Genomic DNA, 144,179 nt, shown 5'->3' on the forward strand with positions numbered 1-144,179 from the left:
GTCTTACCACCTGTAGTGCGACATTTTTTTTACAAATGAAGGATGAATATTGATACTCATGAATCAGACTTTGTACTAGGATCAATGTTGATATTTCATATGCAATGATTTTTCACACATTTTCAGTGACAAGTATTTACTATTATAGTACTATACAGAATCACTGCATTGTCCTAAAAAAAACTTGCTTGCCCCGTATTTATCCCACCTTCTTCCCCTACCCATGACAACCACTGATCTTTTCAATGTTTCCAAAGTTTTCTTTCTAAGAATGTCATAAATACTATGTAATCCTTACAGATTGATTTCTTTCACATGGTAGTATGCATTTAACCTCAGGGGTGGGAAGGCTAGGTCACATGTTAGGAGTATTTTCGAGTATCTGAGGAATCTCCATACTGTCTTCCATAGTGATTGTACTAGATTACATTCCCATCCAAAGAGTATCATGATAACATTTTCTCCACATCTTCATGCACATTTATTATTATTTTTTTTTCATTTTTGGAAGATAGCCATTCTAACTCAGGTAGTTTGTATTTGCATTTCCTTTTTGGCTAGTGATCATGAGTGTTCTTTCATTTATCTATTGGCTATTTGTATTTCATCCTATGAAAAATGCCTGTTCATGTCCTTTGCCCACTTATTTTCCCTTAAAAAATTTATAAACTTATTTGAAAGGCAGAAGTGTGTGTATGTGTGTTTGAGAGAGAGAGAGAGAGAGAGAGAGAGAGAGGGGAGAGAGAGGAGAGAGAGAGATCCTCCATTCACTGGTTTACTCCCCAAATGGCTGGACTGGACTGAAGCCAGGAGCCAGGAGCTTCTTCCATATCTCCCACATGCGTACAGGGGCCCAAGCACTTGGAACCTCTGATCCTGCTTTCCCAGGCACACTTGCAAGGAACTGGATCAGAAGTCGAGCAGCCAAGAATTGAAATGTTGCCCATATGTGATGCCAGCATGCTATGCCATGGTGCTGGCTCCATTTTTCAAAAATGATTTATTAATTCTTACTTAAAAGATATATATATATATATATATATATATATATATAGAGAGAGAGAGAGAGAGAGAGAGAGAGAGGGAGAGAGGGAGAGAGGGAGAGAGGGAGAGAGTTTCTTTAGCACTTCATACAGCCTGGCTATCAATACTTCATAAGATTCATAGTTTGCAAATATTTTCTCCCATTCTGTTGGTTGCCTCTTCACATTGCTGAGTGTTTCTTTTGTTGTGCAGAAGCTTCTTATCTTGATGCAATTCCACTTGTCAATTTTTTCTTTTGTTGCTTATGCTTTTGGGGTCTTACACACTGTTGTGTGTGTTTTTGGTGTCTCTTATCTCATTCCTTCATATTTTTTAAATTTTTGTTGTAGATATTGTTATATCAAGCTTACATTTATTCCAAAATATTTAATTTTTCTGTAGCTTTGTGAATGGGACTGATATTATTAGTTCTTTCCCTGCCACTGCATTTTTGGTGTATACAGATGTTATTGATTTTTGTGTGTTGATTTTATAGCCTGCAAACTTTGTCAAACTCTTATAAGTTCCGATGATCTCTTATTGGAATCTTTTGGTTCCCCATGCATAGGATTATGTCATCTGCAAACAGCTACAATTTGACTTCCACATTCCCAATTTGTATCTTATTGGTTTCTTTTCTTTCCTAATAGCTCTGGCTAAAACTTCCAAAACAATAATAAGTAGCAATGGTGAAAGTGGGCATCCTTGTTGAGTTTTAGATCTTAGTGGAAATGCTTCCAGCTTTTCCTCACTCAATATAATGCTGGCTTTGTGTTTGTCATATATTGTCTTGATTATGTTGCGGTGTGTTCCTTCTATACACAAATTTCTTGAGGTTTTTATCATTAAAAGATGTTGCATTTTATCAAATGATTTCTCTGTAGCTAATGAGATAACCCTGTGGTGTTGTTCTTCATTTTGTTAATGTGATGTATCACATTTATTGTTTTGCATATGTTGAGCCATCTCTGAATCTCTGGAATAAATTCCATGTGGTCCTGGTAAGGGATATTTTTGATGTGTTGTTGGTTTCAATTAGATGGTATCTTTTTCTTTTTTTAAAAAAATATTTATTTATTTAAATGAAAGAATTAGAAATAAGTGGAGGCAGATAGAGAGAGAGAGAGGGAGAGAGAGAGAGATCTTCCATCTGTTGGTTCACTCTCTAGATGGCCTCAACAGCCAGAGTTGTGCAGATCTGAAGCAGGAGGCAGGAGAGCTTCTACTTGGTCTCCCTTGTGGATGCAGGGACCCAAGGACTTGATCCATATTCTATTGCTTTCCCAGACTATAGCAGAGAGCTGGATCAGACTTGGAGCAGCTGAGATTCGAACCAGCACCCGTATGGGATGCCAGCATTGCAGGCAATGGATTTACCCACTATGCCACAGTGCTGGCCCCTGATTTGGTAGTATTTTGTGGAGGGTTTTTGCATCAGCGGTCATCAGGGATATCTATCTATAGTTCTGTTTGTTGGATCTTTTACTGGTTTGAGAATTAAGGTGATATTGGCCTCACATTAGGAATTTTGGGAGGATTCTCTTCCTTTGAATTGTTTGGAATAATTTATGAAGAATTGGGATTAGTTCTTTAAAAGTGTTTTCTGAAATTGTTTTAAATAAAATTGTAAGTCCTTTATGCATCATGGTATCTTATTAAGATTTTATATTTATAGCTATTTGATTAAGACTATCATAGTTTTAAAAAATTGTCAGTGATAATTTTGACATGCATCTCATAGTTTTAATTACTTTGTCTATAATAATTTAAATGGTAATCCTTCAATGTAAATTTCTTAGTCTTGGAAAAATTCAAATGACAAATGTGATTACTTAGACATTCTTTTCCAAAACTTAGAGAAGAATTTTGCTTCTTTTAAGACTTAGCAGGGAATATAAACTCATTCTTTCAAATTATGACAAATGACTGTGATATAGATTACTATTTTATTTTCCGTATCACTTTTTATAAATCTTTATTTCAATTTCATTTTGGTTGGCAGATTCTTTACTCATCTAGTCATTCAGTAAAAGAAATCACTGTTGTTTCTCATAGATCTTTCTGCCTTTTAATTTTGTTACAGCTGCCTTTATGTTCTCTGGTGATTTGTTGGTTTGTGCCCTCAAATCCATATTGCTTTCTTTTTCAAACTATTTCACGTTTGTCATCCAATTCCATCTGGTCAATTTAATCAAGTTGAACTTTTACCATCTGCCTTATCTGTCCATTCGCAATTCAATACAATTGAAGAAGACTAGACCTCCCAATGGGGAACTCCAACCTCTGACTTCAACTACCCTGAGGCTATTCAAGAAGGGTCAAACATCACATTCTAGAAACATTCTCACTGGCCTCATTTATTTTCAACTTCAAGGTATTTTAGATTTTCTGGCATACACATCCATTTCTGTCTTTGTATTTTTTTTTCTATTTCTTCTTGTCTAAACTTGAATGATTCCCTTTTCCAAGCATTAGTACTTTACTACCCAGCCTCTCTAAACTGATCAAATGAGCAAAGATTTAGTGATCAGTAAAGATTAACAACTATTGTTATTTAATTATTACAGTTACCAAGTCTTCTTTAAATGATTTCTACCTTATATCAATGACTGCAATGGGTATTGAAAAGCATTCTTATCAATGTGTCATTAAAATATTAATAATAAAAATCACAGCCAGCGCCATGGCTCAATAGGCTAATCCTCCGCCTGCGGCGCTGGCACACCGGGTTCTAGTCCCGGTCGGGGCACCAGATTCTGTCCTGGCTGGTCCTCTTCCAGTCCAGCTCTCTGCTGTGGCCCAGGAGTGCAGTGGAGGATGGCCCAAGTCCTTGGGTCCTGCACCCGTATGGGAGATCAGGAGGAAGCACCTGGCTCCTGGCTTCAGATCAGCGTGGTGCGCCAGCCGCAGTGGCCATTGTGGGGTAAACCAACGGAAAAGGAAGACCTTTCTCTCTGTCTCTCTCTCTCACTGTCCACTCTGCCTGTCAAAAAAAAAAATAATAAAAATCATTGTAACCTGATAGGTGCCAGCACCATGGTGTAGCGGGTAAAGCTGCTGCCTGTAGTGACAGCATCCCGTATCAGTGCTGGCTCAAGTTCCAGCTGCTCCCCTTCTTATCCAGCTCTCTGCTATGGCCTGGAAAAGTAGTAACGTTGGCCCAAGTCCTTGGGCTCCTGCACCAGAAGATGCGCCTGCTTCCTGGCTTTGGATCAGCTCTGCTCTGGCTATTGTAGCCATTTGAGGAATGAATCAGCAGATGGAAGATTCTCTCTCTCTCTCTCTCTCTCTCTCTCTCTCTTTCTCTCTCTTTCTGCCTCTGCCTCTCTGACTTTCAAATGAATAAATAAATCTAAAAAGAAAAAAATGTGATTTTTAAAAAAGAGTAACCTGATAGATACAACAAGATCACATGAGGTTCACAAGTTTATAACAAATTTCTTATTTTTTACCTTCTGGGTCTCCTGAAATGACTATATAAATATGTATGTACAGGTACTTGCTAAATGGTTCTTTCCTAATTTCCATATCTATTTTATTATCAGGTGATATATGTAAGAGAAAATTCATATACTTCTAGTAACTTCTAATAGCTTCATTAGTAAATACAAGAATATAGGACAATGGTGTATATTACTAATTCAGGTTTTTTTTTTATTTCTCTATCTTAACTTTATACATATCCTTTTTGTTTGATTTGCCTCACCAAAAATTTGCTTAGCTTTTAAAATAAGTAAGATTAATTTTGCTGAGACACAGAATCCCATAGTATTGCAGGGGTCATGAAACATGTTTTCTCCTTATAAACATGCCAAATCATAGCTTTTATGAAATACTGAGTATTATGACTTGAATTTCAAAAAGAGAAATATAAGATTTCTAAGGGTAAAGTAACCTATCTGATAGTAACCTTGAAAACAATGCTTACATTTCATCTAATCTGGAAGGTCAACCCTAGATCTAGTATTTTTTCTATCCAAATCTAGGATTTGAGTGTTTCTATTTAGAGGTTTTATTTACTTATTGATTTTATGATTATCTTCTTTTTTCATATATAAGCTGATAAAAAGAATAAGTAGGAATAGTTTAAAAACAGCATCAGTAAAATCTTTGGTAATAGGTATAATGAAAATGTACTATTGCTTTCTAGGCACATGGATCACATTAGGATAAGTGCAGAACTAAGATACTCAAATAAGGATGAAAATAGCCATGGTCCAAAATTTTTGCCTTTTCCTTCCTTAAAGGCTTATTATCTTCTTTATCGATCATTTTGACTGCACTATGTCCTCAGATCTATGATAGATTTTTAAAAATCTGATTTCTAATTTACACATTTATTTTCCTTTTTAAGGTAGAATGGATGTCTTTCTGGATTAAGTTTTTATTATAGAAACACCTCCAAACTTCAAGGTACAATGCTAAACATTAGGGATGCTAATAATAAATATTAATTTATTTTCCTGATAAAGGATTTAGAAGGCCACAATTTTTTTAAAAGTTCAGTGCAAAGACCATAGCAGAGATTAGTTACATAATAGAAGTGCAAGGAAAAAGGAAGTCTGTTTCTACACAGAAGAAATTTCTTTCACAGAGAGTAATGAACAAACTGAGGAATGATTAAAGGATTTTGAGTTCTTCGTTGGGGTTGGTGTTAGTGAATAATGCCTTACATTTTATGAGGATACAGTGTATTTATCTATTCACACATTGGTGGGTATCTGAATTATTTCATTTTTGTAATGAGAAATAAAGCTCTTATGAACATTCACATACAAGTTGTTAGATAAACATATACTCTCATTTATCTTGAGTAAGTATATACCAGTGTTCTTGCTCAGTCATATAGCCAGTCCATTTCTAACTTTTCGCAAAATCACCATACTATGGTCCTAAATGTACCATTTTACATTCCTAATATTTGTAAGAGAGCCCCAGTTGCTCCACATGCTTTCCAAAATTAGATGTAGTCAGTCCTTTTGTTTGTAGGCATAATAATAGATATGTAGTATATCATGCTGCATTTTATACTTGCATTGCTGTAATTAATGACATGATGCTGGATATTTTTCATGTATTTCCTATGCACATGTACTATTTGTATACACCTTTATGACACTTCTGTCCAAACCATTTAATCATTTTTAAAATGGATTCACTGGTTTTCTTACTAATATTGAAAGTTTTTTTTTTTTTTTATTTTGGCACAAATAATTTATAAGATATGTCACATTTTTTCAATCTATTTCATATCTTGTATTTTGAAGATCAAAGATTTTCATCTTGATGAAGTAAATTTATATCCTTTTTTTCTTTGATCAATCATGGCTTTGATGTTATATTTAAGAATTTGTTGTATCACCTGAGGGCACAAACGTTTTCTTTCATGCTATCTTCCAGAAGTTTCATAGTTTAAAGTTTCACATTTGTGTCTCTAGTCCCATTTGAAGTAAGAGTTAAATGGAGTATGAAATATGGGATCATCATTCTTTAAAAAACAAAAACAAAATCCAACTTCATTTATCAAAATACTAAACCTTCTCTCATGAATTTTCTTTCCCCCTATGTCAAAAATTGGTTGTTCATGTAAGTCAACTCAAATCCCTATTCTCAGAAACCTGTTCTGTTTCTTATTTATTTTTTTGCTTTTTACCTATAAACATTTATTTAAGGCATACAAACTTCATGTGTTTCACATATTTAGGAACAAAGTAATTTTCCCAACCATCTTTCTTCCTCCTCCCTCTCCTATTCCCATTCTTTTTTTTTACTATATATATTTTAAATTAACTTTATACACATAAAATTAACCCTATATTAAGTAAAGAATTCAACAAATAATGTGAAAAAAAAAAACCTGTTCTCAACAGTCAAGACAAGGGCTGTTCAAAGTCATGGTATCTCGAAGTGATAATTTGACTCTATAGATTACCTTTTAGGTACTGTATTAGTTACAATAGGGAGAACATACGGGATTTGTCTTTTTGGGATTGGCTTATTTCACTAAGGATAATATTTTCCAGTTGCATCCATTTTGTTGCAAGTGATAGGATTTCTTTCTTCCTACTGTATATTATTCCATCCTGTACATATACCATAATTTATTTATCCAGTCTTCAGTTGATGAACATCTGGATTGATTCCATATCTTGGCTATTATGAACTGAGCTACAAAAAAACATGAAGGTGTGGAAAACTCTTTCATACGTTGATTTCATTTCCCTTGAATAATTCCCAGGAGTGGAATGCCTGGGTCGTATGGTAGGTCTGTATTTAGATTTCTAAGGCTGTGCATTACCCATGAATTAGAGTACCTTTCCCCCACATACTTGTCAACATTTGTTGCTGTTTTCTGTGTGACAACCATTCTAACTAGAGTGAGGTGAAACCTCCTTGTGGTTCTGATTTGTATTTCCCTGACAGCTAGTGATCCTGAGAATTTTTTGAGGCGTCTGTTGCCATTGAGTTTCCTCTTTTGAAACATGTCTTCTCAAGTCTTTTGTCCATTTCTTAATTGGATTGTTCATTTTGTTGTTGTTGTGTTTCTTGAGCTCTTTATAGAGTCTGGATATTAATCTGTTACAGTTGTATAGCTTTCAAATATTTTCACCCACTCTCTCAGTTGCCTCTTCACTTTGCTGAGTGTTTTTTGTAGAGCAGAAGCACTCAGTTTGATGTAATCCCATTTGTCAATTCTGGCTTTGATTGCGTGTGCTTCTGGGGTCTTTTCCAAGAACTTCTTGCCTATGCCAATGTCTTACAGGTTTTCCCCAATGCTCTCTAATACTTCAATGGTATCAAGTTGTGGATTTAATTTAGGTCTTTGATCCATTTTGAGTAGATTTTTGTGTAAGGTGTACTGTAGGGGTTTTGCTTGATAATTCTGTACGTGAAGATCCAGGTTTCCCAGCACCATTTTTTGAAGAGACTGTCCTTGCTCCGGAGATTGATTTTAGCTACTTTGTCATAGATACACTGGTTATAGATGTATGAATTGATTTCTGGAGTTTCTATTCTGTTCCATCAGTTTATGAGTCTGTTTTTATGCCAGTACTGGGCTGTTTTAATTATAACGCCCATGGAGCATGTGTTGAAATCTGGTATTGTGATGCCTCTGACTTTGTTTTTGTTGTATAAGATTACTTTAGCAATTTAAGGTCTCGTGTGTTCCAGTATGAATTTCAGCAATATTTTTTTTAGATCTGAGAAGAGTGTCCTTGGTATTTTAATTGGGATCACATTGAATCTGTAAATTGCTATTGGTAGTATAGACATTTCTGTCTGATTGATCTGTCCATTGTTGAAAGTAGGGTGTTGAAGTCCCCCATTACTATTATATTGGTATCTATGTCTTTCTTTAGATCCCTTAAACTTTATTTTAAATAACCAGGTGCCCTTGTAATTGGATGCATACACATTTATTTTAGTCATATCTTCCTGTTGAATTGAACAATTTTTGTGTTAAAGGCTATTTTGTGTGATAGTAGTCTGACTACTCCAGCTGTTTTTGGTTTCCAATAGCATGGAATATCTTTTTACATCTTTTCACTTTAAGTCTGTGGGAATTGTTGGTGTGGTGTATTTTTTCTAGGCAGAAAATAGATAGGTTTTGTTTTTTAATTCACTCAATCAGTCTGTATCGTTTAACTGGAGAGTTGAGGCCATTAACTGGCAAGAACTCTGTTAAGATGGTTTCTCTTAAACTGCTATTTTCATTACCTACCAGACCCCCAAAGGGTCCATGTTTTCCAACTTCCTTTTAAGAATTTTCAAAACTGCAAGAATGGCTTCCCTGCCTCTCTGACCAAAGGGCTTCCTATTTTCTTACTATTGATTAGTAACAACTTGGCCCTGCCATTTCCCCCTAAATATTCTTATTTTTTACTTTGGATTTTCTTTGTACTTTTACAGGGAGATTTTCTGTCTTCATATTTTTTCATGGTGATGACCATGTTTCTGTGTTTCTATGTGTACCACATCTGTTAGTTATGTAACACATTCTGTTAGTTATGGAAGGTCTTTATTTCATGTTTATTTATAAATGAGAGCATTGCAGTGTACAGTACTCTGGGTTAACAGTTTTTTTTTTTTTTTCTTTCAGGACTTGGACTGTATCTCACCATGCTCTTCTAGCCTGTAGAGTTTCTAATGAGAACTCAGCTATGAGTCTAATTGGAGATCCTCTAAAAGTAATCTTAAATTTCTCTCATGTACATTTTAAAATCTTTATGTTTTACTGTGGAAAGTTTGACTACAAAGTGTTGTGGCGAAGATCTTTTCTGGTCATATGTATTAGGAATTCTATGTGATGCCCAAATCTGGACATCATTTTTACGTCCAAATTTGGGAAGTTTTCTGTCTTCCCATGCCTTCAGGAACTTCAAAGACCCATGTGTTGGATTGTTTGATAGTATCCCATACATGTCCAGCACAGTTTTTAATTTTACTAATTTCTTCTTCTCTTTTTCTCTGCTTTAACTGTAAAATTTGCAGAGATTTGTCTTCTAACTTGGAAATTATTTTATTCTGCCTTACTGAGTCTGTTGTTTAGGCTTTCCTCCACATTTTTTATTTAATATATTGAATACTTTACTTCTAATATTTCATTTTGATTTCTCTTTAAAACCTCAAATTCATGGGAAAATATTTTCGTTCATATCAGGTATTTTTTTAATTCATGGATCTGCTTCTGAATATTTCTAAGTAATCCTATGATTAATTTTTAAATTCCATTTCTGGCATTTCATCAATCTCTTCATCCTCACATTCTAGTGTTGAAGTGTTTTGCTCCTTTGGTGGCATCCTATTGTCTTACTTATTTTTGCTTCTTGAGTGTCTACATTTATTTTTATACATTTGTGGAGATACTTGTTATTTTTTTATTTCCTGTGATTGCTTTCATCTTTTGAGCACTCCTATGTAGCTTAGTAGGTTGTCTGCTCTTTCAGTGTATACCCATAGTCATGTGCTGGGTGTGACCAGGGAACTCTGCTCAGCGCTCTAGAATGAGGGGAGCGTCCAAGGTGACACCCAAGTTGGGCATGGTAGATCTCCTTTTTCTTTTTAATCAGAAAGGAGGGTTTGATCAGCACTGTTGGTGTAGTCTCACCCTCATCTTCTCTCCTCTAAGGTAAATGATGCTTGGGCACTAGCCCCAGAGCTTGCAACACTCATCTGTGATGCCACAAGAACCACACAACGGATCCATGCAGTCCTCAGCGTGAGCACGGATCCTGCAGCAATGGCCCATCCCAGACATTCAGAGAGTCCAGAGATGTGGAGCCACCCACAGAGATTTCCCGGAGACACACCCACATCCTGCACCCTCCCATGCAACCACAGTGTTTCCACAGGCCCAGCACACAAGTTACGGGGTGCTAAGGATCTATTCAGCCCTGCCAACCTATCCCTTCCACAGAGAGCTGGAAAGGCTCTCAGAACCAGCTGCCTGTGGGAACTCCACTCAGGCAGCCTAAGCCCCATAGCCTGTGACGTGCTGGGAGGCTGGGGGGCACCTCAAATTCCTACATGGCTACAGAACCCCCAACCAATCCTCTCAGCCAGACTCAGGCATATCCTCTAGGCTGGTTGCATGAGTGTGAACACAAGCTGGCATAGCTGTTATGTATGTCCAAATTGGCACCCACCCTTTCTCAGCTCATTGCAGGATGCCATTGTCTAGGGGTGGGGGAGAGAGAAACATGGCCCCCTTTTTCCTCTAGGTTGGCAGATGCACTTTCCCCCACAGGACCCCAGGCTGGAATCATGCCGGGCTCTCCCCACAGCTTTATAGCCAGTGATTTGGGCCGCTGCAGTCTGGTCTTGCCTCACTCTCCAAAGCTGGTGCTGAGGCTCTCAGCTGCTGGACTGCTGCATTTTGTCTGTGCTCGTGACGCACAGCAACACCTTGCATATAGATCCACAGCATCCCTCTAACTTCTGTTGAGTTTTCAGTGTACTTTTCTCACTAACTCTTCCCTGAGATTGAACTCTCTCCACTTTTTTTTTTTTTTTTTTTTAATTTATCTTCCCCTAGAAAGATAGAGCAGTAAGCTCTCTCCCCATTCTGTCATCTTGGAAGTCATCTGTATTCTGTTTCATGTACCAATTTTTCTTTATGGTAAAACTTGGATTAAAGGACCATCAGTTTCCCCACCATGTGATTATTTTTAAGACTGTTTTGGCTATTCTACGTCCTTTGTGCTTCTGTATGATTTTATGATCAGCCCATGAGTTTCTTAAAAGTTGGGAATTTGATAGGATTGGATCTACTCTGTAACTAAACGTGTGATTATTGTCATTTAATTATAGTAAGGTTGAAGTCTTTATTTTAGGTCATTAAGCCACCTTTGACTATATTTGTAGATTGAAAATGTGTTATCTCAAAAATCACATAAATTAAATAAAAGAAATTAAAAAGAAAAAATAAATTAAAAATAACAAAATCAGAGTATATAAAACATAACAATCTTCTGATTCATGATACTTGAATGTTTTTCATTAATTTAGAGACCTTTTAATTTCTCTTATCAATACACATGTCTTTCACATATTTTGTCAGATTTTTTCTTAAATATTTTGATTCCTTTTTTTACAATGATATCTTTTAATTTAATTTATAATCACAAGGTTAACTCTACATTAAATGAAGAATTTAAGAAGTAGTATTAAATAGGAAAAAAAACTTCTTCAAGAGTATAGACAAGGACTATAAACAATAATGAAATATTAAAAAGTCAATTTCACTCATATATACTACTTTTTTGCACTCTATTAGTTATCACAAATCAGGGAAAACATTGTATTTGTCTTTCTGGTACTGACTCATTTCCTAAGGATAATGGTCTCCAGTTGCATAGATTTTTGTGACAAAAGAAAGTATTTCATTGTTTTTTACAGTTGAGTAGTGTTCTATCGTGTATATATATATATATATATATATACCACAATTTCTTTATCCTGTCATCAGTTCATGGACATCTGGATTGATCTCATATCTTAGCTATTGTGAGTTGAGCTGCTAATACAAATGGAGGTACAGATAGTCTTTTGTGATCTTTTGTTTCAATTTTAAATTTTTATTGCTAGTAGACAAATTGCAATATATTTTTTATCTACTACTTTTTTATTCTGCAATCTCACTCATTTATTAGTTCTAGTAGCTTTTTTTTACAGATTGAATTGGATTTTCTATAGATATGATTGTGGCATCTGCAAATAAATATCTTTTTTTCTTCTTGTATACTTTGTATTTTTTTAACTTTCAGCATTTTAAAATGCATTGATTATATTTAAATATATAATCAAGCTTGAATACATGGGATAAAACCTACACCATACTTGGTTATGAAATATCAGTATAACAGATCTTAGGTTGATTTAGTTTTCTTTTCTTTTTTTTAGAAAATGTGCATCTGTTTCATGAGTGATATTTGCCTGTGCAATTCCATTTTGTAGTTTGTTTCTCTCATAATGACATGAGGGTAATATCAAATCAACAGAATAGGTTACAAAATATCTACTATGTTTTATTTAAGTTTTTGAGAAGAATTAATGTAAAATTGATGTTATTTTTTTCTTTTTTTCATTTTATTTCAGTTTATTAACTTTCACTGAAGTTAATTAATAATTAAATGAATGCATATGAAATTCCAGAAAATCTCCCCCAGAAACCTTTTATTTAAGGAATACAAATTTCGTACATTTCATAATTACAACTTTAGGAACATGGTGATTCTTCCCAAAACACCTGCCCTCTCATCCACTCTCCCACCCTGCTTCCTCTTCACTCAACTATTCCCATTCCTATTTTTTACTGATATCTATTTTCAATTAATTTTAAACACATATAATTAACTCTATGTTAAATAAAAAGTTCAACAAAACCTATGGAAAAGATATTCATGTTTTTCTTAAATATTTGGCTAACTTAGACTTTAAAACTATCTGAATTTGGAATATTTTTTGTGATGTTTTAATTATTAATCCATTTTTTTTATTTCCTCTACCACATATTATGATTATATATTTTGTCCTTCCTTTTAACTTCATAATCTATCTGGTTAGAGTTTTATCAATTTATTGACCTTCTCAAGTAACCAGCTCTTCATTTCATTGATATTCTATTGTTTAATTTCTATTTTCCAATCCAGTCTCTATTGTTTCTGTTCTTTATGTTGTATTGTATTTTCCTTTTTTTTCTATTGTGTACAGTGTTTGTTGAAATCAATACACTAACAAGACATCTATGCTTTCCTAATACAGGCATTTAGCACCATAAATAAACGTCAACTTCCTCAGCATCATTCTATATGTTTTGAAATTTGCTTTCATTTTCAATCATTTAAAGCCCTTTATATTTTCTCTTTTTATTTGTTTGTTGAATACCAGATTATTTAGAAGTGCCTTATTTAGTTTCCAAATATTTTTCAGAATTCTGTTGTTGATTCTAACTCAATAACAGAAAAAAATTTAATTAATTTATATCATTTTATGTTATAGACATAAATAACAATAAAAAATAAACCACATAACCCAGGTAGGACGTGAATTCCATTTTAGATATAGGGTTCTATATATATATCACTATTGTCAAGTTGGTCTGTATAGACTTAGTCTCCCCCACTATCAACATCCCATACTAAAGCCATTTGTTAGAATCAGAAAACCGATTTGATATATCTTTAGCACTCAAAATCCATAGTTCACATAAAGGCTCATTCTTCACTTTTAGTATTGTACATCTATGGGTTTGGACACACACAGAATGATGTGTATGGGTTTGTGTGAACATAGAATTGCATGTATATTTTTTATTTATTTATATATATGCTATACATCCCATAGTATAGTATCACATAATGTAGTTCCACTGCCATAAAAATTCCCTGTGCTTTATGTATTCAGCCCTGCCCCACTCTGTTATCCTTCCACTGATCCTTTTTCTGTCTTTATCATTTTGCCTTTTCCAGAATGTCATATGGCTAGAATCGTAAAGTAAGTATACTTTTTGGATTTGTTTCTTTACATTTAGTTATATGCATTTAAGTATCTGCATACATTTTTTCCTTAAATGTTTACTTATTTATTTTCGTTTACTTGAAAGGCAGAGTGAGGGAGCAGAGGGGGCTGAGAGGGAGAGAGAGAGAGGAAGAGAGAGAGAGGAAGAGAGAGAAAGAGAGAGAATCTTTTATCTACTGGATTATTCCCCAATATCCACACAGTCAGGAGTCGGGTCTGAGGCCAGGACTGTGAAACTCCATCTAGGTTTCCTGAGTGGATGGCAGGGTCCCCAGTACTTGGGCCATCATCTGTTGCAGAGTGGCCAGGATTCAACCTAGGCCTTTGATACACTTATCTTAAAAAAGCAACTGATTAACAGCTAAATAAAGAGATACATAAATTCCTTGGAGTTTAAGATAAGTAAAACATCAATCAAGTACTACTCTCTACTCATTATCTGTTTGGCAAGAAATTTGTAAGATTGAAATTGCCAAGTTACCAAAAAACAGAGAACCAGCTTTCCCCATATTCAGGAATTTTTATTGGTGAAGCCATACTAGAAGTCGAGAGGTACAATGAGGTATTTAAAGCTGAAAAAGCTATTTACAATAAACAATGTGCATAGATCTCCAAACAATGTTGAATTAAAAAGGGATTACATGAAAACACAGCAAAAATGCCTTTATATAAATCAAGAATACATAAGATACTTACTATAAAATAATATATAAAACTCAAGAACATATATTTAATCAGATAGAATAGAACTTATGTAGATACTTTACATTATAGAATATAATAGATGCATAAAATTATGCTTCTAAATATAATATTATGTAGTCAATTACTCTTAGAATCTAAAAAGGAAATTAAATTTAAATTTAACTTAAAATTAAAGCAATGTAAATCCATGTGTATGTAATATTTTAACCCTATTTACCACATATGTTCCAGAAAATGAACCAGAATTTGTTTCACAGAGACTGTAGTAGTGAGATTATTGATTTTTTATCCCCCCGTAGAGTACACTCATGTTAATAAGCACAGAAATCAGCTCAGTAACAATTTCTAAAGAAATATTCTTTAGTGCCATGTTTTTGTTAATTCACGCGTGCCATTACAATCATAAGTAAATCTGAAGCAGAGATCAGATAATTACTGACCCTAATCAATATTACAAAGCCTGACTTATATTAACTGGAGTTAGATGATGAACTTGGATTTTATTCACCTAGACAGTTTCTAAAGTAGGCTTTCTTAATCATCTACGCCCAATACCTTTATAAAGAAATAAAAGGGTGGTAATAAAATCAGACTTCAATGCAACGTTCCACGAATTTGAATCAGACTTCACTAACTACATGTTTGGTGGATCTGGACAGTAAAATTTCAACCAAGGATTTGTCTGAGGAGTGAAGCAATGCAGATCACTGCCTAGCAGTTATGGACCTGTGCTCTCAATGAGGTGCCACTCTCGTCACATTCTCACAGGTTTGGATTCCTGTGATGACAATTTGGGGCAGTAATTTTTGGCTGTCAATTATTCAGAGTATAGTATGATTTATTCTAATTCTCTCACTAATGACGTTAAGGCCAGCTGAGGTTCTAAGAGCAGCATTACTGGTTTCAAAAGGTACAAGGGAGATTCCTCTCACCTAAAATCCCCTTCAACTCACCCCACCTTTATCTTTACATTTTTCTTTAAATGCAGAATATCTTTGACCATCTCTCCCTGTAACACATTACTTAGGACACACAGCTGGATCTATTACCATTCTTGGAAAGATTTATAGTTTCTACCTTTACATCACATAGCAAAATATTCATATATGACCAAATATCAATAACAAACTCATACATCTCAGCATTACCAAGAGTAAACCATTAAAATGCAAAAGTAAATATAATTAAGTTTAATGGATTTAGTATACAATTTATGTTGGATTTTGTCAATGTATCTCTTGTTCAGCCAAACCTTTCAGCAGAATGTCCAGTGGTTATTAGAGATAGAGATAGAAATAGAGATAGAGATAGAGAGAGAGATAGAGCGAGAGATAGAGATAGAGATAGCGATAGAGAGAGAATAGTACAGTCGTATTTGAGTGTACTGAGCTCTTCCATTGACTTGGCAAAACAAAACAAAACAAAAACCTTTTCATTCGTTTTGTATCAAGGATTCCTGGGACAATAGTCAGGTTCAGTGATTCACTAGAGGTACTCACAGAACAGATGAAAGCTATTATATTCATGAAAATAGATTATCACAGCAAAGAGTATGACTTAAAATCAGCAAATGTAAAAGACTTATGGCAGAGTAAAGAAGAGGCAACACACTGGCTTCCAGCCTCCTTTCTCATGTGAGTTACATGACAGCACTTAACTCTCCCAGCAACAAGGTGCAGAGGCACATTTGGGCTTTTGCAAAACAGGGGAAGAAAACCAAGTCACAGTTTCCAGGTTTGTTTTATTTTATTTTATTTTTTGAGATCAGTCATACAGGCAGGGGGGTCACATGTGACTGACCTCAGCTATCCACATGCTGATACAGTTGTGACCCAAAGCTCTAGCAATAGACAAAAAGGCATTCAGCATAAATTGTATCATTAGCACAGACCTGGTCTCAAATCTGCACAGATGGTCTTACAAGGTATAAAAAGTTTCTTTTCTTTAAGATTTATTTATTTATTTCAAAGGCAGAGTTACAGAGATGCAGAAGCAGAGAGAGAAAGAGAGAGAGAGAGATCTTCCATCTGCTGGTTCACTCCCGAGATGGTCACAATGACAGGAGCTGAGCTGATCCAAAGCCAGGAGACAGAGCATCTTCCAGGTCTCCCATGCAGGTGCAAGGACCCAAGGGCTAGGGCCATCTTCTACTGCTCTCCCAGTCCATAGCAGAGAGCTGGATCAGAAGTGGAGCAGCTGAGACTAGAACCGGGTGCTCATATGGGATGCCGGCACTGCAGATGGCGGCTTTACCCGCTACGCTATTTTGCTGGCCCTTAAAATTTTTCATGAGTTAGATTTTCTCTCCAGAGCTGATCAAGGGCCAGTCTGAAGATCTTGAGATGTGCAGAGTTTGGGCATCCCAGGCCAGACAGGAGAGTCCTTTATTTCAAACAAATATGGGAAAGTACGGTTGTGTAAAATAGATACTCTTTGAAACTTTGCCAGTGGTTTCAATATAAAAGGGTAAAGCAGTGAAATTTTATAAAATGCTAATGGGGAAACTCTTTTTTAAAGATTTTATTTATTTGAAAGGTAGAGTTACAGACAGTGAGAGGGAGAGACAGAGAGAAAGGTCTTCCTTCTGTTGGTTCACTCCCCAGGTGGCCACAACAGCTGGAGTTGCGCCGATCCGAAGCCAGGAGCCAGGTGTTTCTTTCTGGTCTCCCACGTGGGTGCAGGGGCCCAAGGACTTGGGCTATCTTCTACTGCTTTCCCAGGCCACAGCAGAGAGTTGGATTGGAAGAGGGGCAGCCAGGACTAGAATGGGCGCCCATATGGGATGCAGGCGCCACAGGCGGAGGATTAACCTACTGCGCCATGGCGCCACCCCCAATGGGGAAACTCTATTTAAACTACCTATTTGATGGGTGGATTAAAAGAATTTCAGTCAATCACACAATTCAAGCTCTTTTGTAATATTTGCATTACCTGAATAACGTTTGAAGAAAATTTCCGATGGGAAACTTCCAGAACAGACATTATTTTTTAAGACTTATTTTATATTTATTTGAAAGTCAGAGCCTCACAGAGAGAGAGGCAGAGAGAGAGAGAGAGAGAGAGAGAGAAGAAAGAGAGGAGAGAGAGAGAAAGAGAGGTCTCCATCCTCTGGCTCACTCCCCAATTGGCCACAATGGCTGAAGCTGTGCTGATCCGAAGCCAGGAGCCAGGAGCTTCCTCCGGACTTGGGCCATCTTGTATTGCCCTCCCAGGACACAGCAGAGAGCTGGATGGGAAGTGGAACAGCCGGGTCTCAAACTGACACCCATATGGGATGCTGGCATTTCAGGCCAGGACATTAACCCACTGCACCACAGTGCCGGCCCCCAGAACAGACATTCTTAAGTATGCTTCTTGCTTTATCATAGACACACTTAGTCTTGGATCTTCCAATACCTAATGGAGTATCTGGCATCATTTAAGCACTGACTACATTCTCTCAGAAATATAACTCTGTTGCCTGGATCTACTCCCTCCTTCCCTGGCACCTGTCACTCACAATTTGGATGTAATGATGTAGAGCTTGGCTCAGTGTGATGGCAGGCTTACAAGTGAGGCTGTTGATTATGGCAGTACAGTTCAACAACTCTGAGTGACAGTGCACCAAACACATGGCATTGTATCAGTGACATTTGGCAGGGCTAACAGGCACAGACAGACCTTAATAGATAGAAACATTATTATCTGTAGTTTATCTTGGACATTTAAACTCCATGGTGTGGTGAAAAACATCTCTTCTCTTTTCTCCTGCCTCATTTCCATCTATGTATAAACTACTTTAGGTTGGTTCTTAGACCTGTCCTTATTCCTCAGATCCCCCTTTATTCTTTTACTGCCCTGAGTTCTGCACAGAACTCAGGCTTCATACTACTTATGACTACTTAAGCCACTGACCTTGGCTTGCCCCATTGTCTAAAATGAAGTAAGTCAGGAGATCTCTCAATGGCTAGATGAGAGAGATCTATTTTTGAGATTTCTGCCTGAAAGCACTATAAAGCACTCTTTTCTTCAAGAAATTACAAGACATCTATCTTTAGTCAGCCTTGATTACCTCTTAGTGAAGGAGAAAATGATGCTATGTGCTCTATAAATTTTATTGTTATATTTCTACTGTCTTATTTCTAAGCATACATTAAGCCCTTTTAGCATGAACTATATTGTGCATATAAACCCATATATGGAAGGGGATACATAATCCATATTGTATGTTGCACAATTAATTTCTTCATTTTCACAATTCAGCAACTCCTTCCAGCAATAAATAATGTCCTGGCTTACTGATGAACAATTTGCAAATGTAGTGTCCAAATTTCATTTTAAGTACAAGAAAAATTTGTAGATCAGATGATCTGAATTGATTGAAATGAATTGATTAAAATGCAAAGTTATTGACTAAAAATAATTTCAAGAAAACCCAGCTGTTGAAGTCAGCTGATCTGATGTAAATAAAACAAGTTAAACTGAAAGAGTAGAACCTTAGAAATTTGGAAACTTAATCATGCCACCTGAAAATAGACTGATCAGAGAATGGAGATTTAGAGAAAACAAAATTATAAGTAACTTGAAAAACAATAACAACAATGTGTTACCTCTACTCTAAGTCTGATTTGCTTCCAATATGCAAAATTATGATCCCTCTTTTATTATATATATTACTTTCTCTATTAGTCCTAATCCCATTCTATTTTTTTTTTTTTTTTGCAAATATGCTGATGGTCATTTCCTAACCTGTATTTTCTATACATAGCCTAACTTATATTACATTATGAGACTCAGTTTTATTGTGTATAAAGCAAGTCACAGAAAAAAAAATAAGAATCTCACTGGCCAGCACTCTAGCACAGTGAGTAAAGCCACCGCCTTAAGTGCTGGCATCCCGTATGCGCGCTAGTTTGAGTCCTGGCCGCTCCACTTCCTATCCAACTCTCTGCTATGACCTGGGAAAGCAATGAAAGATGGCCCAAGTGCTTGGCCCCTACACCTGCATGAGAGACCCAAAAGAAGCTCCTGGTTGCCGGCTTTGGATTGGCCCAACTTCAACCGTTGTGACCATTTGGGGAGTGAACCAGAGGATGGAAGACTTCTCTGGCTCTCTGCCTCTGCTTCTCTGTAACCCTGCCTTTCAAATAATAAATAAATAAATCTTAAAAGAATCTCAGGGCCGGCACTGTGGCTGAATAGGCTAATCCTCTGCCTGCAGTGCCGGCACACCGGGTTCTAGTCCCAGTTGGGGTGCCGGATTCTGTCCTGGTTGCTCCTCTTCCAGGCCAGCTCTCTGCTGTGGCCCGGGAGTGCAGTGGAGGATGGCCTGAGTCCTTGTGCCCTGCACCTGCATGGGAGACCAGGGGAAGCTTCGGATCAGTACGGTCCGCCAGCTGCAACGTGCTGGCCGCAGCAGCCATTGAAGGGTGAAGCAACAGAAAAAGGAAGACCTTTCTCTCTGTCTCTCTCTCTCCCTTTCACTGTGCACTCTGCCTGTCAAAAAAAAAAAAAAAAAAAAAAAGGAAAAAAAAAAGAATCTCAGAAGCATTCTAAATGAGGATGAGAATGCTAATGGGGAAGTATGCATTTGTGTCTACAGCGAGATAGAAAGTGCAAGACAGAATCACAGAAGATTGAGTAAGAAAGAGCACACAAAATACATTTCTCTAAAAGAGTTTTGAAAAGATTTTTGGTCTTTAGGATTCAACTTTGCAATGTAGGAAAATATAAAGCCATTGATAAAGATATTTTCCCCACTTAAACAAACATATCCAACAAAAAACAAAACCATTTGTATCAGTGTGTGTGTGTGTGTGTGTGTGTTTTGTAACCTACTCAGAATGGACTGCCTTGATCATGTTACCTGGAGCAGCTACTGTTCCACTGTCCAAACTCCCCAGTCACTATTATTATTATTACTATTATTATTCCATACCTAGGGCAAAATTGCATGCTGTGAAATAAATAATGACAGAAGTATATTAGAAGTTCTGTAATTGCCTACTTCTTAAACTTAATTTGCATATCATTCACATTTACATAACCTATTATTTTTATACCAGATCGGAAAAAATATTTCACTCATAAAACCAGAGTAGACATCTCAATAGGTCTTCTAAATGTCACTTGTTATGTTCACTTCTTTTACTCAATCAGCAGTATTTCTCTAAGATTAATACTAACAAAATTAATACAATACTAATAAGTAAGGCTATAGTAAATATGAGTTCAGTCAATATAAGAGAATGAAAAATACATGGATGGTTTGGCATTGCTGTGAATATTGATAATACACATATATGACCATAAATACATGTGATCTTCTAATTACATAAACACTATGAGATTCCAGGTGACATTCTGTGTATGCGTGATGAAATCTGCCATTCGAAAGATAGAGCTAGACAGAGAAGAAAACAGGAACAGAGGTTTAATTCAAGTCTCGAATTCTTTGATCAAAGTTAAGATTGCCATCAAAAACGATTTCTACTCAGACCTACACTGATGACAGTTCTCTATCATTTTGGCTTCCACTAAATAGCTTCTCTATGAGATCTCATAATTTAGGTTTGGTTGTATTAAAATGCATTGCTTTATTTTTTCAAAGAATATCAACTCTATTTTCTTATATGCTTTTCATGCATTAGGGACAAATACTATTATTATCATTTGAAGAACATAGAAAATGAGGCTTGTAAATGATTTTTTTCAAGAGATATAATTCCATTCCCTGATATACAGTCTAGGATTAGCAATATTACTGCACAAGTAACTGTATTTTCATCATCTTTGAAAGCAATATGTAGAAAACACATTTTCCTCAGGAAGGCTCTATATCAATAAAAATTATCCATGTTGTTGCATTAATACATCACTAAATCTAATTCAAGTATATATTACTTTAGTATACACTAACTTGATAAATTCATCTTTCTGGCCTAGGAGATCATATATATTTCAGCAAAATCATCCAAAATAAGTTGAGTAGGAATGAAATCTTTGATTGAGATTATGAAAGCACTGTTTGTTCTCTTGCAAAGTTACAGAAAATTAGCCTACAATTTTATAAAAGTAATTTCCCATCCTCTGACACCCCCCTCCCCCCTCTTTTTTTTTTTTTTTTTTTTTTTTTTTTTTCGCTCTGTGATGATTTAGATTTAGCTGTTGGGCTAAATTATGTGAAGTTGTTTTTTCAAAGATTATAGTTTGATATTCCTTGCCCTGTGTTGTCTAGTTTCTTTTTATTTATAAGAAAAGGCAAAATTGTTCCTAAAAATAGCAAAATAATATTACAACAATGGGAGTACTTAAGTTATTCCATGTCATAAGGATAAAGGATGAAAAATTAACTTTCCACATATGTGAAGTTTATTTAATTGCTATTAAAAGGTAGGATTCTATTTACAAAAGCGAGCTACAGAAAATTCAACTTTTAGCTAATTATTCATAGAATGTTCACCAAGTATCACGTGCTGTATAAAGTGATTTGCATGCATACTTTAATTTCATCATCACAACGACAATTAGGGTGTGGTAGAATATCATAGATGAAGAAACTGTGGTTGGAAAGAACAGGTGGCCTGACAAAATTAGCTGGATTTTGCCCCAGACATTCTTGGCACAATACTCCATATATTAACGCTTACCTTACAACTTATGCTGGTAAAGAGTTTTGTATCATTCTGAATAGTTAATCTTTTTCATTCTTCTGAGGAAACTAGATTTCAGTTTTTGGAGTGTTAGTTGGTCCTTTATATAAACAATAAACACTAGTGGAATAACTCAATTTCTTCCCAAGAGGCTCATGCAGAACATACCTTTTGTATAGTGGTGATAAGATCAAAGAAGTGCCTCAGGCCACAACAATATTTCCCCCAGGGTGTCACAGTAAGCTCCTTCTCCCTGCAGGAGGGCTTTGAGGAAAAAGAATTCTTATAAGGTACTTTTGGTAGAATGACTACTTGAGATTTTACTTCTGATTTTGCAGAAGTTCTTAGGAAATACTTATCCACAGACAGCTGCTTCAGGATAAATAAAGCCAGTATCACTTCAAAGATTGGAAGAAAAACCAACAAATTCATTGTTATATTTTGAAGACTAGCAAGTACTATAATTCAGTATTTTTGACTGATCATCAATAAAATGATTTTATTTGAAATAATTTAGAATACTTAGTTGAAGAAGTCTAGGTTATTTAATCATCAAAAGTGGCAGCTAAATTGGGGATTCGAATGATATTAGTTTATTAAAAATCAACTAATTGTGTATATTATGCTGTCTGTTGAAGGACATGGAGTGGGAAGAAAATGATTTTCTTCTAATAGTTTAGACGATAGGAATAGCTTGGATGCTTCTATAAATTGTCATAAGCAATTCCCACATAGCTGAAGAAACAGACTGAAATGCTTACATTTTGAACAATGCATGCTCTTCAAAGAACTCCTAAAATGATGTAGCAAAAAAGTAAAAATTAAAGTTGGTTTCAAAATAAGAATACAGTTTCTTCTCTTTAAGATTTTTCCCAGTTTGAACTTGGAAGCTGTAAACACACAATATTTAATTGCAGACAGAAGAGAAAATCAATCAGCTGTTTTCATTGCATTGTGCCAGGTAGCTGCTTTTACTGATTTTTGTCCCACTTAATTTAAAAGGCTTAAGTTAAAAAATCTGGATATGATTTTTGTGAGTTTTTGTATGTGTGTGTTTTGTATGTGTGTGTGTGTATTTTAACTCCATGGGGGACTGAGGATATGTGGTCACAGTCTTAGCTCAAACAGCAATCTTCAATAATGAATACTTCAAGGTTGGACACTTCTGCCCCACATTGGAGTACCTGGATTCCTTGCTTGCCTCTGACTCTGGACTCTACTCTCTTGAAAATATGACCCCTGGAAAGTATCATAGTGGCTCAGGTAATTGGCTTCTTGCCATCCATGTAAGAGACCAGGGCATTGGGGAAGTACAATAGCAGAATTGCGCTCTCCCTCTCAGTCCTTCTGTATTTCTGCCTCTCAAATAGAAATAATCTAAACACTGAAAATTTGAGATGTTTCCTAAGCTGTCATTTTAAAATAACCACACTCATGTATATACAGTTCTCTTAACACTATTTCTTAATTAATGTGTTGAATGGTAACATTATTGTTAAACACATTTCAGATAACGGGTTTTGTGGCTGAATTGATTATATCATTCAAGCAAAGAGAAAGAATGATTTTTTAAAAAGACACTCTGGCAAAAGATCTCTGTGAGTGAGATCCCAGTGGAAAGAACAGGTCTTCAAAGAAGGAGGTACCTTTCTCTGAAGGGAGGAGAGAACCTCCACTTTGACTATGACCTTGTCTAAACAAGATAAGAGTCGGAGAACTCAAGGGGCTTCCATAGCCTTGGAAACTCATGACTGGAGCATAGGGAGATTACTGATGCCATAGACAGGAGTGTCAATTGGTAAAGTCAACAACAGGAGTCACTGTGCACTTACTCCTCATGTAGGATCTCTGTCCTTAATGTGCTGTGCATTGAGATTTAATGCTATAACGAGTACTCAAATAATATATTTCACTTTGTGTTTCTATGGGGGTGCAAACTGTTGAAATCTTTACTTAATGCATACTAAACTGATCCTCTGTAAAAAAAAAAAAAAAAAAAAAAAAAAAAAGAAAAGAAAAGAAAAGAAACTATCAACTCCCAACTTGACTCTCACTGGGATTAAACATGACAATAGGTCTGATCTGATTTCATCATCATTAAAAAAAAATCATCTATTATTTTTCACTTTATGTTTCTGTGTGGGAGCAAACTGTTGAAATCCTTACTTAATGTATACTAAGCTGATCTTCTGTATATTAAGATAATCGAAAATGAATCTTGATGTGAATGGAAGGGGAGAGGGAGTGGGAAAGGGGAGGGTTGTGGGTGGGAGGGACGGTATGGGGGGGAAGCCATAGTAATCCATTATTCGTACTTTGGAAACGTATATTCATTAAATAAAAGTTAAAAAAAAAAAAAAGAAAAAGGAAAAAAAAAATAAGGAAGAAATTTCCCTTCCCTCGCTTTTCTTCTAGCCTTTACTTCAGAACACTTGTAATGGTGAAGTACTTCCTCATCACTTTGAGATGCATATAAATCCTTTTGAAAACTAGATAGGCCTTTTGTCAGCTTTATGTCCCCAGAATACCTTTCTCAGGGCCTGGGAGTCATCCTTTTGAAATATAATCATCAGGTAGATAACATCCCTATCTCTTAGTTTGCTTAAGAGGCTAGGAGCCTAACCTTGGTAGGCACCTTGATCCAAGTTTAAAAAAAAAAAAAACAAAAAAAACAAAAAACTCTTGTAATAAGGTTATGAAAAGTTTGCTTTTCCTGTGAACAAAATCAACATACTTCCACAGATGGTCACCACAATTACCAGGTGAATCCATAATGAACTATGTATACCAAAGAGTGTTCTCTAGTTCACTTACTTCAAGGTTGAAGACATGTATGTAATGGTTTGTATCTGCTTGACTATATAGAAGGGTGAGGATTCTTTCCATCTTTGTAATCGCTGAGTGGATTGAATGTAATATACATCACATTCTGAAACAATATTTATTTGATAATAAAACTGTTTTCTTTCTCTGCAAAAAAAAAATTTATATGTCTTCTTCATTTCACAAAAATTCAGGTACATATGTTAAACATATATTAGCTTAATTATCAAATTATAAATGCATGTATATCATATATTTTATTGAAATATAAAAGACATAAAACTGTATAAATAAGCTAAGATAATTAATCAACAAAAAGCTAAAGGAGATTCAGGAGTCACAAGAAAGTATGAATGTTTGGTCATATCACACTGGATTCTGACATTGCAGCAAAATTTTTCGTACTGTTGTGGTTTGATTATAAAAATATGGCCAGCCGGTGCCATGGCTCACTAGGCTAATCCTCTACCTATGACGCTGGCACCCCGGGTTCTAGTCCCTGTTGGGGCGCCGGTCCTGTCCTGGTTGCTCCTCTTCCAGTCCAGCTCTCTGCTGTGGCCCGGGAGTGCAGTGGAGGATGGCCCAAGTCCTTGTGCCCCGCACCCGCATGGGAGACCAGGGGAAGCACCTAGCTCCTGGATTCAGATCAGCATGGTGTGCCACCTGCAAGGCGTCGGTCGTGGCGGCCACTTTGGGGGTTAACCAATGGAAAAAGGAAGACCTTTCTCTCTGTCTCTCTCTCTCTCTCACTGTCTAACTCTGCCTGTCAAAAAAAAAAGTCCATTTTTTTAATAAATATATTATTTTTTAAGATTTATTTATTTATTTGAAATTGAGAGCTACAGAGAGAACAAGAGGCAGAGAGAGAGAGAGAAAGAGAGATATTTTGTCCGCTGATTCATGCCCCCACAACATCCTGAGCTGCTGCAATCTGAAGCTAGGAACCAAAAGTCTCTTCCAGGTCTCCCACATGGGTGCAGGAGCCCAGTGACTTGGGCCATACTCTACTGCTATCCCAGGCCATAGCAGAGAGCTGTATCAGAAGTGGAGCAGCCGGGACTCAAACCGATGTCCATATGGGAGACCAGTACTGCAGGCGGCACTTTACCTGCTGTGCCACAGCACTGGCCCATTAGATATATTCTTTTGAAGGAATTCTATATTCAAAAAAGAATTTATCACATAGAAATTTCTCCATAAACACATGTAGAATCATGAGAAATTCATCTAATGCAATTATTTTGTGATTCATTATTTGAGCAAAAAAAAAAAAACTGATTGAAATGATTTATAAGGAGTTCAATTGGACAGGCAATCCTTAAAAAGAAACACAAGGAGTTTTTGCAATGATTAAACAAGAAAGCCAGCGCTAAAGGTCTAGAATGTGCCTGACAAGACTAGCTGTTATTATTTTTTTAAAAAAATGAATATTTACTAGATGGAGAGACATGATGGAGTCAGATTGAATAAGACATAACGATTTTCTCACTTAGTACATGTTTTGAAACACGGCGTTATACATAGATCTTGCAGATAAAATTCATTCTAGATATATTCCACTTTTACATGGAGTAATCCAATTGCATTCTTGATTTTTATTAACAATCAGAAGCATCCTGTTTTGTCATGGAGATAAAATGGAGATCAGCTCTCCTATGTGAGATAGTGCTCACTTTCATGGTGCAAGCCTAATAGTTTCAGGTGAGAGAGAGAGAGAAAGAGAAAGGGAGAAAGGAAGGAATGAACCAAGGGAGGGAGGAAGGAAGGAACAAGGAAGGAAGAAACAAAGGAAGGACAGAAAGAAGGAACAAAGAAGGAAGAAACAAAGGAAGGATGGAAGGAAGTAAGGAAGGAAGGAAGGAAGAGAGAAAGAAAATAAAAGAAAAAGAGAAAGAAAGGAGAAAAGATAGAACAAAAGGAGGGAAGGGAAGGAGGGAGAGATGGCAGAAGAAAAGAAAGATTTACTCTGTCTGCCCTAAAGGACTTTTATGTTTCTCCCCTAATTGTTCCATGAGACTGAGACTAGACTTACAGTAGTTCATTAATGCAATTAAAACTGGTTTTCTCAGGTGGATGTTCAGTTTAGTGACTAAATATCCACTTAGGGTGCCTTCATCCACTATAGGAATTCACTTCTGATTTTAGCTTGCTGTTAATGTGTGTTCGGGGAGGAAGCAAGTACCTGAGGCCTTGCCACCCATGTGGGAGACTCAGATTGAGTTCACAGATCTTGAATTGTGCCTGTCCCAGCTCCAGCTGCTGAAAGTATTTGCGAGAGTGAACCAGTGGATGGGAGATCTCTGTCTTTCTGTCTGTATTTTTTTCTGTGTGTTTTTTTTTTTTGCCTTTCATATAAATAAAAATAAGTAATCATGTTGTGTGAAATAATCCAGGCACAGAAAGATAACTACTGCATTTTATGCCATATATGTGGGAATTAAAAAAAATCAATAAACAGAAACAGAAAAAGAAGGAAATGCCTGTGTGTGTCAGTTTTGTTGCAAATACAGTGTTTTGTCAATTTTGTTCAAATATTTGTCAAGAATGTATGCAGAACTATACAGGTTAACAGTTACAAAACTTGCCATGGGACCCCCCAAGTTCCCTTAAACTGGGAGGTAAAAATAGCATTTTAAGGGTTAAGGTGATCATATGGATTAGATAAACTGTTAAAGTGATCATATAAATAGGGCTAAATGTTTCATAATAATAATAGATAGAATTAAAAAAAAAGTGAATGCTCCAACATGTGAAGCAGTCCACACAGCAGACTCATAGAGTGACAATTGCTTAAGGTAGAACTCTGACCTCAGAATCAGCCTTTAAGTTATTCTATTCTGGCTGAAAAGCCCTTTAGAGCATTTCAGACATGGAAAGCCAAGATGCTGTGGCAAAAAGTTTCCTCCATGAAGGATCTCTGTGGGTGAGACCCCAGTGGAAAGAAGTGGTCATTAAGGAAGGAGATACTTTTCTCTGAAGGGAGGAGAGAACCAAATTAAAAAAAAAATTAAACAATGTTTTCCTCTGATGTAGGTTATTGAAGATTCTGTAGATATAGGCTAAAGACCAAATGCTATAATTAATTAAAAAGAAAGAAAAACAAAAGCTTAGAATGAAATACCAACATCAATAACAATCATGTAAAATTATTATCTTTAAATATATTTGAAATGAGTTTTTCTATCATTTGTTCTTTAAATTTTGTTTTGTTAAAACTCAGATTACCTTCTTATGCACAAAGATCTAAAGAAAAAAATATCTTTTTCTGGCAATGTCCAGGCTGTTACAGGTATTTAGGAAGCTAAGAAGCAGATACAAATTCTGTCTATCTGTCTTTCTCTGTCTCCCTGCCTTGCAAATATTTTTTTGGATTTTTTGTTTTTAACATTTTCAATGTAGTTCATATATGCAATTCTAAGAATATAATAATATTCCCTTTTCTCTCCTTCCCTCTCCCTTCCTTTCTTTCCCTCTCTCCTCCCTCAACCCCTCCCTCCATCTGTTCCTTCTTTTCTTCCTCTCTCTCTCTCTCTCTCTCTCTCTTCCTTTTGTTTCTTTCTTTAGTTTTTGAGATAACATGTTTTTAGTTTATATCAGTCAAGGGCTTAATTCTCCATCAAATGAAAAGTTCAACACAAAGAAAATAAAAATAACCCTAGTTTGGCAGAAATATAGTCATGGGCTATAAACAATAATCAACTGGAATGATAACTGATTCACTCATATACAGGGAATTTAAAAGTAATCACAAATTGCTGCTACTATAATAGTACAATATTCTTAACCGTTGGTATGACAAAGATATAAAACAAAATTTCAAAAAACTATACTTGCAGTAATACTGATATACAGTCATGTCTTTGCTTGTTTTTGGTTTCAATATTTTTTTAGAAAACATTTTTAAACATCTACAGCAAGCTATTAACTTTACTTATATGACTCCCATGACCATTTTCCTACATAAGAATTGATCAGTGTTCAGTGACCAGCAAATTATAATGGCCCTTTAAAGTCCAAATTTCCTAGACTTTAGAATATTTTATCCCTATACTTTAAATGTTTTCGCTTTGGAAATTAGATAAATATGAAAATATGGGTGCATTCGATATTTGTTTTAATCTGATCACACTGTGGCATATACACTATTCTTGCATAGCAAGTTACTTGAACTCAGTGGTTTAAAATAAAAAGCATTGATTATTTTCTAGTTTTCAGGAATTCAAGAGCAACTAAATTGGAAGATCTTGTTTATGGTCTCTAATGGACTTCAAATAAAACTTCTGATCAGTTACAGTTTCTTATGGCTTAGCTTGGGAACATGCTGCTTCCAAAGCCAAGTGAATCTGGGTACTGTTCAGTTCCTTGTAATGTGAGCCTCTGCATAAATTTATTGAGTGTTCTCATAATATGGCTGCCCAATCTTAGAGAGAGACTGTGAGAGAGAGAGGGAGAGAGAGAGCGCTGAGGGGAGGGAGATTTTTAAATGGGAAGCTTTAGTCTTTGAGACTCTAATACAGATATGCCATCCCATCACACTTGTCATATTCTAGTCACCAAAAATAATTCACTAAACCAGCTTGTATTAAGTGAAGAGAATTAAATTCCACTGCTTGAGGGGAGAAGTATTTCAGAATTTGTGGACATATCTTTAAAACTATCACAGTTCATTTATTTAAAGAATTTATCCACCTTTATATATTCTAGATATTTATAAAAAGCTAAAAATTATATAACAGTTATTAAAACCTACGAAATTTGAAAAGTACCTCGCTTTCACATTTAGTAATTTAGGGCATTAAGACAAACTGAATTCAGCAATATTCTGATTGTATAATTGTCTCACTAATTGCCCATTTATTTATACTGCTTGACCAATTATGCTCATATAAGGATATCTCAGATATTGTGCCTGCTCTCTTCATATATGCAATATATCCAATTGTGTGTCACAACTTCTCCCTTTATACTGCAATTTCTAAGAACATCGTTCTTTATGGAAACAAATAATTTATCTTGATTTTCTGATACCTATATTTCTATTCACTTTTAGAATTTTAGAAATAATACATGGAATGAGTGAGTGGTACAACACTCAATTCACCACTGAGTATTCATGCATCTCATATTGGGGTTCCTGGTTCAAATCCCTGGCACAGGGTTTATGATCCAGATTGCTGCTAATGTGTACCCTGTGAGGGAGCAGAGATGGCTTGAATAATTGGGTCTCTGATAACCATGTGGGAAACCTGGATTGAGATCTGGGCTCCTGGTTTTTGTCTGCATTAGCCATGGCTGTTACAGGCACATGGGGTATGAATTAGTCAATGGAAGATCTCTCTATGTCTGTCTATGTCTCCCACTTTCTGTGTCTCATTGCCTTTGAAGCAAAATAAAAATTAAAATCTGTGTGTCTCTGCCTTTCAAATAAAATAAAAATTAAAAAATAAAAAGATAATAGATTAGTGTTGCTTTATTGATAGAAGCTGTGTTTCAAGACCCTCAGTGGAAACCATGAATGGCACAGAATCTCTATCTATCTATCGGTTCATATATATATATATATATATATATATTCTATATTTATTCCTAAGCATATAAACCTAAGATAAATTTTAATTCATAAATTAGACATAGTAAAAAGATTAACAATAATAATCTAATAATAAAATAGAACAATTAGAACAATATACTGACATCTTGGCAGTCCATGTGATGACCAAGATGTCTGTTAAGAGACTACTGGGTGAGTAGTACACACAGTGTAGACACCCTGCACCAATGAATAATTCACTGCCCTAGTGAGCCAGAGTAGGATGACACAGACGTCATTATGATATTCAAGGTATATCAAGAGTAAAACTTATGAATTGTTTCTATCTGGAACTTTTGGTTTAGTGCTTTTGGATCACAGCTGACTCCGGGAAACTGCAACAAAGGGAAATGAAACTGCAGATGGGGCACACTACAGTAGTGACATGATAGAGCTTACTTCTCCCTTTCTTTCATCTTTGAGAAATAAGGATACAGAAACTCACAGTAGCCCAATGTGCTCTGAGAGACTTACGTGTTTTGTTTATAACTCTTTTGTTTTGATTCTATGTGAAGAAATGCATGTTTACATTTTTTGTTCTACATTTGGATATTTTTGAAGAAGACAAAGCTTCATATTCTTGGATCTGTTCTATTTGGAACTTCTTAAACTCTCTTTCCATGAATAGCTGTATTGTGCTTGACACAATAGCCTGGCTAATGCTCTTTTTAATGGTTGAGTAAGGCTGAAAGTATTCACATCAATTTCCTATTGCCACAAAATGATCTAGGTCATGACAAACCACAAGCCAAGTTACTAGACCATTGCTAAACTACCATCACATAAGGGATAAGTTAGCAAGTTTGACCTTTTAAACCAAACTGCAAAATGCTCTTTTGATTAAAGTCTACAACAGTCCCCTGAGATCCCCAGGCCTGAATGTTAGGGATTTAACACAACACTGAGATCTTGGCAGATAAATGTACCTCTACTCATAAGCTTTTCAACTCACACACAGTTTTAAATTCCCTTGCTCTATAGAATTACCATTCTGTGCTCTATTTCGAAGGCAGTTGTATTCATTTCTAAGGTGAGGACACATGACCAGGAAGCCAATTTAGTGAAAGGAAATAAAAGCTTTATTCTTTCTGATAAAATTAGCTATTAAGGATAAATACTCTAATTTGTCCTTTCAACATAGGCTATGGGTAATTCCTGGCTACTTTTGAATACTTTTCTGATTTCTCCCTAGAATATTCCTCTTGACTTTGCAGAGTTCTTTTTTTTCATTCCATAGTTGAGTAAACATTTCCTCTTTTTAATTTTTTTAAAGATTTATATATTTCTTTGAAAGTCAGAGTTACACAGAGAGAGGAGAGGCAGAGAGAAAGGTCTTCCATCCGATGGTTCACTCTCCAATTGGCCTCAACGGTCGGAACTGCACCAATCTAGAGCCAGGAGCCATGAGCTTCTTCCAGGTCTCCCATATGGGTTCAGAGGCCCAAAGACTTGAGCCATCGTATACTGCTTCCACTGACCATATTAGAGAGCTGGATCGGAAGTGGAGCAGCTGGTACTCAAACCAACAATCCTATGAGATGCCAGCACTGCAGGTGGTGGCCTCACCGTCTATTCCACAGTGCTGGCCCCTACAAATCATTATTAAAGTGCAAATAAACATCATCTACTCTTTCTACCTTGGGAAACAGTTCTTTAAGTTCCTCTTCAGACACTGATAATGTTAGTTTTTCAGAGTTAATGAAAAATTTTTCAGAGTTTTGGTTGATATCTATGTAAAATTGCATTATAATGTATTACTTACATTTTTTTTTTGTTTCCCCATGTTACATTTGCTTAAATGTACTTATATCAGAGAAAATTCCATTTTTCTTCAAGCTTCTTGAAATATTTCTGTAAGTTCATGGAAAATGAATTAAAAGATAAATTTGTTATGGTGAAAATCATATGAAATGGATACATAGTTTGTTTCATAATACATAATTTCCATTAGCTATTTGAAGATTCCTTTTATAGAAATAATTATGTCAGCTAGACCTTCAATATGCTCCCACAACCTAAATATGGTCCTATATATTAGCTAAGACAATATTTTTCACTTATAAGTTAAGATGTGTACATTTGATTTAGTAGGAAAACTTATTTCTAATTACCTTGGTAATTATATTCCTTAATAAAACAAAACAAAATGAAGAATGGGAAAAGCTTTGCTAACTCTTAAATTATGAAAATTGAAATAAAAAAATCTATGTAAAATCTGCCCTTGAAAGATCACCTAAAAGTTTCACTACATGCTAGGATGGTACTGATACTTTGGCTGTACTCTTAAAAAAAAAAAAAAAAAAAAAAAAAAAAAGAAAAACACTATTGCTAATTATTTCTTTAAAAATAGTGCAGTATCACTATGTTCCTAAATCTGTATTTATGAAATACATTACACTTGTACACTAAATATGATTTCTAAAAAAGAAAAAAATATTGAATTGGCAGTTTCTATTATTGGAAAATAATATGATTTGTCAGTGCTACATATAGCTGTTAACTGATTCTTGTAAGTATGAATCCATTGAATAATTAACTACATTTTTTAAAAGATTTGTTTATTTATTTAAAAGAGTTACACAGAGTGAGAAGGAGAGGCAGAGAGAGGGAGAGAGATCTTCCATCCATTGGTTCACTCCCCAGTTGGAGCTGCCACAATCTGAAACCAGGAGCCAAGAGCCAGGAGCCAGGTGCCAGGAGCTTCTTCTGGGTCTCCCAAGTGTGTTCAGGGGCCTTAGCACTCGGGCCATCTTCCACTTCTTTCCCAGTCCATAGCAGAGAGCTGGATAGGAAGTAGAGCAGCCAGGACTCAAACCGTAGCCAATATGGGATGCTGGCACTGCAGGTGGTGGCTCTATCCACTATGCCACAGTGCTGGTCCCTGAATAATTAACTATTAAGAAAATAAGCAGGCACATATATACTCTTTGGCATTCCAACATTTATATTTATTCGGGAAATACATTATTTCCATAAATAAGTATAATTTTTAGATAGTTTTTTCCCCAGGTAGTCTTTTGTTTCTTGCAATTTAGTTCCCTTTTGTTAAGCAAAATGTGTTTTAGCCCCAGTAAAATTTTATAGTGAATTATAGAGAATATGTATATATATTAAAGGTTTTATTTATTTATTTGAGATGTAGATTTACAGACAGTGAGAGAGAGAGACAGACAGAAAGGTATTCCATTGGCTGGTTCACTCTCCAAATGATTGCAATGGCTGGAGCTACACCAATCCAAAGCCAGGTGCCAGGTGCTTCTTCCTGGTCTCCCATGTGGATGCAGGGGCCCAAGCACTTGAGCCATCTTCTACCGCTTTCCCAGGCCATAGAAGAGAGCTGGATGGGAAGAGGAGCAGCCGGGACTAGAACCATATGGGTTGTGGTGCTGCAGGCAGAGGATTAACCTACTGTGCCACATTGCTGTATCCCATAGATATATTTTTTAAAGGGTGAACTAAATATAGCACTCCTCAAATTCAATAAATTAGTGCATTTGTGTTGTTAAACTGTGTAGAATTTAATCTTATTTAAGTTAGAATTGCTAAGAAAAACCATTGAGTTCAGAAAGCCTTGTATTCAGTTTTACAGAAACTATGCAAATATGCATTTACAAACATTATATATTGTGTGATATCTTAAGCCTCAAATGACTATATAAGTTCTCAATTTTCCTGATTTGGAGATGAATCAAAATGTCTGTCTTAAGAAGAAAGGTCTTTGTACAGCCATATGTATTTGTTTTGATTTAATTTTCACTGATTACAAGGACAGAGTGGCATTGTTATTGGCCATCTCAGCATCTATTCTTTCTTCCCCAATATGTTCTTCTTCTTGAAATCACCACAGTTCTATCCCCCTGTCCACCCTCATTTAAGATATGAGTCCATTCCAAATCCTAAGACTTGGGTTCTGATTATTTTAATTACAGCAGTTCATTTCTCTCACTATAGATGGATTTAATCATTACCATGTGATATGATCATGTCCAGTAAGACATCAGGGGAATATAGAAAATCTTCCAGAGGCTTCCTCATGGTTGATTTTTAATGAAGGAAACACATTGAATAGATAATTGCTTTTCATTGTTCATTTTCATTTCCTTGAACTGCTGTAGGCATCTTTCAAAAACAATAATATGCCACTAGAGAAGAAAGCTCTCATGCTAAGGAAAGAGAGAAGAACAACCTTGGGGAAGTGTAAATATTTGGAGCAATTGAACATTCCAACTCTGAAGAACCCTTGTATCTGAAGTAGTGATTGAAAATGTCAGCAATTACCTTCACTGGTGTTAATTGTTCAGCCAAACCTGTTTCCTAGAGTGGAGAACCTTTTTTCTGCCAAGGGCCATGTGGATATTTATTTAATCATTCAAGGGCCATACAAATTTATCAATGTAAAAATTTGCCTTCCAGGGACCAGGTTGTTGCTTAGCAGGTTAAGGTGTTTTCTTTGATGCAGCATCCCACACAGGCACTGTTCCGTGACCTGCCTGTTCCAGCTCCCTGCCCATGCTCTTGGGAAAGCATCAGAAGATAGCCCGAATTCTTGGCCCCTGCAACCACATGGTAGGCCCAAATGAGGCTCGTGGCTTCAGCTTGGCCCCACTGTGGCTGTTGCAACCATGTGGGGAGTGAACCACTTGGGTGGAAGATCTCTCTCTCTGTTTCTCCATTTCTCTGTATAACTTTGCTTTTCAAAAAAAAAAAAAAATGCCTGCTATAGATTTATTGAATTTTGAGTCCTGTCCATGATTTCCTTGGCAGGGTCAGATCAAATGATTTCTGGTCCCTGTACAGCCTACAGGTTGGACATTTCTCACCCTTGACCTAGAGAGGGGGAACCATGGGCAATATTAGGGAGACAAACACAGTCAAAGTGGCTCACTTATCAACAATGAATTGTAAATGGGCATAAGGAAGGAACATGGCATTTAGCAGGTGGAGGATAGTCTCAACTATAAAAAAAAAAACAAAAAAACTATTTCTTAAGATCAGTAAGAGCAGTATAATTTGATGGAATTTACATATTTTGAATAACTACTATTTGGAAGACATTATGGCAGAGATACTTGACATATTGTCACCTTGACATATTGTTAGAGCTAAAACAGAGGATAAAATGGGTGTTTGCATAAATGAGGCCTAAGATATACCAAGTGACATGACAAAGGGCCCTGTGTACATGCAGTTCTCAAGCAGGATTCAAGGCTGAAGCATAAATACCGAATTAAAGAGATTGAGAATCAGGAGAAACACATGATGAATGTATTGTTGGGAATTTAATTCTGGCTTGTATTTTGTTTTGGTCCTATTTGATCTGTGTTTTCTGTGTTAGTAAACAATCAGATTTTCAAATGTCAGTTCATTATCTAATTTCATTGTCTAAAAGGCAATCATTCCATATAGGTTTGGACCTTTTATTTTAGAGTCACTACTCATTTTCTTTCATTTAGAACAAATTTCTGGAGAAGACAAACACATACAATCACACAGTTTAAAATACCCAGTTTATGCTCTGTCTCAGTTCTTTCATTTTTAGGCAATGTTTTCTTGATTTCTAAAGTAGAGACAAAGCCATTGCCTGTGGTGCAGGCATCCCATATGGGTACAGATTGGAGTCTCAGCTGCTCCACTTCTGACCCAGCTCCCTGATGGTGCACCTGGGAATGCAGTGGAAGATGGTCCAAGTACTAGGGCCCTTGCTCCCAGGTATGAGACCTGAAAGAAGCTCCTGGCTCCTGGCATTGGATCAACCCAGCTCTGGCATTGCAGCCATTTGGGGAGTGAACCAGTGGATGGAAGATCTGTTTGTCTGCCTCTCTGTCTCTCTGTCTCTATAACTCTGCCTTTCAAATAGATAATAAATCTTTAATAAAATAAAGTAGAGGCAAGGGATGAAAGCAGAATCCAGCATTTCTCCATCTATATTAGATAGGCAGAATTTTTGTTTCAGGAATTGAAAGATACATCCACCATCAAATCTTTATATATCGCATTTTCAGTGGAAAAACATGCCTATTTCAGAAACTGTATTTTCTATTTTTGCTTTTTAAAATTAGAATGGATATAAAACTTAATTAGATGCTGTTTGAAACACCAAGTCCTGGGACTTTTTCCCTTTGATAAATGTGAAGTAAATCTAAATTTCTTTAGGAATAAAATAGCTGAAGGAACAGAAAGGAAGCTGAAGATATTATATTGAAAGGAATGAGGTCAAAGAAGAATGAGAAGGCTTGAAATAGGACAAGGACAATTTGTAAGATAAACAAACAACTTAACAGTTGATGAGTATGAAGAGGTTGGTTTAAATTTTGAAAAGATAGCACATTGGATAATTCTTTCCTGATGTTCTCACTCTCAGTAAATTAGAGATCAAGGTACTCTGTGTTGATCAAAAAGAAGGTAGAATGTGAAAACTGGGGAAAAATATAAAAATTTGGTCTGTGTGAATAACCTATAGATTAAACAGGACAATAGCACAGAGGTTACAAAAGATAAATAGAGAAACAAATGAAGTATGTCAGTAGCAACCTGTCTCAGGTAAAAAAAAAAATGTTAGTTAATGCTCCTCAGTAAACTAAAATCTAAAATAAAGATGCATGATGATCTGATGAGATACGAAAGGTATTTCCATTTTAAGCAAATAATAGAAGTGTGGTTATTTCATAGATATATTATGGATCTACTATTTAAAATAACAGAGATAATTATTTGTTTTTCTGTTTTGAAAGTTTACTATGGACATAAGCAATAGTAAATTTAAGAAGATTTGACAGTTAAGAAGTGATGGCAAAAATAAAAATGCTTCTATACATATAACTTTTTATTATATGCTACTGTTAATTGCCTTCTAATCATGTGAATATGATGACCATTTTTAGGCTATCACTATTTTCCTTTACTCAGTTTCACATGAATTGCAACCCTTAATAGCACTGGCCATTTTTTATTACAGTTGTAGAACCTAAATTTTTTCAGTATCTGGTTTCCTATGATTTCAAAGTGCAAACAGCAACTATATATATATTTATATATATGATATTCAATAATCAAAAACGAGCTATATGTCATAGAGTAAATGGCATTTCAAAAATTTTTCAGATTTTAATAAAACTGGAGTTTCCAGAGTTCTTGTCTACAATCAAGAGAGCTCATGGAAGCAAATATCTATAGTTAAAATTCAATTAAATGAATTAATTTTTATAACTCTCAACCTACTTTATGGAAAAAAATAAAATAATGAAGTTCTAATTTGCTAGCGATAATTTCATCTGTTTCTATAGTGATTTATGCTATTTAAAATGTTTTAATTGACACACTCTCATTTGAAACTCACAATGTTCTTAAATGGGTAATGCAGAACCATTTTGGACATTATTTTATTCCAACATCTTTTGGCAAACAAAAAACCAAGATCAAATTGGTGTACTTATTTCCTTGCATTATTTAGTAATAATGCCTCTATCTCAATCCAGCTTCCTTTTTTCTGTAAGGATTTCCTCTGGATGGATCACAATGTGTTCAGGATATATTACTCTGTCACAACAAGCCTGGTATTCCTGTTTTATTTTTTCTAAGGAGTTGTGTGCCTTGAATAGTGATTTGCAATCTCCAAAACCTGAGGAAAAACAAACTGCATTCAATTTTTAACCTTATATAATTCTAACTTGCCTCACTCTCACCTCTTTAAGGAGAGAGCTGTGCTGGAATATATCAAGAACCATTAATCACAGTAGCAAAGTTAAGGAGTAGACCTTTTCTCAGAGAACTTATTTAGGTCATCCCAACTGATCCCTTCTTATCAGTAGAAATAATGATTTTGCTTGTGATAACTAATGGAATATTTCTTCTGCACTGTATTCTAAGCAGTGTCCCAGTTTTGCACTATTCTTAGCATGTCAAGCTTTCCAAAAGGCATACTGCCAGCTCAAATACAAACATTTTTGTCTGACAAACCACACCTGCAACATTATTTGTCTTGTTCTGTCCACAAAGTGTTGAGATAAGTGTCATTTTGCCATTATGGATTTATTTTTTTCCAATCTAAATAAACTGAATATGTTCCTGCTAAAATGCACAATGGCATTATAATGCAACAACAGACAAGAAAGCAAAATGAGTATATTTATACCATATTTTTCTTACTTATGTAATTAATACTCTCTGCAGATGCACTGGCATTGTGTCCCCTATAATAATTATTGAATGAACATCAATTGGAAAATAGGCATGAAATAGACTTAAAGTTAAGACAGACCTGTGCCCTAATCCTGGATCAGCAACTGCTTCTGGAGCTCCGTATCTAATACCAGCAAGTCATTGTTTTGACAAAAAAGAAAACAAAATGCAAAATGTGGTAATATGCATTTCTACAGTTTTGATGTAAGTTAAATGTGCTGAATGTATACAGAATGCTGTTTTCCATGTTGTACAACAAATCACTGAACTTCTTCATGACAGAAAACAAATTACATATGTTGTGTCATTGTGTCCATGTGTTAAGAATCTACACCTGGCTAAGCAGAGTTCCTGGCTCAAGATCTTGCAGGTTGAATCAGGGTGTTGACAGGGCCACGTTCTCATCTGGAGGCTTGACACTTAGGCAAGGAGTTGCTGCTGCTAAGTTCTTCATGTTCTCGATGTACTCACTAATCCTGTTTCTGTGGCGTTATTGGCAGCTGGCTTCTCAATATGAGAGAGGGAAAGCTTCTGTTATGTCCAGTCTCTAGCTACATGCAAGACTTGGACGATTTCTCAAGGGATCACTGGATTATGCTGAACCAGGACAATTTCCCTGTAGTTTAACTCAAAGTCAACTAATTGAAGACTTCAAATACCTGTAGAAATCTCTTCATTTTGCCTTATTTCCTAGGTAGAATATAGAGTGAATTATACAATGATGTGAATTAATTAATTAACAATTTATTAAATATACATTTTATTTAATTGAAATGGAGAATTACTGAGACAAAGAGAGACAGAGAGAGAGGAATATGAGAGAGGAAGAGAGATAGAGAGAGAGAGAGAGAGAGAGAATCATCCATCTTTTTGTGCACTCTGAAGGTGGCTACAATAGCTAGGGTGGGGCCAGGCTGAAGCCAGGAGCCTGGACCTCTGATTCTCCCAGTTCAGTGGCAGGGGCCCAATGACTTGGACCATCTTCTCCTATTTTCCCAGAAGCATTAACAGAGAGCTGGATCAGAACATGGAACGAACCAGCACTTATATGGGATGCTGGTGAAGTAGGTAGTGGCTTAACCTGCTGTGCCATAGTACTGGCCACATAGATGTGACTTATTGGGGATCATTTTTGATTGTGTCATCATAATCATTAAAAAAAGTATAGGAGTGAGTGTTTAGCCTACTGGTAAAATGCCTGCATCCCACATTGAGCACCTACTTTCGATTTCCAGTTCCAGCTACTAACTACAGCTTCTTGCCAATGAAGGCCCTGGGAGATAAAAGTGATGACAGACCTAACTGAACTCCTGCATCTCGTGAAGTACACTAGATTGCATTGCTGGATATTTGATCCAGCCCCTGCCTGGCTCTGGCCCTGCCCCAGCTGTCGAGAATATGTGGGGAGTGAACCAGTAGATGAGAGCTCTAACTCTCTTCTTGCAATTAAAAATAATGATTTTTTAAAAATCATTGGAAGTGTTTATCCTAAGTGGAATAAGCCAAGACCAAACCTGGAGAAGTGAAAATTTATGCAAAGAGAAGGATGGATAGAAGTTTTTGTATCCTTTTGCAATGCTTGGCTTTGATACTTCCTTGATCTTCTTTTTTTTAACTTTTATTTAATGAATATAAATTTCCAAAGTACAGCTTATGGATTACAATGACTTCCCCCCATAACGTCCCTCCCACCCGCAACCCTCCGCTTTCCCACTCCCTCTTCCCTTCCATTCACATCAAGATTCATTTTCGATTCTCTTTATATACAGAAGATCAGTTTAGCATACAGTAAGTAAAGATTTCAACAGTTTGCTCCCACACAGAAACATAAAGTGAAAAATACTGTTTGAGTACTAGTTATAGCATTAAATCACAATGTACAGCACACTAAGGACAGAGATCCTACATGAGGAGTAAGTGCACAGTGACTCCTGTTGTTGACTTAACAAATTGACACTCCTGTTTATGGCATCAGTAATCACCCTAGGCTCTTGTCATGAGCTGCCAAGGCTATGGAAACCCCCTGAGTTCACTGACTCTGATCATATTTAGACAAGGCCATGGTCAAAGTGGAAGTTCTCTCCTCCCTTCAGAGAAAGGTACCTCCTTCTTTGATGACCTGTTCTTTCCACTGGGATCTCACTTGTGGAGATCTTTCATGTAGGTTATGTTTTTTTTTTTTTTTTCCCCAGAGTGTCTTGGCTTTCCATGCCTGAAATACTCTCATGGGCATTTCAGCTGGATCTGCATGCCTTAAGGGCTGATTCTGAGGCAAGAGTGCTATTTAGGACATCTGCCATTCTATGGGTCTGCTGTGTATCTCACTTCCCATGTTGGATCATTCTCTCCCTTTTTGATTCTATCAGCTAGTATTTGCAGACACTAGTCTTGTTTATGTGATAGGTTCTTAGTCCTATCATTATGATCTATTGTGAACAGAAATTGATCACTGGGACTAGTGAGATGGCATTGGTACATGCCACCTTGATGGGATTGAATTGGAATCCCCTGGTATGTTTCTAACTCTACCGTTTGAGGTAAGTCAGCTTGAGCATGTCCCGAATTGCACATCTCTTCCCTCTCTTATTCCCACTCTTATATTTAACAGTGATCACTTTTCAGTTAAGTTTCAGCACTTAAGAAGAATTGAGTATTGATTACAGTATTCAACCAAAAGTATTAAGTAGAACAAACAAACAAAAATACTAAGAGGGATAACATATTAAGCTGCTCATCAACAGTCAGGGTGAGGGCTGATCAAGTCACCGTTTCTCATAGTGTTCATTTCACTTTAAGAGGTTTCCTTTTTGGTGCTCAGTTAGTTGTCACCTATCAAGGAGAACAAGTGGTATTTGTCCCTTTGGGATTGGCTTATTTCACTCAGCATAATGTTTTCCAAATTCCTAACAGGGATCACTTTTCAGTTAAAATTTAAACACCTAAGAATAATTGTGTGTTAATTACAGAGTTCAACCAACGGTACTACAACAAAAAAAAATACTAAAATGGATAAAGTATTACATTGTACATCAACTGTCAGGACAAGAGCTGATCAAGTCTTAACTTCTTAACTATCACTGAAGTGTTGTTGTACTCCAAACTAAAGGAGAGACAGGACATGGAAACTCTTCCTCTGCAGAACACCGCTGACAAGTTCCCAGCATTCATCTTTCGTTGACAAGGATTAAACCAGTCATTTGTACAGCAAATGCATATGTTTATATAACTCTGAGATTACTTTTAATCTTTATATATATACATACCCTTTATGTATGTGTATATGTATATATATAACTTTTAATATAACACCGAGATTGCTTGATAATCTTCAGAACATGATTGTTAAGACACTGGTGGAATGCCTGTGACTTGGTTTATTAGATAAGCAAGCCTGGGAAAGCAGCTGCATGTTCTCCCGGGAGCCAACATTCCCATGAGAATCAGTGCTTTTCTTGGTAATAGTTATCTATTATCCTTAATCAGATCCTGTGGCCACACCCTGTGTCCAGAAGGATGTGTCTTCACTGAGAGTCTTTAGTAGAATCTGTGTTCCCTACATCCCTCTTTTCTTGTTTAATAAATGACCACTAACAATATGTTGATTTTTGGAAGCATGGATTAAAAACTTTGCAAGTATTAATCAAAGATGGAATGCACTGAAAAACTCAGAATATCAGGATTAATGAGGCCAAAACCAGCAACCACTGAAGAACAATTGGAACCAAGTGAAATTTGGATAATATAAGGCAATGCAGTAACAGCAATGAGTTCCTTGTCAGTTGAGTCATTATGGCTATCAGGAGAGTCTCAAGGATTTCTTCTTGATATTCTTGTTGAGGGAATCACTGAGCTGAAGCAACTAGTGACTTGATATCCCCCAGTAACTAGTGGTCTTTCGGCGCAAGGAAGTCTCCAACGCCAAGGTGTCTCCCCTTCCTCCAACCTGAGGTAGAACTTGAGGGATTGGTTCCTGAAGGCCTTGGAGCCACTTCATGATATTGTGCAGGGTGACACAATGAGCAGGAACCCACACAGATCCTGTGGGAGAAAAAGCAGAGATATAAGGTCTCCCCCATGTTAGTAGTTGTGTTGCTCCTTTCCAAGTTGGATTAGGGGGTTCTTTATCAGACACTAATAGATATGGTGCATCCTGTGAGGGGTGGAAATATTTTCTCACTGGGGCTTCAGTTGCTTCAAAAATGCTCAAAGGGTAAGATAAATTATTAAGTGTAAGTAAAAGAATAGACATTCTTTGATTAAATTTCCCTGGGTGTTTCCTCCTTTCTTTAATTGTTTATGAAAAAGGTTTTAAGAGTATAATGTGTGCATTATGTGGTAGCTTGGCAAGTGGCATTATAAGGAATACTATGCATTAATTTGATGTCCCATAAGTGACAGAAGCTGGAAAGAGCAGCTGAAATATATGTGGGAGCATTATCAGTTTTTTAATTGACTACGTTTACCCAAGACAGCCATTGGCATGAGCAGGTGTTTGATAATATGAGGTGTAGATTCACCTTTGAAGAGGGTGGCCCAAATACAGCCAGAGTATGTATCAATGACGACATGAGGTAAGAGAATGTTTAAGCAATGGACAGTGAGTAACATCAATTTGCCAAAGTTCATTAACTCAATGTCCATTTGGATTAGCTGTGCAAAAAGAAAAGTAATAAAGATTTTGTACACACAGAGAAAAGTTGGAGATAATGGTGTGTGCTTCTGAGAGAGGTATGTGGAATTGTTTATGAAGCGATTTTGTGTATTGATGGAAAAATTCATGACTTTGTATATGATCTGTAAAAAGAACAGTACCATGGAAGATGTGATGGGGGCAGCAATTTCCTTTTGATAATATACTGGGATGGGGTGTGGCAAGTATGTGCCACAAATAAAGGGTGATGGCATTTAATCAGTAATGTATGTAGTGTGAGAAAAGATTGAGTAAATTTAGATAAAGTGCTAGAGTAATCTGAGTATACTGTAGGTGAAAAAGTAAATTTGAGAGTTGGTGATTAAATTTTAAGGTCGAGAGTCAAGCAAGCATAAAGCCAAGAATACTGCAGCTAATCCATCACACTGTGCTTTTTGAGGGGACAAGGTGTATTTAACAACCCAGTGTTGTTTTGTTGATAAGTAACAACATCCCTAGATGGAAAACCATCAGAAAAGACCATCAGGCTTGAGAATAGGAGTTTTAGAGATGATAGAAAGGAAAGAAATAGAACAGATAAGAGTTAAAGAGGGGTCCTTAGGAATGTTATAAGAAACATCACCCACATAATCCATTTGAGCTTCGATACAATAATTGAAATTGGAGTAAAAAGTCATGTTCCTCTTTTGAAAAGGGGCAATAGATTTTGACTAGGTCAAGACCCAAAGGGTCAAGTGATTGATCATGACCTTTTGTAATTAAATCAACGATGGTTTGTACATAAGGGTAAACACTGAGATGGAGTGTGAGGCATGCAAAGCCATTCCATTAAAATGTGTTTCCAAAGGCTTGAATTAATAAAATTCCAGTGGTGTTTATTGGAGTGGGCAGTCCAGTCAGTTGTAAAGCAGTATTTACAGGAATCTGGTCAGCAGAACTCTGCAGTAAGGTAAGATTAATAGTATCAACAACAGACTGTATCTGAGGTGAGGTGGAAACAGCATCAACAGGATGATTTTTACTTTTTAAGGCTTTAAAGAGAGGTTGTGGTTGCTGCATAGTCAATCTAAAATAAGGACAAACCCAATTAAGATAAATATTGTTGTAACTGAACCAGGTTTAAGGGGTTTGACAGTTGAAGCTGAGGAAGATAAGGCATTAATTTTGTTGTAAACAAATTATGGCCTAAGTATATGCAAGGAATGCTTCTTTTTGTATCTTTTCAGGGGATATGTGGAGCACGTATCGTAAGAGGTAGTAAGTTAATTGTTGAAGGTGAAAAGGCAAAACCTGAGGAACAACCACCAAAATGTCATTGATATAATGCATGAAGAGAAGTTGGGGGAATGCATATCGAAAAGGACATAGGGTTTGATGTACCTAATATTGGCATAAATTAGGACTATTTAACATTCCCTGTGGAAGAATTGTCCATTGATATTACATAGTGGGTGGAGAATGATTTAACACAGGCACTGTGAAGGCATATTTTTCATGATCAGCTTAACCAACGGGAAAATTAAAAAAAAAAAAAAACCTTTCAGATCTACTATAAAAGGAGAATATTTAAGAAGAATTAAGTTGGGTTGGATAATCCACACTGAAGGGGTCCTATAGGTTGAATACATTTATGGATCTCTTGGAGGTCATGTAATAATCTCCACTTACCAGATTTTTCAAGGGCTAGTAGATTGTTTAATATGTCCTAATTGTAATTGTTCTTTAAGTAGGATCTCCACACCAAATAATTTTTCTTTTTAAAGTGTCCATTGCGCTATCCATTCTGGCCTTCTGGGCAGCAGATTAAGGGGAGAGCAGTAGGATGAGGGGATTTACAAGTGGAGGATGACTGGTGGCCTGAAGTGGTTATAGAAAATCTCATCCCCAGATTGAAAGGGAATAGGAAGAATATAAGCATGTTTATAAGCAACAAGACGATGATCAGTCAGCTTATAATAAACTAGCCACTTACAACTCTGTTGGGTTTGGGAGTTACCACCTATTCCCCACCAGGGGTCAGCAGAAACTAAAGGCCACAAGGTAGATCACTGTTAAAAAGGAGTAACAGAGACCAGAGATGTCAGTGCCAGTATCAGTTAACCCAGAAAACTCCTGAGAATCAATTTGGATAATCTTTTGATGATGATTGTTAGAAATTTGAGTACTGGCAACCACCAGTGCAGATCTAAAGCTTTGGTCTCTTTGTAAAACATCATTACTAGAGGTAAACTGTACATAAAGACAAGTAGCAGAGCAACCGTAGTTTCAGATGGAAGTTTTGGGGATACGTTTGAGCACAATTAACCATAAATAATCCCAGTATAATTGTCATCCACTACTCTGGGAATGATAAAAATGCCTTTTTTTTATAGGTGTGGGACTGTGGCAAAATTAGTTTCATGGACTTTTCAGGTAAGGGGCTTATTAATTGTGTGAGAGCCTTATAGAGAGTGCCAGGCATTTCAAGAGAAACTGGCTCCCAAATGTACAAATGTATTCTAGCACTGTGGACGGTTGGTAGCATGAAAGGATTCTTGGAACGTTGTGGGAGGGGGTTGGGTTGTTGGGCAGTTAACACCCTCTATTGAGCCTGGGCCAAGGGCTGGCCCAACTCCAAGTTTCCCAAACAGACAGAGCAACACAGATTAGCCCAGTGATATGCTTTTGGGCACTGTGGACACTATTTTGAAGGTCAAGAGGCTGATTTTGGCAGTGTCCAGTGGTCTCTTTTAAAATGACTTTTTTTCCTAGGGCCAAAATATTTTTTATCAGGAGCCTTAAGGGCAGCAATAAGTTTCAGTCCCCACAGTTTGACATAGCTTGATCATTTCTGCCATGATAGTTTCAGGATTAATGTAGACAGCCTTTAGTATATTTTTGCAGTCTTGATTAGCATTTTCACAAGCCATCCTTCAATAACACCAAGATTTTGACTAAGGTTTTCTAATGCCATGACACCACCTCATATCCCCTCCCAATTCCCTCCAATATGTCCACTGATAAGAACTCTGTATCCCATACTCTGTTAAATTTTCCTTTAACTCTTTATAAACATTATAAGGAAGACGTCCATGCTGGGGAATTACATTCTGAGGCTGAACATTAGGGCACACAGTTAATACTGGTAATTCTCCTTGCTCCTTGGCTTCCTGAAGCATGCCTTGTATCACTGACAAAACTGAAGGGGACTCAGACACCAGGATCATAACAGCAGGTGCAGAAGGCACAGAGACTTCACAGTGGGGTGGAGGGGATGAGCCTGCTGACTGAGCCTCCTGGTCAAGGAGCCCATCAAAGGGCTTGCAGTCTTACTAATGGCATCCCAGCAGAGATACCACACTCACATAACCAGAATAGGAGCTCGAGGCTCTTGCTGTAATTTCTGACTGATTTTCTACTGATCAGTTACTTTTAACGTGCCTTCATCAGGGTACAAGGTCACCAACTATACATTTCCAGCTGCAAGTGTCCAGTCACCTTTTCTGATTAAGAGTGTCCTGGGGACAGGGAATTCCCCATGCTTTTTACATTATTGTGGGATCTGGAGGAAATGAAGTGACCTCTGTAATCTGTGCTGGGCATGGTGAGTCATCCCTTGTGTGTTGTGCCAAGGGCCCTTATTCGGGTACCAGTTGTTGGGGTGTTGCAAGCCAAAGGAGAGACAGGACGCAGAGAGTCTACCTCTGAAGCTCATGCCTGGCGAGCTCCCGGAGTGCCTCTTGTATTGACAAATAGTACATCAGCCATTTGTACAGCACATACTCATGCTTACCTGACTCCAAGATTACTTGTAACGTTACTTGATAATCTTCAGAATATGATTGTCAGGACATTGGTGGGGCACCTTGTGACCTGGTTTACTAGATAAGCAAGTCTGGGAAAGCAAAGGTACGTTATTATGGGAGCCAGTGTTCCAATAAGAACTCAATGCTTTTGTTGCTAATAGGTTACCAATTATCCTTAATCAGTTCCTGCAGCCACACCCTATGTCCAGGAGGTTGTTCCCTCACTGAAGGTGAGTGCTCAGGTTTGTGATTTGGAATGCAGAGGCAGCATATAGTAAGAACTTACAATACCTCCAGAAATCCTTTTTTGCTATATGGCTTTAAGTGTGTTATGGAAGCTACTATACTATTTTCAATGTACTATTTTAAAACATTTTGGAGTCATTTACTATGTAAGTAGCCTAAGTATAACACTTGGAAGAAGAAGAATCTCCCAGAAAATTACATCTGAATTCACACAGTTTGAAAATATCTAAAATAAAGTTTCCCCCCATTCGTACTTGATGAAAAATAAGCCTTTTTCAAATTTTTCTGAGGATTCAATTTTAGGCAAATTTGTCACATTGGTAGGATAACATTGCTAGCATAACATTTTGAGAGAACTTTATATTTTAATGGCAAGTTGCTTTTTTTCATTATAGAATCTTTTTTAAACGTTACTTATTTACATGCAGATGTAAAAATTATAACATTTGAAATCCCTATGGAAAAAAAGTAACTGTTCTTAATTTATGCATATCTAATCATGCTAAAAAATTGGAATCATGTAAAGGAACTATCTGCTATTAAAATAAAATAATTGTTAATTGGAATTGTTTAATTAAATTAATATTTAACATAGAAGTCATTAATATAGACAAATTATTGCAAGAATTATAAACTTTGTCTAAGATTTAGTGAAAATAAATTGTCAATTTATGGGCTTTATCTTATTTATAGAATTGAGATCACTACTTTTGATGACTGAAGAATCTATTAATATATTTTATCTTTTATAGTGCATGCTATGTAGTTAACTCTCTTTGTTCATGTTACTGGAGTATCTACCAGGTACCAGATTCTTGCGATTTGTTTCATTAACTGAAACAAAAAATTATTAATTGTATTTTATTAATTATCTTTTGGCTTTGACATTTTATGCATAACTAGTTTATGATAATTTTTCTGGCATAATTAACTAAACACGCTAAGATTTCAGTTTAATTTCAGTAGATAAATGAAGTCAAATAATGATAGTATCTGTGTTTCAGGAAAATCCCTAATAATTATAACTTATTACTTTGGGCTAATCACTTAACCTCTGTGAGACTAATTTCCTTTCCACCTATAAAACAGGTTTATGGGAATAGCTCTGTTTAGTTCATGGAAATGTTTTCAATGTTAATAATTAAATATGTAAGAAATTGCTTTATGATTATATTATACTGTTATTATAAGGACATAAAATCTCATACTAAGCTATTCTAAATTTCAAAGTGGGGCATTAGATCAAAGGCTAGTTGTGTGATAATTAAAATATTGGATAGTGATTCTCCTTTCTTATTTGGAAAGGAAGAGATTGATGTTAGACTGATTTCCGTAATGCCTAGATTAATAATGTTTACAGCACAGATAAGGTAGTGCATCCATAAAGATCAGGCTAGTAATATTATAGACTTTACAGGTATTGAAGCTAAAAGTGTGATGTTTATGTGGACACTTAATTAAAGGTTAAAAATTCACATTATCAATTTTTTATTTAGCTCAAAGAACATCCAAAAGCAAGGACTGAGAATGATATGGTGCAGATTTATTCCATGGATAATAGTTTGCCAACCTTTGGTCTATACAAAATATTCTACATTGTAAAAAGTTACCTCTGTAAATCCTTTGCAAACACACTATTGTATCATATTTCTTTGGAAATGATTCTCCTGCATTTATTTGACTGGCATATGGGAACAATATGAGAAGTTTTGCATAATGAATACATGTGGAGGTAGGGGAGATTGTACTTTTTATTCACTTGGTATTCCAACATTTTAATGAAGAAAAAGAGTATATCACAGAATCTGAGTGTTCATTTGTGGAGCTTTTCCAATTAAAGAATGCCTTTTTGAATAGTTCTATGTGACAAAAATTTTCACCTCTCGAACTCCTACAATTTATTAAGTAAAAGTAATGAGCATATTATTCAACTGGAAAATAAATCTAATCTGATAAAAAGATAAGTGTGTTCATAATCACTAATATTTTATATCTCAATATGAAACTTCTTTTTTTTTTATTTTGACAGGTAGAGATATAGATAGTGAGAGAGAGAGAGACAGAGAGAAAGGTCTTCCTTCTGTTGGTTCACTCTCCAATGGCCACTACGGCCAGTGCTGCGCCGGTCCGGAACCAGGAGCCAGGTGCTTCTTCCTGGTCTCCCATGTGGGTGCAGGGGCCCAAGGACTTGGGCCATCCTCCAGTGCCCTCCCGGGCCACAGCAGAGAGCTGGACTGGAAGAGGAGCAACTGGGACCAGAACCTGGTGCCCATATGGGATGCCGGCACTGCAGGAGGAGGATTAGCCAAGTGAGCCACAGTGCCAGCCCCTCAATGTGAAATTTCTGCCACTATGCATTTAATAACCCAGCATTTTTGTCTCTCTTAGATTCAGTGTTATGACCCATGTGGGCATAGTAATTAAGTCCACCAGAAACAGCAACTTTTGCTGACACTCTCAAAAGAAATGTACAAGTAGTTTTCTGTTGAATGCAATGTTGAATACATTTTTTGGGAGAGATTTTGATCTCTTAAATTTGAGCTTTATCTTGACATATACTTTGAAGATGAACTGAGACAATCTTGTTTGGTGGAAAATATCCCTGAATACAAATACATAGAGGTTTAAATATTTCTTATATTGTTGCCAATATGTGCACAATATTGTCATTGCTCCTGGCATGCCAAGGTTGCTTGCTAGCATAAAATTCCTCACTCACAGCACGATGAATAGAGAAATAATGAGAGATTATTTTCTTTTTAGCGTTGGTACATGCTCAGGATAAGAATCTGACCCAGTTTGTTACTCTTATTTTTTTTAAAGTTTTGTTTATTTGTTTGAGAGGCAGAGTTACACAGAGAGAAGGAGAGACACAGAGAAAGGTCTTCCATCCACTGTAGGCAGGAGTTTCTCCTAGGTTCCTGACACACGGGACCCAAGAACTTACACTATCTTCTACTGCTTTCTTAGGCCAGAAGCGGAGCAGCTGGGACATGACGAACTGGTACACATGTGGGATGCCGGCACTGCGTGTGGAGGCTTAGCCTACTACGCCCCAGCACTGTCCTCTTTTCACTTTCTTTTTCTTTTTCTGTTTTCTCCATGGTGTTACTCTTATGGGTTGGACAATGATGTGGCCTGTGTTGGAAACTTTGAAACATTAAGGTAATGATAGCTCTCTAAACCTACATGACCTGTTCCTAAATCTTTTAGATTGTGAGATACTGCACACTTCAATCTAATATGCTATGGGTACAATGTGAGATACTGTAGATTACAGATATGGGTCAAAAGCCTATTTAATCCATTAATTAAAGAAATGGTTCTGGCCAGCGCCGCGGCTCACTAGGCTAATCCTCCGCCTAGCGGCGCTGGCATACCAAGTTCTAGTCCCGGTTGGGGCACCGGATTCTGTCCCGGTTGCCCCTCTTCCAGGCCAGCTCTCTGCTGTGGACAGGGAGTGCAGTGGAGGATGGCCCAGGTGCTTGGGCCCTGCACCCCATGGGAGACCAGGAAAAGCACCTGGTTCCTGGCTCCTGCCATCGGATCAGCGCGGTGCGCCGGCCGCAGCGCGCCAGCCGCGGAGGCCATTGGAGGGTGAACCAACGGCAAAGGAAGACCTTTCTCTCTGTCTCTCTCTCTCTCACTGTCCACTCTGCCTGTCAAAAAAAAAAAAAAAATGGTTCTGAAGTCCCCGCTGTGTTTCAGATACTGCAGGGCATCCATGGTATACTTCTTTGAGTTGTCCAGACACTTGCATTTTTGAGGATAATATACCATTCTTTCTTTTAAGATTTATTTTACTTGAAAAGTAGAGTTACAGAAAAAGGTAGATATATAGAACTTTAGAGATCTTCCATGCTGGTTCACTCCCCAAATAGCCAAAATGACGGGTTGGGCCAGGCTGAAGTCAGGATCTGGGAGCTTTTTCTGGGTCTCCCACACAGATGCAAGGGCCCAAGCACTTGGGGCATCTTTTACTGCTTTCCAGGTGCATTAGTAGGGAGTTGGGTCAGAAGTAGAGCAGCCGGGACTTAAACCGGCACCCAAACTGGCACTCATATCAGATGCCAGTGCTGCAGACTGGCCCTTTAACCTGCTGCACCACAGTGCCAGCCTGACAAGGTGACATTCCAGCAGAGGGTGAGAAACTTAGATTTACAGCCAGATCATCCTTCTAAGCAATTGTATGAATTGAGAGGAATTGACATGCTTTGCCTAGTCTTTGACTATTCTCTGTTTTCATATCAGTTTGCAGCTCTGATCTTTTTCTTACATGGTCCTATCTCATGATTTCCTTGATTGCCAATATCTCTTATCTTATAAAGACCCTAAAGCATAATCAGCTATCTCCACTTTAATTTCAGTAGCCATATGTTTACCACTAGTTTCCTGGTAGTGGTAAAAGAGATATTAGCCCTATAGCTCAAAGGAACTTTTCTGAAAAATATGACTAACAATATATTCCTTTAACAATGAATCAAAAAGTGCTAGTGCTGTGGCATAGTGGGCTAAGCCTCCACCTGATGCGTCAGCGTCCCATATGGGTGCCCGTTTGTGTCCTGACTGCTCCTCTTCTGATCCAACTCTCTGCTTATGGTCTGGGAAAGCAGTGGAAGATGCCCCAAGTGCTTGAACCCTTGTACTCACGTGGGAGACCTGGAAAAAACTCCTGGCTCCTAATTTAGGGTCTGCCCAGATCCAACCATTGCATCCATTTGAGGAGCAAACAAGCAGATGGAAGATCTTTATCTTTGTCTCTCCCTCTCTCTGTCTATAACTCTACCTCTCAAATAAATAAATAGATGACAACTGTGCCCTGCCTAAAAGTACCTGGTTTTTTGACTTTGGCTTTTGACCCCAGTTTCCTGTTGATGTAGATTGTGGAAGCACTGGTGATGGCTTAATGGGTTACTGCCACCACAGGGAAGATATAGACTGAGTTTGTGGCTCCAAATTTTGGCATTTCAGGCATTTGGGGAATGAACCAGAGAAGAGGAGCTGTCTCACTGTGTCTGTCTGTCTCTCTGCTTCAGAAATTTCAAAAAGTTAGAATAGGAAGATATTAAAATGTAAATTAAAACCCAACTAAGATGAAAGTATAGGATTATATTAAGCCATATATATATTAAGCCATATATAATATATATATTCCTATGTCACAAATCATTTATATAATATATATATATATGATTTATATATATGATATATGCTATATATATATATGATTTGTGACATAGGAATCTTTATAAGTTTTTTGTTTGTTCTCAGGTCTTGAATTTCTCTAATAGATTCCCTGCAGTGAATAAAACTTGGTGTCAATTCTTTGTCACTCCTCGGATTGAGAAGATATTTCTATCTCCTCTCCCTTTGAATCTGATGATACCCTTAGACTTACTGAAGAAGCAAATGTGTCAGAATTAAAAGAGCCAGTGCGTCTTAAGAGATCTAAAGGTTAATTTTTCACTGTGGGGAGCAGTTATTCTGCACGAAGAAATTCAGGCAGCCTCAAGGTGAAGCCCGCATTACGAGTAGCCTGGGCATCCTCCCCACAGCCCATTCGAGCTCCACTTTTACAGCCTTCTTAATAAGGCCATGTTGAGCTTTCCAGCCACGTCTGCATTCTAGCCAAGACCAAATGAAGAAGAAAAACCACTAGAGCTTCAGAACCATGACATATAGTGAATTATTATTGCTTTAAGTTGGAGGAGGGCATTTATACATCACGATCAATAACTGAACCAAAACTTGGCACTTGGGTGTAGGATGCTACTAAAACAAAAATAAAACATGTTAAAGAGAACAGAAAAAGCAGGGGCCGGCACTGTGGCACAGCGAGTTAACGCCCTGGCCTACAGTGCTGGCATCCCATATGGGTTCCGGTTCTAGTCCTGGCTGTTCCTCTTCCAATCCAGCTCTCTGCTATGGCCTGGGATAGCAGTAGAAAATGGCCCAAGTCCTTGGACCCCTGTACCCACATGGGAGATGCAGAAGAAGCTCCTGGCTCCTGGCTTTGGATCAGTGCAGCTCCGGCCATTATGGCCATCTGGCACCAGCATCCCATATGGGAGTTGGGTTCTAGTCTTGGTTGCTCCTCTTCCAGTCCAGCTCTCTGCTGTGGCCCGGGAAGGCAGTGGAGCATGGCCCAAGTGCTTGGGCCCCGCACTCGCATGGGAGACCAGGAGGAAGAACCTGGCTCCTGGCTTCAGATTGGCGCAGTATGCTGGCTGTAGCGGCCGTTTGGGGAGTGAACCAATAGAAGGAAGACCTTTCTCTCTCTCCCTCTCTCTCTCTCTCTCTCACTAATTCTGCCTGTCAAAAAAAAAAAAAAAAAAAATTGAGTCCCTGGAAATTGCTCTGAGTGCAAGAGGGGAGGCATCGTTTTTTGAGGATATAGCCGACAGAAAGACACCATCATGAGACATAAGGACAAATCCCACCTACTACAGAATGGATAGTATGGATAGTTTGGGGAGTGAACCAGCCGAAGGAAGATCTTTTTCTCTGTCTCTCTCTCTCTGTAACTCCACGTGTAAAATAAATAAAAAATTAAAAAAAAAGAAACTAAATGCTCAAGATCAAGATGACAACACATGTATTGCTGCTTGACTCTTCATACCTAACTCAGAGACAATATCCACGGTGCATCCTAGACGCCCAGTGCTGTGCTAAACTTCCAGACTTCTTCAGGGTGTGTGTCGTAGCCTCCCTCAGGCAGACAGAGCACTGTGTGCATCTTCATGTCGTGGTTTCACACCTGTGATTCTCACATTGACACAGAGAAAGTTTTGCCTCACAGTGTGGGAAAGACCTTCTAGGATGCATCAGCATCAATATTTTTGAGAATATAATAGTATCATGGGCGTTAGAGATGAAAAAATCCACATTCACAATTCACAATACTTCCTTTAAATCATCTAGGAGACCACAAAGAGCCCAGTCATCTACATGAAGAGGCCCACGTGAAGAGACGCTGGGGAAACTGCCCCATATTCACAGCTGAATTCCCGTGTGGCTTCCTACACCACACTGTGGAGCAGACAGATGATGTCAGCCTAAGCCAATGTCGAGTGAGGTTGAACTATCAGATCCAGTAAAAGAATCCCCCCCACACACAAACACATGCACATTCGCACTTAGCAACCAACATGTTCTATAGCAGGCACATGAACAAACTAATGCTATTCCTGCAGAAAAGAAATGAGTCTTCAACCTGTGAAAACACGTGGTGGAAAAGGAAATGTATATCGCTTAGGGAAAGACCAATATGAAAAGGCTACATACTGTGTGATTCTAGTTATTTTACATTCTGAAAAAGGTAAATCTCTGGAGGTGGTAAAAAACATTAGTGGTTGGCAGGGGTTAGGTGCGAGAGAGAAATGAAATGGCAGAGCACGGAGTAGTTTTGGGTGATTAGGCTACTCACTATGATATTGTAATGATACATTTTTGACATTATACATTTGTCCAATCCATAGAATGGGTAACACCAGGATGAACCTTCATTTAAACTATTGTTTTGGGGTGTTAATGAATTCTCAATATTTATTCACCAATAGTAACAAATTGGATTCTTTGGTGTTTGATGTTGATAATGGGGGAGGCCATTCATGTATGGGTGCAGGAAACTTATAGGGACTTTAGGTACTTTCTGATCAGTTCTGTGGTTAAGGCATTTTGCTGACAAATTTAAAAAAAAAAAAACTATTTAAAAAGAATTTTGAAACTAAGTTTTGAAGTCATTTTTTCAAATTAATTGTTGAAATAAGAATAAAGGTAATTTGCACTAAAATACAATCAAATTAAAAATTTATCTGAAGGGGAGTGAGAGAGAAAAGGGGCGGGGGGGAGAGGAGAGAAGAGAGAGAGAGAGAGTCTGAAATATGCTGGTTCACTCCTCAAATGCATACAACAGCTGGAACTTGGCAGCCAAAGTCAGGAGCTAGGAATTCCATGTGAGTCTCTAAAGTAGGTGTCAGTGAACTGAAATCGGAACCCAGGCACTTTGATATGGGGTGTAGACCTCACAAGCAGAATCTTAAACAGTATGCCAATGGCTGCCCCTATACTTTATTACTCCTCAATTTTGCTGATCTCATCTTGTTCAAAAGGATTTTTATTCTAACATTTTTTTGGCTAAAATTAATTAGTAAATTAGTATAATCTGGGAAAGCTTTGGTGTGTATGCACACATGTGCACATGTGTATTCTTTCCTTTCTATTTGTAGACTACCCAATGGGACATAACCTGAGCTTATACTTATGTGTCTTATTTTTGAGTGTTGTAAATTATATTAAACCACAAGTGACTCCCTAGGGACATTTTTCCTCTAATTTCTTATATCTTTTTCTTAACTATTTCTTCTAGGGAAAAATATTATTTCTATCTCTCCCTCCCAATCATGACTCTCTTAACTGGTCCCTACACATTTTTCCCTGAAACATTTTATTTATGAATACAAACTTCATATATTTCATAATTACAACTTTAGGGACATGGTGATTCTTCCCACAATATCCGCCCTCCCACCCACTCTTCTACCCTTCTTCCTCCTCTCTCTTCTATTCCCATTCTTGTTTTTTACTAAGATCTATTTTCAATTAACTTTATATATACACATATATATGATTATGATAAGTAAGGAGTTCAAGAAATAATATGAAAATAAACTGTTCCTCCCAACACATTTTAGATAATGTGTTTTTTTATGCTTATTAACTGTGGAAGTAAAATTTTTTTTTTTTTTTTTTTTTTTTTGACAGGCAGAGTGGACAGTGAGAGAGAGAGACAGAGAGAAAGGTCTTCCTTTTGCCGTTGGTTCACCCTCCAATGGCCGCCGCTGCAGCCGGCGCACCGCGCTGATCCTGGCAGGAGCCAGGAGCCAGGTGCTTTTCCTGGTCTCCCATGGGGTGCAGGGCCCAAGCACCTGGGCCATCCTCCACTGCACTCCCTGGCCATAGCAGAGAGCTGGCCTGGAAGAGGGGCGACCGGGACAGAATCCGGCGCCCCAACCGGGACTAGAACCCGGTGTGCCGGCGCCGCAAGGTGGAGGATTAGCCTATTGAGCCACGGCGCCGGCCCGGAAGTAAAATATTTTGACTTCACATGCATTTAAACTTTATAAAGAATACTATAAGTAAATACAAATATTTTTGAAAAATACAATATTTTTATATCGATTAGATAACAGAGAATATGTTTGTGAAGAGTTCTATTTTAAGCAATGTTGTGAGGTTTATTACTGTTCATTCCTCTTGCCTCTTACATAGGAAAAATTTGATTTATGCACATGTTCAACTAATTTCTAGCGCCACATTTCCCCTAAATGTCTGTGACCATTTATACCCCAAGAGAAGTATGAGTGTTCTGTTTCTGTATATTTTACTCAGCCAATGGTATTATCAGCTTTTATAGTTTTCCCCATCTGGTTACCAAAATTTTATCTTACTATTAAATTTATTTCCATGATGCATAACTATGTGTTTGTTAGAATTTTAATCCATGTGGTATATAGATGTATACTATATGTGCTTTATGTGTAATATAGTCAGAAAAAGTAAAGTAAATGAATTGTAATTATGAATGTCAAATAAAAGTGAGTATTTAACAATAATGGAGAAGGAGGAAGACAATTGTAGAAAGATGGTTGCTTGGAATATATGTGCATGATTATGTGTATAGATAATATTTTGTTTTTTCCTTATGTTTAGCATCTAATGTTATGTGTATTAGCATTACCTTACTAATGCAATGTGTTCTGTTAATTTCATAGTTTTAATAATCTTCACTTGAAATTCAAGATGTTATTGATTTGTAAGATAGTATTCAGGCTGGCACCACGGCTCAATAGGCTAATCCTCCACCTAGCGGCGCCTGCACACCGGGTTCTAGTCCCGGTCGGGGCACCGGATTCTGTCCCCATTGCCCCTCTTCCAGGCCAGCTCTCTGCCGTGGCCTGGGAAGGCAGTGCAGGATGGTCCAAGTGCTTGGGCCCTGCACCCCATGGGAGACCAGGAGAAGCACCTGGCTCCTGCCTCGGTTTAGCGTGGTCGCCGGCCGCAGCGCGCCAGCCTTGGCGGCCATTGGAGGGTGAACCAACGGCAAAGGAAGACCTTTCTCTCTGTCTCTCTCTCTCACTGTCCACTCTGCTTGTCAAAAAAAAAAAAAAAATAGTATTCATTTCATTCTAGCTTTGTGCTATTATTCCCAGAAACATTTATGTGTTTCTGTGAAAAATTGACAATAAGTTGTGTGCTATGGTTTACAATTTCAAAGTAACTGTCATTGAGATTTTAAGTCATGTAAACAATTATCATAATTTTTATATTGTGAAGTTATAGCAAAAAGCATATGATCAAATAAATGTATTTCAAAGTATGTTTTATTCATTTGGCTCAAATTATTTTTATTCCTTGAAAAGAAAAAATGCTTGTAACTATATGTTTGCACAAATGATTAAATATTTGATGATTAATAATGACAGGACATTCATGAATGGTAATTCAATCAAGAGTTATGCTTACATAATTGTGTGAACATATAGCTTTCATAATGTGCTAAATATGTTTGTTTATTCATTTTTTGATTTATAATCTTAACAAACCCATAATACTGACCGAACTTTTCTATAATAAGAAAAAATCATATTGCACTTTACAATGATAAATTTGAAGTCATTCATTTACATGTCTCTAATGTTCAATACATCTATGTAACTTTAAAAATCTAAGTGTTCTTACTTTTGTTATTCAGGTTTAATCATTTTGGATGGTTCACAGCTTTGAAAAAAATGAGATTTCAATGTTAATTTTGAATCTGTGTGGATGAATGGCTAAAAAGCTGAGAGTAAAGGCTTCAGAGGTCTGAATTGAATTGTTTTTATTATCTCAGTGCCAAAAGGACAAAAACATACAAAATACAAAAGGAAAACATAGAATATCCAAATAAAAGCAACACTCCTGGATAGGAGTGGTAAATTTGCTTTGTGAAGTATAAGCAAAAATTAACAAAGCTTGTTTAATAATTGAATTTAAGTGATTTTCTATTACAATATGTGCCAACATAAGAAAAAGGGAAACCTCTCTAGTAAAATATATTATGCATAGATAATATCTTTATTTTTTCAACATTCTGATATGAAACGGACAAAATGCAATATTGAAGAAATTACTGGAGATTTAAAGATGTAAGGCAATATGATTGACATCCAAAAGAGAAAAACTGATTGGCAGCCATGCACTTTAAAATAGTCATATGTTACATGTGAAAAATTGAGAAACTCTGACAAAATATATGAGTGACTGGAAGATTTCAAAGTGAATTAGAATCTACAAATGGCAGTGACTGTTGAAAAAAATTTTATTGAAACATAATATCATTATATCACACATGATAAAAATATGACAATAACCTAATCCCCACAGACTCATTGCAAGCTGAAAAAACTGAAAAAAAAAATCAAATTCAGTCTCTACCCTACATTCAGACCCTATGCTAGCACTGAAAAATCCAACCCATTTACACATACCCAACCAACCATAAAGTTAACAGGACAATTTTCCTAATATGTTATGTTATGAAAAAAATGTTAATCAAAATATCTTGTTAGGATAAAAAGAAGGCAGAGTAAGGACAACACTACTATGAAAGAGCATCACCATCATAAATTGTGAGAAAAGGGGTGAGCAAAATATATGACTGAATGAATTCAAGAAAGAAAGAAACAAAAAGGTAAAATGACATCGAAAATGGAAATCACATTACATGGGAGAGTGTATGTGATCATGTATATATTAAGTGACAGAAGATAAAATTATGTGTCATGAAAGGGAGAGTGAAAAAAAGCAATTAAAAAACATTTGAATGCATTTGATAGCTGTAGAAGAGAAAATACAGAGCACATAAATTTAAGCTCTTGAAGATAAGCAATGGCATAGCATTCATAATTTTAATTATAATATATAAAAATCTCTGGAATAAAACAGGAGCTGCCTCTATGTATTCCCAGTATGAAATCTGTACAACTTGCAACTTGAGAAATAGCCTAATAAAATTATTACAGGATTTGCTAAAAATTGCTTACTAGTTGCTAGGTAAAAGATATGTCACTACAATTTAGTACTAAAACATAAATATGTTCGAGAAAATCCCCTCAAATTACTACTTGGCTTAGTGTAAATACATTCAGAATTTTTCAAGTCCTCCAGTAACTAACTGAGAAGTTGGATTCTATTTCTCAATATATAAATATTATCTTAATGTAAAACTACTCCCTTATATCTAGTCCTCTACAGTAATTTCCCTTTCACTTCTGTAGCAGGAAAAATCCAGCAAGATATATATCATTTTATTTTTGGGCATATGTTACTGTCACACAAATAGTAATCATTTATTAACTTTTTAATCATGGTTAATTTTTTTAATTAATACTTTTAGTGTGCGTTTTGTAGCTACTGCTCTAGTTTTTGGTGACGAGAGATAGACAAGGAAAACAGGTGTCTCTTCATCATAAATCTTATAATCCAGTTGGTAAGACATAAAAAGAAAATTAAAAAAAAATCCTGTAACAATGAGTGTTGTAAAGAAATAAAACAACATAAATGAAATAGCAAATGACCGAGAATGAAATTGAAAAAGACCTCTTAAGATAGATTGGTATTTTTGAGAGAATAATATTTGAAACGCAAATGATGAGAGGCACCCATGCATACAACCATCTGGAGGAGAAGAACTGCAGATTCAGAGGAAAGATAATAACGAATATGCTGGTATGGAAAAATAATGGCACACTGGAGGAAAACAGTACCTGCGGGTATGACCAGAATATGGTTAGCAAAGTGTAAAGATTAATTTTATATATTAACTTGACCGGCTTAAGGGATACCCTTAAGTGGTAAAACTTTATTTCTGGGTGTATCTGTGAGAGTGTTCCTGGAAGAAGTGAGTACTGGAATCGGAAGACTGAATTAGAAATCTATCCTCACCACTGATCTGTCAGCAATGCTACAGGATAAACTTACTAAAGATTTCAGAGGTTAATGCCAGAGCATTAAATCCGGGCACAGGATGGTTCTGAGCATGGGGTCCTGTGTTACTGTATTTGTTACTGTATTTGTTTTATCCTTAAAACTGTTCCTGTTCTCTGCAAAGAATAAAAAACTAAGTTCTTAATGGAGTGAACTGGAGCATGTTTGCTAGTCCTGTGATGTGAGCAATCTGTGTTGTGAATGGATTCTTAATTTACTTTCTTCAATTTACCCCAACTAAGCAAAGCTCCAAACTCAGTCTTTGGTCACCAGAAGCCAAGATATTTGTTCATCTCCCCTAGTTTTGTAAATGTTGCTTGCCACTGAACACCTTGAATTCTCATTAGCACTTGCGTAATTTGTGTTAATACAATAGTCAGGCTTTCTATGCTTATTTTTGTGGTTGATATATAATATCTGGGTTAATCCAATATAAATTATTCTATCGTCATTCAGGTAGTACCTCATTACTTTGGCCAATGAAACTCAAGAATAAACTTACCAGGAGGGTTCTTGAACATTACTTTTTAATAAAAAGGAAAAATAATGCTGGGTTCACATTCTCATTTTTTTGTCTAACTTTTAGACAATGTTCTGGAGCTACTGTGGTCATTTTGTGACCATAGAGCCATAAGTAAGAATTCAATAAAACTAACAGCCTAAGAATGACAGGAAAGATTGAAAAAAATTGCTTAGGATTTTGAGAGCTTTTTGACACTATAAATTAGCACTTTAATACTTAACTCTAGACTTCTTGTGAGATGACAAAAATGTACTAAAATGTTTTGAGCCTCTATTTTTTTCTTGTGTGTCACTTGCTTTCTTATAGGTTTAACTATTTTTTGACAAAGTGTCTTAGAATGCCAAACACTCAGAAGGGTTAATAGAATATGTTGATAATTTCTTTTTAAATGGTAATTATGGTAATTGTCTCATATTTATTGTTAATGTTCTTTTTCTCTTCCTCCATTCTCCTGACTCAGTAAACATATGTTCTAGATGGTTATTATGATGTCATTATGATTCTGAAGTCAAAGTTTCATTACTTTTCTGAAATTTTATGAAACACACACACACATACACACACACACACACACAGAGAGAGAGAGAGAGAGAGAGAGAGAGAGAGAGAGAAAATTTCGAGAAATTGGCTTACATGCTTGTGGGAGCTGCCAAGTAGGAAAGCTACAAGGCAAGTCAGTAGACCAGGAATTCCTAGAGTAAACATTGCAGTCTTGAGTCCAAAATCTGTCTGGAAGCAGAATTTCTTCCACTTGATATGAGATGACGGGGAGGGAAAAAGGGGCTATCTTTTGTCTTAAGGGCTTCAACTGATCAGACAAAGTCCCCCATATTAATGCAATGTTATTTGCTTTAATTCAAAGTCTACTGAATTAAAGGTTGATCTCATCTGAAAATCACCTTTAGAGAAACATCGAGACTGTTTGACGAAACAACTGGATTCATAGCTTACCCAAGTTGTACATAAAATTAAATAACCTAAGTAAATGTGTATGTGTGTGCGTGTATTTCTTAGTAAATCTATAGTCTTTATTGACTTCTCAAGTATAATAAATATTCTTTTTTGTTACTTTCATGTGTAAACAAGAATATGGATATGGGAAGCAATACATTTGTGATGCTTAGTTTTTTATGTTAACTTGCCTGGCCAAGATGATTAAGCCTCCTACTGGATGTTTCTTTGAGTGTATTTTTTCATGACATTGGTATGTAAATTGTGGAACTTAAGTAAAGCAGGCTGCCTTTTACTGAATGGGTAGATTCCCAGCCAATCAGCTGAAGATCTAAATAAAATGAAAGGCTGGCCTTTTCTCCTGTAAGAGGGAATTGGACAGCAATTGTTTGAACTTCAAATACAGCACTGATTCTTCTCTGGTTCTCTGTCTGCCACCCCAGCCAGATTTGCCAGTCTCCATTGAGTGTTTACCAATTCCTTAAAATTAATCTTTCTGTGTATAGAAGTATCCTATTGATTCTATTTCACTGGATAATCTTGGTATTGCAGCATTTCTTTTAATTTTTAGATTATTGATCCATTAATATCTGCCACTTGATGCAGAGAAGTTAAAAAACAGAAGTCGTATGGTTTAGGTAGATTAAAATTCATTGTCATTTTCATTCTGTTGCTATTAGATCATAACTTAAAATTATTGGATTTCAAGAGAAAAGTTGCTATTTGTTGTTGTTGGAAATTCATTCCTTTTTTAAAAAAAAAAAGGTTTGATCTGCATTCTTGTTTTATTTTTTTAAAGATAGAATTATTTATTTGAAAGTCAGAGTTATAGAGAGAGACAGAGTCACAGATTGAGAGATCTTCCTTCCACTGGTCCATTCCCAAAGTGACCTTGATGGCCAGGGCTGAGCCAAGCTGAAGCCAGGAGCCAGGAGCTTCATCTGGTCTCCCACATGGGTAGTGGGGGTCCAAGTAACTGGGCCATGTTCCACTGTTTTTCTCAGGACATTAATAGGGAGCTGGATTGGAAGTAGAGAAGCCAGCATCATAGGTAGAAGCTTTAGCTCCAACATAGTAACACCTGCCCCTGTTTTTATTTATTTATTTATTTATTTTGGATTATTCATTTGAATGCTCTTCTTTAATTTTATCTTTATTTCCTTAATTTATTTAATTCTCATTTTGACATTGGAAGCATAGTCCTACCTTTTTCTAACTGGTGGCTTTATTTTCAAATCTTTCATTATTATTTCTCAAATCAGTATCATTTTTTAAAATCCAGAGATGAAGGGTTTTCTTCCATATCCCCACATTTAGAACTCATCTAACTCACAAATACATTTGAAGCCCAGAGGAAGGAATGTGTCTGCAGCGTCCCTTACAGAAGGAAGCAGGGACTTGAATCAGCACCCATATGTGATGCTGGCTTCAAAGGTGTTGGCTTAACTCACTGCACCATGATGATAGCCCCATACATGTTCTTAATTTCAAGGAATAATGGTGTACTTATCTAGCTGTCCTTCTGGCTAATTAATTCATTTTCCTGAACTTCAGTGTCTTCATCTGTACAATAAAGACAGAACAACTCACAGGATATCTGAAAATAAAAATGAAGCAGGGAAGGTAAAACATTTAAAATTGTACCTATTATTTATTCAGCATAACACTCAATACAGAGTAACTGTTCACATCTAATTTTAGTAGATGTTAAAGAGAATATAGCAAGACTCACCAAAGATTTGTGAGCAAGTACAATTTAATAAATATCAAATCTTCATTTTAAGACTCTCTAGCTCAGGTAGACATATAAATCACATTTTGATGCAAGAAGATATCAAAAAGAATTTTTCAGCAGACCAATGCACTAGTCTAGCTGAATGAAGATGAGAAACTGTCATGAATGTACCTGGGAATCAAAACACAGACAGACTGAACAGATTTATAAAATGTTTTATTGAATATAAATGTGTATGGGGTGGAGAATGACACACTAAACTTTGAAATCAGGTGTAGGAAGATGCAACTTGAATAGAGAGAAGGTTGAGAGAAGAAGGTGGCATTATTTTCTTGATAATTGTCAGCAGTTTTGGGTGAATTATTTATATTTGGGGTGTTGTGTTAACTTTCTATTGCTGCTCTGAAAAAACTACTAAGATCAATGGTTTAAAGAAACCAACTCCTACTTTTACAGTTCTGGTCACTTAAAGTCCTAAATAGATCTAATTGTGTTAAAGTCATTTTATTAGGTCTATATTCCTTCTGGAAGCTCTGGGAAAGAATCCCTGTCCTTGCTTTTGCTAGTTAGTAAGAAATACACACATGTGCATGCACATATGGACACACACACACGTGAAAGGGAGAGGAGAAAGAGGGATCTTTCATCTGCTGGTTCCCTCCCCAGATGGTCACACTCGCCATGTCTGGGCCAGACGGAGACCAGGAACCAGAAACTCTATCATGGTCTCCTGTATGAGGAGGTGTCAAAGTACCTGAGCCATCTTCTGATGCCTTCCCAGGTGCATTACCAGAAAACTGGATTGGAAGCAGAGTAGCTGGGACTTGAAGGTCAGTCCAATATGTGGTGCTGGCATCAAAAGGGCAGCTTAATCTGCGGCAGCACAACGCTGGCCCCCTATTTCATACCTTTTTTTTTTTTTTTTAAGATTTATTCATTTGAAAGTCAGAGCTACAAGGAGAAAGAGAGGTCTTCATCCACCAGCTCATTCCCCAATTACAAGGGTGCAGGGGCCCAAGGACTTGGGCCATGTTGTACTGCTTTCCCAGGCCATTGCAGAGAGCTGGATTGGAAGTGGAGCAGACAGGACTAAAAACGGTGCCCATACAGGATTCCTGAGCTGTAGGCGGCAGCCTCACCCACTACGCCACAGCACCAGCCCAATATTTCATACTTTTTTAACAACAGACATTTAATTATAAGATATTTCATGGAATCATGGATGTTAGAAAGGCTAAAATATTCTCCTGTATTCATTAATCATTGTTCACCTAGTTTAGTTTACTCCTCTGCATAGAGCATAATTTTAAACTCCAAGGCTTAGAATTCTGGGATTAGAAGTATATATGTTTATTTCTGTGTACTATGTGTTTTAACAGCATCATTTAAACACTAATTATGCATGAAATTATGTTGGATTTCTCGCTAAATGCAAAGGAAGAAATGTTTTCATGATTTATTCTTTCTCTAGTAAACATTTCTGAAACTGTATTGCTGATACAGCTCATCAAGCAAACCTTATGAGAAAAGAAATATATGGGAGGAAAACACTAATTAGGGAATTTTTCTTTCCCAACTACACATGTGAAATGACCATTAATGTCAATCACAAGGCGATGTCTTTCTGCCAAATACCCTCAGGTAAGAATGAACTTCATTTTTTCCCCCTCCAAATTGTTAAAAATCTACATTGTTTTCTAAATCCAAAACTTTGGTTTCCATAAAAAGGGTATATAAGTTCAGCTGTTCAGTTGATATTTATACAAACATATATTTATTTAATATATTTTGAAATACTTACCTTTATGTCAGTTTTATGTCCCCCAAATAATATTCTCTCTGTAACTCATTTTTATTGAATTTTAGCTGAGATACCATTGGTTTTATGTAAATATAGGTTTCTTGATTTTTTTATACATTTAAGTGATTATGTTAGAATTGAGAACTGCAATCATTATATAAATATCAAAAATATAGACTACACAGGTGTTTTCAGTGTTTCATAAACACTGCAGCATATGACTTATTAATATTTAGAGATTTCAGCATGCTGCAGTAAATATAAAATCATTCCCCATGCTACAAAAAACATCAGCGAATGTTATTATTCTTGCTCTCAAGATGAAATGAGAACAAACCATAAGCAGTATTTTGCACTGAAAATATATATAACTTAACTGTGGTTAACTGTTAACCTTTAAAACATGTAAAACAAAAACGTAAAACTATATCAACAAGAATTCATATTCCTAGGCAACAGATAGTCAAAACTACTAATAATCTACATAAAGTTACATTTTTATTCTTACATAAAGACTGCTAAATATAGTGGGTTCAAAAATACCATGGTATATGTTGCAAGGATGATATTACATGTGGTTTATATTAATTATGTTGTTGATTGGTTCAATCCATTTGGAAAATAAACTGAGCACCATTGAAGGAATTGGCGTCTATGGTGAAACTTTCTAAGTTCATGTTTACTATCAAGTGTGTCAAACATAAGCAAAGTTCCACAGTTTTGCTTAGTTTTAGTAATCACTGAGTTACTTAAATTGTCTATACAAGTATTACAAAGGTTATTTTATTCAAACCTTCCTTATTTTACCAACACGTGTTTAACAAATTAGCAATCTTTGTAGTAAGCTTTTCAAAAAGTAAGAGGTTTTAAAAAGTGATTAGAAGGACTTTCTTTTTGGTTTCATGTTCAACAGGTGCTGAACTTGAAATTTGTCATTCCCATCCTGAAAAACAAACAAACAAACAAAAACAAAACAAAACAAAACAAAACAAAACAAAAAAAAAACCTGCAACAACCAAAAAAGAAAAAAAAAAAAAAGCCCTGTAAGACAGAAAATTCAATAACTGTTCTTGGAACTGTCAAAGTACTAAACTGGCAGGAAAATTACCACACCAAGATCTGGAAATAGGATAGTCCAGTTAGTCATAGCCAGGATCTGCTTCCAAAATTACTGGTGTATCCTCTTGTAGGAAATAAAAAATACAATTCTGACAAATTCTTGGAGATGGTGATACTGGTTTAGGAATGAGAAACTGCAGGATATTCAGTCTCCAGAGATGTCCTACATGTTCATGTGTTTTTCCTCAGGAACCCCACCAGGGTTTCATGGGTAAGCAACAATAAAAGGAAGGATATTCGGCTTATTTTTTAAGATGCTAGTTGGGACACTTGCATCTCATATCAGAGTATCTGGTTCAAGTCATGGACCCACTCCTGATTCCAACTCCTTCTAATGTGTACACTGGGAGGTGGCTCAAGTGGTTGTATCTTGCCCACTCACATGGGAGATCTGGATTGAGTTCCTATTGCTGGCTTTCACCCTGCCCAATCTGGCTATTGTGGACATCTGCGGAGTTAATTAGTGAATAGCAGCTCTGTTTGCCTGTCTCTCTGTCTCCCTCCCTCAAAGAAGAAATAATAAATAAAATAAATAACAACAATATAAATAATATATACAAAAGAGCTAATAAAGATTCTTTTGTGACTGACAGAAAAAGGGGAGGAGTGTTCTTTAGAACATAAATCCCTAAATTACTCCAAAACAAATTCCTACTCTCTAGGAGAAAAGGCTTTGCTAAACATTCTGTCATATCCAAGAACAGGGAAAGCTACACTTAGTTGAAAAACTTTGACTAGTCACTGAGCAGAGGCACAGGCCAACTGAAGACTGTTTTTTTCTTGGAAGATTATGGAGCACTTGCCCTCTTGACTGCTGCCATACTAACAGGTCTCCCACGTAATAGTCGTGGACTACAGCTAAAAGAGCTACAAGATTGTAGCTGAAATAGCTAAAAGATTTTCTCTAGAGAGGAGTAATTTTGGAAAACTCACAGTCAAGAGGGAAGACAAAATAAGCCCACAAGAGGAATCTGAATCATTGGAATCTATAACTACTATAGCATGCACTAAACAAAACACGATTTCTAACAGATTAACATAAATCCTCATATTAGATGCATAGTTACTATAGCCTACCTTCCAAAGCAGTATGTCTTCCATTCAAAAAAAAAAAAAAAAACACTATTAGATATGCCAAAAAGGAAGCAAAATGAAAATGAGCCAAGATGATAGTCTGAAGAGGTGAAACAACCTTGAGAACCAACCTCAGGTATGACATAGATGATGGGATTGTCAGATGTGGAAATTAAAATAGTTAAGTTTATTACGTTAGGACTCCAATGGGAAATCAGACTGTGCAAGAATAAACGTCTCATGTCAGTAGTCATAACAAATCTAAGGAAGAATCAAAAGAAAATGCTGCAAATCAAAGCACTGCCACAGAAATGAGGTTTGTCTTTGATGATTACATTGGTAGATTTCAAACAACTGAGGAAAATTCCATGAGGTTTAAATAGCTCAATAGAAACTTCTAAAGTTGAAATGGAAAACAAATAACAGTAACAACAAAAGCAGACCATAATATTGAGCAATGGTGAGAAAATGTCAAAGCATACACATAATTTTAATACCAGAAGTTGAAGAAAGATAAAGTGGAGGTGAAGAAGTATGAGTATGAACAATGACTGAGAACTATCAAATGAAAGGCACCCAACAAACCACAGATGTAGGAAGCTCAGAGGACACCTAGCAAGGCATTTACAAGAAAAAAATAGTTTGAACATATCATGTTTAAAACTTTGGGAAACCAAAAACAAAGGAAACACCCTGAAAGACTCCAGAGGGAGGGAAAACAACCCGATCAATCAACGGATAAGGCTGAGTGTTAGATTTATTATCAGAAATTCACGCAAGCAAGAAGAGTGAAGTGAAATATTTAGAAATGAATATTTAGAAGTGAAAAAGAAAAAAAATAGCCTATAATTCTGCATCCAGTGAATTTGTGCTTCTAAAGGGCTAAAACATAAGCATCTAAAAATGTACATGGTGGGGCCAGCGCTGTTGTGTAGTGGGTAAAGCTGCTGCCTGCAGTGCCGGCATCCCCTACGGGCACCGGTTCAAGACCCAGCTGCTCCACTTCTGATCCAGCTCTCTGTTATGGCCTGGGAAAGCAGTGGAAGATGGCCTAAGTCCTTGGGCTCCTGCACCTGTGTGGGAGACCCAGAGGAAGCTCTTGGTTCCTGGCTTCGGATTGGTGCAGCTCTGGCTGTTGTGATCATTTGGGGAGTGAACTAGCAGATGGAAGACCTCTCTCTTTCTCTGTCTCTCCTCTCTCTGTGTAACTCTGACTTTCAAATAAATAAATCTTAAAAAAAAATGTACATGGGGTGGGAGTTTTCTCTAGTCATTGATGACTACATTCCAGATCAGAATGCCTGGGTTCAATTCCTGGTTGCAAGTCTTGGCTCCAGCTTCTGACTTTAGCTTCCTGCTAAAGCAGACTCTGGGAATCCCCAACGATAGCTCAAGTAGTTGCGCTCCTGCTACCCACATGGATTACTGGATGTTATTCTTGGTCCTTTGCTTCATTCCTTGCCCAACTCTGGCTGTTTTGTGCATTTACGGTGTGAACGAGTAGATGAGAATTCTCTGTCTCTGTCTCTGTCACCTGTGTCTTTCTGGCTGTTGAGTAAGCAATTTTTTAATCAAATTACACATTTTGGCCATAATGGGTAAACACAATGAGCAAGATAATGAGTTAGGAATCTGTTTATCTTTCTTAACTGTTTCTCAAGAATCCTTCTGTCTAGAATATATGCTGGTGGGTCACAACTTTCATGTTTAAATATGTTACGTTTGAGACTTACTGAGATTGGTCCAGAAGGAGATTCAGGGGATATTTATGTTGTGACAAAGTGTTCATCAGCTACGATGATGGCTGATTTTAGAGATCATTTCTTTTCTGTGAAAAGGAAAAAAAAATATATATATATATATATACAGTGTTTTTAAGTGGTTGTGTTGATGTTCCATTCTGACAATAATTACTACACAGTTGTGAAGGAAAATTGATCTTTTGCAAACTATAAAAACACATCTTAATCCTGTAATAACAACAAGTGTATGCCATTGCCTATGTAATTAGCAGTAATCTATAACCAAGCACCAGGTAGAAAGGCAACAGCTGAAGGACAAAATTCTCATTTTATAGATATATGGTGTTTCTTGAAATAAATAATCAGATATTTCTAGTTATTGAACAATAAATTATTTCACAACAAAGCTAATACACATTTTCTTTAAAAGGTTCACATTTGCATTCAAATATCTAAAAGACAAGGCAGCTGGATTAATGAAATTTTACTCATTTATATCAAGGTTAAAGATATGACCTACTTCATGTCTCAGGAAGATAAGAAGTCCAGCAGCCATCTTTTATTGCCAACGTTGTACCTCTAAATCACTGTAATGTAATGAAGGCTATATGAATATTAAACTCATCACCCAACAAAAATAGCCTAGTAACACACAAGCTGTTATAGGTCAGTGTTATGACCAACTTCACGGGCACATAAGGAAATTGCTGTATCAATGAGAAATAAATTCAGGAATATTAGTGCTGAATATTTTGACAGCCACCTTTGACATGTGATCTGTCAGTTGTCTGTCAACCTCAAACGTGGTGAATGAAACATGCTCTACATAAATTTTTTTGTTATAATGGCCTATATTTCCATTTAAATATGTAGATGATGAAAGACAGATTTTTTATCTTATTTTCTATTTTAAACTACTTACACAAATAATGCTTGGTGTAGAGGCTTTTGAATATTGTTTAGTAAGGCTGAATTCATTCCTTCCTACACCATCCCCAGATACCCAGCAACATGACCATAGTGGTTTCTACAGGTGCTCATGCCTCTTTCCCCAGAGGTACCCACTATGATTGAGTTGGTGGATATCCTTTCAGACCTCCTTCTAAAGTTTCTTACACATACCACCCAGAGTTTCTGTACACTTTCTAAAGTGTAAATGCTGTTTATTTGAACTTGAAAATTGTCTTGAAAATGTGTGTTGTGCATACAAACCTGTGTGTGTGTGTGTATGTGAAACATAATCTTGCAACTTCCTTACCATATATATCCTGGAAATTAAAGTGTACATGTACAAAAGAGGTTTGTATGAGAATGAGATCACTATATAGTTTTCACTGGTTATAATACCAAAAGTTTACAAATAGCCCTTGTGCCTATTACTGGAGACATGGCTGAAATACTCAAGTATTTATGGGCATATCCATAGTATTTAATTGAAAATTTTCAGTTAAAATTTGTATGTTTATTGCTAATATGGAAACTATTCAACTTATATTACTGAACTAAAACAAAATAATTCATTAATATATTATATTTTACTCAATAGATGCAAGTTTTACTAAAGGATATCCATGTATGATTAGATAAAGTGTTTTGTGGAGATGTACTGGCTGCATAATAGGACCTTCAGCTAGATATCAAATTTGGGTAAAATAATGATAGGATTAATAATTTTTCTCAAAGATTTTGGACTACCTATTTCTTGGTATCTCTTATTCACAAGGGGATTTTATAGAAATTTAAAACTAGTAGAGGATTGATAATATGTACTTTTTTTAGTTAAATCAAATGATACTTTAAATGAAGTTGAGTCACATGACAGAAAGATTTTAACTAGGGAAAAGGTGGGAAAATTATTGCAATAATGCAACTAAGATATAATAAATGTATAGTGCAGGACTTTAAACATGGTAAAACTAAAAAGTGTTTATTCATCCGCTGAGTTTCAATATTTTATTGTATATAATATGCATAACAAAGATAATAAGAATTAATAGACAATTGCAAGGTGGCTGGCAGTATAAATTTTGAAAGTATAAATTGAATATCTCAATTATATTTTGAGTTTGAGAAGGCAAGTATTTGATAAATTTTTAATATCTATATTAAATTGCATTTTAACATGTAGCTTCTATATCAGGGCAAAGAATTATCACTTCAGTAATAACTTCACCTCATATGTTTACAATTTCATAAATGTGATTGAGTATTTATACTTGAGACCAGATGTATTATCTCAATAATAAAAATGATAACGTATTATGAATTAGAAATAATAAATTAGGTCTTAAAATTACCTGAAAATATCTAATATTTTTGGCTGGAGGTCTTTATTTCCTTATGATCTAATATTTTTTTGACAGGCAGAGTGGACAGTGAGAGAGAGAGACAGAGAGAAAGGTCTTCTTTTGCCGTTGGTTCACCCTCCAATGGCCTGCGCGCTGTGGCCGGCGCATCACGCTGATCCGAAGCCAGGAGCCAGGTGCTTCTCCTGGTCTCCCATGGGGTGCAGGGCCCAAGCACTTCGGCCATCCTCCACTGAGCTCCTGGGCCACAGCAGAGAGCTGGCCTGGAAGAGGGGCAACCGGGACAGAATCCGGCGCCCTGACCAGGACTAGAACCTGGTGTGCCGGCACCACAGGCGGAGGATTAGCCTACTGAACCGTGGTGTCGGCCTATGATCTAATATTTTGATTGATCTTAAACAAGTCAACATTTGATTCTTAGGGATACATTTCTGGATTCTATTATGAAGTTGCAATGTATGTTAAAATCCTATGTTCTCCAAATAATATAGCTTAATTATGCATTTGTATTACACAACTACAAGAATTAATGAAAAATTATAAGAAATATCAATTCACAAAAATATATATTTCCACAATTTACTTTTGACAATAAACTGAATAGTTATCTTCCTTAAAATGACTCCATATTCACTTTGCCTTATACACAGTTGCTTGTTGTATTTTTTTAATATTTTTAATTGACTTTTTTATTTTTCAAGGTTAAATAAAGGGAAAAATTTCACATATTTCATATACACAGTTTCAGATCATGATACTTCCCACTATATCTTCCCTCTCTCCCTCCCTCCCTCCCTCCCTCCCTCCCTCCCATCCTTCCTTCTGCTCCTTTTCTTATGTTTCTTTTAATTTTTATATTGACATACATTCAATTTACTTTAAAATCACAAGCTTAACCATCCACTAAATAAAGAATTCAAGTAATAAGTAGAAAAAACACAGAGTATAGACAAAGGCTATAACAAAATCAAATCTCAAAATGTCAGTTTCATTCATATGCATTCCACTTTTTATACTCTGTATAATAATTACTATAAATCAGGAAAAACATATGATATCTGACTGTGTTTATGGCTAACCACTATGCATGCATTCATCTTTGAATCTCCTCTTCCATCTCTCTCTTACTGTTCTGTTCCTCTTGACCTTGTCAGCTACACTATTACTTTCTCTCTTTTTTTAAGATTTATTTTATTTATTTGAAGGACAGAGTTACAGAGAGAGGTAGAGACAGAGAGAGAGGTCTTGCATCTGCTAGTTCACTCCCCAGATGGCTGCAATGGCCGGAGCTGTGCTGATCCAAAGCCAGGAGCCAGGAGCTTCTTCTTGGTCTCCCATGTGGGTGCAGGGGCCCAAGGAATTGGGCCATCTTCTACTGCTATCCCCGGCCATAGCAGAGAGCTGGATCGGAAGTGGAGCAGCTGGGACTAGAACTGGTGCTGATATGGGATACCGGTGCTTCAGGCCAGGACTTTAACCTGCTGTGCCACAACGCTGGCACAACTACACTATTACTTTCTTATGAAAAGCTACATTATGCTCATATTCTCAATAATAATACTACTTATATTTTTTACATTGTTTGAAAATAAAAATTGGAAATACTTAAGCAGAATTTCATAGTATAAAACTACCATCTGCAGTGCCAGCATCCCATATGGGCACTGATTCGAGACCCAACTGCTCTACTTCTGATCCAACCTCTGCTATGGCCTGGGACAGCATTGGAAGACGGCTCAAGTCCTTGGGCCCCTGCACCCCCATGGGAAAACCCGGAGGATGCTCCTGGCTTCGGATCTGCGCAGCTCCGGCCGTGGCGGCCAATTGGGAAGTGAACCAGCAGATAGAAGACCCCTCTCTCTCTCTCTTTCTCTCTCTGCCTTTCCTTCTCTCTCTGCGTAACTCTGACTTTCAAATAAATAAATAAATCTTTAAAAAATGAAAAAATAAAATAAAATTACAATTCTTTCTCTGTCCTACTTGTATGTAAAACACCAATATCAGCATGCCTTTCAATGGAGATAGACCTTATGTATCTACCCGATTATCTGCTGTGTGATTAAACTGTGTCCCAAAACAATGTGCTTCATGGGTAAAACATGTAATCTTTCCCTTGGACTTTGCAATATTTGTCCTTATAAACACAATAATAATGAATGGCCACATTATTCGTAAGTACTAAACTTCTAATGATAGCATCAATAGTGGTAGCACATCTTTGCGAATATGTATTTCTCCAAGAATTCCTTGAAGACCTGTTCCATAAGGTATACTTAGGCCTCTTTTACCATCCTCATCCTGAGATTGCTCTAGGTTTATCATTTCTATTCCTAAGCCCTCCTAAGCTTAGTAACTAGATATTTTGAAAGTGCTTCACTGATTAAAATATTTTGAATATGCAAATCACAATGTCCCCTTCAACATTTGAGGAGCTAGTTGAAAATATTTTGTTTCTTGATGTTAATTAGAATGTAATATCCTTTCTGTTTTCCATCTCTTTGCGGTGATCTCTTATTTTTCCTCTTTCCTTGCTTTTATTATTTTTAACTTATTCTGGAGGCACAGACATTTTACAAACATGTATCTGGGTGAATTGTGTTTTTTTTTTCTACATTTGTCATTTATATAATTCAGGAAGCTTTTTTAGTATGAAAACCCATGTATTTCTTGAGTTCAGTTAAGCTTTTTTTAGAGATTTTTTTTTGACAGGCAGAGTTAAACAGTGAGAAAGCGAGAGAGAGACAGAGAGAAAGGTCCTCCTTTTTCCGTTGGTTCACCCCCCCCCCCAAATGGCCTCCATGCCTGGTGTGTTGTGCCAGTGTGCTGTGCCGATCCAAAGCCAGGAGCCAGGTGCTTCCTCCTGGTCTCCCATGCGGGTGCAGGGCTCAAGGACTTGGGCCATCCTCCACTGCATTCACAGCAGAGAGCTGGCCTGGAAGAGGAGGAACCGGGACAGAATCCGGCACCCCAACTGGGACTAGAACCCGGGGTACCAGCGCTGCAGGCAGAGGATTAGCCTAGTGAGCCATGGCGCCAGCTAGAGGTTTTTAAAACTGTTTACTGTCTTTCCACAAAATGTCCATCCAGTATTTCTTGTTCCAAGGTTTTATAAATTTTTAGAATAATATCAGAGATTTGGGACTGATCTAATCTACACCATACATTTTCTAGCTGCTATTATTCACTGCTATTCTCCAAATCCAACTCACTATCCCTACTCTCCATAGATGACCTTGCATGCTATTATACTGAATGTTTAACGAAAAAAATTCTTCCACAAACTACCCCCTCCAGCTATATGCACCTGCTGGTATATATCATGGACTTCTCTCCTGTTACGATGATGAATCCTCTGAGCTCATAATCAAAGTCATGACCTTGTGTATTACATCCCCCACTCTCTCCTACTCAAGAACTGTAGAGCACATCACTCCTTCTCCAACCTTCTCTGTCCTGAAGACTGCAGCATTCTTTCCACAATTTCTGGCTGTTTTGATGACTGCCATCCCTTTTCTGTGTGTCTGTCCAGGTTTTGCCCTTTGCTAGAGACCTGTCTTACCCAATGTCGTGACCCCTTTACAAGTCAGCCAACAATCCGTGATGGGGCAGTAGAGGAGATAAAATTCTGCCTCCCTCTTTCCAGTTCAAGAGAATTGTGAAAGTTTACCATCAAATTGATGCTTTCTGTTGGATTAGGCTTGGTTCAGTCCTATATGTTTCATTCGTCAATGGACGAGGCAGACTACAAAGTTTTCACGTCCCAATGCAAATTGAAATGGAGGGATCATTTTTCAAATGTGATTAAAAATTTCACAATTACAGCAACAGAGCATTAAATCAAGAGTGACATCTTTCTAAATGTGAGGCTGTGTATAACAGCACAAGTCACCCACCAACAAAGTCTGCCCTGAACACAAATCTGATTCCTGACAGCAATTCCTGGTAAACTTTCAGTATAAAAATCCATACTTTAGTGGCTTTTCTCAGGGAAATCGGTCTGTGGCATCGTTATAGATAGTGCCAGTATTCCTGCTTATTATCTCATGAACATCAAAAAAAATCTTTTTCTTTTTACCATGCTTTATTCATTAGCAGAAAAATAAGCTGCCCACTATCTCGTCCTAGAAAAAGAAGCAAGTATCATACATATAAAAATCTGCATTTTCCCTGAGGAGAATCTAACAGCAAAGAGAGAAGCCATGTACAAGTTTATGGGGGAACTGTATTTATCAGCAGTGTGATGTAAGGGAGAGCCCTGCCATGTTATCCTTATCCTGGTTTGTAGAGATGGTTCAACTGCAGAGTGACTCACAGTATAGCAGAATATTCTTTGATTCTCCCCAGAACATGAATAGACCTTACGTGCATAGTTCTTGGTGACATTAAACAAAAAAAAAATAAAAAATAAAAAAAAAACCACAATGACAATATTTTTTGAACACACACACAAATGGGAGAACAAATAGTATGGTAGTAAGTAAATGAAATAAAAGGCCAACGTGAACTCTTAAATAATGTAATAACTTTCAAATTTGATTAACTCCATGCTCAGTACCTGAGACTTATAAAAGAAAAACAAGGGCAATTAAAGACAAAAACAATGATTAAACAATTACTGTCCCTGAGGTCAAGGAGTAGAGCATGAAATAAACTCTCTTGATCGAATTGTTTTTATAGCACATTCTTTAGAGAAAACAAAATCAATTTATAGTGTTCCATTCATTTACAAACTAAAAGGTTAAAATTCTTAGTAATTAGATAATTTAGTTTATAGGTCCCGTTACCTCCCATGTTAACAGACTTGCCAATAGAGTCTGCAGTGGCTAATTATGCATTAGGGGGTTGGTTTCTTTTCTTTTTAAAACCTTAACATACAAGATATCATCCCATTCTCATCTTCTTCTCAGACTAGTTATGTATATGTGTATATATATATATATATATATATTGACAGGCAGAGTGGACAGTGAGAGAGACAGAGAGAAAGGTCTTCCTTTGCCGTTGGTTCACCTTCCAATGGCCACCACGGCCAGCGCGCTGCGGCCAGCGCACCACGCTGATCTGATGGCAGGAGCAAGGTGTTTCTCCTGGTCTCCCATGGGGTGCAGGGCCCAAGTACTTGGGCCATCCTCCACTGCCTTCCCAGGCCACAGCAGAGAGCTGGCCTGGAAGAGGGGCAACCGGGACAGAATCCGGCGCCCCGACCGGGACTAGAAACCGGTGTGCAGGCACCACAAGGTGGAGGATTAGCCATGTGAGCCGCGGTGCCGGCCTAGTTATGTATTTTAAAGCCTTCCTAACAGAGCCGGTGTTAAAAGATTCTTCTTTGGTTAACATTTCTGAAGAAAAATCTCCTTAGTGAAATACTGGAAGAATTTCTATTTGGACTATGGTAAGAGTTGGCTGGTAGCTAACTGCTACAGAAGGAAAAACATTAAATCCACATAAACACAACTCATTCGTAAGGTAGCCTGCTACACATTCTAAGATCAGAAAAGATTTAATTTATTCATGTTTTATCTAGGGAAAGACTGACCTAAAAAGACTTTAGCAGCTTCAGCAATGCATGTGATGCATTTAAATACATGAGATGAATATTTGCTTTTAAAAGACTAGGTTTATGTTTGGAGGCTGGCATTTACAAGTGGTTTGGATGGGTTTGAGTTTGAGCAAGTAAATTTAACCTCCTAATTTTCTCAACTTTGAGAGGAGAAGAATAATATATGACTAGCAGGAATACTCTGCATCATAAATGAGGAAACGCATGCTTTGTTTTGGACAGTTGGAATAATGTTACATGGATGAGATATGTATAATAGATGTATACAGATAGATGTGATCCATATGTGTGTGACTTTGTGTATAACAATTAAATTCAAGCAAACACTTTGGAAGCTAACAGGACTTCTTTATAAAATAAATTTTAATTAGCACAAATGTGTCCAACAGTGGGAAAGTAAAACTTTTGCTGCAAAATCATTAGGAAATAGAATGGGAAAATAGGATTTAACAAATTTCATTGATTTAATATGTTAAATATTTGGTCTTCTGAAATTAATTTTGTATATCTTCTCCCATAATAGTTCAAAGGAAGAGTATGTACAGGGTAAAGTGACATGGCTACATTCAGCTAAATTACCAAGCCTATTAGAGGAAAAAAAGAGTTGTCTAATTGAATTGTCATATGAAAAGCAAATGATATGAGGTTTGTCATTTTTTTGTTTATTGTTATATGCATATGTTTTTTATTTTATTTATTTTTAAATTTTATTTAATAAATATAAATTTCCAAAGTACAGCTTTTGTTTTACAGTGGCTTTTCCCCTCCATAACTTCCCTCGCACCAGCATCCATCCCATCTCCCACTCCCTCTCCCATCCCATTCACATCAAGATTCATTATCAATTGTCTTTATATACAGAAGATCAATTTAGTATATACTAAGTAAAGATTTCAACAGTTTGCCCCCACACAGAACCCTGGGTCAAAAGCATGTACTCCTTGAGTATATCTCTGATGGAAACAAAACTCTCCTCAACCTTTGCTTACTTGCTAAAAGCATAACTGTCTTAGGCTTTTCCTTATCTGTACACAATCTATTCATTCTTCAATATAGTGCCATATATATCCATGTAATACATTTAGAATGTCAGAAAACAAGCTTTGTGGGGCAGAGTACTGTGTGTGTGTGTGTGTGTGTGTGTGTCTATGTGTGTCTGTGTGTACTTGGGCTAAGGGTTTGAAACACATCTTGCCTTTCCAGATTTCACATGAACCACCTGAGAAAATATTGGCCCATTTTTAAAGGCAGAAGTTTCAAAGCGAAAGTTCTGCAAAAAAAGCAATTTATTGAGGGGAAGAGAATAAGTTGCCAAATGAGAAAGAGTAAGTTACTTAGAAAAAGTTATCTATATTTTTAGGGAGGGAAATAGTTTTGAAGTATTCTATTAAGAGATGATGATCCTGTAGCTTTCTTTTAAAGGATAAGTGTTTCGAATGGACCACACAACATCAGAGTATATTAATTTAATCATGGTTATTGGAGTTTGGATTTTGAATGCTTTGTGTAAGTTTTTCTTTATTCTGAGGTTCTATCATAGCTTTTACTTATATAGAATTCCTTAATAAATATATAAGTTACTTTAAGACTGACTTACACTAACAACAATGTTCCAGTTCAGATGTGTTCTGCTGCCAGGAAGAATGGGAAGAGAATGGAATCTATTTCATTTGCCCTCTGGAGTATTTTTCTTGTCTTAAGAATGACAGTGTTTAGAGGTAGAATCTGATGGAAAAGTTGTCGATGAGGCCCTTCCATTGGCTCTCAGACAATATGAGTTTCTTTTAGGGATCTTGGTGATATCACATCCTATGTTGTGTCAATGGTACAACTTGAACTTCTCAGAAAACCTTTGTTGTTCTGAGACTCTGAACTCGCCAGCTGTGTTAATCGTGTTCTTATAACAGACTGTGGCAGAAATGAAGCCTTTTGAAGCAGTGGTGGTCGTTTGCAAATGTGCAGAAGAGAGATCCTGCGTAAGCTGCATCCTGACTTAGAAGAACATGGGAACAACTCTCTGGGAACACTTAGAGGAATTTGAAGTGAAGGCACCAGCAAGCATATGTGAGGGGGGCTCAGTAGCCCTCTTGGTTGGAGAGGTATTAGCTGTACTTTGAGTTAGAAAGCTGAAAAAAAGCACCTTTTTCATAATTTTGTGTGCCTATAAGTGTTCCTCCTAGTACACACAAAAAAAAATACTAAGAGGGATAACATATCAAGTTGCTCATCAACAGTCAGGGTGAGGGCTGATCAAGTCACCGTTTCTCATGGTGTTCATTTCACTTTAACAGGTTTCCTTTTTGGTGCTCAGTTAGTTGTCACCTATCAAGGAGAACAAGTGGTATTTGTCCCTTTGGGATTGGCTTATTTCACTCAGCATAATGTTTTCCAAATTCCTAACAGGGATCACTTTTCAGTTAAAAATTAAACACCTAAGAATAATTGTGTGTTAATTACAGAGTTCAACCAACGGTACTAGAACAAAAAAAATACTAAAATGGATAAAGTATTACATTGTACATCAACCGTCAAGATCTCTACGATGAAAATTACAAAACCTTAAAGAAAGAAATAGAAGAGGATACCAAGAAATGGAACAATCTTCCATGCTCATGGATTGGAAGAATCAATATCATCAAAATGTCCATTCTCCCAAAAGCAATTTATAGATTCAATGCAATACCAATCAAGATACCGAAGACCTTCTTCTCAGATCTGGAAAAAATGATGCTGAATTTCATATGGAGACACAGGAGACCTCAAATAGCTAAAGCAATCTTGTACAACAAAAACAAAGCCGGAGGCATCACAATACCAGATTTCAGGACATACTACAGGGCAGTTGTTATCAAAACAGCATGGTACTGGTACAGAAACAGATGGATAGACCAATGGAACAGAATTGAAACACCAGAAATCAATCCAAACATCTACAGCCAACTCATATTTGATCAAGGATCCAAAACCAATCCCTGGAGTAAGGACAGTCTATTCAATAAGTGGTGCTGGGAAATCTGGATTTCCACATGCAGAAGCATGAAGCAAGACCCCTACCTTTCACCTTACACAAAAATTCACTCAACATGGATTAAAGACTTAAATCTACGACCTGACACCATCAAATTATTAGAGAGCATTGGAAAAACCATGCAAGATATAGGTACCGGAAATGACTTCTTGGAAAACACCCCAAAAGCACAGGCAGTCAAAGCCAAAATTAACATTTGGGTTTGCATCAAATTGAGAAGCTTCTGTACTGCAAAAGAAACAGTCAGGAGAGTGAAGAGACAACCGACAGAATGGGAAAAAAATATTTGCAAACTATGCAACAGATAAAGGGTTGATATCCAGAATCTACAAAGAAATCAAGAAACTCCACAAAAACAAAACCAACAACCCAATTAAGAGATGGGCCAAGGACCTCAATAGACATTTTACAAAAGAGGAAATCCAGATGGCCAACAGGCACATGAAAAAATGTTCAAGGTCATTAGCAATCAGGGAAATGCAAATCAAAACCACAATGAGGTTTCACCTCACCCCAGTTAGATTGGCTCACATTCGGAAATCTACCAACAATAGATGCTGGAGAGGATGTGGGGAAAGAGGGACACTAACCCACTGTTGGTGGGAATGCAAATTGGTTAAGCCACTATGGAAGTCAGTTTGGAGATTCCTCAGAAACCTGAATATAACCCTACCATTCAACCCAGCCATCCCACTCCTTGGAATTTACCCAAAGGAAATTAAATTGGCAAACAAAAAAGCTGTCTGTACATTAATGTTTATTGCAGCTCAATTCACAATAGCTAAGACCTGGAACCAACCCAAATGCCCATCAACAGTAGACTGGATAAAGAAATTATGGGACATGTACTCTATAGAATACTATACAGCAGTCAAAAACAAGGAAACCCGGTCATTTGCAACAAGATGGAGGAATTTGGAAACATCATGCTGAGTGAATTAAGCCAGTCCCAAAGGGACAAATATCATATGTTCTCCCTGATCTGCGACAACTAACTGAGCACCAAAGGGGAAACTTGTTGAAGTGAAATGGACACTATGAGAAACAGTGACTTGATCAGGACATCCCATTTTCTTAATCCAAAATATAATTTTTCTAGTATTAGTAGAACAAAATGTGCTAAAAGAGCAAAACAATTTATAACACAGTTAAAGGTATAAAATTTCCCATTCACCATTACACCAATGTTGAGGGTTTTTTCCCCTATGCCTTAAAAGTGTATTTATAGAGTTCCTGGAAAAATGGAAAATCCTTTAGTCTGTGAGTTACTGTTTCAGGAGCAAAAGCTTTATTTTTCATTCTGCTAGATAAGCCAGGTCCAGATGGGCACTCCGTTAACATGCAGGTTGCACCCCCATTCTAAAGCCAACATAATACTCCCAAGTTCTCCAGATGTGAATTGGAAAACTTCTAATTTGATTTTTTCATATCTTTTACCCTCTTTAATTATCAGTAGCCACTCTCTTTACTGATAGAGAGTTGCCTTCAGTTCCTCCTCACCATGATATTTGGTCAGATGTCAGTCATTTTCTGATTATTCTCCCCATTTTTATATCATGTATTAATGTCATATTAAACACAATTTACTAGAAGTTTACCTCAGATGTCTCTGTTTAGATTGGGATTTTTATCTTTCTTTCATGATTCTTGCAGTGGTTGGTAGAATAGCACTTTCTATGAGTGGACCACAGAAAGTTTGTGGAAAATTGAATTAAAGGATAAATTTATTTTGATGGAAAAATTTTTAATTCATGTATAGATTATTTTTCATAATACTCATTTTCCTAGTCTTTTTGATGACCCTTCATATGCATGGATTAGACGATTGTGAAAATCTTGCAGATTATTTCCTGTTATTAGTAATGTATGTGTAGCATATAGCAGTGTATATGCTACACATATAGCATCAGTGTATATGCTGAGACATTTAAATGTAAAGCATCTTCCCTCTTTTCTATGTACTCAAATTTCACCCACTTGATGTTTCTCTCTCAATTTATAACTAAGATGGCATCACAATTTCTCTTGATCCTTTACATGTCTTTCCTCCAATTCTTTTTTAACCTCATCTTCATCCTTTCTGAACAGGAATTGTCCTTTCTTTTGTCTTCTAGCTTGTTCTCCATGAGTCCTGTGATTGCACTGGATTTAAAAATGTGAGCTATTCCAGGTAACGCTTCATTTTAAAAGGAGTTTTGAGTTTAGGTAATGCTGTGATAACAAGCCTGTGAATGAATATTTTGGGTCAGATAATTTCATAATACATTCTGCATAAAAAATGCCTGTGCATAGTCATGCTGTGTGCAGAGAAGCATGACGTGTGATAAGAAGGTAACATTGTAGCTGTGGGAAGTAAGAAAGCATGCATGAATGAAGATTGATTTTTTATTCTGACAGGCAAATATGATCAGCAAGAGTCTTTGAACTAACCTACATAAATGGGGGGGGGAGTTCTATGTATATATTAATTAGTCTTGTCTTTATTTGTCTTCCTTCTCTTAATTTTTTGTAAAAAAATCTTATTTAAAGGCAGAAACACATACACGCATACACAGAGACAGAAAACACACAGAAATCTTCTATCTGTTGTTTCACTCTTCAAATGCTGGCAACATCTGGGCTGGGCCAGTCTGAGCCAGGAGCACAGAACCCAACTCAGGTCCACTTGAGCCATTACCCTCTGCCTCTCAGTGAATTCATAAACAGGAAGCTGAACTCGGAAGTGGAGCATGGAATCAAGCCCAGACACACTGATTTGGAATGTGAGTTCCAAGTGGTCCTTGCACCAAAGTCTTGCCTTTAGTTTACTGATTTATAATATAATTGTATATGTGTATATATCTATTTCTAATATAATTGTATATGTATATATGTATATTTTTATGTATATGTATATATCTCTTAATGTATTTATGTATGCATGTATGTATTTATGTATGTATGTATTTGAAATGCAAAGTGATACAGAGGGAGATTCAGTTATAAAGAGAACTCTTCAATACGCTGGTTTACTCCCCACATGTCTGCAACAGCTAGTATTGGGTCAGACCAAGCCAACAGTCAGGTGCTTCATGTAGGTCTCCTATGTGAGTCACAGGTATGTATTTGGCTGTTGTTAGCTGCATCCCAGGCACATTAGCAAGAAGATGAATCAGAAGAAGGCTAACTGGGACTTGAACTAGGCACTCCGATGTAGAATGAAACCATCCAAAATGGCAGCTTAACCACCATGCCACAGGGACTGTGCTTAGTTTTCCAGTTTTTAAGACATAGGCCAGCATGCATACACTTTAATGTTATTTAAGAAATTCTAATTTTTCATGCAGAGTAGTCCTTGATATTGTATATTTGAATGTTACTCATTTGCTTAGAGATATTTGTATGCAAATATTAATTTTAAACTAGGAACACAAAATACTTAGTTTTATTAATGCATGATGTCTATCATTGAACATCAACATTATAATATAAAATTGCTAGCAAGTCACAAAGCAAGAAGCTGAAAATGTAGAAATTAATCTTTCATTATTGAATTTACTAAAGTACAATGTATAAGTACCTAAATATTTATCTTTTTCCTATTTTCTCATGTGTCTAATGCATTAAACATATTTTAATTTATGTAATTCAACATTTTCATATCTGCATATGATGCCTAGCAGTTTCTAAGTAAAACATCTAGAGACTTCCGTTGTCTCAAATCATAGTTCTAGCAGTCACAATGAACATGAATTTTGTGGGAGAGACATTTTCCAACATAGTACCCCAGGCCAAACCTGCTTGCCCTCCCTGGAAGGCTCCTTCCAATGGAGATCCTTATAAAGGCACTTACCCACAGTTAACACTTTTCTTGCAACCTGTGACTCAGTTCCTCTATGAGCCTCAATGGCATCATGGCATGCTGTATTCTCTCTGTAGAACTGTGAGTATCATGAAACTGTAATCTGCCCTCTCTCTCCCTCTCTCTCTCTCACTCATGTGGCCCAACTACATCTGTCTAAAGTTTGTATGTTTCAGACTTTTAACAAGTTTGGATCTATAATTTTGAAGCATATGTAGTTATATGGCCACATACAGAATAAATTGAGTGAATAAGTGGAGTTACAATATATTTTTTTAAAAGGTAGTGAAAATTGGGTGCCCTTTTTAATGGAATAACTTAGGAGAATCTGATAAAAAGTAGTGGAGTACAAAATGATTTTTTTCTGATGGTAGTGACCTCTATTTGCACTATTCCCTGTGGAGCATATGAGGTGTAGTAAATGGGAGGAAGAAATTTGTTTCTAATAATATATGAGATTTATTTCTTCACAATTGAAACAATTGGAACAAATTGCACTGGCTAAATTCCAGAAAGGAACAATTTAACAAGAAAGGGTATAATGAGAAAAGTCACAAGGGTATTTCAGGTATGAGTGCATTGCCATTAAGTTCATCAAATTGACTTTACGCTCATCCTGTCTCCACTAGTTATGTGTAACTCTGCTGATCCTCTTAGTACAAAACATTTTCTGATTTAAGAGAATATTGGAAATAAAATTAAAATGATAAAGCTTCATCTATTCTCATAACACAGCTTAGAAAATTGTGACTGTCTACTATACTAAATTATATGATAGTGATATAAAATGAATAGTGTTCAGGACCGTTTTAAAGGAGCAAGATGAGAACAGAGCCATTGCTAACCTATAGCTTCTAATTAATTTCTAACACTTCATCAGAATTTCAAGAGACTGTCAATGTCATAATTATATTAGCTTCTTGTTGGGTGTCAGAATGGGGAGCCATTACATAGCCACTACAAATTAAGGGTTATATTATTCGAAGAAACACCTAAAATAATTCTGATGGGAATCTTGTACAGATGTTATAGCTTACAAGATCCTTAAAGTATCTCATGTCCACTTTAAGAAATCCCTTTAGTTTTTCTTGCATTTTATTTTTATTTGAATTCATTTATATAAAAGTATATTCAATCTACTACATATGATGATAAATTTTACACAAGGAGTTCATTCTTTGTGTCTGCTATAATATTTAGGTATAATTAATATGCAATTAAGTTAATAATTTTTGGTAAGCAGCTCTGAAAGATTGAACAAGTCCTTTCCATAATCAGGATAAAAATTGGTCTAACCATACCAAAAATTCCCTTATACATCTGCATTATCAAATTCGTTTCTATTTCCAAACCCTGTAATTAATTTATGTTCTCGGTTCCTCTAGATTACCTAATCCATATTGTTATATCCATATAATCGTATTATATTGTTGCCTATTCAATCTTGCTTTTTAACTTTTTTAATTTAAACTTTAAAAGAAATTTAAGTGACATATAAAAATTGTATGGAATTATGGATAACTATTAAAAACATTACAGGGACAGCACTGTCATAGCCTGCAGTGCCGCCATCCCATATGGGCACTGATTTGAGTCCTAGATGCTCCACTTCCGATTCAGCTCTCTCTGTGGACTGGGAAAGCAGTAGAATATGGCTCAAGTCCTTCGGTCCCTGCACCCACATGGGAGATCTGGAGGAAGCTCCTGGTTCCTGATTTCAGATTGGCATGGCTCCAACCATTGCAGCCAATTGGGGAGTGAACCAGCAGATGGAAGAACTCTCTCTCTTTCTCTCTCTCTCTCCTTCTCTCTGTGTGTAACTCTGACTTTCAAATAAATAAATAAATCTTTAAAAAAAATCATCACAAGTGATTGGAAGTTGTAGCAATTGTCAATACATCCCCTTGCCATTTGTCAGTAATTTTTCTCCATCAGTGTTAACCTTGTGTTTGCAAGAATCAGTGCCCTTAAGCTTCGGAGAGAAATCTGAGAAAAAAAGTGGAGAGACCGTGGAGAGCACTTGAACTGGGATGTGTGGCGGAGTGTTCAAACCTGTGGGGCAGCTGTGCTGCAGTTTTAGCAGCTTGAGCTAAAAGTATCAGCTACAACTCAAAGTACCATCTACTGTTGGAAAACTTCTAGGATAGACACATAGTCAAATGGGACTTGACTTTTAGAACACTTTAAGTTGCTTTTGGCAACAGCAGGTTAATTATATTCACCTGAGATTGTACTGGGAAACATAAGGACAAAGGTGAGAAAACAAACAGAAAAACAGGTTAATAGGCTTTTGTAGAAGCTCTTCAATGACATGAAAAGTTAAGAATGCCGGGAAGTGACCAGACACAACCACTACTGAAATGGAACTAATTTCAAACACAAAAGCAAGAAACAAAATGATCCCCTGGTGCTCAGGAACTTCCCAAACGTGGTCATTGAAATACTAAATCATCTGCAACTGGACAAGATATAAGTGTGTTTTCAACTTTCATTTTGCATCTATGTGTGACAAAAGTAATGAATCTACAAATGGAGAATTTCAGATAGCAAAATGTTCTTCCAACAATACTACAAGTTGTAGTTAATTTTTTTGGACTAAGGACATACAAATTGTGAGTTTATGTTAGAAACATGCCAACAAATGAACAATTCAAACATTGTGTGTGTATATGCATCTGTATGACAATAGGTATATTACTTTAATTATAAAACATAGATTTTAAAATATGTAATATTTAAAATATGGACATTTAAAATATGTGATAAAAAGCAATAATACTATATGAGTTTCAAATTCCAGATTATAATAGTAGAAAAAAATTGAAGAGAAATATTGAGGAATGATACAGTGAATTTTAGGTAGATGACAGATATAATGAACAAAAATGTGTAACACATGAATCATTATAAATATGAAAGTGTTAACCCAATATATTAGAATTTATAATAATGATGACACATATATCATTCAATTACTGCAAGAAAGATGATGAAAGAACAACAGCATCAGAATATACAAATAGAAGCAAAAAAGTTAGTATTAAGTGAACATACAGGAGTTGCTTTTACTAATCTGTTAGGTTTTATCATGAAAATTTGGTAGTCATGAGATAAGAAATAAGATCGCAACATCAAGGCACATAATTATCAGAAATACACGAGGCAGTGAAAGAAATAAACTATATAATCCTAGACTTAAGCATGCCTGTATGAGATTATAATATGTCATGTAGTTAAAATTATATAATTCAGATATAATTATTTATATATATTAACAATTATAATAATCGGCACCTATTTACAATATTTTCTATATTTCAAATAAAGTTTGAGGCAGAAAGAAAACCTGCCATTTTGCTACAGATTACATTGCTTTTATTATTATATTTTCATCAGAGTGCTTACATCTGTTTTAAGTTTTATTTTGCTCGTTTGAAAAGTAGAGTTACAGAGAAAGAGTAAGAGAGAAAGTGAGAGGGATAAAGAGAGAATAAAGGAGATTTTCCATTTGCTGATATCTTAATCTTTTTTTTTTTTTTTTAAGTTATGTGTTGCCTAGGGTAGCTTTCTTGGGCAGCACCTCTGAACTTGAAAGTATGAACAAACAAGGACAAAGTTTTGTGTCCCAGTGACTTAAGCTGTCAATTGTGACATCCACATGCTATATCATTGCGCCAGGGATCAAATCCTCTCTCTGCTTTAGATCCAGCTTCCTGCTAGTGAGTCTGAGAGGCAGCAGGTGATGACCTAAGTACTTGGTTTCCTGCCATCAATGTAAGAGACCTGGATAGAATTCTAGGCTTCTGGCTTCAATCTGGCCCAGCTCCAGGTGTTGTGGGAAATTGGGGAGAGGACTAATGGTTGGAAGAACTCTCTTTCTCTCTCCTCATCTGTCTTTCCTTCTATCTTTGCCACTGGGCTTTTCAAACAAAGGAATCTTTTTTTTTAAGTATGAGCACAGAAAAATGCTATATAATACCACAGATATTAACATGAAGCAATGGAGATAAATATTATAATTAAAGCCACTGCCTATAATGCTGGCATCCAATAGGGGCACCTGCTTGTGTCCCAGCTTTTCCACTTCTGATCCAGCTCCCTGCTAATGACCTTAGGAAAGAAGAAAAAGATGATCCAAATATTTGGGCCCCAGCTGCTCACCTGGGAGACTTGGGTGAAGCTCCTGGTTCCTGGCTACAGTCTGGCCCAGGCCTAGTTGTTATGGTCATATGGGGTGACCCAGCAGTTGAAAGATATCTCTCCATCCCTCCTCTCTCTGTAATTCTGACTTTCAAATAAATAAATTAACCTTTTAGAAAAATTTATTAACATTAATTTTAAAATCTTAATATAGTAAACTTTTCTTATATTATAGATTTTCTGATTTAATTGAACAAGATTTAATTGTGAAAAAGTCTAAAAGCATGAAAATCAAAGAAAGTATAATAATTTCAAATTCAAAAAGGTTAGACATCAAGAGCAATTTGAAGTGATATATCACTCTATATGTATAGACTGATGCAGAGTAACAGAGAGAGTGAAAGACATTCCATCCACGAGTTTACTTCCTAAATAGCTGCACCAGCCAGGACAGGAACACACCAAAGCCAAGAGCCAAGAAATCCATTCTGGCCTTCCATGTGGGTTGCAGGAGCCTAAGTACTTGGGTCATCCTCCACTGCCTTCTCAGGAGCATTAGCAGGAAACTAGGCTTGAAGCAGAGCAGAGGAGACTCAAACAAGCACTGTGATGTTATATGCTGGTGTCACAAGCAATAGCTTAACCTGCTACACCATGACATTGGCTGTCAGTCTGTGTATTTCTAAATAGCTGAGTGCTGGTTATCTGAGACGTTGTCTCTTTTTGGTTCTTTAAAGCAGATACAATAATAAAACCATTTAAAAAGTTTTCTATGTGGCACGCTTGATTTGCAGCTTTGAAATTCCTGAAGAAGGCAAAGATAAAAATGATATATATATATATATTCACAGATTTGCATAATTTCTGAGAATACATATTGATTTAACTTATAATATTCCACGTTAGAGAATTTAAGCAGCAAGTATCAGTTCCAATTATAGAACAATGTGCATTGATAGAAACATCATAGCATCAGTAGGAAGCATGAAAGTACATTGACTTGCTAATGAAGCAGTCAGTCTCAAATTGCTTGGATAGATAAAGCAGTACTAACAAGGGAGGCATTCTGGTGCATCATACAGTTTGGGTCAGTTGCATTCCTATGACTCTGAAACTCTGTTCATAAATAATAATACGATATATATATATATATATATATGAATGTGGGAGCAGCCTGATTAACTACTACTCACACTTGTTTATGCTATTCTTCAAATAAGGCTTGTCAGCATTTGGAAAGACAATCTGCAGGACAATGTGGGTGAAACAGAGACTGTTATTTGAAAAATGCTCGCCGGCACCGTGGCTCACTAGGCTAATCCTCCGCCTAGCGGCGCCGGCACACCGGGTTCTAGTCCCGGTTGGGGCGCCGGATTCTGTCTCGGTTGCCCCTCTTCCAGGCCAGCTCTCTGCTGTGGACAGGGAGTGCAGTGGAGGATGGCCCAGGTGCTTGGGCCCTGCACCCCATGGGAGACCAGGAAAAGCACCTGGCTCCTGGCTCCTGCCATCGGATCAGCAGTGCACCGGCCGCGGCGGCCATTGGAGGGTGAACCAACGGCAAAGGAAGACCTTTCTCTCTGTCTCTCTCTCTCACTGTCCACTCTGCCTGTCAAAAAAAAAAAAAAAAAAAAAAAGAAAAGAAAAAGAAAAAGAAAAAAAAATGCTCACTCTAAAATTCTGATTTCCAAAGGACCATGTGACTCTTCTGTAGCTCACTATCTTCAAATCTACTTATCATCCTTCTCTATAAGGACATCACAATGTGCTTTCCAGCATCACTGCTTAAGGACTTTTTTCTATATTCAATGTAGGCAAGGTAGTTTACTCTGCCCCAATTATAAAGACAACTCAAAGGCAGAATGACTCTCAAGAAGAATGCAAGGAAGGTATGCACTTGTCAAAGTAAAAATTTCACCACAGTAAGCTAAGCAGCAAGGAAGCTTTTTATTCAGACTGTTGCAATGGGGAAGAGAGCTTGGCAGCAACTTCCTGAAATAAGGGTTGGAGTTCTTTTTCAAAGCTAAGGTAGTTTGTGTGGTAGCATAGGTGGCCTGTATTTGCCAATTATCTTTACCTAACATAAAAGTAAGTTTTCTTCTGCTTCATGACAAGAGATAGTTTTACAACTCGGAATGAAGTACTCACTGAAGCTTGGCTCCTGCTCTTCCGCAGAGACTAAGAGAGGTGATCCTATCTCCTTTAATGTATATATTTCAAAGAAATGGTCACCATTCCTTGAGAAGGACATTCCCTGCAAACTAAAGCTGGCAAGAGACTTCAAGGACACACACACACACACACACACACACAATTTCAAAGGCAACATAATTATACAAAAAGAATTTAGAAGTATGTTTTCTAAAGTAAGTGCACTGAGGACTTGGAGCTCTGTTGCCTATGTATGACAAGGGAGAAATCTGTCTAAAATTTAGTCAGAATGATGGGAACATTAAATGTCTCCTGGTCATAATATACATGAATGCATTGCCATAGTCACCTTATTTAATGTCAGTTCTCCATAAAATTATGGTATCTTTTCTCTGCCTTATATTTTCACTGTATGAATATGAAGCTACTACTTTGTCTACACAAAAAGTCCCTTCTGTTCCTCATACAACTTCTAACTTTTTTTTTTTTAAGATTTCTTTTATTTATTTGAAAAACAGTTACATAAAGGTAGGGCTAGAGAGAGAGAGAGTGAGATCTTCCATCCGCTGGTTCACTCCCCAAATATCCTCAATGAACAGAGCTAAGCTGCTCCGAAGCCAAGATCCAGGAGCTTCTTCCAGGTCTCCCACGTGGGTGCAGGGGCCCAAGCACTTGGGCCATCGTCTACTACTTTCCCAGGCCATAGCAGAGAGCTGGATCAGAAGTTGAGCAGCTGGGACTCCAACTGACTCCCATATGGGATGCCTGCATTTCAGGCTGGGGCTTTACCCACTGCGCCACAGTGCCAGACCCAAACTTCTAACATTTTATAATAGATTTTGATGATGTCTGTGATAGTATAATGTACATTCCCTTAATTCTAATTGTGTATATGGTTATGGTCTCAATAACATAATATGAAAACTTCCAACTCACAAATTATCTAGGAAAAATTACTGCCTGGATATAGATGTTTAAAAATCTATTACAACTTAAACTGCACTCAGCAACAGCTGAAGAGAAGCAGCTGTAATAAACCAACTTTGTGGTATTTTAATCTGCATAAGATGGAGCCATGGGGCCTTTCAGTGGAGACAGAGATCTCACATCACAACAGGAAGTGTATTGAACGGAGAGGAGACATGGATTTATACTATATTTTATGTATTACAACATGTACATTTTGCTTTGATACTGAGTTCAGTTTTGATGCTGGTTTGATTTAATGTTAATTTAGCAAACCAGGTTGGGAGTGCTCATTCATCACAGAGATCTTTTTCTCTTTCAAGACATGCACAGACACACACAAACACAACATGTTGAATATTTCATATGTGACATATCCTATGCTAAGTGGTTTACTAACCTATTATTTATTTCCATTTAACAGAATTCTGGCTTACATAGAGTTGGCCGTCTGTATCCATGGGTTCCACTTTGGGGGTCCAACCAATTGCAAAGTATATCTATCTATATCTATACCTATATCTATACCTATGTCTATATCTATATCTATATATCATCTATATCCACCTATATGAAATTGTGTATAAACAATACATATGATCTTTTTAAATTCATCTTTATACAGTGTAATATAGCAACTATTTACTTAGAGCTTACATTCTGTTAAATTTCATAAATAATCTAGAAATGGTTTAAAGTATTCCAGTGTATCTACATAGATTCTTTGCAAATACTGTGCATCTGTAGATTTTTGTATGTATGGTGATCCTGGAGCCAATCTTTATAGGTGCTGTAGGACATCTGTCAATACAAACATACCTAAGCTTTAAATTTAATGTCTTGACAAAACACACTTTGTAGCACTGCTGTTTAACAAAAACATTTCCTTCTTCTCGTTCCCTCAGGTCCTTTTTTCAGTCAGTCTCCAGAGAGAAAGCCACTGTCATGAGTCTTACTTCAGGCATTTGTATTAATAAAGTAATTGCTTTCAAGCATCTGGATTTTTATCTCAATACAAGATTTTTAAGATTTAGGTAGCATGTCATTCAACATATCTGTAGTTTGAAAGAATACAAAGCAATCTGTTTTTTCATCATCCTGTTTATGCCTATCCGTGTTGTGTCTAGTTGTGTCTATTTTAAGTGAAACTGCTATGCATATTGTCATAAAAGTTTGTTGGTGGTAAAAGCTTTCATTTCTCTGAGGTTCATATCTTTGCATGAAATTGCTGAGTGGTGGAGTAGATGTATGTTTAACTTTATAGGAATTTGCCCCGCAGGTTTCAACAATGTTTATACCATTATATTCATGTGCTAGTAATATGTATTTCTGTTACTGCACAAATTTACCAATATTGGGTGAGCGCAATAGTTTTAAGTTTAGCCATTCAATTAAGTATAGTAGTATCTCATTGCAGTTTGATTTGCTATTTTCCTAATAGCTAATTTTTCATTAGCTAATAGCTAGTTTTTCACTCTCTGAATGTCTATTGCAGCCAGGTTGAAGCCAGAAGGCCAGTACTCAATGTGGGTCTCACTAAGGCTGGCAGGGACTCAAGAATTTGCGTAATCATCACTCCCAGGGTGCACATTAGCTAGAGGTTTGAATTGGAATTGGAGTAAGGACTTGAGCCAGACATTCTAATATGGGATTCGACGGTTTCAACCAGCGTATTAACCACTGTGCCAAACACCTGTCCCTGTTCAATATATGTATAACTATTGTGTAGCATCCTTTGTGATTATTTTAACATCTGATTATCATTGAGTCTTTTTCAACTGATGGATTTTTCTCTTTTAACTTTTTTTTATCATTTTCTACTTTTTAAAATAATGGAAAATGGAGAATATAATTTTATTAAGAAGTGTTTGCTATTATCTTTCTTTCAAGAGTGTTCATATTTTTCTGGGAGGCAGGAAATGGTGAGCTTTATCTTGTTGAGTTGTGATATTAGACTTTGTTGTTTCATGCCGCATGTAGCTGTGACTCTGTTGATAAAGTATTATTTCTGTGGCTATCTTCTGAACATGCACAATTTTCATCACATTCTTTCCTGTGTGATACCTGGAAATGCAAGAGTACTTCAAGAAGTTTGTAGAATTATGAAATTGAAAGTTGTTTATTTACATGCAAAACTTTTTAAATGCATGTTTTTTGTGATATACAATTCAATTCTGCTGGACATTTAAAAATTTTTTACAGAGACAGAAGGAGACACATACACACACGCACAGAGAGAGAGAGAGAGAGCGTGAGCAGGAGATATCTTCCATCTGCTGGTTCACTCTCCAAATGGCTGCAATGATCAGGCCAAAGTCAGGATTCAGGAGCTTCCTTCAGATCTTCCACTTGGGTGCAGAGGCCCAAGAACTCAGACCATCTTTTGGCTGCTTTCCCAATCCATCAGCAGGGAGCTGGATCGAAATTAGAATAGCTGAGTGTTGAACCAGCAGCCACATGAGATGCCAGTGGAGTTGCTTAATCTACTATGAGACTTAATCTACAATGCCACAACACCCACCCTAAAACTGTTTTTAATGATAACTTGAAAGAGAAAGAGAGAGAGAGAGAGAGAGAGAGAGAGAGAGAGAGAAAGTGATGAATATTGGTGGAGCTGCCAACCATTTGTTCACTCCCAGTGCCTACCATGGTGGGGACCGGTTGGGCCAGAGCCAGGATGTAAGAACACAATCCTGGTCTCCCACATGGGTGGAAAAATTCCGATAATTGTGCCATCAACTGCCCCCATGGAGGATGCAAAATAACAGGAAACTGGACTCTGAAGCAGAGCTGGGACTCAAATCCAATTACTGTGATGTGGTATGTGTAGATCTTAACCAGAGTCTTAATTGTTAGAACAAACCCTCAACCCTCCAAGAACTGATTGAAGAGGCCTCATGTGATAACCACCAACATTGTTTTAGGTCATATCTGATTAAATTGGACACAGAGTCTTACCACATGCTTGCACAGCTTATCATTCAACCACAGGGAGTTAAGAAACCCATCCTAAACTTACCAGGACATTATGCATGCAGATGAATATACATATAGCTAGAGAAAGAGAGATATGGGAATATATAGGTCTATACTGTATGTAGAGAGAACATGTTCTCTAGAAATCTGCCTACCTTCCAGCCATAGCAACAAGCTATTTCAGCTTCTTCTATGCAATAAGAACATTGTTTTTATGTCTCAGCACAATCTCCGTGCTGTGGTTTGCAGGGTGCCCCTGCATAAAATATTGGAATGAACTTTATGTTTGCTTCATTTTCTTTTCTTATCTATGAATTGTTAGATATCTTAAAACATTAGTTCATATATATTCTCCTACTTTATTTATTTATTTATTTTTGACAGGCAGAATGGACAGTGAGAGAGAGAGAGAGAGAGACAGAGAGAAAGGTCTTCCTTTTCTGTTGGTTCACCCCTCAATGGCCGCTGCGGCCGGCGCGCTGTGGCCAGCACACTGCACTGATCCAAAGCCAGGAGCCAGGGGCTTCTTCCTGGTCTCCAATGTGGGTGCAGGGCCCAAGCACTTGGGCCATCTTCCACTGCACTCCTGGGCCACAGCAGAGAGCTGGCCTGGAATAGGAGCAACCGGGACAGAAAACGGTGCCCTGACTGGGACTAGAACCCCAGTGTGCCAGCGCTGAAGGCAGAGGATTAGCCTATTGAGCCACGGCGCCGGCTCCTACTCTATTTATGATAGAAGACCAACTCAGATGAATGTAACCGAGACAAAATTGGAGGGTGAACCAACGGCAAAAGGAAGACCTTTCTCTCTGTTTCTCTCTCTCACTGTCCACTCTGCCTGTCAAAAAATAAATAAATAATAATAAAAAAAAAACTCAGTATATTATCTTTTATTTGGTGTTGAAGTGTATCCCCTCTAAGCAGCAGGGTAAGAAAGAGACTAAAATATGTAAAGAGAGAGGGTTAGTGAGTAAAATGTTTCTAGATCTATCTGGTTCCAAGGCCCACAAAAACCTTGCATTTCTCAAAGGTGGTTTTAGGTAACATTTTTTTAACTATTGATATAATTTGGAAAATGTTTCTTATTTTTTGAAAGATTCCTCTAAGAATGAATATGTTAATATGTTCAGATTCAGCATAAATGGAGCCATTTAAAGTATAGTGTGCTATTATGGCAATTATTTCCTTAACCTTCATGCAATTTTTCTCTGAACTAGAACTAAATAAAGGTGCCCCATAAATACAGGCTTGTGTTGTGTTCACTTGCTTATATGCCTGGTCTTGCTGTGGGATTATCCCTTAATTACAAGTTTAGCCTTGGCAGCCGAGATGAATAGAAAATCATGTTAAAACTGCAATCTGCCATTTCTCTTGTTCTTCTGCCAGTCTGGGTAGTTCTAATTGGAAAATAAATTTAAAATGCCTTCATGCAGATACCTTGTTGGAATAATTGTTGTAAATGCAAAATTTACAAAAAAGATAAGTGATGCCAAACAGCTAAGAGAAAATTAAGCAATTCATGTTATGGGATTTCAGAATTAAAATGAAGTGACTTTTTAAAGTATTCATTATGCTGTGGTCAAAACAGTATACAGATGGCAGCAGGAATTTGACAAACAGCAATATTTTGAAAAATGATCAGAATGCATGTTATAATATAAATCATTTTAACACACAAACATTGATCAAATTTGTTAAATTACAGAAAGTATTTGACATCTACACTTTATAATTTTTCAGTAAAAGCCTATACTTTCTGCTAATCATTTCCCTGAAGTATTAGATGCCTCTTAGCCTGACACTGAAGATGCTGTTGCTATCTGTACTAGTCATTATCTATTCTCTTGATTAGTTGAAATGTAATTTGTGCATAATGATGCTAAAAGCTTGGAAATGGATTTAATTTACTGATATACATAATTCCATTATTAAATTAACAAAATTATTTTATGCATATTATTATAAAAATGTTTATCTTTACATCAACCTTGTCTGATTGTTACTTCAAAGTGATGACTTTTTAATTCTTTTTTTGTTTTCAAAAGACAGACTGAGCTCCTATCTGCTGGTCCATTCCTCAAATGCCAGCAGTGGCTGGGACTTTGCTGGGTAGAAGCCAAAATCAATGAGCACAACCCAATATTTCTAACCCTAACCCTAACCATTACCCTAATCCCTGTGTTGCAGGGGTTCAAGGACTTGAGCTATTGCACACTGCTTCCCAAAATCTGCATTGGTTAGGAACTGAAGCCACAGTTAGGAACTGAACCCAAGCACTCCAGTATGAGCTGCAAGTGTCCTAGTGAGCATCTTAATTATTAGGCAAAAACATCAGCCTCAGATTATTTCAAATTGTGAGATTTGTATTTCTGAACTGAAAAATGTTTATTTATTTAGTAAAGATCACTGAATAACCATTATGTGATAGATTAACAAATTGATCAAAAGCAGATGAAACATGAAAACATTATACCTGGCTATAGAAAATACAATTTTAGCAAAGAAGGAAAAGTTTCATGATTGTGACATGCCATAGAGACTTACAAATTCGAATTGCATGTGGGTGTGTGTGTTTACCTATAATAAAGTTTGTACAGAAGATTTTGACAAACATATTTTCTGGTTTGATGACACCATCAACACTTTGTATAAATTCTTTAGAAGTGATAGTATTGAATCCTGTGATTTTCAAAGTATTTGCAAAGCTCCACTGAATATTCTGATGAAAGTATTTATAAAACAGTAGGATATGCTTCACCATGACCTATATGCATGGGTGAACATTAGAGAACTGAGACATTTTCAGCCAACTGCTAACTACATAAATAAGAATAAAATAAAGGTTGTTTGTAATACTGGAAGTGCCATTATACAATCTTTTCTTTCTAAATTGCAAATGATTTTCATGAAAGGGCTTTATATTAAGAAAAATAATATGTAAATATTAATTTGATATTCCAAAGTTACATAAAATGTTAAATATATTTTTTAGAACAGCTCGAATTGTTTTGAGTATAATTCTCCAAGACACTTCATGTTTCTTTTTTGTTTTTTATAGTTAAATTGCAGTGGTAGAAATTCATAAGTATACCTGAAAATAAACAGTAAAACTAGCATTTATTTTTGATTAAATACATAAAATATCAATTTTGTAGAATGAAAATTTATCTGACAATATATTTCAGCAGACAAAATATTCTTCTATTATTGTTAAACTATTTGTACTAATATTTAGCCAATAGGCAGAGAGAAGCTAGAAAAATTTTATTTAATTTTTTTTCTTTATATAAATGGAAAAAATTTCATGTATCTCATTTATAAAGTTTTAAGATCATAATGACACTTCCTACCCCATCCTCTCCCCCTCCCTCACACCCCTCCTAGTACTTTCTTTCTTAATTTTCTTTAAATTTTTTGCAATAATATACTTTTTTTTCTTTGAGAAGTTTTATCATTAACTGAAACAACACCTAAGGAAGGAAGCCATGGAGTTGGGCACTTCAATTTATCTTAAACTTATGAGACATAAGAATATCCTCCTCTTAATACATTAAAATGAAGTAAATCTTTGAGAACAAGTTTTACTATTAACTCTTAAAGATTATACAAGTTAACATGGAAATGAATTATCCAAGTCTAGTCAAGGCCTAGGATGACTGCTGATGACAACTTGGTAATTTACTGAGTCAGAGCACCTAGACAGTTTTCTCTGGGATTCCTGATTTGCAGAAGCTATACCATATTAAAAACATTTTCTTAAGCTACTAAATTCCAGGATCATGCATCATGTAGTACAAAATTTTTAGGAGAGAGGTGTAATATTGCTGAAATTTTATTTAGCCACTGGGGTGATATAACATTATTGATATTTGACACATAAATATTAAATAAATAGTAAATATTAAATAAATAGTAAATATTAAATAAAATAGTAAATATTAAATTTGTATATTATAAGCTTATTTCTGGATTTTAAAATTTATTTCACTTAAAATGTGTTAATTAACATGTAATAGTTGTAGAGTTTTATAATTTCAAAGCATATAAATGTGTGGGATTTGTTAAATTTTATTTACCGTTTTTTTTAGGAGAGAGTGAGAAAGACAATGACAGGAAGACAGATTGCCTATGGTGGTTCATTCCCCAAATGCCTGCAGTGACTAGGACTGGGCACAGACAGGGTCAGGCTGCAGTCAGCAGCTGGGAACTCAATCCAGGTCTGCCATCTGGGTGACAGAAACCCAGCTATTTGAGCCATGGCTGTTGCCTCCCAGGGTCTATATTGGCATGAAGCCAGAGTCAGTGCCTGAAGCTAGGGTTGGACCCAGACACCCTAAAGTGGGATGTGAGTCTTAGCCACTAGGCAAAAACTACATGGCAGTGTGTGTGTGTGTGTTTGTGTGTGTGTATGTGTGTAGGCACATTCATTGATTAAAAACTTGGAGATTGATGTTATGGCATTTTAATCAAATGACCTAATAATAAGAGTCTGATCATGGGAGAAGTTGCAAAACAAAATTTTTGTCTGAAAGTCAACTTATCCTGAACTCAGAAAATGACCTGATATGTCCAAAAAGATGTTTAAATGACTAACTTTATAATCATGAATCGACAGATGGAAAAGGTATTTAGATAACACCTTCATTTTAAAAGTTTTCAGGGGTATTATGGAGGATTACCCAGTCATCCCAGAATTTTCATGGAACTCCTTTGAACAAATTTGAAATTCTCAGTATAACATAAAAGTAAGTCAATATATGGCAATAGAAGAAGTGAGATTGAAATATATATTATGGAGGCTGGTGCTATGATGCAGAGGATAAAGCCACTGTCTGCAGTGCAGGCATCCCATACGGGTGCCGGTTCGAGTCCCAGCTGCTCCACTTCCCACTGCGCTCTCTGCTATTGCCTGGGAAAGCAGTAGAAGATGGTCCCAAGTCCTTGGGCCCCTGCACCTGCATGGGAGACTCAGAGGAAGTTCCTGGTTCCTGGCTTCAGATCAGTGCAGCTCTGGCCTTTGCTGCCATCTGGGGAGTGAATCAGCAGATGGAGGACCTCTCTGTCTCACTCTTCCTCTGCTTCTCTGTAGCTTTGCCTTTCAAATAAATAAATAATTCTCTTTTTAAAAAGAAACATATATTCTGCATAAAGATAAAAAGAGAAAAATAACCATGGATACTAAAAAGCATTATAGAGTTGAATATTCTATATATATCCTCTAAAACGTGACATAATTTTCGATTACATTTCTGACTGATGTTTTACTAAAATTAAATCATTCTTATTAACATAAATCATGGAATTTTTATAATCAAATGTTTCATAAGAAATATTTTTGTAAGAAACGTTTCTATAAAAAAGAGATAAAATTTAAATAACTGATTGTGTTTGATGCTCTAATAGAGTAATATTTTTGTTAAACAATGATTTGAAAAGCCAATGAGAATATCTTTTAATTTGCTGAAAGTTATAATAGCGATTATTAAGGTAATAGTTTTTAATTCTGTATTATGTTATGAGACCTTTAGAAAGCTTCAGTGCAGATTTAGTTGTGCCAAAGTCAACTCATAGTAAATTAGAAAGATTAATGTTGTTTGTAAAGAAAGATAGATATGCAAGTGATTATTAGATTGTGATTACTTTTCTTACTTACAGATTGTAGAGGATGATAAACACAAATATATGTTTAGGCATTTTAGAAAACTTATGCTTAACTGTTTTACAATTATTGTAGAAAGCTAATAATGGGATGGAAAATTTGTTCTACAGTACGTTTCTCAGTTTACATCACGAAGTATGTGGCAAAATGAAAATGGCACAACCTTTTCACTGTTGGAGTCTTCCCCAGAAAGGATAGTTTGTCCTATTTGACAATTTCAGGTAAAGAGAAAGTAGGCACACCTACAACTCAGCAATTCTACTCCCAGGTGGATATCCTAGAGACACATACAAGAGGCAAGTATAGCAGTGTGCTGTGACATGTGTCCTGAATAACCAACCCGAATGTCTATCAGCAACAAAAGAACATGTCAATTTTGATACACTCATTCAATGCAATGTTCTCCAGCAGTAAAAATGAATAGTTACTCTGCACATCAGTCTAAGTGAATCTTACAGATACGGAATGAGAAGAGTAAGATTAAGAAATATATTATGTTGTTACATTTCTATATAGATCAAAACTCAAAAGTGGGCTAAAGAGATTATTAAAAACAATTTATAAAAGTGTGTGAATTCTGCTAAACAGGTACATTGAGTAGACCATAATTTCCAAAAATAATGTCATATGCATTAATGAATCACATAAAATTTAAATTCTTGACATGTAGTATTAAATAAAAGTGTGTGAAAAAATAGAAATATAGAAATGCTAATTTGCAATCATTTTCTCCTTTTAAAAATTTTTCTCTTATACATTTATTTTCAGTAATTGTTCTTTTGAGAAAATTAAATGAAACTAAGCATGAATATTCAAAAGCAAACCTTAGTACCTGTGGTTTTATTCTAGAGTGTTTCTTTTCAGCTTGCAGTAAAATAAATTCTAGGGGTATTCATGTTTTATTTCATTTAATTTTATGAGTTTATAATTAAATAAAACCCTTTAGCACCACTTTAAAATAGTTTTGACTTCACATAAATATTTGGACATCTGTTGTTATTTTTTATAAAAAAATTATATTGGAGGAATTGAAAGTCAAAAAGTCTATTGTCTCTACTTCAAATTAAGCTATAGAGTCCTATAATCACGTATAATTTTTATTAATATTTCTTAAGACAGAGCTTTAAAATAGATGTCTACAGAAAATGAATGAGGATTATGTATCCCATATGGATTTGCTTTTGTTTCACAATGAACTATGAAGTGATTCTATTTTTTATTATGCTTTTCTATTTGTAGTCATGTGAAGTTACATAGAAATCTGGAGAGGCAGATATATAAGCTAATAAGGAGTAAAAGGAATGATAAGGAGAGATATATTGGTAGTCCAACTGTCTATTATATTTGCAATCCATAAATGCCATTTCATTTCAAAAAACATAGCATTAGAAATAAATTCTGATTCTTCCTTCTTGAAGATATTTTATTAGGGTGATGGGTGTTTCTAAATTCAATTTACTCAATTTCTAAAAACCCTTTACTGAATAAGGAACTTGCACTACCAGATTTGAAAAATCTAAGATAATCTCTTAAACTCTGCTATATGTTGCTGACTTGGGGTTATGCATTCTTTCAAAATAAAGCAGCCCAATATGTCAAAAAATGTTATTTAAATATAAAATGAACTAGAGATAAATTGATGATTTCTATTTTGAACAAGAAATATATCAAAGTGCAATGAATTAATTGGTACTATGATGTTTTCAATATCATCAATATAGAAACAAATTTTGTTCACTAAGTCAATCATAAAATAACAGTGTTGCTATTTCTTTGGATTATTAAAATTCCAATTATATTGGGTCCCTACTCCAATGCTATCTGGCCAATTAATACCTTTTTTATTTATTTACTTATTTAACAAGTATTTTTAGTACAAAATGGACCCTGCCCATTTTAATCAGTTTATTATATCTATCATTAAGTTCCTTTTATTTTTACTTATTCTGTTTTGGTTATTAAGGTATATCAATTATGAAGATGTAGGAGAAATAACATTTCTTCCAGCCAGGAAGCTTCATTTTTCAAAGCATTTATACTACATTTAAAAATAGGATATTTTCTAAATTTGGGTGTGTGTGTGTGTGCCTGTGAATTTGAGTAACAGTGATTTATGTGTATATTAAATTTCTATTTCTGCCATAAAATAATTACCATACGTGCCTTAAAATCATACAGATTAATTATCTCACAGTTCTTCAGATCAGAGCCAAAATGCATATCCCACCAGGGTAAAAACAGCATCATATTTTTTTTTTTTTTTTTTTTTTTTTTTTTTTTTTTTTTTGACAGGCAGAGTGGACAGTGAGAGAGAGAGACAGAGAGAAAGGTCTTCCTTTGCCGTTGGTTCACCCTCCAATGGCCGCCGCTGCAGCCGGCGCACCGCGCTGATCCTGGCAGGAGCCAGGAGCCAGGTGCTTTTCCTGGTCTCCCATGGGGTGCAGGGCCCAAGCACCTGGGCCATCCTCCACTGCACTCCCTGGCCATAGCAGAGAGCTGGCCTGGAAGAGGGGCAACCGGGACAGAATCCGGCGCCCCAACCGGGACTAGAACCCGGTGTGCCGGCGCCGCAAGGTGGAGGATTAGCCTATTGAGCCACGGCGCCGGCCCAGCATCATATTTTAATAGTCCATATATGTCTGGAGTCATGCAATGCTTTTCTCTATGTGCCTAGTCTATTTTACATAACACAATATTTTTCAAGTTCATTCATGATGTCACAAATTACACCATTTCCTTTTTTATTAAGGCAATACTTATATCCTGGTAGATAAAACATGAGAATGTCACATATTGACACACTAGATCAGTTAGAATGTTAGGGAATGCAATGGGCTGAATTGTGTGCCTTTAAAATGTGTTGAAGCCATAATTCCCAATGAGACTATTTGAATATAAGGCCTTTTAATTATGGGATAAGACTTGCTAACACTTTGATTATTTTTTAAAAAAAATTGATGATACTTTACTCTTTCTTCCAAAATTGGATTATTGATGGTGATATACGATGTCTGTTTCACAAGGGTATTCCTCAAGGGAATAAAAAGAGGTGTGAACAAGTAGTGAGTCAAGATTTTGCCCTATGCATTTCCATAGAGCATCCCATTAACAAACACCCCATCAATGAGCTGCTAGAAATAGATTGCAGAATGGTGCCCATTGTGTAAAACATTAATGATAGTTTTCTAAATTTTAAATTTTCCTTTATTATGGATACAATCAATAAAGCCCAGAAAAGTTAAGTTTCTAGCCCAAGCTCATATGCATAATCCATATAAGTAATATTTGAAGCAGATCTTTTCACTAATTTGGCATGCTTTCCATACAAACACATTATTTCATTTTCTCCTATATTCTCAGGAGTATTTTTTTCTTTTCATAAGTGATTCCATTTTTCCCTAATGATTGACTCTGTGTTCTTAGGGATTTGCAGATTGACTTTCTGCCTTTGAAGCTTATTAGTTCAGAGAAGCAAAATGTTTGATTAGTTTTTCCTTACTAAATTTACTGGATGATTTGCTAATCATACTACAGTGTCAAAATTTATAACTTGACCTGATGCTTTTTATAATAAAATTACAATAGACAATTGCAAAAATATCCTGTTCTTTCCTACAAATTAGATGTAATTCATGTCACTGCACAAGTTTTCCTATATACAATTAAAAGTATATGACTGGCCGGCACCGTGGCTCACTAGGCTAATCCTCTGCCTTGCGGCACCGGCACACTGGGTTCTAGTCCCAGTCGGGGCACCGGATTCTGTCCCGGTTGCCCCTCTTCCAGGCCAGCTCTCTGCTGTGGCCCGGGAGTGCAGTGGAGGATGGCCCAAGTCCTTGGGCCCTGCACCCACATGGGAGACCAGGAGAAGCACCTGGCTCCTGGCTTCAGATCAGCGGGATGCGCTGGCCACAGCGCGCCGGCCGCGGCGGCCATTGGAGGGTGAACCAACGGCAAAAGGAAGACCTTTCTCTGTCTCTCTCTCTCTCACTGTCCACTCTGCCTGTCAAAAATAAAAAAAGTATATGATTATTTCATTAAAAGTAACTTCATAGAACATCTCACATATTTATTCATTCTTTAATTATGAAAAGTAAAATTATGAGATGTCAAGTTATGGATATATTTACATAGTTAATGGTAATGCTTAGTTATTCATATTTCCTAATATTCAATTTAATTTTCTACAATTTTGCATCATCTGTTGTTTTACATTATACATCATTCACATGGATCTTGTAGTTCCAAATGTATGAGTATCAGTGCAGCCCAAATTATGTTTACAAAGAATGTTTAGTGAATGTATGTAATTTCTCATCATGCTCATTGTAGTGATAATTCTGAAAAGTTCTGTAGCAAAGATCCTTAGCAAGTATCATCCTATCAAGTTTATGGACTTATTGTGACTATGCGGCGGGATCCCAAGAAACTTCTGCAGACATTGGAATTTTTATTTGGAATATTTTGAAATATCTTTTGCTCCCAAATTGTCCAAGACATTAGCCTTCTGCACCTACATAGGAGACTCAGATTTAATTACTCATTCTGGAGATTTGGAGAGTGAACCTGTGGATGGGAGCTGGCTCTCTCGCTATCTCTGTCTCTCTCTGTTTCTCAAACAAATAAAAGTTTTAAAAAGTGAATAATAAAGACAACATATAGAAAATAAATATAATGTAAGCTCAGTCTTTTATTACTAATCATAATCCACAATCCAGCCTATCAATGTAAATTCTAAACATAAATTAGGTTTATTTTATGCTACTAAGCAAGTTTTTTAAGGTATTCAGAATATTTTATATTTGTTTAATATATTAGATAGACATAATATGGGGCAGAATATGTTTCAATCTCAAAGTTAGGGCATTGGAGGATAACACAGACATGTTTAAAGTTCTGTCCATTCCATTAGTTGATGAGTATCTTCTAAATTTATTCTACCTTTTTTTTTTTTGACAGGCAGAGTGAACAGTGAGGGAAAGAGACAGAGAGAAAGGTCTTCCTTTACTGTTATTTCACCCTCCAATGGCTGCCCCGACCAGCGCGCTGCAGCCGACCTACCGCGCTGATCCGAAGCCAAGAGCCAGGTGCTTCTGGTCTCCCATGCGGGTGCAGGGCCCAAGCACTTGGGCCAACCTCCACTGCACCCCCAGGCCACAGCAGAGAGCTGGCCTAGAAGATGGGCAACCGGGACAGAATCCAGCGCCCCAACTGGGACTAGAACCCGGTGTGCTGGCGCCGCATGCGGAAGATTAGCCTATTTTGAGCTGCGGCGCCGGCCAATTTATTCTACATTTTGACTTTCAATGAAGAAACTTTTTTGATCACAATATTTAAAAATACTTTGCATTTTAGAAAATTGATATTAATGCATTTAATTTAATTTGCTGTTGTGTTTTCATACGGAAGGTTTGTTTAAGTGTTTGCATTTGATATCTTTGAGTAGGAATATCATAAAAATTATACCAAATGTTTTGATTTTACCAGAGAAAACTGTGGCTCTCTGGACATATTTGATCCTCAATTGATTTTGTGAATATTTATCGACAAATAGCCAAACCCACTCATTGCAAATTGCTTATGACTATCTTCATGCTAAAATAGCAGAGTAGAGTAGCTGTGACACAGACTATATATATCATTTGCAAAGCCTTAAATATCTACATGTAGCTTTATTGAGAAAATATTCATTTACATATTTGTGGTTCATACACTTGATGGAAAAGTAATAAAAATTTGTTTCACAACCTTGCTGTCAACAGCCAGGGATAGACAAGGCAGAGCCCAGGAGCCTAAAATTGTCTCTGGATCCCCCAGATGGGGCAGGGGCCCATCTTCTGTTGTAATATCAGCTTCATTAATGGGGAGCTGGATATTAAGCAGAACAGCTGGCTTGGAGCTCTAGGCTCCTGGCTTTGACCTGATTTAGCCCTGGCCACGTGGGGAGCAAACTGGAGGTTTTAAAACAAAACAAAATAAAACAAAAATCTGTCTTACTCTCCCTCTCTGTTAGTCTGATTTTCAAATAAATAAATCAATCTTTAAAATTGTTTTTTTTAAAATGTTTGATAAGGAAAATTACTGAAATTAGAAGAGTAAAAATGAGTTAAAAAAAAAACTAGCATAAATATCTAGGGAGGGTTCTCTAATTTAAGTCTAGGTTTCTTGTAGAAAACTAGGCCACTATACAGGATTTGACATTTAATGCTCTCAATAAAACCATTATTAGCTAGATAACATTTCAATTTTGAGAAGTTTCCCTGCCTTCATAATATTACATTTTACCTGCAAAATATAAAATAAACAATTTTTGTTGTTGCTGTTGGAATAAAGAAAGCATTATCAGGGCGGGTGTTAGGTTGCCACTGGGAAAGTCACCTCTGTATCCAACTGCCCTGTTTGAATCCTGCTCACTCTACTTTTGATCCAGATTCTAGCTAATGCGTGTCTTGGAGGTACTTGGTGATAGCTCAAGTACTTGGGTCATCGGGATCCACACGGGAGAGCCAGATGGAGTTCCAGGCTCCTGACTCTGGCCTGGTGCAGCCCTAGATGTTGAGGCCTTCTGAGTTGTAAGCAGCTGATTGAAGATCCTTGTTTCTCTGTCTGTTTCTCTCTCCCCATCTCTTTGTTTTTCAAATTAAAATCAATAAATTTAAAAATTAAGAGAAACTAATAATGTTTTCAAAGAAGATCATTCTGAGTCATCTGAATTTCATTTTTGAAATTATATCGGAAGTTTTTGATCTTCTCTTTCAGACAATGCTAGGTTAAAGCAGGGGAGAAGGTAGAAAGCGAAGCATAACACTGCACTGTTACGGTGACCCCCATTGCTGATATTACACATTCTGGTTGCCTAACGGAAAGGACGCTATGTATATTCTATTTGAGAAGTTTATGGCGTATTTTGGTATAACCAGGAGAATATTACCTTATTAATACAGAATTATATTATAAATTTTTAATTTTCAAAAATTTTTTCATTATCAAATATTTTTAATAATAAGATACTGTGATTATAACTATACAGACAAATTCTTCATGGCAGGTTTTTCCTTTGTTGGACAATTTCAGCAATATTTTTTTGTAAACTAATAGCCACACATTTTACTTAAAATTATATATAAGCATATTTATTTTATATACTTACATAATTATATAAGTATATATATAAAAGAAACAAGAGAAAATTTAAAATTGTTTCAGAATTTTGGAAAAGAATATCCAATATTGCCCCCGTCATTATTTTGCAAAAAATAAAAAAAACTTGGAGTTTTCTTCATTCTTCAGACATTTACATCTAGTACGTAAATGTCATATCGTGACTATGGATGGCATAGAGGGACAATCTGATTCATTTCCCATAAAGATAGTCCCTACTTACTAACACAGTGCTTATTACCCATGTGTGTATGCACACAGACTCAGCAACAGAGATGAGACAAAACTGTATAAAAAGATGAATTGGCACAGCATGAACTGATGTGATTATAAGCACAGCCTTGCTTCCTTAACTGTTCGTTCTTTCTTTTGTCCTCCTCTTCGGCCTCTTTTATTTTTTTTTCTATATTCACTTGTCCTCTCCCTCTTCCTTCACCCAATTGTCCTCAAAAGCCTTCATTTATTTTTATTGTTATGTTTCTTAGGAGGGGCAGATGACTGAGATTTCAGAAAATTATATGTCAGAGTTCTAACACAAAATCCTTATGGCAGGAACTTAGTGTCTGAATCATAGTGTCTGTTCAGGCCATGACTTTGTGTAAAATCCTGGAGTAATGCAGTGTCTTGGACTTCCCTCACTCAAATTATATAGCCACACTAACGCCTGATAGACTGAACACACAAAATTCAGAACTTGAAGAATATAGCTTTATTTTGGGCTATTTATAACCACACATAGATTAAATTCCTTTGTTTCTATTTTTATTTATTTGTTTTGTTTGCTTGCTTTGGTTTAATTTGCTCATCAAAGCAAAAATATTTATTATGGTTGTAATTCTTCAAACTAATATTAAGATTCCTCAAAGGTAGTGAATGTGAGTGATTCCAACATACAGATACTAAATATGATTTTAATAGCAATGTTACATTTAACAATAATATTTTAGGAGAATTTTGAGTTAGTGTTTTAGGTTTATAACTATATTAAAAGATGTTTTAAAGGCTTTCAGAATCTCATTTGAGACTTCATTTAGGAAAACCATTCAAGACTATTCTCATGGAACTTAAGTTGGTACTATGGTGACTAAAGGGATGGCATTTTACAGATGAAAATGTGGTACAATGCTAAAAAACACTGATATTTGTTTCCTATCCAGATTCATTAGGCATAATATAGATTGACCCAATAATATTTATAATTCTATTCATTTTATTATGTAATTGTTAGACTATTTCATTGAGTATAATTTTTAATTTAACAAATGTTTCACATAAATAAGTCATAAATTTTCCCATGTGATCTTATCACTCTACATAAGAAGTCATTCTTTTGTTCCATGTTTCTTACTTCAAAAGTCTCATAGCTTAACATCATAAAACAATAGAAAAAGTTAATAAAATTAATACAATTCCATTATGGTGAAATTCTGCTTACTCTTGCAAAACCAGGAACTCAAAAAGTTTGACTGATGATAAAAAGTATTTTCTTATTTTTACTTTGTATTAATATATATGCTAGTTTTCAATTTTCTATTCATCTAAACAATGCCTCAAGCTTTAATACATTATTGAGCTTATATCTTCAAGTATCAAATGTTGCTGCCACCATTTCCCTGAACGTATAGTTAACTCTCAGATATTCACTCAAATGTGAAGAGCAGTGAGGCATGCAAAGCAGTGTTGTAGATAATATTAAAAGCCTGCCACTGGAAATTTTTCCATTTACATTCAAATATGTATATTTTTCTGTCTCTGCATATTCATTGAAAACAAACAAGCCAATAACAAATAAAGTAATACACACTAAAGAACTGATAAAATATTTATTGGACTTTGTTCAGTTTCCCATTATAATTCTGTACTCATCTCCTACCTGAATCTGATGTTACATGGGAAACAAAACAATTTCTGTGAACCTAATGGAAAATTTTCTCTTTTTAAACCATTTCTAGAAATGGTTGAAAAGATCTTTAAATATAAGAAGTAAACAGAACAAATCAAGAAGTCAAGATGCATTAACTGCATTTAATGTGTACTATAGATATTCATAAATTCAGTATTTAGGTAAAATTGCTGTATCATTCATGAAAATAGACCATGTGTCCCACTTCCTAAAATGTATGCAATCTATGTAGAAAGTTTACTATATATTTTAGAATGTTTGCAGTAGTCATACTAAAGGAAATGCCTAGATAACTACCAAAATATAATGCATAATGAGATAAAAGATAATGAAATGAATTCTAGCATGTACAATAAATAGTACCATAAAATAACCAGGTATATTTTATTGTAATACTGGTTTTCCTAAAATAGTTAACTTCAGTTATGAGTACTTGCTGCATCTATAAAAGTCTGCCAGCAGGGATCTCCCTTGCATTATCATTTAGAAAGAGATGATCTAATTTATTTTTACTTCCTTAGAAGATGATGTTAACCCTAAAATCTCTATTAAAACTATATATATTGAATTTCCAAAGCAAATGACTAATATTTACAATCTTGTCCTGGATTATATCATTTTTATGATCATGTTGGATTATGCAATTTCTTTAAGATCAATTATTTATTAATCTAGTAGTGTTATAAACTTTTGCATTTTTGAATATTAAATCTATTTTCTGTGAAGGATAATAAAATTCCCAAATTGAGAACACAAACTAGGGATGTTTATAAGTTTTATTACATGAACATTGAAGAAAATCTTCATTTTATGTATTTAGGATTTTAGCAAATTATCATTTTCATCATGAAATTAATAACTTGGTTCTAAATCCTCTTAATTTTTGTCTTTATTTAAATCAAGTGTTGGGGCCAGCACTGTGGTGCAGAGTTAACACTCCAGCCTGAAGCACCAACATCCCATATGGGTGCCAGTTCAAGTCCCGACTGCTCCACTTCCTATCCAGCTCTCTGCTATGGCCTGGGAAAGCAGTAGAAGATGGCCCAAGTCCTTGGGCACCTGCACCAGCGTGGGGGACCCAGAGGAAACTCCTGGCTCTTGGCTTCGGATTGGCACAGCTCTGGCCATTGTGGCTAATTGGGGAGTGAACCAGTGGATGAAAGACCTCTCTCTTTCTTGGCCCCTCCTCTCTCTGTGTAACTCTGACTTTCAAATAAAGAAATAAATCTTTAAAAAATGAATCAATCAAGTGATTGGTTTAAGATTTCTGCTTGAGGAAAATTATTAGTCATGAGTATAAATGACTTTGTAAAATGCAAATAATGGGTAATAAGAATATGTAATGGATCAATGAACTGAAATATAAGATTAGGTTGGAAATATAGCATTTTTAAAATAAACTCTAAATAGCCATGTAGAAAACAAAGAAATATGAAAGGAGGAAATACTAAATTCTGAATGGATTTGGAAATCCAAGCTTTTTAACTCAGGTGAGCTTACTCAAATTTTACATCTGCCAATTTAGTATCCCTGTTTCTTGGGATTTTCCTTTGGAAAGTTGTATAAACGTTTATGTTCCTTCATTATAAAGGCTAGGAAGAGATAATATCTGTGTTGATCCAATTTTGATGAAACTTGGTGAAACGCTTAATGTGTTCTATTAACATAAAAGAGTCTCAGTCTTGCTTTTTTGACTATGAAAACAACTCTTTTGCAAATTTTCAGCCCCATTGCTGAGACTTTATATTTGAACAACCATGGAATGAATCCTTTTGGTTTTTCCAAATGAACTGAGATTTGCTTCAAGAAAATTGCTGAAACAAGTCCTAGAAGAAGAAATTTTGAAGAGTTATAAGCTACAGTCTCAAAAGAGATGGAGCTAAAAACTACCTATTTTTAAAATGAGGTGTTGCAGAATTAGAATTTATACTTTACCCTGATTTTTAATTATTTGATTCTAGTAATTTCTAAAACAAAGCATTTGTTCATCGTTAATACTGACTATATTTATTTTACTTTTAGTCATCCAATTTAGTGTCACTAAACAACCATCCAGCAGAAAAATATATTCAAAAAGATTTTACTTTTAGAATAATTTTACCTTCATGGACTATATTTAGCAAAAGAAAGCATATCTGACCTTGAGGCAGGCCTTCTGAAAGATTTCAAATATAAAAAAGAAAAAATCATCAAGAATGAAAATATTTCTTAATATCTCTGTGTTATCATCAAATAAACCAATATTACAATTTTGGGATTTATTCTGAACTTTTGGAGTATAATTTTGCAGTATTCAAAATTCTAGGTTAGTTTTTGTTTTTGTTTTTTTTTTCACCTTTGAAATATTTCACTCTATTCTCTTCTTGGTTGCATGGTTTCTGAGTAGTTAGTTGTACAAATGTTTAAAGTCAAAATATCCAAGGAAAATGGAATTAAAAGTATGCATCTAGTTTGTGGCAAATAGTATTTTAATAATATGTGCAAATTTTATAATATGAAAATTTGTATGAATTTCAAAAATTTTGAACCTAACTAAACATACTTTTTTATTTTCTCATGAATTTTTGGACATATATTCATAATTCTTATCTTTGATCCTTGATATGTAGCATATTTCCCCCAATCTCTGGATTCTCTTAAAAATTTTACACTACCTTTGATTTTCTGAAATTTGAATGTATCTTACCAGATGTAGGGTACTGTTTGTATTTGTATACGTGTGTGTTAGTTGTCATGCGTGGCATTCTCTGAGTTTCCTTGATCTGTGTTTTCGTGTCTGACATTAATTTGGAATAACTCCCATGTGGTGGAATGAGAAGGCCATGCCAAAACGGCTACTGGCAAGTGAGCTTCAGTTACTCAGGAATGGCTTCAGATCCAACCTGGCAAAGGAGCCTGCCTGGCAACAGGAAGTGATTGGTTAGGGCATAAACCGCCCTTGACTGGATTGGCTCTCTTGGCTACATAAGCTGCTGTACCAACTGAAATAAATGAGCCTGCAGGCTGCTCGCCTCTGGCCCACTTTCACCCGACCCCCAGTGTCTGTGTGGTGACTCCGCACCTCTTGCCCCTACTGCACTCCTCTTCTCAGAACAAATCTTCAGCAACATCTAGCGCCCAACATGGGGCTCAAACCCATAACCCTGAGATTAAGAGTCTCATGGTTTTCTGACTGAGCTAGCTAGCTAGAGTCTAGTCATTATTGTTTAAAATCTTTAAAATCTATCTATCTTTTTATATTTCTGTTTTTTTTCTGAATGGGTTATACCTATTACACACACACACATACACACACACAAAACTTTCACTGTTGTCACACAGCTATGGCATATTGTGTTGCTTCCTTATTTCTTTACTATCTGTCTGTATTGTCATTTCCTCAAGCTCAGAGTTTCTTTACACAGCCATGTGTAGACTACTAATAAACTCATCAAAGACATTCTTCATTCTTATGGCATTTTATATCTCAAGCCTTACTTTTATATTCTTTGTTAGAATTTTCCTCTCTTTGGTTACATTATGCATCTGTTTCCATATGTTCTAAACATTGTTACATTACAGTCCTTAGTATATTAATCATAGTTATATTAAATTATGCCTTATTTTTCCAACATCCCTAATATATCTAACTCTGGTTTTTATGCCTGTTCAGTATTTTCAAAATTTTCAATGTGTTTTTATGTCTATTCAAACAGATGTGAGTTTTTTTTTTCTTGAAATCCTGATATGATATATTAGGTGAAGTGTTGTTACTTCACCCAATGAAACTATATATTTAAATTTTAACATTTCTCCTGGCTATAATTAACTATATTACATATAGAAAATTTTAAAATGACTATAATCATGAAAGATATTACACTTACACATTTATATATTTTAAAAGTGAATATGCTTACAGATCTTTATTATGAAATAACTTTATTATGAAATAAACTGATTTCTTTGTTGGGCTCAAAGCTATGCCTACTGCAGATTCTTCCCTCATGCATGAAAGAATTCAAAAGTGTATAGAATACTAGAATTTATTTAGGGAAAAAACAAGTGTGCAAACTCAAGATCTAAGTCATGGGAACAGTATTGTGGTGTAGCAGGTAAAGCCACCACCTGTGATGCTGGCATCCCATATGGCCACCAGTTCCAATTCTGGCTTCTCCAATTCCAATCCAGCTCCTTGCTAGTATGCCTAAGAAAGCAGCAAAGGATAACCAAGTTTTTTGGGACTCTGCATCCCTGGAGGAGACCTGCACAAAGCTCCTGCTTTCCGGCTTTATAACAGCTCAGCCCCGGCCATTGCAGCCATTTGAGGAATGAACAAGTAGATGAAAATCTTTCTCTGTCTCTCTCCCTCTGTAACTCTGTCTTTCAAATAAATAAATAAAACTTTTTTTTTAATGAAAATGATCTGAATCTGGCCAGCTAAAAAGAGATACAGTGCAAGAACAAATAACCCCAAACTCAAAAGCCCCCAATGAGAAAACCCTCACCAAGTAAAAATATTTAACAGTGAAGAAGACTGCAACAAAGGAAAAACTCCCTTCAACAAGGTTAGACTTCCATTTATACCCTCCAGCAGCATAGGGGATAAGTCCTCATTGAAGCCTAATTGAATATTCAATAAGGGTAGTGTTTGAACACCACCCATTTCTGTGACCATTTTAGGAAATATCAGAAGCATCATGGTTGCAGGCATGTGATGGGAGTGTGAGTGACCCTCCATGGTAATTTTATTATAATGATATTACAACAAGCTAAAAGTTGGGGAGGTAGGGTGTCACATCCTGCAGCCATGTTGGATATTTCTCTTAGTTGTGTTTCAAAGCTGAAACACTGTGCAACTTAGGATATCCCCTACAAGGAAGAAGTGGGGCCTTGATGGTGCATGGGAGGTCACCCTGCATCATGCAGAGAAAGGGACCATTTGCAGCTGCCTCTTGCCCGGTGCCCCGTGGCTGTAAAACAGGCAATTGCATGGAGCTGTCAATCAGCTATCCACACCAGTTGGCAAGGAGCTGTCCAGCAGCAGTTCAGCTGAAGTTATCCAATCTCAACTCCCCTGCATACCTACTTACATTCCCACAGCAAAAGGAATTCAGTTAAATGTGTCATTAGAGATGCAATATTAAGGTGTGGGGAAGAGGAAGTATTCCATAGCCCCATGAATAGGTCTCAGGACTTTGTTATTCCTGGGTTCCTAGACTGTGAATCTCATCAAAACATCTTAGTTCTCCAGGCCCTGTAGTTGGGACAAGATGACTTAGTGGGTGATGGGTTTCCACTTCTTTCAGTAGGTTAGGCTCTGATAAAACTCCAGCCAATTGGGCTCTAGGAAATCAATTTCTCTTAAGTCTTGGCCTTGTTAGGCAGAACAGATCTTCCAAAGATTGCAAAATGATCACTCTCCCCTTCCTCTGATGAAAGTACAAGGAGATTTTTCACTTAAATTGTCTGTGAGGACCTGATGCAGTCTGGGAAGTTAAAACACATAAAAGTGAGAGGCATCTTTGTTACTATGTCTCCTTGGTGTTTAACTCTCAGAGTTGACCATGTGGACTTTGTTGCAATTTATCAATTTTCCTTTAGGAGTTTGTGCCCTAGTCCTAATATTCAGGGAGATTTCTGCCTAGGGATTTCTACTCTAATAAGCTATAATTCTCTGCATCCATCATATCTTTTCTCTCCAATTTTTGGGATATCAGTAGGCTTGTGAATACTCTTCTTTTATGTAATTAAGAAGAGCTGTTGTTTTTTTTTAGTTTCTTCAGATCTTATTTATGGTTAGGATGGAGTGTCAATTTCTAAACTCTACAGGCTAGACTGGAAACTGAAAATCTCCTGGATTTATTTCAAAGATATTGTGGGTTTGCAACACCCTAAAATGGAAAATATTTACTAAATATCAGTATCACATAGGTTTTTAAAATATTTTGGTAGTTTTCTTTTACTCATATTTGGCAAACATTTTTGTTTTAAAAAGAAACCATGCTATGTTAAAGTATTACACAAATTTTTTTTTTTTTTTTTAAAGAATGGCATTTGGAAGTTAAAGAAGCCTTGCCAACTGGCTTATATTGTGTGGGTGTACATACTAGTTCCATAATATCTTTAATAGAATACATTACTGTGATCACTTTCTGTAAGGATTCTGGCAAATCTGCTGAAACTAAAGTCCACAATCTACTGCTGGTAATATGCATACTCCACGGTAAGAAGAATTGGCCCTATTCATCCATTTATTTTTTTATTTTTTATTTTTTTTTTATTTTTGACAGGCAGAGTGGAGAGTGAGAGAGAGAGAGAGACAGAGAGAAAGGTCTTCCTTTGCCATTGGTTCACCCTCCAATGGCCTCCGTGGCTGGTGCACTGTGGCCGGTGCACTGCGCTGATCCGATGGCAGCAGCCAGGCACTTATCCTGGTCTCCCATGGGGTGCAGGGCCCAAGGACTTGGGCCATCCTCCACTGCACTCCCTGGCCACAGCAGAGAGCTGGCCTGGAAGAGGGGCAACTGGGACAGAATCCGGTGCCCCGACTGGGACTAGAACCCGGTGTGCCCATGTCGCAAGGCGGAGGATTAGCCTAGTGAGCCACGGCGCCAGCCTCATTTTTTTTTATTATTTCTTTTATTTATTTGAATGATGAATGTACAGAGAGAGGGAGATTAGAGGTAGATTAGAGGTAGAGATAGGGCTAGAGCTGGAGCTAGACCTAAAGCCAGAGCTAGAGCTAGAGCTAGAGATGATAGAGATAAAGATAGATCTTCAGTGGCTGATTCACTCCCCAAAATGCCAGAACAGTCAGGGCTGGGTAATATTGAAGACAGGAACCAGGAGCCTCATCCAGGTCTCCCATATGGTGCAGGGGGCCCAAGGACTTGGGTCATCCTCCATTGCCTTACCAGGTGCACCAGTAGGGAGCTGGACCTGAAATTGAGCAGCTAGGATACCAACTGGCACCCACATGTGATGCTGGGATTGCAGGTGGCTTTATCAACTTCACCATAGTGCCAGCCCCCATTGCTTTTTTTGTTAAGGTTTATTGCACTTGTTTTGAAAGGCACCTGGCACAGAGAGAGGGAAATACAGAGAGGGAAAGAGATCTTCCATCCCCTGGTTCAGTCCCTAAATGGCCCCAAGGGTCTGGGCTAGCCCAGGCCATGGCCATGCTGAACTCAAGGGACTGATACTCCATCTCTGTCTCCTCCAGAGGCAGCAGGGCCACAAGCTCTTGAGTCATTTCCTGCTGATTTTCTTGGCACATTAGCAGGGAGCTGGATAGGAAGCAGAGCATCCGAGGCTGGAACAAGTGCTCTGATATGGAATGGCAGTGTCACTGGCAGTGGCTTAACCTACTGCACCACAATGTTGGCCCTCACCCAATTCTTGTTATTTTTTTCCTTTTTCTATAGGGCTGAGTGATCTACCTCTCACTTAAATTTCTTGATGAGTAGGGGTTGCTTCATGAAAGACCTGAGAAAGTTCTGAGACTCTTTGGACAAATGACCTGCTATACTAACTATGATCTGCAATAACAAGAGGATCCTATTTTTTCATAATGTATTGAATGAGAGCTTTCATATTGTCAATGAGTGGGTCTGGAAGTAGGACTCAAGACATTCTGTAATGGTACAAGTTTGACTTGTTTGTTGTTATTCAACTTAAGATGGGTCTTCTGATAACATTTGTTTCTTCCTAAGATTTTTGGTCATTTATTTCCAATAAAAACAAATGTTTGGTTGCATGTTTCATGATCACAGTTGGAAGAATGTAGACAAACAAGCACTAATACACAGGTACTTTTTTATTTATTTATTTGGCATGTAGAGTTACAGACAGTGAGAGAGAGAGCGACAGAGAGAAAGGTCTTCCTTCTGTTTGTTCACTCCTCAAATGGCCACAATGGCCGGAGCTGTGCCGAACTGTAGCCAGGGCCAGGTGCTTCTTCCCAGTCTCCCATGTGGATGTAGGGGCCCAAGCACTTGGGCCATCCTCCACTGCCCTCCCGGGCCACAGCAGAGAGCTGGACTGGAAGAAGAGCAACCGGAACTAGAACCCGGCGCCCATATGGGATGCCGGCGCCACAGGCAGAGGATTAACCTAGTGTGCAATGGCGCCGACCCTTACACAGGTTATTTTTTTCCCATGTTCTTCTAGCAGTCAATGTAAGTACATTTTTTTCATAGGAAATAAACTCTTATTTGACTCCGCTCTCAAGTAGCAGAAACTGAGCAGGACGGCTACTCCTTTTGCAGTCAGTGAAGGTGTTCACTGTGATTACATGTAGTATTGATGGCTTAGTGACAGTTGCCACGTAATTTATCTGAACATTATAACTAGTAATGAATTATAAATTGCTCTACAAAGAGCCATAGTTGAATATAATATTAAGACAATAGATATTGCCATGAACAAACTGACAGATTATTTACATGAAATATATGTGGGTGCTTTAGATTCTCAGGAGCATGGACATATCACAATAAGGGAACAAAGGGGGTAAGAATGGAAGATCTGACATTTATACAGAACTCATATATTCAGGATAATGAAACATTTATCAAATCCACAGGATTTGTGAAGACAGGTAGTGATGTTTCAGGGCAGGGCAGACTGACAATGTTATTTAGGATATATATATATGATTATGAGTGACCCTAGTCCAGATATTTTCATGTGATGAATGATTTAGCTGTAGCTCATATGGGCAGGATATAGTGATGAACGAACCTGTCTGTTTTTAGCTGTGTTAACTTTAGACCACTTATCATCTGCCACTGACTGCCTGATCACATACATGAAAATGACCCTATAATTTTAAAAAGTACTCATTAATGTAGATAACATGTTTTTGCACACAGATTCAGTATAGTACCAAGAATTGGCTCAATTAGAAAAAATATTGTGATCACGTTTAATCACAAATCCAGACAAATATATTTGTAAATTATTAAATTTAAATGTATGCAAATGATCATAAAATTTATTTATAATGATAATTTATGGACCTTTCTCACACACTACTTTTTAAAACTTTGGCTAAGGAAAATGAATAGTTTGATGTTTTTCACTTGTAACACTTGGCATCCTAAAATAAGTATCCACACAGCAATGTTTGTTTCTAGTACCAATTGTGGACCCAAGTAGTGGAATATAGAATGAAAGGCCAAGTTCAAGTGAGATTTTAGAAGATTTCAGAGCTGCCTACTTTTTCAACCATCATAATAATTTTAATATCTTTTTATCTATCTATCTATCTATCTATCTATCTATCTATCATGTACCTATCAATCAAAAATATCTGGTCAGCAGTTACCCAACTCTTCTGCTTAAGAAGTTCATTGTAAATGCATTTACAAGTGTTAGAGGACAAACAAACTCTAATAAAAGTGGTAACCGTTCAAATAAGAGGCCAATGTCAGTCACAAGAGTTAGATTCTCCAGTATTGTTCTATTTTTCCAAAGATTTGTTTATTTATTTAAAGGCAGAACTACAGAGAGGCAAAGGGAGAGAGAGAGAGAGAGAGAGAGAGAGAGAGAGGTATTCCAACCGCTGGTTCACTCCACAGGTGACTGCAACAGTTAGAGCTGTGTTGATCCAAAATCAGGAGCCAGGAGCTTCTTCCAGGTTCCCACATGGGTGCAGACTTGGGCCATCTTCCATTGCTTTGCCAGTCCATCGCAAAGAGCTAAATAGGAAGTGGAGCAGCCAGGACTCGAACCAGTATCCATACGGGATGCTGGCATTGCTGGTGGTGGCTTTACCTGTTCAGCCACAGTGCCAATCCCCTCTAGTATGATTCTTACTTACTCTGTTTATGTTGAGAAGTCCTGCCATAACCAGTTGTAAAATGCAGGTACATCTTTAATTTCTTCTATATCTCCAAGGACTCCCATCTAGTTTAAGATACCATCATCTGTAAGTTTGAGTGAATATAACAATTTCTGTTTCATCTCCCTGCTTATGTTCTTGTCCTGTAAACAGTCTTCTACATATTACTTATGGAAGATATTAAACCTATAAGAATGGATATAAACACTATCCTTGTGTCTGATACAAGCCACTGTTGATGATCTTTGTGCTTATTACATCATTTCCCCTATAACTTGCAGATTACTGGCAGCAGGAAGCCAGCACTCTGTAGCAGTTAAAAAGAAGACCATCTAGATTCCTACTTAGTTTAAATATTGATTCAGAGACTTACTGGTAATGCAGTTTGGGGAAATTTACTTACACACTCTGACTCATTCCTTCATTGTAAAATATTTTTAATAGTCACTCTTTCAATGAGCTGTGGATTAAATGGCTTAACTCCCATAAAGCACCTAAAATAGTAGCTGGTACCAAGTAATAGCTTGGTAGATATTTAATAGTATTCTTTGCAAGCCAGGAAACATAATATGATTTTGACCCTTCCTCCTCTGCTTTCTCTTGTTCTCCTGCTCACTCATTATATTCTAGACTCAATACCTGACCCCTGTTCCCTTCCTTAGTTCCAATTTTTTAGTTAGAACTTGAATGTTATTCCCTGTTCTCCCGATGTTGTCTATTTTCAACTGCATTTGGCTCATTGTGAACTTCTCAGCAAACTCTCCCCCAAACTTCTAGGTTTTAATTTGTCAGACCTGAGAATTTTATTTGTTGACTGCTTCCTAATCATTATTTTGTGTATTTTATTTTTCTTTGAATTGATTACATCCTAATCATTCATTTTTTTTCTTGTTAATTGTCTGCTGTTCTTTCCTGTTCATGAGTACTTTGCAGTGTTTCCCAGATAACAAACCTCAATAAAAATGCATTGACATTCTCATTGCAATCACAAATTAATGGCTGTTATTTGTTATCCCAACATTTTGCATGCACAGAACATGAGAGTGGTACTAAAACAATCCACTCAGCATACTATTTTTGTCTGAGGCAATTTAAGATAACACTTAGAGTTTTGTTTCACAGTGAATTCAAACATCTTACATATTTTTCCACATATATGCTGACAAATCTTGGATAAAAGGCTTAGTTTCTTTATTATATGAAGCACTGCTAAAGAACATCTAATAAGAATTTAGCAATGGATGTAATACATAAATCTGGTAATTTTATTCAGAATATTTGATATCCCTCAGTAATGTTAGCTTAGTACACTAACTGCAAAAAAGGGTGTCAATAAACAAGTAACAACCTGTTAACACTCCAAAATGATATAAGTAATTGTTATTAATTAAGTATTATTGGTGAGTAAAGTCTGTTTCTCCCAAGCATAATTAAGGATATTTGGGTTCTTAAGTCTGTGTCCACCTGGCTTATTTACCCACAAGTAGGCTGAAAGCTAGAAATGATGAAGTTAATCAGCAGATTGTAGAGCAGCTTCCGCTGAGGGTGCTTCCTGCAGAGAGGGGAGAAAGCCCCATCTTCCTGGCTCAGCCAGGTCAAAAATGAGATACAATGACAAACAGCGAATTAGCAACCTTTCCAGCTTAACCTCAGCTACTGGAAAAATATCCTCACCAACGTGTCAGACATGTGACTCCTCTTAGGATTAGGCTAGGAAAGTGGCAATTGTGTTTACTTTAATTTTCTCTTTTCAGAGAATAGAATAGAAACTATCTTCCCTCTAGATATGTGAGGAGGGGGAAATAAATCTTCCCTTCTTACATCAAATAAAGTAATTTTTAAATATCTGTCCTAATTTAAAGATATTGCTCCTTCCTTCTCAGTTTATTGTGCAATTTTCTGTCTGAAATAAAATATTTTAGATACCCACACATATGACTTATGCTTTTACTTGAGATAATTTATTTAAAAGGTAGGATAGTTGTAAAGATAGAGAACAGAAAATATTTGATAATTGAAAAAATTAATTCATACTAAAATAAAGTTAATAATAAGCATATATTTCAACTATCTATTATTAAAATATTTCATAGTGATTTAACTGCTATGTGTTCATTCCTTTCATTACATTTAATATTTTTGCCTAAAACAATATTTGTAAATCAGAGAAATGAGGCTTTACTTTTTTTTTTTTTTTTGACAGGTAGAGTTAGTGAGAGAGAGAAAGAGACAGAGACAGAGAGAAAGGTCTTCCTTCCGTTAGTTCACCCCCCCAAATGGCTGCTACGGCCGGCGTGCTGTGCTGATCTGAAGCCAGGAGCCAGGTGCTTCTCCTGGTCTCCCATGGGGTGCAGGGCCCAAGCACTTGGGCCATCCTCCACTGCCTTCCTGGGCCACAGCAGAGAGCTGGCCTGGAAGAGGAGCAACTGGGACTAGAACCCGGCACCCCAACTGGGACTAGAACCCCGGGTGCCGGCGCCACAGACAGAGGATCAGCCATGTGAGCCGCGGCGGCGGCTGGCTTTACATTGTTTAGATGAAACACAGAATCACATTTTAAAGAGAACTTTATTAAAATTTACTTTGCATGTCATTATGATAGATATGAATATTAATATAACAAACCTCAATTTAACAAACTAGATAGGGAGGTATGAAAATGGAACTAACAGCACTGCCATTTTTTTATTTTATTTATTTTTTAAAGATTTATTTTAGTTATTTGAAAGACAGAGTTACAGAGAGGTAGAGTCGGAGTGGGGGGGGGGGGGGCTTGCATCTGCTGGTTCACTCTCCAAAAGACTGCAATGGGCAGAGCTGACATCCTTTCCATTCTTGACCACCTTAAGGAGAAGCATAACATTACCAATCAATGCAACTAAGGATTTTGAGGTCCTCCCAGACATTTTCTATGAATGTTTTTCACCTGTTATGCAATTTTTGGGTGAAATTCTTAAGCTTGGATGTTTTAAGTGATCCTGCAGTTCCAGATCAGCTGTTGAGAGATGCTTGTTCAACCTATTATACGTCCCAGAAATACTCAACTTTCTCTCCAAAGTCTACTAAATGCTGTTATTACTTTGTTCAATCTGCTTGCACTCATTATCCATGAGATTAATCTTAGGGACCAAGACTGAAGAGATATGAGTAAGCCTTGTGCACCATTTGGATGCATACGATAGTTTGAGGTGAATGCATCCACAGAAAAGACATTCCAAGAAGCTCATAGGTGGGTTTCCTGGTAAAATATGGAGTGTTTATGGGGTTCCATTCCTCTCTCCCCTGATTACAGCATATCCAGTAATTTCATCATACCAGTCACCTCAGAATGCTTGGTGTACCAAGAAAGAATTACATTTTGGGGACAGTATCTAACATGGTTATCATGTAAATTCTATTAGAACATTCCATCTGGTTTAAAACACATAAATATTTGCTGATTATTTTACTGTTCTTCACAACTTCCCATTATCACTAAAGAGATAAAATCACAATGAAGCAGAAAAAAGATAGTTTGAGAGGTAAGTTGATGGGTAGATAGATAGATATAAATGAATTATGAATTTGGAAATCAAGCAATGCCTCATGTTTTAAGAACAATATAAATTTCCTTTTTCAAGAAAAATATTTTAATTTGTTCTTGATATTACTCTTCTTTTTTAAAAGATTTATTTATTTATTTTAAAGAGTTACACAGAGAGAGAAGAGGCAGAGAGAGAAAGAGAGAGAGAGAGAGAGGTCTTCCATCCACTGGTTCACTCCCCAATTGGCTGCAATGGCCATAGCTACACAGATCTGAAGACAGGAGCTTCTTCCATGTCTTCCACGCAGTTGCAGGGGCCCAAGGACTTGGGCCATCTTCTACTGCTTTCCCAGGTTATAGCAGAGAGCTGGACTGGGAGTGGAGCAGCCAGGTCTTGATATGGCACCCTGTGGGATGCCAGCGCTTCAGGCCAGGGTGTTAAACCACTGTGCCACAGTGCCGGGCCTGATATTACTTTTCTTAATGTGCTTTCAAAAGCATCATGCAATCTTGTTTAAAATGTTTTCGGTGTTACATTATTCCAAAGTAAGTGAAACACATGGTTATATGTCCACAAATTCTTTTTTTTAAGAAAGCTTTTAGTTAATGAATATAAATTTCATAGGTACAGCTTTAGGAATAAAGCAGTTCTCCCCCCCCCCCATATCTGCCCTTCCACCTGCACTCCATCCTATCTCCTATTCCCTCTCCCATCCCATTCTTCTTTCATTTTCAATTAACTTTATATACATAAGACCAACTTTACACTAAGTATGGATTTCCACAATTTGCACCTATAAAACACACAAAGTATAAAGCACAATTTGAAGATACGTTTTGCAGTTATTTCTCAAAGTACAACTCATTAAGAACAGAGATCCTTCATGGAAAGTAAGTGCACAGTGATTCCTGTTATTGATTTAACAATTGACACTTATGTATGATGTCAGTGATCACCTGAGCCTCTTGATATGAGCTGCCAAGACTACGAAAGCCTTTTGAGTCAATAAACTCCACCAGTATTTAGACAAGGCCATAAGCAAAGTCGAGTTCTCTCCTTCCTTTAGAGAAAGGTACATACTTCTTTCATAGTCACTTCTTTCCACTGGGGTCTCACTTGCAGAGATCCTTCATGTAGGTCATTTTTTGCCAGAGTGTCTTGGCTTTCCATGCCTGAAATACTCTCATGGAATTTTTAGTCAGATCCGAATGCAGTAAGGGCTGATTCTTTAGATTGAAGTCATACTAATCAAAGTGCTGTTCTTAAACTAACTACATCATCATTACTTGGAATCTTCTAAATTACAGGATCTCATTTATGCATAAAAATTAAAGTTGCAACATTAAATGAATGTTACTGATGCCATTATCAACATGCACTAAATACTTTATTTTCTTGGCCGGTGCCACGGATCAATAGGCTAATCCTCCGCCTGCGACGCCGACACCCCGGGTTCTAGTCCCGGTCAGGGCACCGGATTCTGTCCCAGTTGCTTCTCTTCCAGTCCAGCTCTCTGCTGTGGCCCAGGAAGGCAGTGGAGGATGGCCTGAGTCCTTGGGCCCTGCACCTGCATGGGAGACCAGGAGAAGCACCTGGCTCCTGGCTTCAGATCAGTGCGGTGTGCCAGCTGCAGCAGCCATTAGAGGGTGAACCAATGGAAAAAGGAAGACCTTTCTCTCTGTCTCTCTCTCTCTCACTGTCCACTCTGCCTGCCAAAAAAAAAAAAAAAACAAAAACAAAAAACAAACAAACAAACAAACAAAAAAAAACTTTACTTTCTTTTTTCATCGTATATGTGTATATATATTGTATCAACTTTATGTGTCTTTCAGCTTATTCCAGAATTACTAGACGTGAATTCTAACTTGCTATTATCTTGACTCAATCAATTGTATCATATACAACTTCCATCGTATCAATTATTTTTTCCCAACAGACATCCACCTATAAAATTTCTTACTTAATTCAATCAAGCTCTTTCTTCACACAATTTGTATATTCCTGGTAATCTTTGCATGCAAACATGAATTATAGTTTTCTATCTTGCTATCTATAATTTAATTTCTTTTTTGAGATTTAATTGAAAGGCAGAGTTACAGTGTGTGTGTTTCTGTGTGTGTGTGTGTGTATGCGAGAGAGAGAGAGAGAGAGAGAGAGAGAGAGATCTCCCATTTGCTGGTTCATTCTCCAAAGGGTTGCAACAGTCAGGTTTGGGCCAGGCTGAAGTCAGGAGCCAGGAGCTTTTTTGGTTTCCCTCATGGGTGCCAGGTACACAAGTATTTGGGCCATCTTCTGCTTTCCCAGGTGTGTTATCAAGGAGCTGGATCAGAACTGGAACAGCCAAGCTTCAAACCTTCACTCACACAGGATCTTGGTGTCACAGGCAGTGGCTTAACTTGCTGCACCACAATGGTGGTCTCTAGTTTCCTATCTTTAATTTTGATTTCTGTGGTAGAAATAAATCTAAGGTTTACCTAGTGATGCAGAAAATTTTAAAATACACTAAATGGTTTCTTAGTTTTATTTAAAATTTTCCTTATATCCAGAAAAAAACATATGTTGAAGTAATAGGCTAGATCTCAAATAAAATTGATTTCCAAATATCATGAGGAACTGAGAAAATAAAAAAGGAAAGTAATATGTAGTGAAATTTTTAAGTTTTTGCTAGAATCAAATATGTGCAAACTGTATCTCACTTCACTGAATACAAATTTTAGCAAGGGTGTTGACAATGTGACATATTTTAAAGGTGAATATTAATCTGTAGATGTTTCCAAATAGTAAACATACATGACAAGCAAAACAAAAGAAACCATGGAGAAGAAACTGAGGTTTCAACTATTTATTGCTATTTCTTTTGTGGCATATATGTTCTGGCATCTAGTAATTCAAATTAATGTTTTCCTTTTTGTGCAACGGTAAATAAAGTTTTCTCTAATTCGTCAAGAGATTGGGTGAGCTTGTCTAGTGAAATCTCCTTGTTTCCCTCTTTTGACAATCTTATACATGCACATGGGAGCCCTGTCTTCTTCTGCACAGCAGATTCAGATTTTCATATTCCAACTGCTGTAAGAACATTTTGAGCTATTGCATGATGTTACTGTCTACTGTCTAACAGTTATGTTCGGGCAATGTAACCAATATTGTACATCAGTATTTGTATATTTTTGAATGGTTTATTTCATTCCTCTTATGCAATTTAATAAAATCAATGTAAAATTAGAACAGATATCTCATTTTTACATCAGTTCAAAAAGCCTGATTCTTTTATCTTTGATAAAAGTGCACAAAATTGAAATTCATTAGTTATGTCTAAAATTGTTAGCCACAACTGAACAATTTTTGGACTTAAACCAGTCAGTTATTGATTTAACAGTGAAGTAAAATAATGAAATTAAAAGCACTGTATGCTGCCCTACAAAGATAGTATTAAAAATAAACTCTAGAGCAGATGGTGTAATAAGAAAGCTTATTGTCTATTTCTATGCTGTTAACTCTCTGGAAATAGGATAACATTAAGGACATCACATTAATATTTGGAATTATTCAGTATTTCTGGAAATTTTTGATGAAATGAAACAGGGAAATTTGAAATACTTGTAATTATGGTAGAATAATTTTCTGTCATTAACTTATGCAACTGCTTTGGCATTAGTTGCTTCATATTGAGGATGACAAGGCTTTTCTGCAATCTCCAGTGTTCACTGTGCGTTCACTCTCACATCAGATGGAAACTCCCAGGGTCCTTCTTGTTAATCCTCTGCTCTAGAACAGAAGTGCCTACACCCTTCTGTGGCGACAGGGCACAAACCTAACCATGGTCACTTTTAAACTTGATGGCATTATAAGAATGAAACTGACAAGAAATATCATATTCTAACAATTCCAGCAAAGCAACCATCTCCAAGTTCAGGAATTTGTGAAGCAGTTTTCAATTGTTTCTTTTTCTTGAGATAAACACAGGAACAAAATAAATATAAAGAATATAACTCAGAAACCAAGTGATACATGATTAATATAGCTAAAATCAAGAAGATACATTATTTGAAGCTACTGAATATCTTCAATAAGGTTTCTTCCAGTCAAATTATCTGACAGTTCTTGCCAGAATGCAGATGCTGTAGTTCTCCTTTATCTACCTAGCAATGGGAGATAAATTTCCCGTGTAATAAATATATTAAAAGTATGTAATTATTTAAATTTTGAATGCTAGAATTTTCAAAAAGCTTAAATTGCTGCATTTGTTTAAGAATCTGTTGAAGAGAAATAACATGTAGATGTGATGAACACTTTAAGGAATATTTTTCTATACGCAAGGAAATTCTAGTGAGGTTTCTTAATTAGTGATTATTTACATTATATGTTAAATTTTTCATTTCTTTACTATGTGCTTCAACAGTCCAACGTTAATTTGGCTTAAAAATCATTGTCTTAAATGTTTTAACATTTAAAAAATTTGATTTTTAACAATAAGTATGACTTTGATTTTGGTGGAATCTAAAGCAAATCTCATTACTCAATATTTCTTCAGATGATACACCAATTTTTCTACATTTATTTGAATTTATGGGAATCGAATTCAATTATTATTTACTGGGGTGTTTTCTAGTTGATAAACACCAATACAATCTAAACTTCAATTACATAGTATGCTTTATACTTTGAAGACTCTTCATATAACCTAATCAGTCACCTGAACATTTATGCCAATTTTTAGTAAATGTTATTTTAATATTTCTAAGCTCCCTTAACTGTATATTTGCAAATATTAAAAGTTAATCATGACCTTTGTGAAAATTATGAAAATGGTTATGCATGTCTGAAGAGCTAGACAAAATGAAAAAAAAAAAAGCAGCACTGGGGATTCTTCCTGCAGTGTGATATGTAAGCCACAGAACATCTGCTTAGTCCACATGAAATCTGCTTTTGTCATAGCAAGTACCTCCTGAGGCCAAATATATAATGGTGGTTTTAGGAAACATTTTAGTCTAAGTGCAAAGATATTTTATATAACAGGAATCATACAAGCATCTACAAAGTCATGATATAACTTGCCACTCAGAGTACTATATTTTGCCTTACTAACATTCTGAGAGGAAATAATTTTGAAAGGCAAAGAGATGGAGAGGGAGAGAGAGAAAGAGAGAGACAGAAGAGAGAAAGTGAGGGAAAGAAGGAGAGGAAGGGGGATAGAGAGATATCTCCTATCTACAGGTTCATTGCCCAAATGCCCACAAAAGCCAGGGCTGGGTCAGGAGTTCTGAGGAGCTGAGAATTAAATACAGGTCCCCACGGGGGTGGCAGGGTCTCAAGTATTTGATCCATTACCAGCTACTTCCTAGGATACACATAAGCAAGAAGTGGAATCAGAAGCAAATGTGGAGCTCAAACCTGGGCTCTCTGATGTGGGATATGGGCATCCAAAGCAGAGTCGTAATTGCTGTACAGAATGCTCAACCCAATCTCATATTAGAGAGGCTTAAATATGTATAATTTTAATGATACTTGATACCTTATATTACCTTAAGTTTTGGCTTTGCTTTGTGATTTTTACCTATTATCTCAAATTCACTGATTTGAATTCTTCAACACACTTATGAAATTACAGAGTAGACTCCTAGAAAGTAGGGAGTTTTTCTAAGTCTGCTTTTTAATTTACTATTAAAATTCACTTTCTAAATTTTTGAAATAACATTTTTAATTTATATTATAGTAAAAAACTTAATGTCTAGAATCAAAGCCTACTTTTCTTCTTTTTTAATGTAACAGTATTGCTTATTAAATATAATGACTCACAAACATGACAATGGACCTTAGTGATGGGGAATGATGCTACTGCTATGATTTCAATATTTTGCAACTTTCTATGTAAAAATTGTGCTAAATTTCCCAAATGTGGTTATTTCTTAGGAGAAAAGTTATGAGTATTTGAACTGGCAAGTAAGGGTCAGATTCAGATATTCTTAAACATAACTCATTGAAACATTCAAGAAAATCTCAGAAGTAATAGTCATAACTAACAGTGATGGTTTTCTGTCATCTAATTTCTTTAAGCTAGTTGAAAACTGGCATTAATGAAATGACGTTTGCTTAATGTTGTGCTAATTCCATTGCATCATTTGTTTTTATAGCAAAATCTCTAAGTAATTGTTAACTCCTTTCCAACTATTTGAACCTAAAAACATTTGAGTCTTAAACATTTGACATACTTTCTTGAGGTGCAATAGGTAGTGATAACACCATGGCTGGGATTCAGGGCATCTGAATGCAAACTGTGTTCTTATGCTTGCACACTGCTGAATATTAGACAACTAATACTACCAATTCTTAGGGACTGCATTCTGCTTTCTTTCAACACATTTCCATGCATAGGAAATGCTGTTCCATTGTACTCTGATTTTGACTTGAAATAAATAACATTAAAGAAATTTTTCACACTATTTCCAACTGTAGTTCTGACATTGAGACTGACAGAAGGAAGCCGTTTTATCACATTATGATCTGTCACACTTGCAAATGCTATTTGAGGTGTCAAAGTGAAAACGTCTGCTCATTCTACTGGTTTCTTGGATGAGTTATCTCTATCATTTCATTTTAAAAAGCAAATATAATGATTTACACTAACATTTCTGTTTGTATGTAAACATAACAGAATATATCATAAATAGATATTTTTCTCTCACACATGATTTAGATCACACTATCCTCAATTGAAACTTCAAAAGCTGTCAAGTATAATAAACGCCCATAATGTAGACTCTTTCGTTAACTTTAAATGCCATTTTATATTATCTATTTTGGCAGAACTGAGGAGAGATCTGGAGGTTGTAGGTAAGAGGCATATTAAAAGAAAATAATTATATCTTTACTTTATATCGCCATTTTTCAAAATAGAGGAATTAAAATATTTTCACTCAAAATATTATGTTTATTTCAATAGAAGTGAGGCTTCTGATGCACAAATAAAATTTAAATTACTGCAAGTTCATGATCTTCAGCAGCTTTATTAGTCTCTGTAGAAAAATAAAGAGCGAAGAGTACACAAGACCATGCACTTTATTTGTCTGATTCTAATTTGTACGAGTGCATGTGTGCCTGTGCATTTCCCCATTGAGGATATAACACCTTTACTGAACCATATTCCTCTGTTTCATTTCCAGTGAGGCATAAATTCATTTAGATTTAATAGTTGCCATGATGTTCTTGTGCTGACTGGAATTTCGCTTTATCTTTATGGGTTGTTGCTTTGCTATTCATTTCTTAAGAAAAAGGAGGAAACAGTAGTTAATACAGAGCTAGATGACTGAATTGCCAATGAAACTACCTCCCAAAATGTTCTAGTTATTACTAACAAGCTGCGCGTTCTTTCATTAATGACATTTAATGCCTCATTGTAATTCAGTTGATCAAATCTACAGAGTGCTTCCTGTGTGCACAGAGAGTGATTATATACTGACTTTCATCTACATAAACAATGAGTATTAAGAAATACATTGAATTGTCATCTTGATATTCTGAAGAGACATTAAAAAGGAATATATTGCATTATGGGTTTTTTTGAATAAAAGGTTAGCGTGGAATTACAATTCTCTGCTCTGTCTTGGAATCAATGCTCATCTCCTCCAACTTTCCAACTGTAATAAATTGGTTCTCATAACATATTTAACTGATGCTATCCTAGAGAAGAAAATGCAAACTGGATATTTTACAGAACTGATTTTTCCAACTTTAGGGAGCATAGCTCTTTTTTCTTTCTTTTTTTTTAAGATTTATTTATTTAAAATGCAGAATGTCAGAGAGGGCAAGGTTTGGCATTTGCTTGTTCACTCTCCAAAGGGCCACAGTGGCCAGATCTGGGCTAGACACAAGGCAGGAGAAAGAAGCTCCATCTGGTTCTCCCATGTTGATGACAGGGGCCCAACTTCTTAAGCCATCATGTGCTGCTTTCCCAGATGCCTTAGTAGGTAACTGGAGCAGAAGTGGTGTATCCATAACACAAACCCACACTTTGATGTTAGATGTCATCATGGAAAATTGTGGCTTAACCCACTGCACTATTACTTCCTAATCAAGTCAGAGAAGCAACAATTTATTTTGTTTTATTCACAAGGTAATTTGGAAAAGCCTCATCATTTAATCTACTTCTCAACCACCATATATTAATATTCTACATCATTCTCCATGAGACTCAAACATGTGTCTTCACTTGATATTATTTTCTTTGGAATGTACATGCAAAACTTCTATTTGTTTTTGTTGTGTTTTTTGTTTGTTTGTTTGTTTTGGACAGGCAGAGTGGACAGTGAGAGAGAGAGAGAGAGAGAGAAAGAAAGATCTTCCCTTTTCCGTTGGTTCACCCCGCAATGGCCGCTGCTGGCGGCCTGCTGAGGCTGGTGCACCGTGCTGATGTGAAGCCAGGAGCCAGGTGCCTCTCCTGGTCTCCCATGCGGGTGCAGGACCCAAGGACTCGGACCATCCTCCACTGCACTCCCGGGCCACAGCAGAGAGCTGGACTGGAAGAGGTGCAACCGGGACAGAATCCGGTGCCCTGACCAGGACTAGAACCCGGGGTATCGGCGTCGCAGGTGGAAGATTAGCCTATTGGGCAGAGGCGCCGACCTAAAACTTCTATTTGTATTTAAATTACAAGTAGCAAATCATTAAGATAATTCCATTTTGATGTGAGCAGGAACCTAGACCAGTCTGTCAGAGAATGTTCTTTATTAAGTATCTGTTCAGCTTGGTCTACTTGGGGAGTGGGTTACACCTCTGAAAGATGTCCTAAGATCTCTCTTTTTGTGTCTCCTCTCTGTAACTTTGTCTTTCAAATAAATAACTAAAAGTTAAATTTCATAGTGACCAGGAAAGAGAGACTTTTCCAGAAACATTAATAAGGACCTAACAGACCAAGTGAGGACACCTGTATATGGTAGAAGACTGGAGCCACTTGGCAAGAAATACAGAGATATTGGATCTTTGTTTCACAATAGCTGTCACCTTGGGCTTCCACAAGCCCTCTGAGAATGTTACTCAGGTGTTTTTTTTTAAAGATTTATCTATTTATTTTGAATATCATAGAGTTACTGAGAGAGAGAGAGAGAGAGAGAGAGAGAGAGAGAGATTCCATCCACTGTTTCATTCCCTGGATGGCTGCAATGGCCAGCAATGGACCAGGCCAAAGCTAGGAGACCGGGGCCAGGAACTTCATCCAGAACTCGCTAATACGTGGTAGGAACCCAAACACTTGGGCTGTCTTCCACTGCTTTTCCCATTTTCTGATTGGCAGAGAGCTGAATAGGAAGTGGAGCATCCAGGACATGAACCTGCACCCACACGGTATGCTGGCACCACGGGTAATGTTTTCAACTGCTATGCTACAATGCCAGCCCATGGGATTCGTGTATGTAAACTTCAATGTCTCTTCCAGTTTACTAATTCATCTTAACACTTTATCTTCTAAAAACATCATTCTATGAAATAACAGCAAGGAAGGCAGAGAAATGAGGAAATTATCCATCACTGATCTTGATTACACTGTAACTATGAGCATTTAAAGAGAAAGAAATAACAACTGTGTTGTGGCAGAAAGAAAGGAGAAAAACAGAGAGAAAGTTTCCTAAAAGTTAACTGTAAACTTCCTGCTTTATCTAAAGACACCACCAGTAGCACCTTGTGTTTAAATGTCATCATGAGGCGACTCTCATAGGTTTCTACTTTTCTACACAGCTGGGGATTGCAGAGAAGATTTATTTGGACAAAGTTAATTTGACACATGTGATACCCCCTGCTGTCTGCACTGTATTTTTTCCTCCTTCTAAAATGGCTCTGATGTTATCCTCCTGTCTCCCAGTACAGAAATGAACAAATTCCCTGCCCCCACCCAAACCACTCCACTCCTGCATTTGTCCTCCTCTCTTTGAAAAACCCAGCATCATGCAAACCTGATTTGCAGAACCAGAATGAAAATCGGAATGTAGTCTTTCATTGTGATGTTAACAACACGCCTGTGAAGGCAGGTGCTGCCTGTTACTGTCACTCTGTGTGTAGAGACAAGCGCCATCCTGGATGCAGGAATCACTCTCAGCCCTTCTCACCACACTCATCCACAGGCAAATCGCAATCAGATAATTACGAGGTTCGCTTTTTAAAAATCACCTAAGCTGCCGCTTGATGATTTTGAAAATCACGATCCTTCTCCAGGTGTGAAGAGGTATTTTCAGCAATGGACACGAATTCCTACACAGTATTTACTACAGCTTCTGCGCTTTACCTTGAGAGCTCCTTCAGAAGCTTGCGGAGTTTGTGTCGCTATTGGGGAGTAACGCACTTCTGTCGATTTGTCTTGGTCCCATAGGATTAAAAGACTGGAAGGTTCACACCTGAGAAGCGAAAGGAAGGAGCCTGGTGAGCACCCCAGAGACTCTTTCTGATTGGCTGTCTAACTGTTGCTATAGCAGCCAGAGGAAACTCCTCTTGAGAGCAGAAAGGGCCTTTTTGACCTCTGGTTTCTCTGAAGTCTGCAGGTGCTAAGAACCTGTCTAAACCGCTGGCACACAACCCGCATCTGCTGCAACTTTTGAGAAAGCTGGAGCCCAACCCCACTGAGGCCCCAGCTCTCCCTCTATGGACACTGTTTCTCGGCTTTCCCTGACCCCCCTGCCTGATTCCCAGATGGTCCCTGAGATGCTGTCGCACTGGCAGTTCTCTTCGCTTCTTGCTTTATGATTTGTAACGATGTGATTATTAATGAGTGCGAAGTACTGCATATATTGCTTATACTTTTTGTCCAGCGTGGGGATAGCCATAAAAATGTGCTTCACATATCTCACATGGAGGGAATGCGGTTGACCGACCTTCCCAGCTGCCACCTCTGGGGATCCAGCATCCGTTTCTGTCGCGGTCCCCTCCCTCGCCGGTGAGCGGGTGTGCTCACAGTCTCCTTCTCACTCACATGCGCTGATGGGCACCGTTGGCTGTGAACTCCCCACTGTCTTGGCAGGAGCATTCCCGCAGCTGTGCTGAGACTATCTAACCGCACCATCCGCCCTGCCTTGCAGTCTGAAGGCTCCTCTGTTTACCTCCCCTCTCCCCTTTGCAAGCATTTCCCCCAGGAAGTCCCCTGCACATCTTATGGGATTTTAACATCTGCTTCTTAGAGAAACTAGATGGATATATTTCCTAATCCTAAGTAGATTTGATATGGTTTGTTAAAAACAATAAAAAAGACACATATAAAGCCAATTTTTAAAAATGTCTGAGAGACAGAATTGAAAGTATAATGACCAAAACTATGGCTAATAAGCAATTGCAAATGAAGTAATAAATTTTCTGTAGAAAACATAAATACAAAAAGTATAGAGAAGATAACTATAATTTTCAAAATTGACTCTGAACTTACTGGTATCTGAGAGAAAGATGCATGTTAATTGCACACATTTCATACTACAAACACTACTTACTTTGACTATTTGGTTCTAAACTTTTGCCTCAGCTACCACCACCTGTCTGGGCTACCATCTGCTTCCTTTGGGAAACTGTTCATCTCTGTACCCTCTCTTCACTTCAATCATGATATTTGAATAGAAGCTACCTTCTCTTTCGTGATTCCATTTCTTTGGCTGCAGTAACAGACACATTTCTATCAGTTTGGGCACAGTGAGTTGTTCTGCTAGACTTCGAACCCAAGACTTGCCAACTAGAGTTCTTGACTCATAAGGAAAGTTCCTTTTATTTTATTACTACAAGTTCATAGTTGTGTACATGCAATATCAGTGATTGTAGAAATTGATAACAGTGAGGAAATCAATATTCCAAAAACAATTGGAGAGACTGAGTGCAGGTACTAACATATATGATAGCCATAATTCCTGAAGCCAGCTTCATCCCTGCTTTCAGCTGTGGTTTTACTATACCACACAATTTAATTCAGCATATTGCTTGAAGTGTCTTGAGTTGAAGCTCTATTGCTTTTCATACACCTTTACTTGTACGGTTGTCATTCTAATTCTTGGATGTTACTTTCTTCAAAAGTCCCTAACTCATTGTCTGCATTATATAATAAACAAGGTAGACGTTTGAAAGAATATTGTCATTGAACTTTAATAAATACAAGTATTATTTTTCATTGATTAAACAACTTTATCTTTTAAGCATTTAATTACATTTTTCTGGGGGATAGTTTTAGCTTTACAAAAATGTTGCAAGGATTTTAGAGTTCCCCTATTTGTGTCCTTTTATTAACATTTGTGTCAGTTATTTATCAGAATTAATGAATAAATATTCTCACATTATTATTAACTAAAGTCAATAATTGGGTCATATTTCCTCATATTTTTTTCTAAATTTTTTTATTTGTTCCAGAATCCCATTTAGGTTACTACATGATATTTAATAACATCTTCTTAGTCTCATTGTTCTGACAGTTTCTTAAATTGTCCTTGTTTTTCACAACCTTGATTGTTTTTAAGCATTTTGTAGAATGCCCAGGTATTTTGTAGAATAACTCCCACTAGGACGTGTCTGGTTTTTCTCATGGTTAGGCTGTGGTTCTGGCATGCTTTATGTGGATGTAGCCTTGAACTTTAGAGCACTAGTGTTTGTCATGTGTCTCTACTATAAAGTTACTATCTCTCCAGGCACTTTTGGATAGTGGACTCATTAGTAAGAATTCACTAAGTGCAGCCACATTTAAGAGTTCAAGAGCTATGACCCACCTCTATAGCTTTACTTAATAATTTATTTTTATTACTGTAGACTCATGAGTACTTACTTTAACATTAGATTATAATCTAATACTAATTTAATTTGTTGCTCAAATGGTTCCAGGTATGGACATTGGGAGTTGTCACAGATTGACTCCTGTATCATTTTATATGCTGCCCACAGTGTTTCATTTATTTTTTAACTTTTATTTAATATATATAAATTTCCAAAGTACAATTTATGGATTACAATGGCTTTCTTCCCCCATAACTTCCCTCCCACCCACAACCCTCCCATTTCCCACTCCCTCTCCCATTCCATCACATCGAGATTCATTTTCAATTATGTTTATATACAGAAGATCAATTTAGTATATATTAGTAAAGATTTCATCAGTTTGCACCCACACAGAACATAAAGTGTAAAATACTGTTTCAGTACTAGTTATAGCATTAATTCATATTGGACAACACGTTAAGGACAGAGATCCTACATGAGGAGTAAGTGCAGAGTGACTCCTGTTGTTGACTTTACAAATTGACACTCTTGTTTATGGCATCAGTAATCTCCTTAGGCTCTAGTCATGAGTTTCCAAGGCCATGGAAGCCTCTTGAGTTCACTGACTTTGATCTTATTGAGACAAGGTCCTAGTCAAAGTGGAGGTTCTCTCCTCCCTTCAGAGAAAGGTACCTCCTTCTTTGATGACCTGTTCTTTCCACTGGGATCTCACTCGCAGAGTGAGATTTAGGTGTTTTTTTTGTTTGTTTTTTTTTTTTGTTGTTGTTGTTGTTGTTTTTCCCCAGAGTGTCTTGGCTTTCTATGCCTAAAATACTCTCATGGGCTCTTCAGCCAGATCCAAATGCCTTAAGGGCTGATTCTGAGGCCAGAGTGCTGTTTAGGACATCTGCCATTCTATGAGTCTGCTGTGTATCTCTCTTCCCATGTTGGATTGTTCTCTCCCTTTTTGATTCTATCAGCTAGTATTAGCAGACACTTGTCTTGTTTATGTGATCCCTTTGACTCTTAGACCTATCAGTATGATCAATTGTGAACAGAAATTGATCACTTGGACTAGTGAGATGGCACTGATACATGCCACCTTGATGGGATTGTATTGGAATCCCCTGGCACATTTCTAACTCCACCATTTGGGGCAAGTCCAATTGAGCATGTCCCAAATTGTACATCTCCTTCCTCTCTTATTCCCACTCTTATGTTTAACAGAGATCACTCTTCAGATAAATTTAAACACCGAAGAATAATTGTGTGTTAATTACAGAGTTCAACCAATAGTATTAAGTAGAACAAAAAAAATACTAAAAGGGATAAAGTATTATTTGAGAATTTTTTTTTCTTTGTGGCACTGCAGATGCTCTAGGATTAACTTGTTAGTTTCTTGTTCTGACTTTACAGTCAACCATCTTCCCCATGGAGTCTTGCTTTCTTTTTTGGAAAATGGTATTGAAAACCAAGATTGGGAGCTGGGGAATACTGATTTATCCTCTTACTTATTTGAAAGGCAGAATGATAGAAATATTGAGAGAGATCTTCAATCTATTACCTAACTCTCCAAATGTTCACAAAAGTGAGGAATGGACCAGACTGAAACCAGGAACCTGGAACCCTCCATCAGAGTCTTCCATGTGTGTGGGCAGGATTCAAGTACATAAACCATTTACTCCTGCATCCCAAGCTCATTGGCAGGAAGCTGGATTGGAAGTGGAGGTAGGACCTGATTCCAGACACTGCCATATGGAATGTAAGTGCACCATGTGGGATATTAACCTGGTACACCACAACATCTGCCCCTCATTGATCATTTGGAATGGAAAGTTTAGAGTCCAGATATAGACAAGGACATACACATATTAATAGTTGATAAATATGTGTTCATATATCTAATAATGCCAAATGTGAGACAGAATGAAGAATATTATACAGATGGAGAAGAATATTCATTTTTTCAATATATAACTCTAGGCCTACTATCTGATTTCCTATTTTTACTATGAACTCTTACATTGTTTTCTTATGCTTTAGTCATTTTTGTCTACATTTGTTCTAATCAACATCCTTTGTCTCCCTCTTAGTTCATAATGACTCAACCTAAATGAGTTAATGCATGTTTTGTGAGGGAGACTAGCTTTGCATGTGTACCAAGCCTTTCACTGAGTTAAATGTGCATGAATTAAAGCAGATACACTTGGCAGTTATTTACTTGTTTGTGGTTCTTCCTGCTTTTACTTTCCTACTTTTTCTTTAATTTTGTATCTTGTTTTTGATGTTTCATTGTGGTTTTCATTTATTTCATGACCAACAACTCCATTTTATATCTTTTAAGTAAGTTTGATGTATTTATGTGGTTAGAACAAATATAAAATCAAGCAGACAGAATTTGTTCTTTCCCTGATTTTAATTATTGAAACAAGTAGCAGCAGCTCTAAACTTAGGATCTTTCCATTCCAATCATGTTCTTCATGGATGATAAATTCCAGATAATTTATATAAGCATTAAAGGCCAATGCAATAGACTTGATTCAATTTTAATTTCCACCTATCATTTATGAGAACTGCATTCGTGCAGGATATTGGAAATTCTAGTTACTCTTAATACTTACATGACAAAATATATTTTATCTAAATTATGGCTATGCTATTATGTTTATAAGCCCCTTTTCTGACATTTATTCAATTTATTTCCTCACCACTAAGTCGTGATAAGATTTTTTAAAAAAAATTTTGAATTGCATATTATATATAATTTGCATCTAATTTTCTGATACTTAATTTTAATATGTTTAGTTTGAGTAATTTGTACACTTCCATTGTGTGTATCACTTTTAATATCCCTTAAATAGTTTTTTTATGCCCAATTTTATCTTTCACATCTCAGTTGTCAAAAGGTCATTTTGAACTCTGGTGGCAATCCCATTGTGTAGTTACTTAAATTATAGTAAATGGCTCTACTGAGATAAGATTTTTACAGCAGAGTTTAAGGATAAAAAACAGTTGGTAAGATGACTCTCTATCAGTCTTCCCGCAAACTGGCCCTAAATCTCATATTTCTTGTTATTTCAGTTCTTATAAACAAATTTATTCTTTGTGAATCTCCTACAATTATGTTTCAAGTGTCAGCTCATTCTTAAAAGTTGTATCTTTTCTTCACACTCTCTCAGGAATTGTGGGCTCACAAGAATTCTGGACTTTCCCTTCTGGTTCTGGTCCCACTACTACAGTAAGTCAGCAAGACATTTCTGAAGTTTGGTGGGAAAACTTGATGCTTCCCCATTTTAATCCAGATAGGTAAATCATGTAAAGGGTTTAAAGATGTAGAACTGCTTTTGGTTACATAGTTTCTGAGTTCTCATATGTTTTATCCCCCATTTACTGAGTTTGGTTAAGACAGAGAATAGCCAGTACAGCTATTCATTTTAGAATTTTAGAATTATCTTTTGCTTTCTTGGGAAGAAAATCTCATTTGGTGTGTGATTCTACTTTTATAGTTACAGATATCTGGCTTTAGAATATGCTCATCACAAATGAAGGAGAAACTGCTTTGATTGGAGGTATTTAATTTGTTTGCACTTTCTTTACCACCAATATTCTTGAAACTTGTTTGCCGACAAACAGTGACAACATGTTATTTATCATTTCCATTGGTATCTTTCTATTCAAATCTTCTCCTGTAACCTTAAACAAATTCATCACCTAATATTCCTTTGATAGTCCAAAGATTCATATCACTGTATATAAATATTACATATTTTCTCCCATGCTCAGTGTAAGTATTATAATGTCTGCTGATTTTGATCTAAATTTCATATTTTAAATTGAATTTCCAGTTATTTCACACTATAATTAGCACTGCTGAGAGTGAAATCAAAGAAAGTTCGCAATTATTATGATATGATATATTCATAGAGTTTATTGAGTCCTGAAAAGATTATTACATTAAAATTTAGTTTATTATTGTGCTTTAAAGACAGGCCTGATCTTCAATGAAGCATAACTATAATTTGTTTTTTATCTGTTACATTTGACAGTTAATAAGGTCATGGTTGAGACAAACTTCCTAAAAAGTTAGGAAAAATTCTAAGAAATTTGCTCAGAATTCAGGTGACAAGGGTAGAATATGTTTGGGAAGAAAAATACAACATAACAGAGAATCTAACACTTTATAGTCATAATTCATCAAAATGCTCAATATCAGGGAATAAAGAGATATAATTTCAAGAGAGCTATCATTTGTTGCTTATTTTGTCTTTCTACAGATAATTACAGGTTAGTATTTGGGGATGAACTTTAATGTTCAGAGAATGAACTAGAACCAAAAAAAAAAAAAGTATGTAACATATTCTGGAAAAACACTGGGATCCTATAAAAAAAACTAATGAAATGAAAATGCAGCATCATGACATCAGTTCTGTGAATGACAGCATGGGAAAGAGACCTTTACATTGTAACCTAGATACAAAGTTATAATGCATGTGACGTGATGTGCAGTTATCATTATAATGATATGCATCATAATGCATGTGATAGATTAATAGAGAAACCAGTAGTTAGAGTTGGCTTTCCTCAATCTGATAGAATTTTGGCAGGGATACTTTAGGGTCCATGTACAACATTCTATACTTACACCCTCAGGATGTAGCTTTGCTTATGAGCTGAATAAGAAATTTTCTTGAAGAGCCGTCCCCTTTCGTAGCACTAAAATTCAGTGGTCATTGAAATTGAATTATCCAATTTCTCTCTATTTGAATGCACAATACTGAAGATGAAATTTTGATTTCTAAAGCCTCAAAGAGTAGCAATCTATGATCTGTTGGAATGGGATTGATATCTTTTCTGTTATAGGAAAAATTATTAAAAATATTTCAAGTTAGTAATGACCAAACATTAAGGGAATAATTTAGTAGTGATTTATTATATATAAAAGTGGGATTTAGAACATGGATGAAATATGAAATGAATGAAATATAAATGATATTCTGGTTCTGAAACACAACTAGGTTTTACTTCAACCCAGTTAAAATGGCTAGCATCCAAAAATCAAAAAATGGCAAATGCTGGTGAGGATGTGGAAAAAAATGTACCCTAATACAATGTTGTTTGGAATGCAAACTAGTATAACCATTATGGAAGACAGAATGGAGTTTCCTCAGAAATGTAAAAGAAGATCTATTATGTGACCCAGCCATGCTACTCCTGAAAATACACCCAAAGGTAATAAAATCAGCATATGAAAAAATTATCTGTTCCACATGTTTTTGGAAGCTCAATTCCCAGAGCTAAGACATGGAATCAACCCAGATGTCTGTTAACTGATGGCTACAAATGAAAATGCGGTGTATATATATATATATATATATATATATATGATTGAATGCTACTCAGCTTATAAAAGAACAAAACCCTGTCTTTTGCAACAAAATGGATGCAACTGAAGATCATTATGCTTAATTGAATAAGTCAGACTCCAAAAGACGAATATCACAGTTTCTCTGATTTGTGGTAGCTAATAGGTAGATTAGAAAAACATTTTAATATATATGAATGAAATTGTCATCTTGAGATTTGATTATTTTTATAGCACGTGTCTATATTCCTGCTAAATTGGGCTTTCTACTTGTGAACTCTTTCAGTGGAGTGTTAACTCTGTGAATATACAGTAAATTAAAAATTTTACCACAAAAATTGCAAAAGGAAAAAAAAAGTGGAAGGAAGAGGGTGGTAGGGAAATAGCATTATGTTTTTAGAATTGTATATATGAACTACATGAAATCTGTTCTCTTTATGTTAATAAAAATAAATGAATTCTTCTTTTAAAAAAGCTATTCTTAATTTACAATGGCAATTTTGACATTAGCAACATATTATCCATTCTCAAATGCTTTTAAATTTTATAATTATAAGCAGTCCTCTTTCCATAATGTTAGGATAATTAGTCATTTCTACTCAATGTTTTTTGTATAATTTGATGTGATTAAAAAGACAAATTCAAAGAAGTTGAGGCCCTGGAATGAAAATATCCTGGAGGACAATAATTCTCTCCTTCTTTATATTGTTGAATATATTGTTGAGTCTGCCCACAAAAATGTACAATAGAAAAGAAGAAAAAAATTCAATGATATGCTAAAGGCCCTGTGAGTTTATATGTGGAAGAGATTAAGTCTGAAATTCTCATACCTTTTTTTATGTGCCATGGTTAATGTTTTTCTTTCTTCCATCTTTAGTTTCATACTTTTTATTAAGAATATTGGCATTCTAAGCTATTTGGAAAAATTGGAAATTTCTAACAATTTCAGTGATTATTTACTTTGTTATTTTTCAATATGTATAAACAAGAGTATTTTAAATTATATCAATAAAATAAGATAACACATTCTCCCTAATTTCCTTACATTGTCACCACCAAAATGTTGGCACCCAAAATACAGTCACAGTAAATTAAACATCTTTTTTCCAATGTTTAAAAACATTTGCATATTTGTTTCTCATTCTGAGAGTGAATTAGAAAACAGTAACCAAGACTGACTCCCATCTTTCTCTACAGCAAGTTCAAGAATGGTTAATATAACTGCAGTGTTGCTAATTTTCTCAAACGAGTCATAGAATGCATTGGAGGCATTACAGTCATGGTTATAGGTATTAGGATGAAAATATGTTTGTTGAACATCACCCAAAGTAAGAGATGCATGGGGAAGAATTCCTGGGAACTCCAAAAATGAGACATCCAGTTTTCCTCATTCTGTGGACTCAGTGCACTAACTCCTCCCAGCAACAATGCATGACAAATGTATGGAACATTGCCAACCAGGGAAACTCTCAAGCTTTTGTCTCCAGTCTCTACTGAATATTGCAATAAGACAGCAGACTGCCCCAATGACTAACCTGCATTCTTAGCCCTTTTTCCAGTATTAGGCTGATAAATGGCCACTCCATGCACCTCACTCTATTTTACATGGTCAGATTGTGTGGCCTGGCCAAGAAGCCCTCACAAACACTTTTACCAGCCAGGGAACCATGAAGCTGATTGCTGCCTAGGAGCCGAGAATGATGGTTTGGCCTCTTTTTGGACAAGATTGAGCTCTTTACTACGAGTTCAGAAATATATTCATTATTTTCACTTACCCATATCATTGTTTCTAAAGTAGGGAAAACTTCATGCTTGAAAATGCTACACTAAATGTAGAATCAGAGATAAGCTTAGAGGCTCCCAAAATAATTTTTTTTTTTGCTTTCATTAATGACTAGCATTTTTGACTTCTTGTCATATTATAACAGAAAACCAAAGATTATAAAACTTAAAAGGAAATGCATACTATCAAAAGAAAATACAAAAATGAAAAGTAATGACAACAAAAAATAACTGAAAGACCTTTAGAACTAAGTTCCTAAAGAATCAGAGTAGGGAGTAAAGTTCAGACTAACAGTTAAGGGGCCTCCATCCCACATTGGAATGCCTGGGTTTGATTTTAGACTCTGGCTTACCCTAATTTCCTGCCAATTGGAGACTGTAGTTGATAGTTCGTACATTTGGGTTTCTGCTACCCACCTGGAAGACCAGGATTGCAATTCCATTTCCCGGCTATGGCTCTACCCCAGACCCAACCATTGTAGACATTTGGGGAGTGAACAAGCCGATAGGATATCTGTCTGTCTGCTTCTCTGTTTATGAAAAATATTCTTAGTGTCATCCTTAAGATTTTAAAAAAATATGTACTTATTTGAAACACAGAATGACATGCAGAGATGGAGTGACAGAGATGTATAGAGATCTTCCATCATCTGGTTTACTTCCCAAATGTCCATAAAAGGCAGCACAGGGCCAGTATCTAGGAATTCAATATGGGTCTCTCGGATGGACGGCAGGGACCCAAAGACTTGAGCTATAACTTACTGTCTTTCAGGGTGTATATTAGCAGGAAGCTGGATCAGATCTGAAGGCAGGGCTTGACCCCTGGCACTCTGATACTGGATCCAGGCACTTAAGTTGCAGCTTAACTCTCTGAGTCTACCCACTCCTCCCCCACCAAAAAACAGTGACTGCATGACACTTAAAAAATAACAATAAAATGTTAGTCTACATACTAGGAAGTTTATAAAAGTAAATCTTCCACTTCTCTTAAGCTAAGAAAAAGATGTTATAAGATGTCATCAATGTAAAATGAAGCTCTTTGATCACATGACTAAAACTATATATAGAACCTACTGCACCACAAAGACTGCTCCAATGAAGGTGCTTTTAGATGCGGTTAATTTATTGTGTAGGATGGCGGAATAGTGAGGGCACGCACCGATAGTCCGGGAAAATTTAGTTTAATAAAAGGGGAGTTACGGTAGCCTCAGAAAAAAGAACCAGGAAAATATTGCAGGGGAAACTCTTCTGGATCAAGTGGCCGTGAATCGGAGGACATACTGGGAGAACAAGGTCGCCCACCGCGCGGAAGCCAAGCCGCGGGACCGAGCCGTGGAAGCCCCAGGGTCTGCGCGCCAGTGCTCGAAGGGGAGTGCATGCCACACAGACAACAGCGGGGAGACTTGGGACGCTCAGGGCTCCGAGTCCACACATCGCCGCTGGAAGGGGAGGTGAGCTCAATAACCCGAGACATTGGTGGGGAAACGGGGGTCAGAATCTAGAGGGGGGCCGGAAAGTGCAGCAAACTCACTACCGGAAAGAAGGAAAAAAAAGCTTCGGGGTTTCTCTTCCCCCTAACCTTGCAAAGGTTACAAGGCTGCAAGGCTTGAAGAATTCCCAAGAGACAAAGAGCAGGCCCCCTCTCTGGATTTATATATCAATGGGGGAGAGCTAA

At 36.5% G+C, this 144,179-nt stretch overlaps 1 long non-coding RNA gene across 1 annotated transcript; it reads left to right on the forward strand.

Moving 5' to 3' along the window:
- The first annotated feature begins 47,413 nt into the window (after nt 1-47,413).
- On the forward strand, nt 47,414-110,560 carry LOC138843918 (uncharacterized). Its single transcript, XR_011379127.1, has 3 exons — nt 47,414-47,509; nt 82,632-82,687; nt 110,215-110,560. It is a non-coding gene; the product is annotated as an uncharacterized lncRNA (long non-coding RNA).
- Nucleotides 110,561-144,179: the final 33,619 nt, after the last annotated feature.

Source organism: Oryctolagus cuniculus, chromosome 9, assembly GCF_964237555.1.
Source record: "Oryctolagus cuniculus chromosome 9, mOryCun1.1, whole genome shotgun sequence".
Lineage (NCBI taxonomy): Eukaryota > Metazoa > Chordata > Mammalia > Lagomorpha > Leporidae > Oryctolagus > Oryctolagus cuniculus.